The 144,179-nt window shown below is 40.6% G+C and overlaps 1 protein-coding gene across 3 annotated transcripts; it reads right to left on the reverse strand.

The window, feature by feature from the left end:
* Window positions 1-15,879: 15,879 nt before the first annotated feature.
* On the reverse strand, window positions 15,880-85,315 carry SLC44A1 (solute carrier family 44 member 1). 3 transcript variants are annotated; one of them, XM_048931053.1, is made up of 16 exons: window positions 85,193-85,315; window positions 65,052-65,141; window positions 62,784-62,926; window positions 55,581-55,717; window positions 43,915-44,008; window positions 39,231-39,400; window positions 37,409-37,498; window positions 33,136-33,263; window positions 31,902-32,088; window positions 30,898-31,063; window positions 28,290-28,446; window positions 27,948-28,031; window positions 27,340-27,477; window positions 24,885-25,121; window positions 23,314-23,394; window positions 15,880-21,130 (listed from the first exon to the last, which is right to left on the reverse strand). In XM_048931053.1, exons 1-16 carry the CDS (start codon window positions 85,217-85,219, stop codon window positions 21,107-21,109), a joined length of 1,953 nt encoding a protein of 650 aa, XP_048787010.1. In that variant the 5' UTR covers window positions 85,220-85,315; the 3' UTR covers window positions 15,880-21,106. The 3 variants fall into 3 exon arrangements, with proteins under 3 accessions (XP_048787010.1, XP_048787012.1, XP_048787009.1); XM_048931055.1 differs by lacking the exon at window positions 85,193-85,315 and adding an exon at window positions 70,405-70,757; XM_048931052.1 differs by having other exon boundaries at window positions 15,880-23,394.
* Between the last annotated feature and the right edge of the window lie 58,864 nt (window positions 85,316-144,179).

Genomic DNA, 144,179 nt, shown 5'->3' on the forward strand with positions numbered 1-144,179 from the left:
GCAGGGCTGTGCTCTATCCTTACATCCCCCAGCTTGTATTGGTAGTGGGGGTTCTCCTGACTCAGGTGCAAGACCTGTCTCCTATAAACAGAGATAAAAACCCCTTTGTTATATTTCTCGTGAGGAGGAGTACTCCAACAAACTCCACAGAAATCCCTAGATCTTGTCATGGTATATTTCGGGTTGAAAAAAATGAAACAATAAATCTGCAGAGAAAAAAGTGAATATTAGATTTATTATTTTTTTCAGGAAATGTTTATGTAAAGTGGTGCCTTTAAAAAAAAAAAAAAAAAAAAAAAAAAAAAAAAAAAAAAAAAAAAAAAAAAGCAAGATGGCATTATTACCAGAGAAGACAAAGAATCATAATTAATTAAGCATTTTAATACACTTCAGTTTCAAAATGACATATTTTTTAGTCTACCAGATGATTCCTCTGTAAAAGCAAGTGTCTTCAAATAATGTTCTGGTCCACGTTACTTTATCAGCCACCTTACAAGACTCAGAAGGAACATATAACCACTGGTGGCTGAGCCACCAATGTTAGGAACACATGCAGGATTTTAGCCCAAATCCTTTGCAGAAACCTTGTTAGATAGGGTGTCTTATGGACAGATGGCTACAAATCTAAAGTATGAGCAGAAGCTCTTTAAGAGAATGGAAGAGAGACTAGAGAATGTCTTGTAAGTTGAGGCTCTTATAACATACATGATGGAAAGAATCAAAGGAAGCAAATGTTGGCAAGAAAGTTGCAGTAGGAAGAAACACTTCAGCTCACTGAAACAAAGAATGAACTTGCTCGGATAATCGCAGAATAATAGCAGTAGAGCTTGGATTTAATTCGCCTCTACATGGAGTGAAAATTAGAAACATCTGTTCAACAATTCTGTAATAACACTGCTTTACAACAGAGATAATAAAATGAAGGAAGGACTTTGCCCCAGACTAACTTCCTTCTGGCACTAAACACGCTGCTTTGCTACAGTTTAATATCTGAAGCATAGAGCAAGATTTAACCTCAATAACCTGGCTGCCTGCTGACATCTTACTACCTTCAGCTCATGACAGTTTCAACACTGAAATTCTTTTCTTTCCGCTCCAAGCCCACAGTTGTGCAGTGCTTCAAGTTATTTGCTGTGCCAGATATTTCTGTGCATGTAAGGAGGAGACAACAGGTTGTATTTCTGAATGGAAAGAGGTTAGAGATTAACACTACACCTCTGGTTGAGAAAGCAAGCTAGCAAAACAGCGAGGTAGGAAGTCAGCCTATTTATTTGTCAGTATTTGTTTTGTGTTGGACATGAGAAGGGCTGTGGCAACTGCTATAGCATCTTGGTTTCAGCTGGGACAGAGTTGATTTTATTCATAGAATCAGATATGCTGCTATATTTTGGCTGTAGGAGTGAAACAGTGTTAATAGCGTTTAATAGTGTTACATATTATAGTATTATCATTGCTATTATTTCTATCTTCCTTTTATGATTTAGTAGATAGATTTTATCTCAACCTAGGAGTTTTACTTTTTTTTACCAGTTCTCTTCCCCATCCTCCCAGAAGAAGAGGGGAGTGAGCTGAGGGCTGTACGGTGCTGAGCTGCTTGCTGGGTTAAATGACAACATACAGCTAAAGAAGTGGCTAATGTGCAGATTTCTCTGGCTCTGGCATGAATTGACCTGGCCCCTACAGTTGAAAGTCACTGTTACCTGTCACTTTCAAAGGGCTGTGTTTTCATGGGTTACAATAAAAGACAGCTCATTCCCACCACTGACCAAGAGCACATTTGTGCTTCTGGGGGCATGAATGTAGGCACGTACCAAAGCAAGGTCACATCCCAAACAAACTCCCCCCACTAATCTCTCCTCTCCTCTCCTCTCCTCTCCTCTCCTCTCCTCTCCTCTCCTCTCCTCTCCTCTCCTCTCCTCTCCTCTCCTCTCCTCTCCTCTCCTCTCCTCTCCTCTCCTCTCCTCTCCTCTCCTCTCCTCTCCTCTCCTCTCCTCTCCTCTCCTCTCCTCTCCTCTCCTCTCCTCTCCTCTCCTCTCCTCTCCTCTCCTCTCCTCTCCTCCACTAGCTGGTGTATTTTTTCAGGTCCCTGGTCTTTCTGAAGGAGACAGCATATGGACAGATAGCAAGCAGAAAAGCAGAGGAACCATTCCAGTGATTCATACAAGACTTAAGCTAGATATCGGGTGGAGACATTCAATAATGATAAAAGCTTTCCTGGCTTTCCTTCCAGGCAGCTACATGAAAGCAGTGAGAGGGTGAGACGGCTTTCATGGGTCAGCCCCAGATCTTTCTGGAGTCACGATGGTTGGGTAAGGGATGGTGATAGTGCTGCTCTTTCAGCACTTGGTTCATCACATTATTACTTTGATGAACGTGAAATCCTCAGAAGTCAGGGCAATGATGGCTCATTTTACTATTTTATACTGAACTTCTATTTTTCAAAACAAAGTGGATGATAGCTGCAGTTAAAGAACTGAACTGAGAATTTTTTATTAAAATTCCCACTGATATTTCCAAACTAGTAGAGGTTTGTCTTCCACACAGTGTTTTGATTCATACTGAGAATAGAGAACAGTGAACAGAGGAAAACAGGCTTTTCTACTGTTCTTTTCAACCTTGAGTCAGTTGCTGAATGAAACAAAACAATGGATTATTTATGCACACACAGAAAAAGCTGTGGCTATGAAATTGCTTTCCTGTTTCAACTGCCTCCATTCAAAGACACTGAAATGAATGCACAAACATTGCTTTGAGCTAAGAGCTGTTTCTTATATATGTATACTTAGTAAAATAATGCTTTGCTTTTTGGAGAATTTTCTTAATAGACTTTCTATTAGAAAGGGAGGAGAGCAAAATGTGTTTTGGGACTTAAATGATTGATTCCCTCCCCTGTAATTTACATTAAAATCTACTGCACTTCTATTTTCATATACAACAAGGCATTCAGCTTCTTGAAAACTAAAATTAAAAACAAACAGAAAAGAACCAAGACTTGAATTGCCCTTCATTTAATGATACTTTCATGCCAGTGTAAACAAAATGTCAAATGAGGATGTCATAACCCTCCAAGGATTTTTAATGTGTTTGCATCATACGAAGTACTGTAGATCAGTGGCAAATCTGTCCTTAGTGGCAGTGAGTTATGAGGAAGGAGGAAAAGACTTTGATGTGGTTGACATGTAAGTCACTATGACCACTTGGTAATAAATCAGGACAGGGAGGATAAAAAAAGGAGAATAAATAAACATTTATTCTCAGCTCCAGCTCAACATGTTGCTGGTGGAGGCTTCTGTGGCCCAGGTGCGGACACTGCCCTTGGTTTTGTAGAGATTCTCTTGAGATAACTGCTTGAGTCTACCTGGTTCTTTCTGGATGGCATCCTGTCCCCCAGGCATGTTAAGGCGCTACTCAGCTTGGTGTCATCTGCAAACTTGCTGAGAGTGCACTCAATTGCACTGTCGATATCACTGATGATGTTGAAGAGCGCAGTACTGATCCCTGAGGGACACCACTTGTCAGTGATCTCCATCCGGACACTGAGCCATTGACCACCACTCTCTGGCTATGATCTCACAACCAGATTCTTGTCCATCAAACAGTCCATCCATAGAACCCATACCTTTCCAATGTGTAGAGAAGAATGTTATGGGGGACCGTGTCAAAGGCCAGACAAATGACAGCAGTGGTTCTTCTGTGATACAGAGATCTTGGAGCCTGACTCCTGTATGGACCCTTCCTGCAAGGAGCAGAGTCTAGGTGTTGTCTCTCTCTACCCGGCTGAGCGCCCTGGGGAGCTGTGCTGGTGCCCTGCTGACCCACGAGCTCTCCCAGTATGATCAAATGACCTCCAGTGTGGGACTGGGTGCTGTGGGCAGCTGGTGCTCAGCACACCATTGTCCAGTGGATGGAAGGAAGTGTCACTGGAGAATACCACCAGTCTGGGGGGTCAGGAGCAGCAAGCAGGCCAGGGTTTGCAACACTCTGGGTCAGAAAGGTAGCTTAGCCACAAGCTAACATGGGGCTTTTACCACCTCAGAGTCAGCACTACTCACCTGCTTCATGCAGCTTCTGCAGTTTCCTGTAGTTATCCATGGATTTTTTCATGTATCCAGTTTACACTAAATGTATTATATGTGTATGCATAAATACAATTACACATTTTGCACTTTTATTTATACACCTGCTTTACACAGAATTAGTCTGTGGTTTTGGCAAAAGGGCCTCTGTGTGCTCCTGGTGTTTGGTTTTGCAAATTTCATTATCTGCATGTTCCCCAACCCTGCTTTGAGACTGCTCTGAAGTCACAAGGCAAAATCCTTCTGAGGCCAATTAATTAGCCACATGCCCTTTTTCTCCAAAATGCCATTTTCATTTTGCATTCCATAATTATTTACTTGCCCATATCTTATCCTCATATCTGTAAGTTCCATACACTGGGTACTGCTGCTGCACACAGCCTTCCTATACACACCTACTGAGGCACTGCTCCAGGGCGTGCTGGCTGATGTGGGACCACCTCAGCCCTGCTACTCTTGGTACTCTTCTACTGCTTGCTCTTCCTGTTGGGTCAGGTAAGGCTCAAAAAACAAACAAACAAACAAACAAACAAAAAAACAAAAAAACAAAACCCAAACTCAGCTCAGTTTTGGTTAACTACTGTAAAAGTTCTCTTTCTTTCTTTTTAAGATGTAGGATATGCCTCTGTAAGAAGGTACACTTATGTACACTGCTCAAATAAAGAGCAGCCAGGGGAGTTCACGTGAGCCGAGGAAAAGAATAAAAAACCCATTACATGAAAACGAAGATAAGGGTATTTCTTGGGAGTTACCTGTCCAAGAAGATGGAAGTTGAGTTCTTCGATCATTTGAGTTTGTCAGATTCCAGAGCTGCTCCTTTCATGTGGAACTGGCTATTGCAATAAGCTCTGACCCATAATAAAACAGAGGGAATAAGTACATTTTCTTAGCCACCACAAACGGAGGGCTGGCCTGGAGCGACCAGTCCAGAAGTCACTTCACATTTTGAAGCAAATTTTGAAAAGCCCTGCAGTCATGAGCAGAAAGAAATGAGAAAAATTGAAGAAACATTAGAAGAAAAAAACAGCAAATCAAGGAAGATTTTTGGATTCATAAAAGCAAGAACACCTGGGTAAAAGTGTCCACTGTTAAATGCTATTATTAACAGAGGGTTACGGAACAGGAAATAAGAAGAGATGAAGAAAGAAGAGCTTTATCCTGCAAAGCTGTGTGCTGGTATACTCCAGAGAAGAGATCAACATGAGAGTTGCCTTTTGGAGAAAGGGAGCACAGTTAGTGCGGTGTTCAAGGCTGGCTGCACTTTGCAGGACTGCACGGCTGACTGCACTCCTCCGACCACTACAAACTAAGGAACACTGCTTTTCATGCTTGCCTTCTGGTCCTCCCTTCCCTCATACAAGATTCTCCAAGCACATCATGGACACAGTCTTCAGGCTCTTGTGGTGAGACAGGGTGTGCCCAGGGCCCCACTGCTGCCTTAGCTGGCACTCAGCAAGGAGAAGCTGGGGTGGTGGCATGCAGTGGAGGACATGAGAGGTTTTGTGCAGCTGCTTGCTAGTGCAGATCAGTGGCTGCCTGCTTAATGGGCTCAGAACCTCCTCATCCTCTTTCTGTGCTTGGACCTGGTCACCCAGTGCCAGCTGGCAGGTACAAACTCTATGTATACCTACGTCCAGTTTGCTGGTGGAGTACAAAAGTGGGTATGATGAACCTCCTACCTCCTGCAAGCAAAGTTGTTGTGCATCAGGGACAAGTAGATTGCTGTGAACGCTGAGCTGATGGCACTGAGCTGATGGCACAAGATTCCTGGAAGAGGAAAGCCTGCAATGACTGTTTTGCAGCAGGAGTCATAGCATCATGGAAACACTAAGGTTGGAAGAGACCATGTCCAACCATCAGTCCATCACTGACTGCATCCCTTAGTGTGCCATACCTACACAGTTCTTGAGCACCCATAGGGACAGTGACTCCATTACCTCCCTGGGCAGAACCTGACCAGTCTTTCTGAGACAGAGTTTTTCCTCGTATCAATCCTGAACCTCCCCTGGTTAACTTAAGGTCATTCCCTCTCATCCTATTGCTAGTTGAGTGGGAGAAGAGACTGACCCCCACATCACCACAATATTTCAGGCAGTTGCAGAGAGAAATAAGGTCTCTTCTTCTCCAGATGGAGCAATCCGAGCTCCCTCAGCTGTTCCCCATTAGACTTCAGAGCCCTCAGCAGATTTGTTGACCTTCTCTGGATGCTCTCCAGAGTCTCAATGTCTTTCTTACAGTGCGGAGCCAAAACAGGAATCAAACAGAGGCAAGCTGCCCTTGGCACAGTGCGTGACCCACACGGCAAGTTGGGCAGGGCAGAGGAGCCTGAAGACTTGGTGCAGGGTAAGCTCTGGCACATGTGGAGAGCTGGGCACAGTGGAGCAGGAGGTTGTTGTCTGGATGGCGGTCCTCCCCTCCCAGCTGCAGGTGGCCTGAAACTGTTGTGGGAATTACACATGCCAGCCCCACAATTGATTTACCCCTAGCTTTCCACTGAATAAATTGAAGGAGGGATTTTTTCTACAGAGTTATCTTAAATAGCAGTATACTTCGAGGTGAGTGCCTCCCAGGAGGGACCATGCTTTTCCAATAGCTTCCTGATTTACAGTCTTCACCACACCTCCTCTGTATGCCATCTACACTGCCAAACAACATTTCTGGGCCAAGGACTTTACCTTTTCCTGATTGTCTTCTTCTGTCTTCCGGCAATTATTTTATGTATGACTTCTCTTTTGTTCTTAAGACAAGGAAACTTTGCAAGTAAAATGTTCCTACTTGCTTGTATAGCAGTTTCATCTGGGCTTGTGTTACAGTTTCTCTGCTTAAAAATGGAAGATTTGAAGTACTCTCTCATAGGGTAATGTTCCATCAACTTCAGCTACTCATGTGAAACATCTGTGTATTTCTTTTTCTGCAGAAAGCCAGAGGAGCATGCCTTCTTCCCAGGGACAGCCATCTCCAGCTCTGTCCCTGGCACCTCCGGAAATCTCCATCAGAGGAAGAGAGGTGCTCCAGACATCAATCATACACCAAGACCACAGTCCTGCTCCCTTCCCCACGGTGCCTCCTGCTACCTTGGCAGGACAAACCAACCCACAACCAGCTGAGACAGCCCATGCCTATCACAACCTGCTGGCTTGCTCCACAGTGAGGAGCAAGGGCTGAAGGACTGGTGTAGACCCATCTTTGCTCCAGCACAGGTTTCCCATAAGCTGCAGGTCCTTCTGCTGGGGCTGTCCCCACTGTGTGCTTGTGGAGTTTGACCCATGAATGCAAAGGCAGTTGCCACAGGAGAAGATGTGGGATGGACATATGAGCATCCATGACATCCCTTCTGTTTTAGGGATTGAGGAGAGGCACCTCAACAGATGCCAGTGTACTTCTGCAGACATCACTGTCAAGACTTGGCCCTCTCTTTGACTGTAGATGAAGTCTCTGCGAAAATCAGTGCAGCTCCATATGTTAATTCTGGCCTGTGACCTTCTCTGTAGTGAAATGTGTTCCTCCAGGAGGGTAACACTGTGGTCAGAGTCCTGCAACAGGAAGCAGGCGGTTGTCCTTGAGCAAACAGCTGTGTTGTCTGCATGTGTTTCTGCAAGGAAGCAGCTGCCTGCTGCTAATGCAATTTGGATTAGCAGACATTTGCTGGTCAGAGGCATCACAGACTGATCACCAGCAAGCATATAAAAGGTGGCTTCTGCCAGGTCCTTGGGGGAGGACTGTGTCCTCTCCTGCAGTGGCTGAAGTTTTTATTTGGCTGAGAGTTTATTGAACTTGTTGGGAAGTCTTGAGGAATTCCCTAAGAGATGGAAAGAGCAAAGACATGGGAAATGCAAATCTGCAAACACTTCCACTGCCTTTGCTGTGACCTGCATTATGCTAAGACATGCTGCATCCCCACAAGCATTCCCACTAGACTTGGTTATCAGCAGTCCCTTTGCTGCACTCCTTGTCCACAGGTTCTTTCAGTCCCTGCTCTCAGAAGGTGATGCTGAGCATTGGTGCAGGAGAGGGCACTGTGAGACTGATTCAGGGTCAAATCCGCAATTAGAAGAGCTGGCATACATGGCTGGTCTGTGCACTGAGGGGTACAGCTGTGGCCTTTCAGAAGAGAGCTGAGGAACAAAGGACACAAAGCTATGGAGCCTCAGAGCATGTGGCACTGTGCCTGCTAAAATCATTAACAGAAGGAAGCTTTAATTAAAAAATGCTAGTTACCAAAGATACAAGTGACTTTCAGGTGCTGTTGGATTTCTGTTGAAAGGCACAGCAAAACCCTGCAGAAATCGGTGAGCCTGTGTTTCTGGATTGCAAACGGACTGTAGTATTCAGCTTTCTCACACCTCCTCAAAAAGAGCAAGCACTTCAAGTAAACCCCAGTGTTTACTACATGGCAAGTCAACACACACACTAAACAGAAAGCTTTGGGCTGTTCAGGTCTGAGCCAGGCTTGCTTCTCTAGATGGAATATTAAGATTACCACTTACATTGACAGTCATCACCACCCACGTGATAACCCTGCATCCTTCCCTTTCAACTGAATGCCACTTGAAGAGAGCAGTTGAAATCCACAGTGCATGAGGCTTTTGGGTCCTTATTCAAATCGTTTCATTGTGAGATGCTTAAAAGCACTTTAAAGTGCATTTTGCTCTCCACTCTGTTTGCAGCAGGATTAAGGGAGGCAGAGGCAAGTGCAATTGAAATTCCATGGATGATATTTTGTGTAAGAGTGGGAGCTCTGTTTTATCAAGTGCTACAGATAACCTGCATGCACAGAGACAGAAATGGTAGCACAGAGGGTGCAGGAAAGCAGCAACACAGCCATGTTCTCTGTTACCAGCATTTAGCTACTAAATGGAGAAGGAGATTACAGCTAAAAATAGCAGCAGAACAGCATGGTCATCAAGCAGCCCTGTAAGAGGCAGGCACTGGCTGGAGCTATTGTCCATCTGCCTACCTTAAGTTACCAGGGCACAGCAGAGCAGAGATAGCTTTCACCTCCTTTCCCCAAGGGATGTCTAGATCCCTAAGATGGACAAATAGGATACCTGAGTTGACAGGGACAGAGACAGTGAGCAGCAGAAGAGGAACATTGCCAGATAGCAGGATCAAGAGTCAGCGTGAGCAGCTTTGGCTATGCAGCACCCAGGGTCTGAGCAGGAGGAGCAGGGAGGTGGGAAGGGAGGGGCTGAGAGGGGGAGAGTTGGGGACCACTCGTGGTGATGTGGGAAAATCACAGAGGACAACAAAGAACAGATGGGATGACGTAGGCACAACTGAGGCCATGCCTGGGATGGGGTGCAGGGGAAGAGTAGGGCAGGACAGTAAGCAAAAAGAAATACAGACAGTGGGGGCACAGGTGTGTGCTGCCTGCTGCATGAAGATCTCATGTTCAAAGAGAAAACAAGGTTGCAGTGATATAGACGAGATTAAAAAAAAAAAAGATGATTTGGAGGATATAAGACTCATGGATGAGAATGTGACATCATTGAAGACAACATTTTCACACCTTGGAAAAAGCTGTGTTGCCCCCTTAGATGAGCAACAGCAGCAGAGATACAGGTTTTGAATTTTGGGTGGTACTGTGTGGAGCCAGGAGTTGGACTCCATGATCCTTGAGGGTCCCTTCTAACTTGCAATATTCTATGGTTCTGTGATATTCTATGATAAGAGACCAGACTCCTTTAAGTCCCATGCACTGCAGGGAAGAGATGAGTGTACAGCAAATAAGATGCAGCAGGAAAAACCATGGTGCAGCTAAGCATGATGAGCCTAACTCTCCTTATGCACAAGAAGCTGGGGAGTGCAAAATGACTTTCTGACTCTGTCTTGTAGCTGTCATAACTGAAATTCACTGGAGCAGATAAATTTTGCCCTGAAGGCTGATTTCCTGCTTCTTTCTGGAGAGCAGCAACCTCTGGTGTGTCACCTTACATCCCAGACTGACCAGCTGGGAGCAAGCTGGAGCAAGAGGGTCAGGTACCATCACTGCCACTGGTGGACCTTCTCCTGACCTGGATTTGGGTGAGTGACAAGGTGAGATTCTCATCTGCTCATGCTTGGCATTGCACTCACAGTCTGGCTGCACCCAGCAGGGAAATCATGCCAGGTTCTGGACCCATAGCCTGCAGAGGAGCAAACATTGTCAGAAGCCAGCCCCTCTGGGTGGATGAGAACCATGAGCATCCATTAGAAGGCTGACAAACAGGCAGTAACCATTTTTGAGGAAGGCATCAAACCGTACAGCAGCTGTGGCTGGCACTGCAGTGAGGTCAGTCCAGAGCCAGCCAGGAGATGGAGAGGGCATGAAGGCAGTGGGAGCAGAAAGGGGAGTTTGAAGATGTTCTCCCATCAGCAGCTCCTCTCAGCAAACAGCACTGGCCTAGGAAGTGCCTCTGAAGGCCCCAGGATTTCTATCTTTCTCAGAAGATGCGCTGCTTGCTGATGGCTTGCTTGAGGGCCAGAACAGACAAAAAAGTGAGTCATTTGCTTTTATAATGTAAAATAAAACCCAAAACATGTTGCAAATTTCTTGACACAGCTGCAGGAATCTTGGCACCAGGCTTGCTGTCAGGGCTGTGAGAGCACAGCCCAGGGAGCAGAGCTCATCCCTGCAGGATGCAGGAGGAGCAGACATTGCTGGATATTAAAAAGCTTCGCTAATAAGCTGTGTGCAGCTCGGGCCCCAGCAAGCTCTTCTTCTAGAAATGCATCAAAATGGTTTGCAGCAAAATATGTGTGGCTGTTTTGATGTACTGGTCTTCATGGGCAGGGGAAAGAGCAGTGACATGGGTGAAGGCATGAGCTGAGCCAGTGAGCTGCTTGAGGAGGATATCACGGGTCTGTGCACAGCATTCTGCAGATAAACGGTTGCTGATGACAGCCTGTGGTGAAAGTCAATGCTGGCTTCTTTGCAACATTGCTTAATTGGATACACCTTCAGTTTTAAGGAATAAGCATTTCCTGTGATGCTATTTTGGTGTCAAATTTACTCTACCAGCAGTCTCTTTGAAGTGGGGTTATGATGAAGCACTGATCTTATTAGCTAATTGTGCTTGCTAGTCAATGGTTATCTATTTCACAGCCAAATTACAATGGTTGGCCGACGAGCGCTTTCAGTTCCCCCTGGATTTCAATATTGTGACTGCAAAGGAGGGAACAGAATAGCCGATGAAGCTGTTAAAGTTTACTCTTGATGCTGCCTATGCCTTGTAGTGAGCTGTGGCCTTAGGCTGCAAGTTGGCAGGGCTCATCTGGAAGCAGTCATTGAAGCATTTTAATATGAAAAATTAACCCTTTGGCTCAAGAGCAGCCACATTTTTCTGGTCTAGTATGTTTCCACTAAATAATCACTAAATCAAGCACCATTCACAAAGTATACAGACATGACATGCTCAGCACCAATCGCCTGCGGTGCTGCTGATATTACAGCACAATGGTGTTTGTCCTGGTTTGATATGGTGCCTTTTTCCTTCTCAGACCCCCTAACAGTGTCTCTCTCAGTAGAGGAAGCAAGGACAGCTTTGATCTTTTGCAGAAGTAAGATGCTGAAGGACAGCTTCTCCAGCAGCCCCTTCTGCTGCACATTCAATGATCCCAGACCATAGAGGCTTGTCTGTCTTCTTGCAGTTTTCCCATATAGGTCTATGCAAAAGCCTAATTCTAGCCAAAGATGACCTAATTCTTTTTAATTGCCAGCAGAAGCTTTGTTATTCCAGGGAAGCTGTAATTGGTAGATGCAAACAGAAAAGCAAACACATTCCAAAGAAACGTGCTGCTTCTCATGCACTTCTGGGAAGCTCAGAAATGCACATCCCTGTGCCGGGTCTGTTAGTAGCTTTGTTTGCTTGTGGGTTTTGAGAAAATCATGCTTTGATACAGTTTTTGAGCTTCAACACGGCCAAGTGAGAACCTCAAATGCTCTCTGTGCTGCAGCCCCCTCCCGAAGCTTTCTGCCCTTGTGCTGTTTCACAGAGGATGGATCCAACACCTGAGTGTTCAAATCAACCTCTGGCCTTCCTGCAGGCTTCCTGCAGGCTGCAGGAGTGTGCTCACAAAAACGGGGCAGTCCTCTGCAGCCGTCCTATGAGGCATGATGAAACAGGCAGCACACTCCTGGAAACCCCCTTCCTGTCTCTAGAAATGTTTCAGCATTTAATACGGTTTGCACTCACCTTCTTGGCACTCCCATCAGCCAGACAGCAAGCACAGGGACTGTGGGCAGTGGACTCCAGCCCCAGAGCAGGTGGTGCTGAGCAGCCGTGGGAAGCCAGGCTGAGTCCAGTCACAGAGCTGCCCCCTGGAGCAGGGAGGAGGGACACGGCAGGCCCTGCCACACCACCCTGCTCCAACCAACACCGCCAATACCTGCTGGCTTTTCTCTGCTCGGGGCTTGCGCTCCTCCAGGGCTTTGTGCTTAGAACCGGAAGACAGCTAAGAGCTGTCAGAAAAGTAATTAAAATCACGTGACATCTCGCTGCTTCTGGGACTGTGGAAGACTCACATTTTGTTTTTCTTTTTTCCCCCAGCATGTCAGAGGATTCAGGTTTGTTTTTCCTTCTTTGAAGCACGTAAGAGTCAAACACCCGCTCACCCGTTTATTTACCTCCCACTTGATTACTGCCAGCTCGGGTGGCCAAACAAAACAATTCAGAGCTTCTGCCATCAGCTTTGCTTCCACCTTTGACTCCTTTAACAAGGGTCTTACAACGTCTGCCCTTACAGTGCATTTTCTTATACACTGACAAATGAGGAATGAGTCAGGTGCAGAGTATGACAGTAGGTGTCAGAAGAGCAGCTTCTGTAGGTGCTCTGCATACAGTGCAAGCTTCATCCACTTCACACACCCATAATTTAAACAGTAATTAGAAATTCTAAATAATCTCTCCCTAGGCACTGGCTAATCTTCATTAAACATCTGAATACCAGCGACTAAAACTGGGTCAGCTCCTTGGTGGTGCCTCCTGTGGGAGGAAGGAGCAGTGGCTGGAGGGGAGGAACTGCTGGGAGAATTCAGTCTGTGGCATGCTGAAGGTCACAGCCCCACAGAAGGCCAAGACCTCCTGTGCTGATGAACAGCATGTACTGTGCCTCTCCTGCTCCAAGCAACCAAACCTACCCAGCCAAGCTACGCAGCCTCATCCTTTAAACAGACACGAAAAAGCTGTTCTCAGACAAGGGGGCGCACCTTCAGGGAAACTGTCTGTGTACAGAGGCCCTTTCCATCCCGACTTCATTCATTCACTGCTTTGCCACAATGGCTTCAACATCAGAGCTGGAAGCGGCTCCCAGGTGAATTAAACCATGTTATGCTAATGCAGTGCTGCTGTGGTTTGCAGTAAATAACTATACAAAGAGAAAACATTGTTCAGCTTGGCATATTAGTTTATAAAAAAAAATTGGCAGCCAGAGAAAGCAGAAACTAGGCGTGCCCATTGGAAGACGAGGAGGATTAACGTGCATTTGCACACATCTCTGCTAATAAGATTACACAGATGTGGCTATGAATTGCTTCTGTTCACCACCCATCTGTAGCTTTCTGAGCTCTTCAGAACATCTCTGCAGAACAGAGACCCTGCTTACAGAGCGGGGAACGTGTATAAAACATTTTTTAATGAGGAGCTGGCTCCAAGTAAGTCGGGGCAGCACTGGGATGAAAAGTTTGCACAGCTATCACAATACAGAACAGGACTTCCTTCACCTTTCCCCACTTCTCATTCCCCCAAAATTGTCTCTGTAGGACAAAGCACATTAGCAGGTAGCAGGTGCAGGTAGCCTTAGCAGCCCTGACAGGGCTGTGAGCAAAAGACTCTGCATGTGCACGATGGAAGGTGAAGGCTCATCAACCTGTTCAGTGTGGGTCTGACCCTTCAGGAGCCTGCATTGTGGAGAAGCCAAGGAACCTGACTTCATCAGTACGTGCAGCATAGAGTTAACGAGGCATATTCATACCCCTAAGAAATAAGCTGAGGAGCAAAAGATTTTTGAGAAGAAAGACAACACAAACACATTTGCTCTACAAAACCCCATTCAGCCCACCCAGCCCAGCAGAGCGCTTGTACAGCATGGCTTTTCTTGGCACCAGGACAAGTGAGGGAGACAAAAAGCCACGCACAGCACTGCTGCAGCTTCCCACCTAGAGGGCAGGCTGCCACAGAGCACAGAAGCAGAGACACAGACCTGGGCAAACTCTGCTTGCTTTCAGGGCTGTCAGATAGCATTTCTACGAGGAAAGGTGGCTCCTAGCACTCCACAGAGACAGAAAGACTTTCTTATTTAACCAAAAAACAAACTTTATTTTGATACATTAAAAAATCTATACATTTCTTAGACTAAAATACAGTTTTGCATCAGTATTCTGGCACAATGTCAGTTTACACAGAAAATCTAAGATTAGATCAGCACTGTTATATTTCCCTTCTCTTCCTGCGTTCACAGCTTGCAGTATAAAACATTTCTAGTTCTCAGACAACAATAAGCAGTCTCACATTTATTTTTCCCATTCCAAAAGGAGGTGGCATTCCACTGGAAAAATGGAGCAGTTGTTAATTTATTTTAGTTGAATGTACATTATTCAACCAGTCCAGGGGTTTAACTTCCCTGTTAGAACTGTGAGTGAAAGAGGATGAAAAACTCTTTTACATGAAGCTTTGATGGGCTATGACAACACAAGAATTTTTTTGGGTACTGTCAAGCCTTTAACATTTGTTTGGAAGATTTTCCTTTTTCCTTACCACAGTTACTGTAACCAGCAACACAATCCAAAGTATAAAAATAATTCCTTTCCGTAAGACTGTACTTTTCTTGCTCTGAAGAGCCAAATAAAAGCAGGGCACAGGGGACATTGGTGTGAGATGTCTGTGAAATGGAACGTGAATTTTCTTTACTATGAAGATTCTGTGAACTATTTTCTACCTGTGAAACTCTGCTCTCCACGGCTCCACTGGCCTCCGGCATTTGCTCCCTGGCCTATATCAGAAACAAAACAAACTTTTGTTGTGTTCTTCCTCCTCTCCCCCTCCACACAGATGACCCCACAGCTGTTTTTCTAAGGAGATGCTCTACAGTTTGAGCAGGGATGGATCCATCCAGTACCAACACCGGAGCACACACAGTACTTATTTTAAAGATAAAAATCATGAGTTTCACAGGGACTCCAGTCAGTGCTCAGCTTTCACTGGATTTCAGGAGTCTTCAGCTTCACAATCACACTAGACCTTTCTGAAGTGGTCGTTACCTGCCCGTATTTCAGTGAAGCAAGAGGGGAGAGGTGGCACACTTCAGGAGTGGTGACCACCACTGCTACCGCAGTACTTCAGAGGTGCCAGAGGTGTCTTTGGAACTCCAGACATTTGGCTAATTCTGCAGTTACCTATTACTTTAGCTCAAAATTCTCGCACCTTTGATTCTGGAGGGAGCCCTACAATTTTCCAGATAATTACCAAATGCTGAAAGCACCAAATTGTGCTTCAGTATATTCACATATCACGTGATGGCCTCAGTGAGACAAGGGAGTAGAATGTGATGGAGTTTCTTACTTTTCTGTAGTTCTGGTTTAGCTGATTTCTCTCAAATGAATGCCAAGTATTTTAGCCTCCCAATGGATATTTTAGATGTATTCACGCTACCTATTATCCCTGGAAATATTCTCATAATCCTAATGTCCCTACAGAGCTTTGGCTTGGTTGCATCAGCTTGCAAACACTGCAAGATACCTCGCAGTTCCATCCCAGACCAGAAATTTTGCCTTCTGTGTATGACCCACATCACAAGAGATAAAACTCATATCTTCTCTCATCTCTCTAAATATCAAAAAAAAAAAAAAAAAAAATCTTGAGAACAGTATTTGCTACAGAGCACAAGAAATATAAAGTTACTAATCTCCATTATCTCTCTTGTAATGTGATGGAGTTAACAGCAGAGGTGAAAACAGTTGGAAGAGCACTGAAAAAATTTGATATTTGGAGTAAACTTCCATTGTCCCAACAAAAAGCAGAGCGCAAGAAATGCTTCACGTAAGTCTGTTGGGTTTTGTTCCGTGAAACAGTATTTGTTTCCATGGAGGGGAAGGAGTTTCCTCCTTTGGGAAGGAGCTATATTTTTTCACAAAGATGAAACAGAACTTCAGTAGTGACAACGTGACACACAAGCTGTTCAAGAAACAATGGGCTTCAGATTCAGTAAACAGTATCTGCACAGGCAAAGCCATGATTTACAAAACTGGGATGCGCACCGTTAGGTATCTACTTTTAAACTCTAACGTTCCTTAAAATGACTGTGCGATGTCCAGTACATCATGTAATATGCATTCAGAACCAAATGATCACTGAATGGTGATGACGAGTATATGTCTGCTACATGCATTTATTCTGACTCTGTAACATACATTCATAGAATACATCATAACTACTCAGAGCAAACCACTAAAGTGCAGGCCCTGAGGGCACATTAAATATGTTGTCTTCAGCGCTGGCTGCTCAGTTGCCAGGACGCTGATACAGACAGGGCTCATTTCTGCTTTACATCCCCATTTTGTGCTGAAAGAGTAAGAGTCAGCATACCCTGCTCCCTCCCTAAAGGGAGCACTGTGGAGCAGACTCATCGCCTACTCTGAAAAAAGCCCTTTCAGAAAGAAGTAACCACCCTGAGAAGGTGCTGTACAGAAATGTGGGAAGTGAGTCTTGGGTTAACATTCAGGTAAGTGGACCAGGGGGCTGGGTTTGGCTGGAACAGAGATAATTTTCTTTACAGGAGCCCATATGGTACTGTTTTAGATCTGTGATCAGAGCAGCATTGGTAGCACACAGTGTACAAACCCACTGCTGAGCGGTGCTCCCATAGGGTCATGGCCTTCTCTGCCTCTCCCTTCCTGCAGAGAAGGCTGGGGGTGGGCAAGGGCTGAGAGGGGACACAGCTGGGAAAGCTGGCCCAGACCACACAAAAAATACTCTGTGCCATGGAATATTACACTCAAATTAAAAAAAAAAAAAAAAAAAAAAAAAACACAAAAAAACAGTGGGAGGGAGAGAGTCTTCCAAAGCAGCCATTATTCAGAGATTGACTGGGCATCAGTCTGCTGGTGGGACGTGGTGAGCAATTGCCTTTGCAACACTTGGTTGATGATGTTTTTTCTCCCCTTTGATTTTTTCCCCATTATTTGATGAGCTGTCTTTACCACAACCCACATTCTGATTCTTCCCCAGTCTTCCTGAAAAGGAAGGCACAAAAGGAGCAGGGGCTTACCTGGCAGGCAGGGTAAACCCCACGACAGTATGTACTTGGTCTTCTACTTGATGGTTTTCCACCATTCTAGGACATGCTTCCTTATACTGAACATCCTTGTCTTACTACACCAAGCTAAGGCCACACGTAAAACCAAATCTTGTTTTTGGCAGGTGGGAGTACAAACACAAGCTCATGGAAAGCTGAAGATACAGTTCTAAATTGGCCATACATGTGCTGACTTTAGCTGCAAAGCAGCTCTGGAATTGTTAAAGTAATGCATTTCACTCCTTATCACAGCAAGCACAGTGATGGAGTGGTATCGCACACACAAAAAGAATCTCAGAATTTCAGCTCTGCACCTACTCCCCCTCCCATTCAGTCCAGGTGATATCATTGCCTTGGGAAGGTGAGAAGGCACAGGCTAAGTTTGGTGGGACAGGGGGAGCTGACACTTAGCCGCTTGGTACTCCTTCACTGAAAGAGCAATACAGAAATGAGAGCTAAAAGAACAACAAGGATTCTTTAGGGTTGAAAGAATCAAAGGGTTGGAAAGAACCTCATCTAGTTCAAACCTCTGCCAAAGCAACAATAACATGTTGCTCAGCCTCCAAATAAGACAGAGGATAACAAAATGAAAATAATTAAACAATTAAAAGAACAGCAAGCTTTTTTCCTTTGGAGCCTAGCTGATTAGAGGCTATGTGCCAGACTGCCTGCAGAAACCAAATGCTGGGAACCAGTAACTGCACTGGCTCAAATCACCAGTCCTCAAGCACTGCTTGGTTCAGTGGGCTTTCCAAGGAGATTATTTCTGTATCTCCTCCTCCTCCTGCAGTGTTATTCCCAGTGCACCACACTCTAAGTGGCGCAGACTGCTTTCCACAAGGCAGTCCATATACTGATGGCAAAACGAGTATTTAATCCATCTCAATTGGAAGTCCCCAGCACCTTTACTACAACTACAGATTTACATTTCAAGTGTTCTCCACCACTCCCTTAAAGGGGGAGGAAAGCAGAGTTTAGGCTTGTCCTGAAAAGTTTTTTTAGACTCCAGTCTTCTATTTATCTCCTTGCACAAGACCACAGTGGAAGAGGATAGCTTGCAGTCTGGTTGCAATTCTCCATAAAGAACATTTAAAAGCTTTGAAGGGCCACTGGAAGCCTGCATGTTGATGGAATGCAGTTTGGCATGACTGAAAAGCTCAGCGTGCCAGATACACACAAGAATGGTGCATATGATTTTATTAAGAACTCTGTAATGATATAGGTTTGTCACTTAAACTTTACAGCTACCCATAGAAAAGTGTTGCCTGTATCTCTTAAACACCATGTAAATAAATCAAATTTGTTCTTAAAACAGGACAAACTGCTATAAAAATGGTGCACAGTCAAGTCATACAAAAATACAAAATTTGTTTCCAATTGCAGTTCTAGTTGCGATCGCAGAGAAAAGCTCCCACTTCCAGTGAGCAGAGAGCACAAACTTGCAGAACTTGTGGCGGCAGATAATTGTTGTCAAAATGAGCAGAATCCAAGGCTTTGATCAAAGCACCTCCAATAATTTCCAACAAGACGGAAATTACAGTTCTCTGGAAGCAACTGGGTATGTGAGAAGTCTCTTAGCCTTGGAATCCAGTTTCTAGGATTCACATGAGCCAGTTTTTCAATTTCTGTTGCTAAACCCCACTGATCTACACAGACAACAGTGTTCAGTGCAATTGCAGCTTTAGCAACCAGCTTTAATAGCAGGAATGCTTTCTCTCCACAAGCTTAAGGCTGTTACAGGGCTTCTTTTAGATAGCCTGACTTCTAGCTCACATTGAGAAGCCTCACCAGTCAGTGCTCCAGTCTGAACCCTAGGCTGAAGTTCTAGTTCAATTAACACACACATACACACAAATGTATCTTACAACTTCACTACTTTAGAGAGCCCTCCTGATGTCAGAGGAGCTGATGTGGTTTGGTTAAATAAGTGTCTAGTGCTTGCAAGACTGGTTAATTCTGTCTTCCCATCTCCCCAGCAGTTACCACCTCTAAACATATTTTCATTTTCTTTTCATACAGTTTGCTTTCCGTGATATGAAAACAGTAAGTCTTTTTAATTGGCTTACTGAAAGAAAACTAAACAAGTGTAAGTATCAAATGATTTCTAGAAGCAAAGGTGAAACATTTCACTATTGCCAAAAGGTAAGAGCACTGATTAGTTACATGACACTCTATTTTTTAAATGTCTGATCCTCTGAGAGGAAGCACAGAGAACAGCTTACTCTTTAAACCATAAGTACAACTGAGTTTCTTTAACTAGACATACCTCTTCACTCCATTGCAAAGCTTCCACAGAAGGGCTTTTCTCTTTCAAAAGGTTTTCTTGAATGGAGTGATCAAACCATTGAGGCATTATTTATTTGTACAGAGCTTATATTTAGTGCAATAAGTTTAAAAATTCTGCTCTGCAGTATTAACTTTACATTAACAAAAATAGTTTTCTTAAAAAAATCGTAACAAAAGGACTATATAGCATTGACAGATCATGAATTCTTAGCAAATACACTTTTAACCATTTACCAGTACATCAGGCTGAACAAAATATTAGCATTCATATCTGGTGAACTTCCAGACTGAAAGAAATGCAATTATCTCAGAACCATACTACTACTGCTTTTTCTTTTTTTTTCTTTTTTTTAAATAAAAACAAAACAAAACACGTTCTCTTATCATTATTTGATGACTTCAAATAACTATCCCAGGCAGTTACACTTCCAAAGAAACGTACCTCTGCCCTTTCCTGTTTCAACCACCTGCTACAGTACATAGAAATATGGGTGAAACAATAGGCAAGGAATGGTCCCTTACACATCCCAAACCTCTCTGACATTAAATGAAATGAACTACAGAGTACTTGTTTGTACAGTATGACAGTTCATTTCTCCCTCCATCCTCAGCATGTTTACATCAAGTCATGAATTAATCATGAGTATGACTAAGACTGAGCTTTAATAATCTGTTCTTTGAATTGCTCATATGGAGAATCTATGTCCCTAAAGGAGCACTGTTGACGTTTGAAGGAGGCTACTGAATCTGGGGCAGGGTGGGGGGGAGGAATTGGTAAGAGGGTAAGTAGGGTAAAACATGAAGTACATTGCATATAAAAATCATTATTCCCCATTTTCTAGTTTCTGCTGAATAGGAGATGCAAGGGCTCCCACACATGTGAATACCTGAGGAGTCGGTTATTGTGATATCTGATACTGATAAACAAAATTGGGCCCAGCCAGGGCCGTAGAATAAAATGACTGCTTACAAACCAGTTAGAACTGAAGTAACTCACACTAAAACTACCTTTTAGAAAGCTAAATTCAATACTGTTCTTGATTTGAAGATTTTGCTTATGTGTAGCTGTCCTAAATTTAATGCAAATTTACACAAACTAAACAAAAAGCTCTCAGCAGATTAGCCATGTCATTGGAAATCTGTCTCTAAACCCAATCATCATTAAAATTATCTTTACAATGATTCCTCCTCCAGATTGTGAAATATCAAGCCGATAAGAATCAACATTTCTGTGACTACAATGAATAAATTTAAAAAAATGGAACAATGATAAAGCTGCTTGTAAAAGCCACCCGTATGAAAAGAGTACATGTTTCACAAAAATAATTGTTAAAAAAAGTATTAAATCCCTGTTCCTTTTCTCTGATTTTGGCTGATTATTTATATATATATATATATATTTTTATATATATATATATATATGTATATATATATTGTTTTGGAATGTCAATGGGTTCCAATATGGCTGGCTAGTTTCAAGATGAACTTGCTCCAGAGGCCTAGAAAACAAAGTCATACAGTATAGTCTTAGACAAATGCCATAGGTCAAGGAGAAACTGAGTCAAAAGGGTCACTGGAAACCATAAAGAAAGTAGAGAAAGGTTTTCCTGGCAGTCTCTTTGGAGACCGAATGTTCTAAATGTTTCCTCACCTCTGGTATCTATCTATCTAAAATACAAACGCATTTAGGGTGCTCCACTTTTAGAACTGTCACACCTAGAAAGTAACCATTTTGAGAAAACTGAGGCAAAATACTAAAGATTGTTTGTTAGAATGTTTTTTGTTTGTTTTGAAGAAAAATTAATCTGATTTTGAAACATCCAATTTTGGGGCTACAGGTGCTACAGTTACAGAACAGACCTATTAATGATCCTAATCCGACATATCTGAAACCTTTATCGGTGCTTTGGTGCAAGGTATCAGAGACTTCCCAGATGTAATAACAGCCACTACCTATGCTGTGCACAGCCCTTGTCAGGAAGTTGGGACCTAATATTTATCTTATTCATCTGGGTTTAACACCCCAACATGGGTACCTCTTGAGAAAACAAGGCCCCATCCATTCCAAACAAGACTATCAAATGAGCACCAGAAATGGGAGTAATTCAGCACATGACACTCAAGAGCTCAGCATCTTCTCCAGCAGTTCTGATCACTGCCAGGCTCAGTTGCCTAGTCACGTTTCTACAAGAACAAAAAAGATGCTTGACTTGCCAGTACTTCCTTTGCCTTTTTACGAGGGGAATGGATATAAGCTTTCATAATGAAGATTTAGGTGTCAAGTACAGGTCAGAGTACTGGTCTGTGCAAGCAGTGAGGAAAGCATAAGCAGAAAACCACTTAATCTCTAATTCAAACTACTGATTCACATCAACATAAAATTTTTGAAGGATAATATTTGTAAATGTGACTAGAGGGTCTGCAAACCCAATTTTCAATCATTTTAATGGCAGCTTCATTGTTAGACCACTTTGAAAATCCTAACATAAGTGTCTGAACAGCTAGAATTACTCCCTGAAGGAAACAGTAAACGAGCATAGAATTTGCTTTTAAAATGTACAGACACAGAAGCATTTAGGCGTAAGCAAATCTAGAAACTGGTATGCTATAATGAAATAGCAAAACACGCAAAGCTACACATCTATCAATTCTACAGCAGGAACTCATTCCAGCTAGGTCAGAAAGTGCTCATGCAACATGGCCTCAGGTATATAACTAAAAAAATTCTAGTTATTAGCATACACCTATTCAGATCCCATTAGATTAACAGACTGTCCACTTGGTGAAGAACTGAGTTAGGCCCCTCTGAGAAATTAATGATTGAAGATGACTGTATTTCACAAAGTCATACTGCACGATGACAAGTCATACCTTGCCCAGCCTGGCTTTCCATCGTATGCTCTCAGTTCTCCACCTTCCAAACTGATCCACCTATCTGTTACTTGTACCATGTAAGGCTGTTCCTTATTCCAGGCTACTGAGACATGCAATGCCTTCCTAATAGGCACATCATAAGTAAGACAGGCTGCGGAAGCATAGATGATGCACTGTTCACTGTCTGCATATTTGACAGTGTGAGATGGAAAGAGCACACAAAGAGACAAGCAACATAAGTAGTTGGCAATAAAAACAAACAACTGGGAGAAATGTCATTTGAGCAGGTTGAAAGGAATTACTGTACACAATCCCTTGGCACTCTATAAAATAATTTGGTGACAGCTTTAAATGCCTGGTTCTACTTTGCAACAATGGATGTGCTCAGTAGTATTCCTCAGGCTTTTACAGTGTTTGTAAAACAAAAATAGCTTATTTCAAGAATGGAAAGCAGATTGAAGTCAGAATAGTCAAACAAATTCCAGAGTCATATTATTTTGAAAATTCTCAGAAGTTAAGATTATCTGTATACCTCACAGCATTCACTATTAAGCCTGATGAAACAATACTGCATTTGTTTCATATGACACAGTTCCTTTCATCTTACTTTTACAGGAGATGGTCTCAGCTGTGACAAAAACTCTGCCATCCAGGTGATAGGCAAGCTCACAAACAGAAAAAGCAGAACGTCTTGAGTGATACAGAGAACAAAAACTTCTCCTGAAGAAGTGCAGTCAGTAAAGACAAAGAGGGAGAGGAAGTAAAAGTGAAACTCTTGGAGGATGGCCACCTCCTCATCTGCACCTACCATTGGTTTTAGCTCTCTGCCCTCAGCTCCACCTCCCCGGCCAGCTTCTCTCATAGATTTCCTACTATTCTCCACAAATTCCTGAAAAACAGCAGTAACGTGAAAAGTGCTTTCTCAGAGCAGACTTCAAATATCTAATCTAAATACAAAACTTCAGAGATGTAACTGCTCAGAAAGTCAGTGCAACTTCCTTCTTCCACTTCTTTGGAGTAAAATTGTTCATAAAATATCAAAAGAGCCACCACACGGTTCTCCACCATCAAATTCTGAAGAAACAACCATGTGTCATGGGGTGCCATAACAACTTCTGTAATGTCCACAAAGTTCCCCTTTTTTTGGGGAAGGAAGGTAGGAGGGCAATTGTCACAAAACTAAATTGCAGTTACTAAATCCTTTCCTAAGAATTAAGTGCAATGGCAGAACGCCATTAAATAGAAGGACTTGGAGATCATTACTTGCGAAGTCTTGTTTATTTTCCTGACTTCCCTGAAAGCACATTCTTTAAATTTTCCCCAATCAAAACTACTTACTCAAAGATTAACTGAGGTGCTTTTCATCTATTTTCTCCTCTTAAAGGCAAGCACTCAGTATCAAATTTCAGTAAACTTTCACTACTAGCACTTTGTGATACCGACTGCTGACTAAAGAAAACTGCAATGTTTTTGTGATTGATCTTCGCTGTCTTCTTAGACAGCATGCTGCATTTTACTGCTCTGTACTAAAATGCAAGTCATCAGATAGCACTCCCTTTTACCATATACCCTAAATTCTGTAGTGTTTTACCAGCAATTAATGTTAAATTCTTGGCACAACTTTCCAACAAGTCAGTCAGAAAAAAAAATTACACTAAGAAATCACAAGTGTCATCCTCTAGCCTACAGCTGGCGGTGAAAAGGGCCACTTAAAGTGGTAAAACATTATCAAGAAATAAATCATCTACTCATCAACAAACTGAACAATTTCAGGGGCAGAATTTTTGTGTCTCATCCTCCAGGTAGACTGAACAGGGCATAAGACAGAACAACAAAAATTGAACTGTGCAAAGGGTCTTGACATAGAATCTAGGCTCCTGCACAGAACATAAAACCAGTAGCTTTTATGCACGACATATTTCAAGTTGCTGTCCATTTGAAATGAAAAACTTCAACGTGGTCACTAACTGTATGTGAGGTAGAATATTCTGATGTTTATTTTCTTCCACGTCACAAGGGAGGTCCTTTTTAGGAAAGAACAACTAGCAAATCTTTCCATACTGTTTTGCTGCCTTCTCTTCTGCACTGCATCATTTACAAGAAATGATACCCAAAGGTATGATTCTGTATGAGGGCTGCTCATCTAGCTGATGGCAAGTTTAAGTCAGCATTGATAACTGCAAATCAGGGAGGCCTTACTACTTATCTAATGCTCATCACAGCACTCCTGGCTGATCAAGTCATGAATAAGACAGTGAGGTAATCTAAATTTAAAAAAAAAAAAAAAAAAATTATACCCAGCTAGTGCATTCACTGCACTCTCAAGACATCCACCTTATGGAACTATATGCTTTGACTCAGAGAGCGATGTGAACTTACCATGAGAACTTTGTCCATGTAGAATTCCCTCCCAGGGCTTCCATCATTGTATTTTGTATCGATGGCAAAACATAAGAAAAGGACATCAACAACCATTTCATAAATGGAAAGGAAGCAGTGAGCAACCAGGAACGCAAAGAGGCAGACAATTATGAGAGGCAGCACCCAGGTAGTGTAATCTCGTTGATAATTCAGCAACATAATCCCGGCCAAACCTGTACTGCAGACAATCAGGACCTGAAGTGGAAAACATAAATCATCAAAAGGCTTTTATCATTACTATTGTCATAGTTCAAGTTAAGCTTTCCTTGCTTTGCCAATCCTATAACTAGAGGTTGCAGATGCTAGCAATGATAGCATCTTTAGACCATTGACTCCCCACCTCTCTGAATAGAAATGACGTTTTATTTGTTAGCCCAGCAAATGAAAATCAAAATAGTTTCAAACACATCCTCCAATACACAAGGTATTTTTCAGGTCCAATTACATTTATATCCAACTGGTAATAGTTCTAGTATTACAGAATATTCTTACAACAAAAGAACATTACTCTTACAATTATTAATAAAAGACAGAACCAGATGTTACAGAACAACATAGGTGCAACTGTGCCTGGTTTTGGTTTGTTTGTCTTGGGGGTGGTGAAGCTTGGGGCAATGGCATGGTTTTTACTTTGCTGTAGGAATTAACTTAGCCAAAACATCTTCCAAGTTTGTCTTTACTGACTTGACTCCATACAGAGAAAGGAGATCAGAATTGGAAATGATCAGATTTGACTATAGGTCAGATTACAATGGTTTTACTGTACAAAATGTGCATCATATGTTTCTGTAAAACTATGGAGGTATTTCCTTAGGTATCAGCTTCATCTTTCAGAATAACAACTGTTGTGAATACTCAACATTTTTAACATTTATGAACCTTTTATTACGAACTGCAGCTGAAACTCAAACTGAAGAATAGGTCAGCTTAACTGTATCATGAAAACACAGGGCTGGATTGTAGAGGAGATGGAGTGGCAACCTAGCACTGTTCAGTTGATACTATTTTTAACAAACTGCACTGTTCATTTTAACATTTCTGTTACTGGTGTATTTCTCTAATAATCTTAAAAGAGATCCTTTACAGGAGATGTTCTCTAACACATTTCAGACTCCTCCACAAAACTGCATTATGTATTTTATGATCCCTAGAGCATTTATATTTTCATTATATATTTACTTCTCCACACATCTCATTGATTTAGTTACTGGATTAAAGCTCAGTGCGCTGAAGTCCGATTTAACAGAAGAAGAAGAATTGTAGTAAGGAAAACAGTTCAGTTCAACTAGTGGGAAAATGTCAGGTGATTTAAGTGGACAAGTATCAAATTCTAGTAAATAATGGCAATTATTTGCTATAACACTATCAGTAATTAAATCCTCAGAAAGCTAGTAATTTACTGGATTACAGATCTCTATCACAAAATCATCCAGGTTGGAAAATATGTCCCACATCAAGTCCAACCATCAACCCATCACCATTACACACACTAAATCATGTTCATTAGTGCCACACCTACATGGCCTTGAATACCTCAAGACAAGGTGACTCCAACACCTCCCTATGCAGTGTGTTCAAATACCTCACCATTCTTTCTGAGAAGTTTTTCATAATACTCAACGTGCATCTTCCATGGCCATTCCTTCTCATCAGGATTCTGTTATCTGGGTGAAGAAGCTGACTTCCACCTCTCTACAATCTCCTTTCAAATCACTGCACAGAGCATTAATGTCTCCCAGAAGCCTCCTCTTCTCCAATCTAAACAATCCCAGTTCCCTCAACTAATTCTCCTGAGACATGGCCTTCAGACACTTCACTGCTCTTCTCTGGACATGCTTCAGAGCCTCAATGCCCCTCTTGTACAGGGGGACCCAAAACTAAACATGCTACTTCAGGTATGGTCTGACAAGCACCAAGTACAGGGGAGTTCCTAGAGAGACAAAAGACTGACTGATCACAGGAATTATTCTAGTCTACTTCATTTCTCAAAGTTTAAGCTTTGTTGCTTAAACTAACAGTTCTTAATTGCATACTCCCATACTGCCTTCCAGTGCAATTTTGTAAAAAATGGCGATCGACAAAGTGCCAACTTTCAAAAAAAAACCAGAAGAGCAGAATTCAGAAGAAATGCCTCATTTCCTTAAGATTTTACATTTCTAACTACAAAAACACACGTCCTCAGAATTTCTGGCCACACTTCACCTGACTCCCTAAAAACGTATTCATGCAAAAGCTCATAATTCAGCCATTTCTACTTGACCTAAGCATATCATCTGCTTACCTACCCTAATTTAGGACAGCTCCTTCTGTACATGGTGTAGATGCAATAAAGTGAGAAGTAAAAAAAAGGAATTTTAAAACACTTTCTATCTGAGGTACAAGTCAATGCTAAGGAAAGCTTGCCAAGACTTACCTTTCCAAGGAACAACATAAAATCCCCAACAGTGTTTATGGCAGCCACTCGCAAAGCATTCTCCACTAGAATAACAAAGGCATCCTTTGCTGAGGTGCAGAAGTTGGTGCTGTTGATAGCTGTGGCTGTGTATGCATTCTGGGAAGAAGAAAGAGAAGATTTACTTAATGAAAGATCTTTCAAAAGGGGAATAGGAGAAGGAGTAAAAAATTGGGAAAATGGGGAAAATTGAATGCTTTTCAATCATGTAAACATGAAATATTAAACCCAAAATGTTCAGTCCCTTGTCATAGCAAACATTTTTAAAATCAGATGTAGCCTTACAGAGGACTTAGAGAGGGTCACCTCCAACCTCTAAATAAATCCATCTGATCTAATGTAAAGATATACAAACTTTGCAAAGATCAATACTGGCTTTCACCTTTGCAATGTAAACAAAGACTAATGTAATCCTTGTATTTTAATTTCAGTAACGAAGACAAGATTTAAGTACCATTGTCCAGTTCAGCTTCAAAGTACAACACATTATGTGTCAGCCTAATACTACATTCTACGAATCACATAAATCATCATTGCTTTACATAAAACTTGAATACTGAAAATCTTACCTGATTTAAATAGGTCAGGCACTTTTCTAGACACCAAAGACAGCAGATGCAGGCTTTAAGCATACAGCGAGCACAAGCATTTTCCTAGGAAAGCACAAAATGTAGGTAAGCAAAGTAAAAAGACAGTAAAAAGAGCAGATCTTAAGAAAATAATATTACTTCATGTTTCAAGTAACTCATAATTAACTTGTTAACTGAAGCAGTTACTCTCAGTCTTATGGTCCTTGAAAGACCAAATATTTCAAAATTACACTTTCAGCCTTCACTATAAGTTTAACTAAATTATCTGCAAGCACACCTGGCTTTGAGTTTCAGAAAGGATATGGAATCTATTTCTCTTACTTTTCCTTTGAGTTGTGTATGAATATACATAAGAATCATTCGTGGTATCTTCACTAATGTGATAATGAAAGACCCCTTTGCAACCGTTCCTAGATGGTAACAGACAAGGCGGTTAACAGACGCCAGGATAGGAGCAAATGGCAGATTCCTTTTCTCCCTGTTGAAAAGAGAAAAAGAACGACATAGAATAATCAACATGCATTTAATGTCATCCTACAGAATTGCTACCAATTCCCAACAGGCTGGCTGCAAAAGGAATTTCCTACCCACCTTCTTGTCGTGACTGTATATTGTTCACTCCACATAAAACACTGATAGTTTGTGCAAGTCACAATTTTGGATGTCTAATTTACCTATCATATCCTCAAGTAACCATGTATTAAAAAAACAAAGAGTTCCCATCTCGAGAGAAAACTATTTTCATGCAAGCTTCATTCAAAAAGGTCAAGAAATAGTCTTCATCATATGAAAATAACTTCTGTGCAACTTCACCATGAAGCGTTAATAACTAAACAGGTTTTCCCTATATTTTCTCCCAAATAATGTTCAGAACTCAGGTGAGGGAAGTCAAATCCCCCTTTGGACACAATCACAAAATTTAAGGCCTGAACCCTACATGTAGGCAACCAGATCACCATCTCCTTGTCAAGTAACTGTAACTGAATGATGACTCTATCACATACGATGTTGAGATCTACTGTTGCCCGAGTTGCAAGAACTCTTACCTGCTAAGGTGAATGAATAGCAAACATATCTAAAACATTCTTCCATATATATTTGCTGTGGAAATATCTTCATGCCCTTTACTTAATACCAAGTCATTTTTCAATTTAGAATTATACTTCAAAATTCAAGAAAGACTAATAGTATGGAACAATTGATAATTGTTATCTTAAATTAAAATTCCTATTAAGGAATGGCAGTTTCACTTGAAAGTAAAATCATACACTTTCAGGTGATGGCAAATACATAAATCAATAAAGGAAATGAAACACAAGCATTATTAACCTGCATCAGTGTAAAACTTTACTCTGTACATTCATAGTTCTTTACTTTTTACAACCCTGCAGCATCCGATAACAACTTCTCAGATGTATTTCACTGGTATACTGGAGGACATCATCATTAATAAGTATAGTCTCTGTCACCACAGTAAATTAATTTACTTGCCTTACATTTGATATATTTTAAAGAGACTAGGGCAGATAAGAAATCAAATGTAGTTCAGGTAACAGTCACAGCTAAAAAAAGACAAACTAAACATTTGTGATTATGCACTTCAAACGATATCTGTATGATTATTTGAAAACCCATTAAAATAAAAATTAGACTTTTCATAGCATATCACAAGAATAAAGTAGGGTTGATGGATATCCCTTATAGTTTTTCTTAATCATATCCTTCACATGAAAAGCTTGCTTAATTAAATCAATATTGCTAAATACTGTGTCAACACCCTTTATTCATGCTGCTCTTTAGCCAAAGAACCTGCATTATATTGTCTTGAAAAGACCAAGAAAATGTGAAGGTTCATTCCTGAATAATGATGTGCATTTTTCTATTTTACTTTTACAAAAAGTGATAAACAGATAATTAGAATCGTTGACTCTTTTCCTTAATAAAAATATTGCAACGGTTCTGCTCCACATACCAAAACACAGTACTTCAGATCGTTGAAATACCATTTTTTTCCTCATGAAATACTAATAACACATCTGATATCAGGTTGGTTTTTTTTTTGTTTTTTTGTTTGTTTGTTTGTTTTCTGTTGTTGGTTTGGTTTCCAGGGGAGAAAAGTGGATCCTGAATGGCTTAAACAAGAAAATCTTCGCTTATTTTGTGTACATTTTGAGCACCCTTAACTTCAGAAAAGTCTTCAAACACTAAAGACAAAACTCTAAAGCTAGGATGAAGTTATCTGGACAAACCTGTGATTATGAAATTGGTCTTATCTCTGTGAAACCAAATTCTAATGCCTGAAAAACACTGCTTAAGCATTACTAAGCATTACTATTGCTTTCTTGAGCAGCCAGCAGATACATGCACAGAATAGCCAGGGTAATGTTCTAATACCCAGCTGAGGACATGCAGTGAAATAAGGAGTTTTAACGCATACATATTTAGTATCACTTTAATATTTGTTCATAATTTTGTGAGCATCTACATGTAAATAATGAATCTATTAATACCCTGAGCAATCTGAAGTAAGAAAGACTAATGAAAGCCATTTTAAAGGCCATTATTTTGCAATTAAAAATAATAACAACAAAATGCTGCCAGTAGCTTTTCAGTCTCTATTGAGCTTATGAGCACTAGTATTAGTACTACAGATAGCCTTCTAGGCACATTCTTTTCTGCTAGTCCATCACCCATGTTTCCACAATGTGCACATGTTGCAAGGTAGATAATCCTAAACACCAGAATATCATCCATAACCAGCAAAACATGTTATTATAAAACTTCACATGATATAAAACAGGTTAATACAATTCAACCACTCTCCAGCTTTCAGGCAGGCAGGAAGTGTTCTCCCCAAAAGCTCTATCTTTCATTATTTCTCTTAATTGCGTTTCTAGGCTGCTCACAATAAAGCTAAGTTTATCCTTACCTCGTGAAATAGTACGTGACAACAGCTCCTGCTACTGTCATCTGCTGACAGGCTAGGATAAACTCGCTGATCCAGATGAGTCCTACTACATGGTACCACCACATGTACTTCAGGGGGCCTGTCATCCGAAACTCAACAAATCCTTCTTCATTTGGGACAGGATTACCTAGAAATTAAGAAGAAAGAATCAGTAATTAGCTGTTCATAACCATTCGGAGAGGAGCCACCCTAAATTCTACTCATGCTACTAGATGTCAGATTTAGGAAAACAGTTCATAAAAAAGACATACCTTTTGAGACAATCAGTATAACAGCAGTTGAAAAAATACACTAACGTTGATAATATGCATAATATTCAAAATGCTACAACATCATTATTTTTTCATTTAGCCACACAGTGAAAACTTCCAAGACCAACCAGACCTACCAAGTACCAATAAAAATAATTTTATTATATTTTCATTCTTGATTTGTCTGTTTTAGTCTTGATATAATTCACACAGTGATCGTTACAGAAATAGCTCTATGATCTGAAACACTGATACACTGATACACTGAATTAGCAGTAATTTTCAAATTCTACAGTTTTGGTGATGAATTATGGCCTTTACTGTCCACAATTAACTGCAAACTAAAACAAGCATCTTCCATTTTAAAAGCATTTGCTAGGCTTCTCTACTGAAGTAACTAAGACTTGAACCTCTAAGACTGACTAATTCTAGGAGCTCTTGACAAGACCATACCACGAACAAAGATCTTGTCTATGCTCCTACAACAGGCAGAAATTCAGAGTACACTAGCTTCTCTCAGAATAACATGTACAAACAGAAGAAAAATCAAAGAATATTTCACTCATAATCTGGAAAATACTAACACTTCCAGTGTACTTACGTTTTGGAGACAGCAAATGCATGCAATGGCCCTTACATTACCATCTCTTCAAAACATATGAAAGCTGGCTTAAATATAGTATGTTTTTCTAAATAAGCCTGGGAGCTGTTTACCTGTAGTACCAAGGAAAAGTAGGACTGTGGTCCAATACGTCCAGAAGAGGATAAGCACAAAGAATGTCCAAAATGGCTGGAAGACTAGCAGTGGCAGGTGAATAAAGACCTTGCCGGCCACATGGAACAAGGCAATTGTGAGAGCTACTCGTTTGCGCATAATTAACATTATCAAAAGCAAGATAACCTAGAAGAAGAAGTTTTACAAATCACATTTTAGAGAACTCAAAAATAAGCAAGCAAATACTTTGCACAGTTGGGATATTTAAACAAAGAAAATTAACATATGTTCTATTTTGCGAGCACAAGATCAAAAATGTAAAGTCTGGATCAGCTTCTTTTGGTGAGAAATTATTTTCCAAATTACATATTTAAGGAATTCTAATCTCAAATTATTTATTTGGAATCATCATCAGCTACAGGCTTACAAGAGTATGCCAGATTTCACCCTCAGTTACGCTGTTATAGCAATGAATTTAGCAAGATTGGAAGATTTAACAAAGAAAACAATTTAACATTCATTTTTGGACACTGTATGGTGGACTTGTCTTGTAAGTTAGTCAATCATTGACAATTTTTAGTTGCAAGGCCAATGATTTTGAGTGAATAACATGCCTGAGAGAACACACACTGGTTTAGTAGTGTTAATATTTCAGAATCATAGAATGCCTTGGGTTGGAAGGGACCTTAAAGATCATCTAGTTCCAACCCCTCTTCCATAGGCAGGGTTACAAACTACTACATCAGGCACTAGATAATATTGATCAGGGCCCCATCCAACCTGGTGGCTTTGAGTACCTCAAGGGATGGGACATCCACAACTTCACTGGGCAGCTTGTGCCAGCACTTTCAAAAAGATCCTTGTGTAAGTGGAAGAAATTTGGGAACAAGTGATTTCAGAAATATGAGCAGACTTTTAAATAAACTGAAATTGCAAAGTACCTCTGAACTGGGAGCCTAACAAAAATCTCATAAGTGAAACTGGATTGGGAGCTTCATATTCATGGGAGGTCTCTGTGGACATCTTAGTGTACAACAGAACAGATGCAGAGTTAAGAGCTCCCTCCTGATACAAGAACATATTACAGAACAATGCTAAGAAGGAGAAAAAGACATTGCAGCAGAACTTGTAGTAGAAATAAACATTTAAAGCTTGCGAGATATAAACCTCACACCTGAATAAACAAACAGAAAGGTCAGACAAGAAAATCATTTGATAACTAGAAAAACATACCGTGAAGACAGTAGCTGAAATGGCATAGATCAGGAGAGCCTGACGATTTTCTTTGGCTATTTGAGTCTCATCAGCACTGGCAGACATTCGTTCTTTAGCATAGAGCCACCACAGGACTCCTGTTCCACCTATGTTTTAGAAGAGAAAAACAGAAGTCACATTAAAGATGCTCCTTCTGTGACACAGTCACACCTAGTACCAAAGCAACTAAGAAGTTTATTTTTTCAAGTCTGGTCTGATACAGAAGATTCAATGAAACAAATGGATAACCCAATACGAATCTGTAGAATCACAGAATCCTATGAATTGGAAGAGATCCTTTAAGATAATCTACAGCTAGATCACATTCTCAGAGCCCCATCCAGCCTGACCTTGAATGTCTTCAGGGACGACAGAGCATCCACCACCTCTCTGGGCAGCTTACACCAGTGTCTTATCAGTCTTACCATAAATAACTTCTTCTTTATATCCAGTCTGAATCTCCCCTTTTCATTTGAAACCAGTTCTCCTTCTCCTGTCACCGAACATCCTGATGAAGAGCCTGTCCCCTTCTTTCTTACAGTCTCCCATTTGATACTGAAAGGCTGCTATCTGGTCTCTTCAGAGCCTTCTCTTCTTTGTGCTGAATAGATTCAGCCTGTTCTTGAGGAGATCCATCTCTTGGATCATTTCTTGTGGCCCTCCCCTGGATGTATTCCAACAGGTCCATGTCTCACCTGTACTAAGGACTGCACATTTGGATCCAGTACTCCAGCTGAGGTCTCATCAGAGCAGAGGGGCAGGATCACTCTCTTGCTTTGGTGACCACACTTCTTTTGGAACAGCCCAGGATACAGCTGGCTTTCTAGGCTGCAAGGGCACACTACTGGCTCACATCCAGCTGCCACCCACCTCTACCCCCAAGTCCTCTTCAGCAGGACTGTGTGCTGTCTTTACATCCTCCAGCTCGTAGTGACAGTGGAGGGTTATCGTAACCCAGGTGCAAGACCTTTCACTTCAAAGGATGGAGAAATGCTCAATTCTCCTCCGTTTCTGTCTTCTCAATTTGATACACTCTTTCCAGAACCTCATCCCACTGTGCCCACTTAAAAGATTTACAGCTTTTTATGTTTTAGAGTGAAAGTGTGTGATGCAACTAATTCATAGGAACCTCTAGGAGTTAGGTAACAGCAATCATTAGACAGACAACAGAGGAAGTAAAAGTGAAGAAAGGAAAGAAAGAGCAATAAAAGGAAAGAAAGGCTGAAATTATATGACAAGATGTATGCAAAGATTCAGGAGGGGAAACCAAGAGGGAACTTTGGGTAAGGACGCAAAATATCAAATGGAAAAAGAGGAACCTATAACCTCTGGGAAGATCTACAGAGAAATAAAGGAACAGTCTTGACCCTGAAAACAGCACCTCAGATTAATGACAGAGCTACACGTGCATCAAGACATTGTCTTTCAGGCACTGCAAAAACATCACTGAAAGGTACTGTGGCTTAAATAGAACAAAAGGCCAGGAGGCCAATACAATATGATACCTTCTTCTAACCACTGTTACGAAAACCTAGCCTTTAAACCAGTACTTCAATTGCATATTTTACCTGTCTTTCAAGTTAGAATTTTTTTTACATACAGGATTGCAGCCTCTCAATGAACTAACCTTTGCAGCTGTTTTGTTTTTTTTTTCCTCCTCGTAGTACTCTTTTCTGTTATTCCTTGTTAATCATCTCCATAAGCTTATCTGGAGATCACACTGACTTTGCTAAAGGTACTCTACTGAGCTCTAAACCGGAGGGTGCTCTTTTGGCATCTCATAAGCATACATCAAATAAAGAATAAGCAGTGTATTTCATTGAGAACACGTCCTTTTTCAGTCTCTGTGATGGCTGCAATTTTTTAGAACATTGTAACAGTAAGTTACAGTAAGATAAGTTATTAAGTTCTTTCATTGAGTCTGGTTACCCAAGAATCATAGAACATCTTGAGTTGGAAGGGACTCATAAGGACCTTCCAAGGAAGCTGTAATTGGTAGATGTAAACACAAATGCTCACACAGCAAAAAAATGTGCTGCTGCCACTTCTTCAATAAAAGGGCGCATAGGTAATGTCATGGGAACCATTTGAGTTTTCCCACAGTCCACTTCTGAAGAAGCTGTCAGTGTTCTGGCCACATCTGCATCCCATTGTACTGCTCATTGCTTATTACATATGGCCTCCTTACTGCCTTTCTAGAACCACAGAACATTCTGAGCTAGAAGGGACACTCAAGGATTAAATTAAACCTCCTGCTCCACAAAGCGCCACCCAAAACTCAAACCCTATGTCTCAGAGCACTGTCCAAACGCCCTTTGAACTCTGACACTGGGGCAATGCCCACCGCCCTCTGGTGCAGACCCTTTCCCTGACGCAGCTCCATGCTGTTCCCTCAGGCCCTGTCGCTGTCACACACAGCAGAGCTCAGCGCTGCCCCTCGCTCCCTGTGAGGAGCTGCAGCCGCCATTGAGGGCTGCCCTCAGCTCCTCTGCTCTGCACTGAGCACCTGCCCTCCACACATAGCCCTTCCTCACAGCCCTCCTTCGGATGCTAATAGCTTTATGTCCTTGTACTGCAGCACCCAACCTGCACGCAGTGCTGTAGGTGAGGCTGCACAGCACAGAGCAGAGGGGGCAGCCGCTCCCCTCACCCAGTGGCAGCGCTGGGCCTGCTGCACCCTGAGGTACAGTTGGCCCTTTGGGCTCCACAGCACACTGCTGCCTCATGTTCAGCTTGCTGTCAGACAGAACCCTGCAATCCCTTTCCACTGGGGCTGCTCTGTGCCTCTTGTTCTCAACTTGTACATATAACCAGGGCTGCCCCACCTCAAGTGCAGCACTTGCTCTTGTTGAACTTCATGCAGTTGCTGACTGGCCAGCCCACCAACCTGTCCAGATCTCTCTGCAAGGCCTCCCTATGTTTGAGGAATTCCACAGCTCCTCTCAATTTGGTGTCATCTGTATTACTTAGTATGCACTTGAATCCTGAATCCAGGACATTTAAAAAAAACACTACAGGAACTCTGAGCCCTGTGGAACCCTACCTACCCTACCTTACATTTACTGCAACATTCTCAGTGGAACCTGTCAGCCAGTCAGTTCATTCACTGTATTATCTTTTTGTCAAGCTGGATATTTTGTCTAGAAGAACTCCGTGAGAAACAGTATTGACAGTTTTGCTGAAATCCCAAAAGCTTATACCCACTGGCTTTAATGATCACATCCTGCTGGGCAAACCACTGTCAGTTTTAATTACTACATAGGTATTCTCCTAAAGACAGTTTTTAAACTCTATGTTTACTAAATGCTTTATTTTTGCTGTCTTCAAAGATAGAGTTTCTTATTAATTTTTACTTTAAAGTAAAGAAAATATATAATAAAGCTTGCGAAGAAAATATATATGTATTTTTTTCTCTCTTCTGTGGTCACAGACCTTGGGATCAGTAAGCAGAAAAAAAAAGCGATGGTCTGCTTTTTTTTCTTTTCTTTTCCAATCCCTTTCTAATACAAATTGAAAATCACATTGCTAGTACTTTGTAATTCAGTGGCTTTTTTCTTGTTCCTCCCTTATATTCATCTGTCTATACATCACACATCTGTTGCTATTACAAATATAGAATATAACCTTCATAGAAGATAATGCAGACTAAGAATCATTTTGTATAGGACAATCTTTGGTTATGCTCAAGATGTCATGGCTGGTTCTACTTCATACATTACCTAGGTCACGCAGGACTTCCTAGGTCAGTGGAAATAGGATTTGATTAGAAATTACAGAAAACCATCCTTGCTTCCTCTCTTTAAGGACAGGCCTAAAATAGCCCGTAGGAGGACTGAAGGATATCATCAATGTGTCACGGTGATATGGACAAATCTATGTCCTGAGATACCCTGAGGCCACATAAACAACATCTGCCCTTTGATTCCCAAAAGCCTGAGTACACCCAATGGGTTGGTATGCTATCAACATATCCAGATCAGCTTGCTGATATGATTGCAAAGTTAAGCAAAAGGCAGCGGTTAGGACTGCACAAGTGAGGCTGAAAAGAAGCTTGCTTGCCAAGCAATAAGTGCAGAAAATCCCTATGGAGCAACATGCTATCTGAGAGTGTACTGCAATTACAAGGAGGTCAAATGAAAGCTGAACAAAAAGGAATAGCTCCAAAATAAAAGCAGCATTTTGCTGGTCTGTAGACATAGAAAACAAATAAAAGAACAGGGCACCTAAAAACTTAGAGATGAACGCAACTTACCAAGTGATCCCAGAATGACAAGAATTGTTAAAATCCAGACAAGCACTCTTGAAATGTACCTGATTATAACCATCAAAATCATGGACAACACTGAAAAAAAAAAATAAAGAAAAAAAGATGAATGAGATAAGCAGAGCAATTATTTCAAGTAGGAATAGCGTTTCTAATTCTTCCTCTGCACTAAGATCAGACTGCCTTCAAAATAATTTTTAGGCAGATTTATTTTCTGCATCTTACAGACTCACTGCACAGATAGTTAAGGAAATCAGGCACCTCTACATCTCCTGCTTTGGTGCTGCTGATTAAAACAAAAGAGAGCATAAGTACATGTACATGGTACACTACATACAAAACATAATGCGTACGTATAGACAGATGTATTTAGACAATGACATAACAGACAGCAAGACATGTTAGTACTCGAGTCTAGTAACATGAGCACGCCTCCTCAAGAACACAACTTTGTGCTTATTTTCAACATTCAAAATGAGTTATTTAACAAGCTCTGCTCATACAGTTCCACTGTCATTCAGGAACTACATATTAAAAAGACATCTTCAGTGTCAGCCATCTATAATTTAGGGAGTAGTGAACATTTCCACATACCTATTTGTACACAATAATAAGCTACTAAAAACAGGCTAAGAGAATCACACTATCTAACCAATTATTTAAAAGTAAATTAACTATGAAAATATTATAAAAGTGGAAATTATCACACAGTTTTCTCTTTCAAGTTAAAACTAACTGTATGTGAAACACTGTACAAACTTCCGCCTCTTAACCCAAAATAACACTAATAATTCAGCCACTAACTTTCAGAATATTCTGGATAGTTATTTTATCATTACAAGGTAAAACAATAATCAGCTGTCTGAGAGCTGAAAAGATAGTCAATCGTCTTCTGTTTCTGTTGAGTGGTAACTAACCTCTTCTTTTTATTTATTTATTTGCTGTAACTACAAAGGCAGATTAAAACAGAAAGACTTGTTTTTCAGTTACAGCTTTGCAGCCTTTTATTTTAACCTCACACTGCTCATATGCATGACTAGTGTCTGGTGCTTTCCATTTCACATTTACTATATCTGGTATACTCAGAAAAAAGACTTAGTAGGAGTATACTCATTAGGAAAGTAATTTATGTGAGTGACTAGCATTACACTTGAATTTACAATATTTTGTTACCACAGCTCTTCATTCTTGTGTAGTTTGTCACTTTACAAGCCAGAAAAGGCCTGTATTTTAACTGAAAAACCATTCAGTACCTCTATACATCTGGGAATTTATAGCTTTTTGGCTGAGTTTTTCAAAGGCCTGAAGTTTTATTTATTTATTTATTTATTTTGGAGGATGGAGTAACATAAATTACATTTCCTTCATAAAATTCGAGCATCCCTGCACAATTAATTTAAATTAAACAAACCAAAACAAGAAGGATAGTATTGTGCACCTCTCTGTTCTTTTTATTTGGAAAGGGACTTCAGTTGGCAGATGAATATTATAAAAGAAAAACGTGAATATTTTAATAAAAATGAGGAGAATGCAGATGCTCTGTTAACTACACCAAAACTAATGTTAGCTAATCACCTGTCCCACATCTTCTATCTCCCATCAGTGGAAGAGGAGAAAAAAACAAGAATGCACATGCATTGCTTCTGAAGAAGTCATCTAGCTGTCAAAAAATATGTACCATTCTGAACCATTTTCTAAGGGCTTAATGCTATAATACATGTCTGTTTGTTTTTTTCTTCTCATATTGTGATTAGAGGGTGTTAACAATCTCCTACTGCAGTAAATAGCTAATAATGAGAAAAACAATTACCTAGTGACAACAAGCAAAGTCCCATTATAATCTCTTTGCTGGTCATAACTCCACTAATCAGCCTGTGTAAGACACTACTGTCACTGACAAAGGTGATCAGGGCCTCTGCAAACTTGGCATAGCAGGAAATGTTCACAGGAGCACAGCGATGGAAGAATGGAATAGGTGCACTGGTGACACAAGAAAAAAAAAATCAGGAAAAAAAATTACTCCTACTTAATATAAATGCCACATCAACACACAAATGAAAGGTGAATAGATGCAACCACTCCACCCTCATAACATCATAACCAGAAACCATGTGTTGAATGCACAAGTGCTGCTGGAATGAGGATGATTATATGGGAAATGATGTTGTTCTTACAGGTAACCCTGTGAAGTTGGAGCGCACATTCCAATAGCATATTACCCTCCCACCCATAAACAGTAAGGCTCACAAAATGTATGTTCCTATTTCACTGAAACATTTCTCATTCAAGCGTCACACGATGAACCAGCAGCTGAAACAATGCCTCTCACACGTGTTGAAGTGGAGTACTGCTCACGTTTGAAGCAGAGAAATCCCAGAATGACAATACTACTCTTAAAAGGACACATTTTGCACTTCAAGACATCCGCCGTTTACTGTCGTCAAGCAAAACCAATACATACATTTTTAGTATTCCCCCATACTACACTTATTCTTCTACTAAAGGCTACAGTCACATTGTTTAGCTTCACTACTTTAGTAAAATAATGCACTACATTCTCTGCAAAAACATGCAAAGATGTCTCTACGACTTCATTACTCCTTAACTGCTTTGGAAGCATCCTCTCTCAAAACACTGAGGCTAGTATTTTTTTGAATGCTCAGCATGATCTGCTATCAAGTGCATCAGGGGAAGATAAAAGAGCAAAAATCTTCACATGAAAATTGGATAATTTTGTTTTCCAAATGTTTCCCATTTCTGGCTCATAAGCGATGTCACATCTCAAAGTAGCCTACCAAATCTTTGTGTCAAACTTCCCAATTGCAATTCAGATGTATATTTCATTAATTATACACTCCTTTTTGTAAATTGATCCAATAAAAGAAATATATTTTGTGCTAAGTCAATCTTTTATAGTTAAATTTATTTCCTCTTCTGTGATGTTCCTTCCTTACAAGATTTCAGGGGATTGCAGCAGCAGTGCACATAATATTTTGCAGTATCCCCATTTCAGCAATGACTCATAAACCAATGATTTCCTATTTGCTTAAACAACTCATAAATCCCAAGCCTTTCTAGAATTCCAACCTTTATCTTAAACACACTGTGAGCAAATCAGCTGTGTTAGGCACATTCTTCCTACGCACTGCTGCTTTCTATTTTGAAGAGAAAAAAAAAAAAGGACAACATTCCTAAAACCATGAGAGTGCAATTATCTGCATTGAATTCAGGAAAAATTATGATTACCTTCCAGTCTTAGATAATTAATAGATTCTAGGGTTATGATTGAAGTGACTGACAATTATACATTACACAGTTCTAATCTCACGGTGCCGAAAAGATGAACACATTCGCAAGTGCTCACGTTATAATCTACTGTTGGTTACTGATGAAGGCGGCAGTTAAGCACAGCAGAGCAGTTCTGTGCTGTTGTTAAAAAACAAACTAAACCACTATTGATGGCAGCTCTATTAATAGACAGCATCCTCTCAGTCTAGTTGGGATATGCAACATGCTACAGTTTGTTATAAGCATTAATACTGGGAAATATTGAAAATTGACTTTTATTTTGCTGTTAACTGCTCCAACTTTGCACAAATTCTGGAGTATTTAAAAAATTGTCAATACCAGCAGCAATACACAATTTTTGAGCTGGGAGTATGGAAGGAACTATTATCTCTGCAATATGAATAAGAAAATACCAATCTTGAGAAGTCTAGCAGGAATAAAACGCCATTCCAAAATCCACCCTAATAGGAAAAAAACATTTTTTGTGTACCGCTTTGTATTGCCTATTTAAACACTCGTATTACAGTACTCTCAGTACACTTATTTTAAGTTACCTATTTTCCTATGCAATAATTAATTTCTAACTTTATCATAATTAATAAAAAATGAGGTGTCTACAAGCTTTCCTGAATAAACTGCACTCCGGAGAATTCATCTTTTGAGTTCTACTACTATTTCAGTGATTCTGTCTCAATGAGAAAGGAAGGCAAGGTGTCCTGTTTAATTAAAAATGCAATAATAGATCTATTCCCTGTGACTTGTACTATCTCGTATGGCTTCTCAATCATTACTTGGTATATTGCATACTGAAATTGAATTGCAGGTTTCTCAGAATAATAATATGCGCTTAATGAAGAATAAAGCAAGTGCAGTTCAAGCCAGCAGATGAAGTTAAGACCTCTACCAAACTGTTCAAGTATTCAATTTCAGAAAATCTCTTCTTTCACAATTATACCCACAGAAACCTATTGTATGGGAACAGCTGAACCATGGCCTGGACCTCTGATTGATCACCGGAGGTGAGCAATGAGTCAACCCTGGCAGCACAGGTGAAGACAACTCTCCTGTGCTACTGGAAGGGCTGGAGCCTGGCTCCACCTCTCCTAGATCCCATTTAAGAGCTGACTATTCACTGGAGAAGGATCTCCTTTGGAGACTGCTCCTCCTGGAGTCTTCTCAGTGAATCCAGGACAAGGGCAAGCTTTCCATCCATTCTTTAGTGTGATAACCTGTTTAGCCTAACTTTCTTGTGTATTTCTTAATTATAATATCCACATATTCATTGATTGTACACCTATGTATAGGGTGATTGGTTGAAATGCCACTGTTACCCAGCTTTTTGTTTTCTATAAGCTTTACCAAACAGACTCTTAGTACAGCTCCGCAGAGCTGGCTGAGAGAGAAACACTGGAGGAAAAAGCTGAATGGATTTTCCTCTTGTGTTCTCTATTCCAAAACTAAAAAGAAAGGTTGTGATCCCCTGAGACTCAGAGTTTCTAGGCAGTCACAGCAGAAACATGAATTGCTAACTGCACTGCTAGGCTGAACGGTTAAGTTAAAGGTACATAGTGCCTTGAAGGTGGTGGATCGGAGTCCCTTGAGAACCAGAGTCTCAACTGCAAGGTGAGAAGTCATCAAATATCAAGGGACAGACCTCACAGCTTGAGCTACCTCCAATTCCACTGACCTAATGGGAGCTAGGTGATGTTTCCTACCTCTGACAGATTGAATCAAAGAAAAGGAGGGCTGGTAAGTTCAGCCAGAATGTCTCAGTCTACAATGCGCAAGCTTTTCATTTGTCTCCCTCCACAGGATTCCATTTCCCCTCCAAATTACACCAATTTTCTCAAATAATTTAACCATAAAAATCTGAAAAACAGAGTGGATTACATATACAATATAGGCCTTTTCTGCCTGAGGGCATCAAGCTTAGACTTCTCAATTTCAAAAATATTCAAATATGTTGTACATTTTATTCATGCCAAATAACAAAGGGGAAATACACCACTGACACAATAGCTTTTCCGAAATAACTTGAGGCAGCATTTCCAAAGAATTTACATAGTATCATTAGAGTTCTGACATACTGTTCTACTTATCTGTCTTCTTTTTCAGTTACATTCATTCAGACTGAATGGCATGGGAACACACAGTGAGAAAAGTCAATATGTATCTGACAGAAATTAAGACTGACAAGGCTTTTCAGTATGCAAGCCAGCACTGAAGTTTTCATTTTTGTATTACAGCTATAACAGCTGGTTAGTTGCATAGAATACTGACTTGCTGTGAGGAAAAGTAAAATAAATAAATAAATTCCAGCTGCTACATACATTAAAATATATATTCACCAGATAGCCTACCATAACAACAAGAGATACTTAAAACTAGAGTTTCTAGAACTGACATTTTATTAAACTTTAACAAAAAATGATGTATAGGGCAAGAGTAAGCAGTTACAATCTCTACTGGATATGCTTGAAAAGCTAAAATGTGAGAAAACAGAACTGGATTCTTCTTGAGAAGAATTATTGATGAAAATGTGTACAATCACTTCTTTTCACAGAAATGCTTCCAGTGGAGCCAACACGGCTAGCAATAGCAGAGTCTCTGGAGCAAGAGTCCTTTCTCTCTACTTCACAAAAAGCAGTCCAACATAATATTTTGAACAGTAAAACTCAAATTGATCTGTTTATAAAATAAAAATCCCTTTTTATTTCTTGAGCATTCCCACATTGGTCATTTGGGAACTGAAAGAATTAAAAATGAAGCAACTTGCTGCACCTGATTAGTTGATGTAAGGTGCAGAAAGTGAATACTCGACATATAATTTCTGAGGCATATTGGATTTTTGAGAGGGAAAATGACATAGTCACACATGGCTCCCTGAACTGTAGCACTGGAAGGCAGCTGGCTGTGGGTAAAAGGTAGAAAAAGAGCTGATACTCAGCACTGCACTGGTTACATGAGACAGTAGAGAACTGAATTATATCAGCTCAGTCATCTTACTAATGCATGTGTGGATTATTCAGGTTTTCCTTTACAAGCTGCATTCCCAATGCGTTTTAAAAACATGCAACAATAATAAAAAAAATCCATCTGTAAAACAAGAAATTTATGAGGCTTATTTTCTAAAGAACACTTAATCATATAAACAAATTAAGTCTCTGTTCCCTTCACCCCCACATCAGATAAGATGTTAATATTACCTCTCTGGAACAGGATATTTAGGACACAACTTGGCAGCCCTCGGGTCTGTAGTATATTCTGATGGCAGTAGTTCATAGCTACACAGAGTAGATCCTGTTGAGAGGGAGGAAAAAAAAGAAAAACGACTGATGGAGAAAAATCAAATATTCCTAATCTTTGCAAACAATATCAAAACTGATACAGGTTGTCATTCTGCAGTGCCTCATGCTACTACTGCAATGTTATGCTACAGCTCCTCCTGTAATGAAGCACTGAATCAAGCCCAGCATATACTTCAGTTAACAGAATTATGTTTTCCATCTAGTATTGGATTTTCCAGAGTTTATAAATTCAAGAGGAAAAGGCTGATTCATGATCCCATGTGAAAGACACAATGCACCTCAAAGTCATTCTTCCCTGCTACCCCACCACATTTTTTCTTGATGATTCAGTGTATGAATATTGCATAATACACTTATTACATTAATAAATACTCAGTTTACTTTAAAAAAATGTTCTTAAAATACAACTGATCTATAGACTTCAGAGAAAGGAATAAAGGAACCAAACTGCAGAGGTTATGTAGTTGGCCAACTACAATGTCTGACTGTATCAAATCTCTAAAGCTCTTAAAAAAGCTAAATATTCTATGTGTAGAAGTCAGTACAGTATTATAAATACCAAATTGCCAAAAACAAAACTCAAACATTATTTCAGTTTTACTTAATATCAAACATGTGCCTAATGGACATATACTACCCAGGCAGCTCTCTTCCCATTTGTCTAAGATCAACATACTCAACACTGACACCATTGTTTCCAGGAAAAGAGCAACTGCCAAGTCAGATTGGAGCACTGGTTTCTCAGAAACAGGGGGAAGAGAGAAAGGCTGCAAGGGGATGAGCTGCTTATCCAAAGTGAGCTTCTTCCCAAGCTTGTTTGCTTTCTAATTCTCCAGTGCAGGGATTCTGTATATGTAAAAAAGAATGGTAAAGGCTACATAACCAACTAAGGATATCTTGGTGATCCACAGGTAGATTTTATTCCTCATATTCTCAAAGTCTTCTCTCCATGAATACTTAGTAGAAGGGAGTTCTACAAACTGGATCTAAATAATATAGACATTATTAATTTTTCCACAAGTTAAGTTGTGAGTCTTGAGAAACACTCTTCTCTTGGCTTGTGTGACACAAAACATAAGTACTATTCATAGAAAGTGAACATACTATTTGAAGAAGTTGTAGGTATCTTGTTTACCATTGGCATATTGCTACCCCTATGAAAACATCTCTATTTATGGGCTGGAACAGAAGACAGAACAGCTGAGGAAGCTATTCCATTCAGTCTCCGGAACACTACTTAAGTATTGCTTCTGCAGAGTCAATTTCTGGGGGGAAGATCCAAAACACCACATACACCATTGAAGAAAGTTAGATTTCTTGCAGAGGGAAAGCATCTGAACTCTGTTTTTAATTTTACCGTTTGTAAGCATCCTGATGCTTCTGTCTGATTTTGTGGATAATACTGTATTATATAGAAAGACATGAGACAAATTTACCTTCTTAACATCACAATAATAAAAGGAGTATTTAAAAGTAATTATTGTTCTTTTTGGACAAAAGGCACTGTAATATTGCAGAAGTTTTTGATCTGGACACATTGCTATAGGTGTGAGAGCTATGAGGTGGGGCACACTGCAGGAAGCAGTCACATATGTACCATCTCTTACAGACACAAGGAACAAGAAGATACTTAACTGTGTTCTGCTTTCTATACAGAGACCAAAATCTAACTTACAGAAATTATTTCATGAAGAAGTAGGAGGGACTGTATAAGGACAAGCTTATACAGATTCAAGACACTGAAAATGAGATGTCCGCTCTGTTTTCTTGTTCAGTGCTACCAGTGTTCAGCTACAGCTTTCGTAACATATACAGAGGCCCCCACACCATATAAGCGCAGAGGACAGGTGACCTGTGGAAGGCCTGTGGTGTTCCTTGTGACTTTTACTGATCCCAGCTGATGAAAGAGAAATCAGGATTCACTATAGGCCTGGAACAGGAGAACCTGACAAAAGAAGTGCATTTCAAAGTCTTTCTCTTTGCATCCCACTCAAAAACGTAATGGGAGAAATAGTGAATGCCAGATCATAATCTGCACACAGACATGCAAGCAGAAATTGTTGATGAAGATGAGCCAGAAAGTCCCTGGCTGTGGAGGAAACTGGAAACATGTTGTCAGTTCAACCCAGAACCCTCCTGAGCACGCCCCATCCTGTCATTCAAAGAAGCAATGGATGCTTCTGGCTGTCACTATCACCTCTAGTCTGGGACTCTCATCTCTTGCAGTTGATATGAAGAAGGAAGTGATGCCATCCAAAGGACAAGCTGGATAAGTGGGACCACGTGAACCTATTAAGTTTCAACAAAGCCAAATGCAAGATGCTGCACCTTGGTTGGAACAATTCCAGACATGTACAGACTGGGGAAAACAAAAATAAAATCCATGCAGCAATGGGATCAGGAAAGCCAAAGTGCAGGAAAAAAAAAAAAAAAAAAGAACTTGACAAGAGATACAAAAAATATCACGGGGTTCTGCAGGTACATTGGTCAGGAGACATGCAAACCCCTCTCTGATTCTATGAAATCCTTCCTTCAGAGGGCAGTAAGACATTGGCACAGGCTGCCCAGAGAAACTGTGGATGCCCCTTCCCTTCCCTGGAGGGGCTCAAGGCCAGGCTGGATGGGGCCTTGGGCAGCCTGATCTAGTGGGTAGCAACTCTCCCCACAGCAGGGAGGATGGAACTAGATTATCTTCAAGGCTTTTTTCCAATCCAAGCCGTTTTAGAATTCTATGATGATTCTTATGAACTGCTTGCTCCCAGGGCTCCTCTGGCTTTCAATTTTACATTCATGGAACTTGCTTCTTTGGACTCCTCTAATATGGGCTATAGAGACTAACCTTTTCATAGCCAGTCTCAATTGTGCTCTTTGAGTTTATGAGTCCTGGAGAAGCTAAAAGATTAATTCTAGTTATCTACTTTGCTGAGACAATTAGTTTACCAAAGACATTACTATTATTCCTAAACTACTAACACTCTTAATTGTTTCATAAACATTATATGCAGAATTCAGAGAACAAACTGAAAAATCATTATATAATAATTATTTGCTAATCTCTCTGCATATATTTCTTCTGGAGAAATAATTAGGCAAATTACATTCAACTGTCCTACATGGATTGAATTTGAGATCACAACACGCTGTAACCTTAAAGAAAAATACTTCTGAACCGTCTGGACTAACAGCTGCCCAGCCAGCAACGAATACACCAGAGTCTTATGGTCTCATAGGGATTTTTATTTGGTGCTTTCATACACTAGGTGGTATTCTGGAGATGCAACACCGTTTCTGTCCCATGGCTTATCCATAAAAAGAGCTGCCCTAGGCATTAGAATATTTTGAGGCCATGACTGGAACAAAGCGTCTCAGAAGATATGCTTTCCTTCCAACCTTAACACAGTCATGGGTGCAATCGCCCCATTTCCTTTAAGGAAAAAAAAAAAAAAAAAAAAAAAAAGAGATGGAAGCTTAAGACACTGGATCATTTATCTGTGAAGAATTCTGCTGTAAATTCTAAAACCAAAAACCACAGACTAGGTAAGATGACAAGCAGTGTTTCCATACAAAATTAAGTTACTATTCATTGCTAACAGAAGTCCCTCTTCATTCCTCCCAAGTTGAAAAAGGCTCAAGCTATCACGAAAGGAAATACACTGGTGCTGATTTTTCATTCCTAGGTTTGACAACTGTGATTATATCCTGTCAACAACCGTATGAAATAACTGCACTGAGAACGCAACCACTAAGAATACATAAAGTTTAGGCTTGGATCAGTTTTCTACTTGACAAGGCAGTAACAAAGACACTTCAGAAGCAGATAGTTCATTTTTAATGTCTTCATTTAGGAATGAAACAGCATTATGTTATGCACAAGTTAGCATCAGAAGTATAAATGAGTGAGAAAACAAGAACTCCACATCTCAGCTATTGATATGAATACAGTCTGAAGCAGTAATTAACATGGAAGCATCAGAGGTCTGCATAAACATACCTATATATATTGTAGACACCTCTGCTGTAAATGGTTCCAGGATACACGTAAAAGGCCTCATGATGACAGAATTTTACCTAACATATTAATCTAATTTCTGGGTCATACTAGAAACCAGAAAAGTACTGATGCCTTGAGATTAGCAAAATGGCATTGGATGAAGCACTGTGGTCAGGACTTCTCAGATAAATACAACAGATTCGTTCTCAGTGAATAAAGCAAGTTTCATTCTTTAGAACTATTCTTCAGTGTCTTTCAGGAGTACACAGTTTCAAAGGAGGGAAAGTGAGGAGACTGAATGTATCTAAACTCCTGGGTGTTCCAAGGAGATGTACCATCACCTGACATTCACAAAGTAAGGATGATAACACAATCTTTATGATGACAACAGAGCAAGAATTCACACATGTAATATAGTTCTTGTTTTCCTCTCTTAACAATTAATAAATCTTACACTTCTGGACAATTCTGTGCTTTCCCCTAATTCTTTCATTGTACTAAGTAGCTTCAAAATCTCCTTCCCAAGCAGCAATAACCTGTTTGTAGTAAAACACAAAACATATACCCATGATTATTTCCTACCCCTTCATTCTGCAGGTATTCTATTACATTTGATATTTTGTTCCACTATCAGTGACATCATATTTTTTCATGTAATTGTAAACAATTGTATGGCAGTAGCAAGATTCATTACCACACTGCTCCTCCCCTTCCCAAGTAGTTTTTTAATGTAATCAAAGATATTGCATTGGTGCAGATTACTGAAAGATTCCAAAGCAGCCTCCCTCTCTTGTAAAACTGCTTCATTCCAACTGCAGCCCATTTTGAACACAAAATAATTCTGATAGGAAGGTTGTAGTAACAGACAAAGTAGCCATACTGCCTTTTATCTAAAAAAAAAAAAAAAAAAAATGGCAGTCAAAATTAATACGTTCAGATTCCCAAAGATCTTGTGGTTCACAATCACTTTAACCATATGCCTACATCTAATGTGGAACAAATGTCTTTTGGAAAATTAAGAATTGAGTTTCAAAGACGCTTCTATTGAGGGAAAGGAGAAAAAAAATGGTAGTAGACAGAACAGAAACAGAAGAAAAATGTCAGAATCTGGCAGTGATGTAACTACTATTTCTAAGGTATTTCTATGGCAAATACTATCAGCACAATGTAAAGGTTTACTTTGATTATTATGTGTAAAAAAATTATTATCTTCAGACAAAAAAAAAAAAAAAAAGATTTCCCCTAGAGCTCAGACAGATGCCCTCCTCTGGTCCAGGCAGCTTGATTTCCTTTACTGACTTACCTCAGGTCAGTTACAGTAGCAGACTTAATGTACCTTCATCTCAAACTCTGAAGTCTACCTGAACCCCAACTTGCCTGGTCTAAATACAGAATTCTCCTTATGGAGATGTCTGACAACACATATTAGAACAGAAGTATTTCAGGCTCCTAAATCTGCATGTAGTTATTTACAAAACATATATGAATGCCAGCTCTCATAAAGACTAGTTATTACAAATAATATTTAATTAAACATGTCAGACATTCTGCTGCTTAGTGCTGTTTATTTTTTCGTTTGTTTGTTTGTTTTAATACTGACACCACATAGCTCATTTCTCACAATTATAAATTAATTACATCTTCAGGAATGTTAAGAAATGCTTTGGCAAGGCCTTGAAAAGGCCACTGAAATGTTTCCTACATGTCATGCACCAATTGGCTTTCTGTAAAAAAAAGAAACAATACACAACATGTACAGGTTTTTTGTTTTTTGGTGTTTTTTTTTTTTTTTTTTTTTTTTTTTAAGTGTGAAGACCAAACAAAAACATCGAATCCCTGCCTGAAATGTTCTGCTGGGTGACAAAGTCCTGGAGAGATCAGCCAATAATCAGTTCACGTTACAAAATTTCTTTGCTGTACAAAATCCATTAGCTCCATAAAGTCAACTATTAGTTTGTCTGGGTGAGAGCAGAAGTAGAAAACATTCCCTGTAAATGCTGCATCAGCTTCAGGAGTCATTTCAAAACATATTTAAGATTTTCAGCTTGCATCTTTGTACAGGGTGAAGATCTCAGCCAACTGCCCAGCATTCTCCTTCCTTGTTTTGCCACTTCTAAGAGGTCCCAACCAATTACCAGTATTCTGTCCATCAGTCACTCTCAACAGACTGAAGGCACACACTTTCTTGTTTCTTGAATCTCAGCCTGGCTTTCTGAAGAACTGAGTTCTCTTTTTCTTAGATGCAATGGCACTGCTAATGCAGGACCTTGTAGTGAGAAACCAAGTAGGGTAGAGAAGTTACTAAACTGAAATGGTGCAGCACTATTTACCAAATCATCTCTTTTTCCCAAATTACAGCCGAATAGCAAATGCATCATCATTGATTCAGGAAGCCAAAAGGCTGCTTCACAATGAAATGCTCTTCATGCCTCAAGCAAGAATTAAGAATCTGCCTTAAATGCCTATTCATAACTTTACAAACACATGCTGTACTGCTTACAAACAAATGCTGTACTGCAATATAACAAAGAATTCCTCCCTAAAAGCTTTGAGTTCTGGGGTAGCAGTTCTATCACACTGTGTGTAAGCAGTTAAGTACCTGCCCCATTTTAGGAAAGAAACCATAGATGCTAAACTATTTGAAGGATCATATCTTAATGTCAATAAAATAATAAAATCAGTATGTTGCAGTATGTATTACACCTTCTCATAAAGACGTTCAGGTAAAATTCTTCATCTGAATTTACTATGCCAACTTTTGATGGGCTGAGGCACAACAGAAAACTTCTTTTGAATAGAACGACTCTTAAGCAGTAATTTAAGAAGAAATTGCAAGGTGTAGAGACAGGTAAGGTGACTTCAGGAAGGACATCTGAGCCAGATGAAAATGGCTAGTTCTTCAAATTACATGCAGCAACCTACACAAAGCCTATCTTCAGCATCACTATAATCTTCAAGCTGTAGAAGAGTTAAAGCTTTTAGAAAGGTTCAGCAGACCAAAATTAAGGTTTTATTGCATTCTACGCCCATGCATTTTCAAATATTGAGGTGTGTTTTTTTTTTGACAGGCGTTAGAAATTGTTAGCATGGAAAACTCCACAGACTGCCACAGTAAACCAAACAAATCTCTTGCCTTCCTTCTTCAAACTTAACTTGATAACATCACTAGAATAGAAACTGCAACTAAACTGTGTGCAGTCATGTTCAAATTTCTCAGATCTCCTCATCATTCTTTTTATAGGGTTTACTGTCACTTGAAATAGCCTGCAAGAGTTTAATAGTTTTATGTAGCTTAAACCTTTTCTTAAAGCTATAAAGCAGCTCTCAGAGAAAAGATCCTGATTAACGAATCCTGTAATTTTTATATTAATTTAATGTTCTTTCGCTATTGCAGGATTGAACAATGCTTTCAATTTTACTATCTATTCGCAAACTGTGTTGCCATAACATTTACGGTGCTCAACAGGTAGGCATATTCCTTGGTGAATTTCACCTCTACGACCAGAGGTGAAGCGTTGCTGGACCTGCTGCTCACCAACGCTGAGGAGATCATCAAAGGCGTCAAGGTTGGAGGCTGCCTGGGCTCCCGCGACCACGCCCTGGTTGAGTTTGTGATCTCAAGCGATGTGGGCCTGGCAAAGAGCAGGACCAGGACACTGAACTTCAGAAGAGCAGACTTCAAGCTACTCAATGGATTGCTGGCCAAGATCCCCTGGCGCACTGCCCTCAAAGACATGGATGTTGAGGAGAGCTGGCAGCTCTTCAAAGATGCCCTCCTGGAAGCACAAGAGGTCTCCATTCCGCTGAATAAGAAAGTGGGCAGGCGAGGTAGAAAACCGGCATGGCTCAGCAAGGACCTGCTGAGAGAACTGAGGGCGAAGAAAGGGGTGTACAAGCTCTGGAAACAAGGCTGTGTCACCTGGGAAGAGTACAGGAATGCCGTCCGGACTTGCAGACGTGGGATCAGGGAAGCCAAGGCGCAGGCAGAACTGAACTTGGCAAGGGACGTGAAAAACAATAAGAAAACCTTCTACAGGTACATTGCCCAGAAGAGACAGGCCAAAACGGGCGTGCCTACTTTGGTAAATTTAAAAGGAGAACTGGCTTCAACAGATGAAGAGAAAGCTGAGGTGCTGAATGAGTTCTTCACCTCGGTCTTCACTGGTGGCCAGGATTCTAGTCTTTTTCACGTCCCTGAACCCTGCATCCCCAAACCTCTATGTGGGGACCAAGGAGGTAAATCCCTCCCCACTGTAAGGGCAGAGCAAGTCCGAGAGTGCCTCCTTAGACTGAATGAATACAAGTCTATGGGGCCAGATGGCGTGCATCCCAGGGTCCTGAAGGAGCTGGCTGAGGTGGTTGCCGAGCCGCTCTCCATCATATTTGAGAAGTCGTGGCTGTCAGGTGAGGTCCCGGACGACTGGAGGAAGGGTCACGTCACTCCCATATACAAGAAGGGGAGCAGGGAGGACCCGGGGAACTACAGGCCGGTGAGTCTCACCTCCGTGCCTGGGAAGATCATGGAACAGATCCTCCTGGACAACATGCTCGGTCACATAAAGAATGAGCATGTGATCCGAGACAGCCAGCATGGCTTCACCAAAGGAAGGTCATGCCTAACTAATCTTGTGGCCTTCTATGATGGAGTGACGGCATTGGTGGACGAAGGGAAGGCGACCGATGTCATTTACCTGGACCTGAGCAAGGCCTTTGACATGGTCCCCCACCACATCCTCATCTCCAAATTGGAGGGAAGTGGATTTGATGGGTGGACGACCCGATGGATAAGCAATTAGTTGAAAGGCCACAGACAGAGGGTGGTGGTCAATGGCTCTATGTCCAGGTGGAGGCCGGTAACAAGTGGTGTCCCCCAAGGGTCTGTCTTGGGACCGGTGCTCTTTAACATCTTTATTAATGACATCGATGAGGGAATTGAGTGCACCCTCAGCAAGTTTGCTGACGACACCAAGCTGAGTGGTGCGGTTGATACGGTGGAAGGAAGGGATGCCATTCAGAGGGACCTCGACAGGCTGGAGGGCTGGGCTCAGGTGAACCTAATGAAGTTCAACACGGCAAAGTGCAGGGTTTTGCATTTGGGCCGGAAGAACCCCAGGCACCTGTACAGGCTGGGAGGAGTGGTCCTTGAGAGCAGCTCGGCAGAGAAGGACCTGGGGGTCCTGATGGACGAGAGACTGAATATGAGCCAGCAGTGCGCTCTGGCAGCTCGAAAGGCAAATGGAATCCTGGGCTCCATCAGGAGAGGGGTGGCCAGCAGGGACAGGGAGGTGATTGTCCCTCTCTACTCGGCTCTTGTGAGGCCCCACCTGGAGTACTGTGTCCAGGTGTGGAGCCCTCAGTACAAGAAAGACATTGAGATTTTGGAAAGGGTCCAGAGGAGGGCGACTAAGATGATCAGGGGGCTGGAGCACCTCCCCTATGAGGACAGGCTGAGGGAGTTGGGCTTGTTCAGCCTGGAGAAGAGAAGGCTGCGGGGTGACCTCATTGCAGCCTATCAATACCTGAAGGGAACCTACACCCAGGAGGGGAGTAAACTCTTCAAAAGGGCTGACAACAGCAGGACTAGGGGAAATGGTTTTAAGTTGAAGGAGGGAAGATTTAGGTTGGATGTTAGGGGGAAGTTCTTTACTAGGAGAGTGGTTAGGCCCTGGAACGGGCTGCCCAGGGAGGTTGTGGATGCCCCGTCCTTGGACGTGTTTAAGGCCAGGTTGGACGGGGTCCTGGGCAACCTGATCTGAATGTGTATGTTTGGTGGCCCTGCTAGGCAGGGGGGTTGGAACTACATGATCCTTGGGGTCCCTTCCAACCCGGGTGATTCTGTGATTCTGTGTTTATTTGCTACAAAATAAACTTTTTGGAACCTGCCCTGAGTGGCGAACATTTAAATCAGAACTAAAGCCATGAAAATAAATTCCACAGAGCTGTGTGATTCAAGTTTTGTACAGCAAACACTTAAAAAAAGAAAGCCTGACTTAGTTCAGTACTCTTTTTTTTTGGTTGTCTTGAAAAGCCCAAAATCATGTAATGGAAACTGGGGCTTCTATTTTGCTTTAACAACATATTTCACACTTTTGGCCAAGCTTCTCTAAGCTGAAACAACTGGCTCTGATACTAATTAATGAAAATCTGAGTTTTGTTTAAAACCTAAAAATGCTAAGGGAGATACATTTAGAATCACTAAGACAAGACACATAGTTTTTAGGAAAAGCAACTTTTGCTATACTTTAAAAAATGATTATGCTGAAAATATTTCAGGCGTAGTTTATATAAAACTTCACATAGAAACACAGAAACAGTATTTGTGGTTACACAGTATTACAGGTAACACAGGCTGCTTTTTACTTCAAGACGTACTTAAACTCCACACAAAAATATACTGAGTCTGCACTAAGTAACAGAGACTCAGCCACATTTAGAGGTGAAGAGCAAAACCATACTACAGTAATACTAACTTTCATTGTGGGCTTAAATTGACAACAGTAAACAAATTACATGAGGAAGTTATCACCCCCAGACTATCCCCTGCATGGTGCTGAGACAGCTGTTTGCACACAGACTTTCAAGTAACATGCTTTAATTCCACACTATATTAAGCTCCGTGATTCACCTGTCAGATACCAAGATATGCAGACAATTCACTGGGAAGACCTGAGAGTGCTAATAGTGTTCTAGGGCCACTTGAACTCATTCTGCTTTCAAAAAAACAAAACAAAAACAAGTGCTCATAGTACCAGTAGTAGAACAGAGAACAACATGTCATTTCTGTCTGTGAAAAGCAGTCAAGTTCACTGCTTTGAACTTGGTCAACCAGACAGACTCATCATTAGCTGAGTCATGAAGACATCTCATCACAGCATTATAAAATAACAGGTGTGAAGTCTAGAACAAAATTCTCCCCTTTAATAGTGAAAGAACTTGACAATTTCCTCAAATTATTTTCAAGTTTTTACCTTTACTTTGTTTTGTATGGTCTAAAAATTTATTCTATCTCATGCATTTTATTATGCATAGTGTTAAAATATAAAAATGCTAGTATCATTACTACAGAGCTTTTGGGGATGGAGTACAGTATCTTATATGGCAGTACAGTTGTTCTCCCTGTTGTTTTTTTATAGTGTTTAAAAAAGCAAAAAAAGAAACAAAAAAACAATCCCCAAAGCAAAAAGGTATTGCCCTGTGGCACTGAATAAAAGCAGGACAATTTCCCACAACCACAGACATGCTTCATGTGCAGTCCGACAGCAGAAATGCAAAGAGGTCACAGGCCTCTTGAAGGTATTTCAACAGTCAGTGAACAGCAATATCAGAACACTTCTGTAAGAGCTGGAACATGCTCAGTATTAGACATCCTCATTATACTTTCTGCTCCTGTTTTAAGAATGAGCCTTCAAAACTGTCCAAGACATGAACACAAACATACTAACATTGTAAGCTTTAAGGGAAACGTTACGAGTTCAACACTATTTCTTAGTGGAGATTTCATTTTTCAGATAATGCACAAGTCTTTCTACAATCTTACAAAATTGGTACATGAATAGATATGCTTTTTTCATACCATTAGTTTCTGCAAATTTCTGAACATCAGCCAGAGTTTTTAGTTCTTTCCTTGGGCAAGCTGACACACACAAAGCAAGAGATTTGATCTTCTGATGTACCAGATCAATATTGCATGGGTCCAAGAAGAATACATACCTAAGGAGGAAAAAACGCAAGTTACTTCTATTTTAATCAACAATTACATTGAAGAAAATTAATCTCAAACTACAAGATTCATTCAAGACTAACTTTAAATCTACCAGGAAATGTGTAAAATTTTACATTAAATACAATTGTATGATTAAAAGGAATTCATATATTCAATATATGCACCACAAATACATCAGTATTTTTACTGATTTTTTTATTTTTTGGATCATACAGCAAGGATATTAAACTATCAGATGCAAATCTATTCAAATCTATGTTTACAAATATATAGACTAGCACTTCTATCACACCTCTTCACAGATATCTGTCTTTCAATTTAAAGATAGAGCTTCTTTCAAAAAAAAAAAAAAACAAACCTCAGTATTTCCAGGTTTTCAAAAGATACACAACAAATCACATAAGGTTATACTTATCCTACAAAAAATGACCATCTGTTGTTAATGAACACACACAATATGAAAAATTCCAAACAGTTTTTTGGTTTAGACTGATTTTCTACAGCACCAGCCCATGAAGTCGAGCATATCATATTAGTATTTATTTTAAATTAAAATTCACGTTCATGTAGTCCAAGTGGCTAGAGCACAAGGGCAGCATTTTAAAGAGATCCTATCTCACAACTTTCCATGATGGCCACTGCCACTAAAAACAAACAAACAAGCTGCTTGTAAAGTACATACTATAGCTCCCTAGCCGACTTTATCTCCTAGCTTCATCACAAAGACTAACCCTACAGTATTGCCCATTTGTGGTATAATGAAGTCAGATTATCTGTTTTTCTTCTCCCAGAAGCTGAACAAGCATTTCAAACTCCCGTAACTCTGGTAACATGTCATGAATTCAAATACTCTCTTCATATTATCTAACATAATAATGATTAAAAAAAAAAAAAGAAAGCGATATTAAATGACTTTTTTCTGCAGTCAGAAATTCATCCCATAATCTATAAAAATTCCTTCTAACCTCAGAAAACTTTTCCAAGCTACTTTACAGTTACATAGAGTTTAAGTACATCTTAAAATATATAGTGCACATAAGACTTCTTTAGAAGCACATTAACAGAAATAAATACATTAATGTTTCATTTGGATACTTGATACTACTACGTCAGAAAGAGTTAGAACAAAACGTAATGTCCAATATGTTTGACACTACATACTTTAGAGATAATACTTTGAAAGTGACATAATTTTTAACAAATCTCACAAACCATGACAAAATGTCAAACTATACATTTTTCTTATATAATTGGAACTAACCTGCTTCAAAAAACACAGCACAGATACTAGAAAACGTAAAAACAAATACATTCTATCAGTAGGCCATGCTCGTAAAGGTTAATGTTTAGATTCCGTTTCAACATTTTTTATGTGCAAATTCCCAACTAATCTTCCTTCCCAGTAAAACTTACCTATTATCCAATTCCAGTGTATGAGTTACTACTACTCTCTGCAGTTTCTCAGCCCTTAGCTTCAAGACTTTGACTCATTTCTTGAAACTCGAAATCCATGTTATTTAAGTGTAATATGGTAATACACCATATGCATTCTTTTCTTTGTCCTTACTTCATAAACATTCTATAAACATCTTTGAATTGATACTGAGATAGACAATAGCATGTTAATTGGATAGTCTTGTCACCACTTCTTCACGAAAGCAAGTCCCTGAAGATGCTATTCCCTCCCATAAGGAGGGGAATTTGGGCGTCGTTTAAGGGCACATTAAGTTGAAGCAGCCATTAACAAGAACATCTAAGACTCAAATCTGAACAACAAATGATGAGGGAGGCAGTGATGATCACAAACCTGGTCATCTCACTATTGTCCAATTCTGATAAAGGAGGGAGACAAACATTTGGATGTAAAACATGTGCCATTAGTGAACTATAGCAACTGATGGGCTATCAAGTAGTAGCAGGCAAACAGAGACTTTGCAACTGATACAGATACAAACCTAAAGGTCCAGGCCACTGGAGAAGGTCGGTGGATCTATGCCAGCTGAGGTGACAACAGGGATGGGAACAAAGGGGGAAAGACATAAAAACGCGTAAAAGGAGTTGGTTGTGTGTATGCTAAGGCTAGTCAGAAGGAATCCTGCAGCTGACTACCACAGCCTGTCCAATTTTCTTACTAAACCCTTGGTTCATCATCTCTGCATGATGTTGCTCCATGCAATGCTGCCAGGTAAGAGCTACCAGGGGACCAGTACACGTAGATGTGGTGCCAGCAGCCCTGAGGTGACAGGCACAGCCATGATGATGGCCTGTGGATCTTTTGTGTGACCTGCATCAGGGCCTGCTGGCCCTGCCAGCCCCAGGGCAGGAGGGGACTGTGCTGTGCCTGTGTGCTGTGTGTCCTGTCAGCATTCTGCAGTGTTCGTCCAGCTGTGTCCCTCAGCATGGGACACCCCAAATCCCTAGGCTGGGCTCCAATGGTTGTGCAGGAGGGTACTCCCAGCATCCTTAAACACGTACTGCTGGGACAAGCAAAGGAAAACTACTTCAGCATTGCTGGTACTCAGACTGGAAGACAGCCCAACATTCTTCAAATGAACTCAAGGACTAATCTGTAATCTTAACATCTGGAAGAAATTAGTGCTTTCTAAAATAAATACTACAGTTTCAAGTCAGGACAGGCAACTCAGAAATACAATGCAAATATAGTGCCATACACAGTTTGGACAGAAGTATGTTCAAAAGGACACATGTAGTTCAAATACTACACTGTACAGTTCAGAGATGACTCTAACAGAAATAAGGCAGCTGCAAATCAAATTCCAAGCTACAAAATCAGTGACTTCAATCCATGCTCTACGAATCACATTTTTCTATTTCAAACAGCTAAAACATGAAATATCAAACAATAGCATGATAGAGGAAAGTGGTTTGACTTTTGAGCTACAATTTATTGAAAACAACTAATTTTATTGTAGAAAATTCTATACCATGTCACCAATGAACAGGTTTTGCTCATGTCTTGTACTGCACTTTCAGTTCTTCAGAATCAAAAATAGACCAGTTCGTTGGTAAGACCGTAACTTAGATCAGCAATACAAAGACTTGCAGCTTCCATGCTGCAAGTGAAAGTTTGCTTGCCTTAGGAAACTCAGTATGTCAAACTCACAGCCTAATAATTCTTATGTAATATCTCAGCAACCCACTTTTTTTGGAAAACAACATTTGTCTCTGAAATTCAGCACAGTGAAAAAAATTACTTCAGGTAAAAGTAAATGCATTAAGTTTTTAATATGTCTACATTCCATAGGTATAATAAAAACTAAAAATGTTGAGTTCATGTCTCATTTTAAATGGATTCTTATACACATAGAGAAAGATGGCACGAGACTACGTCAATTTTCAGTAGTCACAGTATCTGAAAGTAAGATCAATATCAAGTTGTTCATCCTGAGGAAGAACGTTCAAAATGAATTTCAGAATAAGTTTTAAAATTGTATCAAACTTACACATATATAATGAAAGAATATATAAAATAATTTTTTTAAAAACTACAGGTATATAGGATAATCTTCCTTATTGTTTGGAGTTTCTATTTTGATATGTTCCTTTTTTTTCCTAAAGTTAAAAGGAAGTAATGTAATTTCAGAAATGATCTGAGATTAGAAACAGAGCATCAATGGCTCTGGCTCTTGACAAGTGACCTATTCATGACCATGAGAAATGCAGTGATCTCCTCTTCCCATGTAAAAACAGGAAGTCAAAGCATCATCCTTTTATACAATACATCTCGATTCTGGAAGCATGAACAGTACATTTTAAGCACAGTGGCAAATTACGTCAATAAGCTTATATTACCTTCAAGTACTTCATACACTCTTTTATTTGCCAGTGTCGTTGACATCCTCAAGGCATCTCTATACAGGCAAATGAGCACTTTACTACCTTCAAGTACTTCATACACTCTTTTATTTGCCAGTGTCGTTGACATCCTCAAGGCATCTCTATACAGGCAAATGAGCACTTTACAGAACAATCGTTTACTGTTATTTATAAGCATCTTACCAACATAATGGAGAACTGAATTAAACTATCAGAATCAACATAAATGATGTATAGGGCATCTAATTTTACTAAATAAAGTTCTCTGCATGCATGCTTAAAACTCTACCTGGCTTTTGTTATGAGCTAAACATCAACACTTTTCATTTATGAAGGTGAAATGCCACCTTAACTCTTCCCTGTAACAGCATATTTATATCATTTTGCACTTGAAGGAAGAGCAATAACTCAATTCTGCATAATATTGCTGATCAAAAATACCACTGGCTAGCATTTCAGGAGCCTAAACAACAACAATAGGAATCAACTATGCTTCTGAATAAAAAGCCATTTTTATCCCTATCGTGACTGCCAAAACTTGAAATAACTAAACTAATTTAAAGTGGAGAGATTTACTGAGAATCCAGTGCTGGACTATAATTCTACGTCTTACTCCAAAATCACAGTCTATTAAAGCTGTTTTTCCTTCATAGAATACAAAGACATCTGATTCACTCTTTGTTGACAAGATCAAGTTGTAGAAAACTCCTTCCCCAATTCCACTTCACTGATTTCAGTTAACTGTTGTGCACCTATATGATCACACCACAGTGAGATCCTTATCCTTACTACCAGATTTTCATATTCATGCAGATCACTCTTCACTTCTTCATTACTGTCTGTAAGGTTTACTGTCATTTACAAGAAAGAAAATGTTGTTTTTAGAGACGATTTAGCTCTTCTGCCTTGGACTGGGAAATGAAGACAGAATTACTCTGCCAGCAGAATGAAATGAGAATAACTTAACTATTCCAGAATCACAGAGCTTAAAGCCCTTCCCTTCTCTATACAAACTGAAATATTAAATAGGAATAAGACAACATGATTTCTACATATGTCTGGAAAGTACTCCTGAAAAAAAAAAAAAAAGCATGAAATATTCCCATGACCTGTCCTCAGACACTGCAGGAGCTCCATCTGCTAGAGAAAGATGCAAAGTATCTGTCAGATACCCTATCCCTAGAGGTGTTCAAGGCTAGGTTGCACGGGGCACTGGGTAGCCTGGTCTACCATTAGATATGGAGGTTGGTGATCCTGCCTGTGGTAGAGGGGTTGGAACTTGATGATCCTTCAGGTCCCTTCCAAACAAAGCCATTCTATTGTTCTACGAAAGTAGGTTGTTTCTTCTGAAAAACTACCCCAAAAAATTAAAAAGTCATGGAGTATGAGAATGCGAAGTATCACGTGCCTACAAAAGAATTGGTTTCTAGCAAATCAGGGTACCTTTGACAACACCAGAATAGCTGGAGAATAATTTGTCCTACTAGAAAGAAGGCCTTTTCTCACTCTTACCAAACAGAAATGATCCCATCCCATGTAAGTGTACCCAATCATTCACTTAAGCCATTTCTGAAGCTGCAATACCTTTTTCAGAAAAATGTGATCCTTCTGAACTGTACAAAGTCTTTGGCTTAACACATAAAAAACACTGTATGCTAACTGCATTTAAAATATTCTCTATTTCTATTAGTAATCTTTCCATCATGTCTGTACAAGATGAATTCATTTCACAGTTGCAGATGTTTCTCCTCATGATGATCTCTGTCAAATGGATTCTCTGGAATTTATTACACTATTATATATTTCAGTCACGTGCCTGTGTTTTTCCACCTTCCTACACCAAGACAGACACCATCTCTTTATCAAGGGATGGAAGTTTAAAATATTAATATTTAATATTATTTACTTATTAAGGTGAAATGCCACCTAACTCTTCTCATATAACAGCATATTTATATCATTTTGTACTTGAAGGAACAGCACTTGAATTATTTTCTCTAATAACACAAGAATGACACTTCTGTACAACACACATCTGACTTTAAAAAGCACTGAAATACTGACATAGTAAACAGGAAAATTATGCTGGGTAAGTTTTAAGCTTTTCAACTCTCCTAGAAATTCCTATCAGTTTAAAAAAAGATCTCCTGACAGAAAAAAATCTGTAGAAGTTTTCAGACTATTTATTTAATTTCTTCTAACGACACAACAGATACCTGGCAACATTAAATTTTAAATTAGATGTTTGGAAATCTTTATTACAACGACAACATACATTAGAAAAGCATCCTCCTAAAATAACACCCACAAATTAATGACTTTCCATTAGTTTGAAAGTAAAAGCATGAAGTAAAATCACATCACTGTCAGAAATTGAAGATTTTTTTTAACTCTTCCAACATGATCAAATTTTGAAAGAGACTTTGTTTTTGGTCAGTTAATACCCGAGTTCCAGTGCTAGTCTAAATAGCTTACTATCTGAAATTACCCAAACTGTACATATGCATTCTGAACACTGACAGGAGGGAAGATCTCAACAGACATTCACTCAACAGGTTTCCAAGTCTTCACCCCAGAATTACCATTAATTAGCTCCTGAACTAATACTGAAGTATTATTATTTTCCTCATGATAGATAGAACCCAACTTTGCTGATTCTGATCTCTGTGTATTTTCTTCATGACACTGCTCAATAAGAATTCTGCACTGCTCTTGTATATTTTCTCCACATGCTCCTTTTACACATGCTGCATACCATCTAAAGTTTAAAGTTTTGAAGTCCTATTTTAATGTGTTGGACATTTTCCAGTTCCCCTAAACTCAAAGGCAGAAACCAATCACAAAAGCCCTATCACTTCTGCACAGATAACAAAGGCCTAACCTCAAATTTCTGAGCATCTGTCATACCTAAAACCAAAACAAAGATGACCCTCTGATCTGATAGATACCCCCACATCCCATGTGGATGCCAAGAATAAGAAATTTCTCAATGACTTAACTGCATTCATGTTACACTTTCGTCAACACACACTTTTTAAAGTACTTCTGTGTTATGGAAGGTTGTGGTTCCACAGATGTGAAGACTGGAGAGCGATCAGAAGAAAAGAATTAGAATATTCATTTTCCAATTCCATTGAAAACCACTTTCAAAGGATGAAAGGATGAAATCTTGGTTTTTTTGGTTTACAGAATAGAACAATTGAATCACATACTCACTTCTTCTGTGTGAGGTCCAGACCACTGTTGGCTATTCCCTCCACCTTGACATTTTTCTGTCCACAGATATTTCCATAACTGTCATATCCTGAAAGCAGTCTTGCAGCTGCTCCTGTAGCTATTGTAAAGCCACAGATAAAGCCCTGTGGGGAAAAAAAAAAAAAATCCACAATGGTAATATTCTGTAGGACAGCTGGGAAAATTTAGTTTAATTCATTTGTTTCTAAGCAAAGTTTCTTTAAAAATTCTTTCAGGTCAAAGAAGGAAAGACAAGGACAATCCACAGTGAACTGCTGTGCAATTATAGAACAAAATGCAAGGCCAAAAGAGGGCTCATATCTAGCACTGCACATTAATCCAAGCAGAATTAAGAATCTCATAGGTGTTCCTTTTTGAGAGTCATAATATCCTCATCAAGTGGTGCATGAAGCAGAATAGAGAACAAAGGCACACAGTGAAAGAGAGCTACAAAAGAGAGCTACCACTATTGAGAGTGCATTTTACAGGACTTCAGACAGTCTTGCTTTTCTTGCATTATGGTTTGTTCTTCCTTCAAATTAAGTGCTTTCAATGATAAGCTGAAGTGAAGAGGCCTATATGACATAAGTTCATTTTAAAGAAATATTTTTGCTCTAAAGCAAAAGAAGTGGCCAGGTGAAAGCCACAACTGCTCCACACATTAGGTGCAAATCTGGAAAAATAAAAAAAAAAGAGATACAGTGCAAGAGAATGCAAAATGACTCACAGGGCAAAATGGCAAACACTCAATGTCAGGCAGACCTTGCTGTGCATTTTCAGAGCTCTCACACTAGCAAAACTAGCATCAAGCCAGCAATGATGTGAACATGATACTGTTTTGAAAAACGCCACCAGCTTTCTAGCTATGCCTTTGGCAGGGAGAAGCAAACCATATGCTTGCCCCACTATCATTAATGATGAGGCAAACTATGACATGAGAAATCAGTTGACACAAATGCATGGAGCAGCAGGATCACATGAGATGACGACGACAGGTAACAAAGTTGGCTCTGAATACTTAAATGCGAGTGGGTTTAAAGGTCTGAAGATGCAAGACAGAGGTCCTCTATAATGGACAGGCTATCACTGTAGAGAAACTTCAGACAGCAAGCTGTTCATTGTCCTCCTCTTTCCAATGCACTAATGCACTTACAGATTTAATACTCAAAGTGAGAACAAGGTCAAAGTCAGGAAAGGGCTATTATCACAAGTAAAAATTAAAGCTGATTTCCAGCACTGACTCAGTTTACAGGATCTCCTTACATTACATGAAGGCCTTAAGATCATGCATCTTACATCCCATAGTACTCAGCTTCTTGGATGGTTCAAAAATTTTTCCCTAAACACAATTAAAAGAAATCATGTAATTCCTCCCCATTTGATCTAAATGAAGACAATGCAAGGATGACATTTCAGCCCATCTTGGTACTTGACTGCTCAGTTGAACTCTCCCATAAAACACCAACTAAAAGGATATGTGAACAACGGGGTAATTGCTCTGTGTATTGTATTCCTCACACAAGACAATCTTGGACTCTAACCTATAGCAAATTAATTCATGATTGGTGGAGCAGGTGGGTACAGAATGAGTAACCAGAGATCATCAACACCACAGGTAGGAGAAAAACAACCACAACTAAAGCCGTTTGTCTCATGAAATAGAATGCTTTCAAAGCTTTTAAGATATCCATATCTTATTTTAAGATATATGTATCTTATATTATTTAATGAAAATACTGTCATCTTTGCATTTCAAGTGCACTCAATGACTAACACTATGGGAAAACAAAAGGAATTCTTTTGGTGGATTAAGAATTCCAAAGACCAGAGATTAAGGAACTGCAGAAAAGAAAGCTGATAGCTTTTAGAAAATCCATACTCCTCAGGGCTATGGCACACAGCACAGCTATACAGAATGTTGACAGATATTCTGTGTCTAGGAAAAAAAAAAAAAAAAAAAAGAATACACAGGTTCATGAAACAATACAAGATACCAAGAAGCCACAGCAGTATAAGAACTGGAGTTTTAGGAAGTAAGCTGGAGCAGAAGCTGGCACAAAAAAAATTAATTTTGAATCCTATCAAAGGTCTTCCGACTGTGTATAGCACTCAACTCTGTTCTACAGCTGATAATTCAAATGTCAGTATATTCTGACCTTACTCATTAAGTCACTGAGTCTAGAACTTTCCTCAAATAATACAAACTCTTCAACTATGTAACAGTCGTAAAACCCTTTAAGTTTTACTCACCATCCCTACGCAGAAGAGGATGAACAAAAGCAGCCATGGTACATCTGTACAGCTGTGGTCCTCCAAAGGTTTCCATTCTCGTTTGGAGCTCTTATATGAGAAAAGAGAGACGGGGTTAACAACATTTGTTTAAGTTTTCTGCTCCTAATAGATAAAAAGGCAGAAAATGATACTATGGGACATTAACATACAGTAGGAGTTATCTATCAAATCTTAAATACCAATGGCCAAAAAACTCGAGAGTAAGACTTATGAAAGGCACTTTAAAAAAAAAAAAATATCTCCAACTATCTGGCAACTAAGTCAACAAAGAATAATTTACCTAGAAAAAAAACTGATTTACGCAGGAATTTACAGGTACTCATCCAATAAACAGGTTTCTTTTTTTCTTTTTTTTTTTTTAAATTATCTAGAAAGAAGCTAACAGCATCAAATCAACGTCTTCTACTGTAGACTTCCACATCTGCTTTGCATTATTTGGTATTATACTTTTCAAAAACTCTTTAAAACACTACAGGCAGGTTTAATAAGTACAGTACATGTACAACAGATACAATAAACTGGTGTTAAAGAAACACTTGTCTACTTGCAAAGAAGCAGTTGAACACAACATTTCAGGAAAGAATTCTCTAGTCAGTATTGCCCAAGAGCCAGAAAGGAAAGTTGTGTACTACAAGGTCAAAACAATAAAGCTGAATGCTATTTACTATGCTTCAAATAATAAACAGGCAGTCTTAAGCAATTCAAGTTGTTCGCTGCTCATGAGGCAAAATTTCTCAGGTGGGCATACACCACTAAAATACTTAGGTCTTTTGCTGTCCAATCAAACAGTTCAAGAAAACGACAGTTTTCATGCAAAGAATTAACACTAGCTGTAGCAGAAAAAAATAAAATAAAATAAAATCACCATACTAGAATGTCATTATTATTATCATGACAATATTAATTATAGCTACTTTTAAAAACAGATAGTTTCAGGTAGTGTGCAATCTTTACAATTAATTCCAAAATAAGTACTGTTCACATATTTCTCTCAAGATCCAAGAGACCACTCACACCGACCTTATATTTGGAGAAGGAGATTGAAATATGAGCATAAAGAACAGCTCTCTTCAGAAACAGAATCAAAGGGGATTGCCTACCCAAGTTTTAGACTTCTTTTTCCACTCACGACTCCAAAGCATCTTCAAGACTTAGTTGACAGGGTAGAAAATGTCAATATTGAATAAAAACAAACACTGTTGACATTCCAACCAACCATTCTATTCCCAGATTCTTATATTAAAAATATATATATATATAAAATAAAAGCATGTAGCCTTTGCGCTGTTAGCAAGCCATGCTTTGATATTCACATATCAGGGTGGATATCCTACACAGATAACGCCATCTGAAAACAATAACGATACAAAGTAAAGTAAATCCTGCATGCAGTGTGTATCAAAAAGGATCCTTCTGAATAGCTCAGCTTTTCACTAGGAAATTCCACCCTATTTTTGCCACATATTAAAGAAACTGCAGTGGCAGATACACGTGTTTGTATTTTCCATCTGTGCCCTACACATTCACCATCAGTCAAAAATCTTGCTACTTTACTCAGCAATCACTTGTAAGAGGCACTAAAAGGTCACATCATTCATCCTACTACACTCATTCAACAAAACTGCCTTCTGATCCTGGCAAGCTCACGCTTAGAACCAACACACTATTCAGACTTAACATTTGCAGTAAGATTGTGACATTTGTATTGTTTTAATTAACATAAATGAATATCGCACAAAATATGTAAAGCTTTGCGCTTCGTATTCCTAAATTCATTTCCAAGAACCCTTGATATTTGAGTGTCTTACTTTTATTTATACACAACAGAGAAAAGTTTCAGCCATAGCTGCACCTTAAGAGTAATCTGCCCTTGAGAAAAGAGGCAGCAGTTAGATGGATAGGGTGGTGTGGTTTTTTTAATTTTTTTTTTTTTATCCTCTGTACCATCTGCAAACAAAATCTTCTAATAGGATTTTTAAAAGCCTCTGGACGTCCCCTGAAGGACATTCAGCTTGCCTGACAAGTCACAGCTACAATAAGTAACCCATTTTACCTACAAAAGTGGACTGCAATTTGTGTTTCAAAAAGACAACTTGAAAAGCCATAGCATAACAGGTATGTAGAAAGTTACCAAGAAGAATTCAGTCTTCAGTAGTCTTAACTTGGCTCAAAAACACTAGCTTTTTGTAGGGAAAAAACAGAAAAAGAAAAACAAAGAAAGCATTAGGAAAGTTATTTTAAATAAAAAGTGCCTCTGGAAGCAATTAAAAAGATACTACTTATCAACTGGCACTTTAACCACTCAGCAAACTAGTACAGTAAGAAATTACTCATCTTTAGGATAATGTCTCTGGTAGGCTCTCCCCACCTCTAATTCAGGGCTTGCTACAACCCAAGCCAATACCTGTTTGCTGTTTTCTTCTCATTTGCTTCCTTGTACTCCGGATTTCCACTTGAACTTCTTCCTTAGTTTCACAACCCTTAATCATCATCTTTGACCCTGGTGTGTCTATGGCTCTGTACTGGCTACTCCCTGTGCACACTACACACTTATACTTCTATTCAGATACCAGTTTCCATTCTTCAGCAACAGAAATTATGAGTCTGTGCTAAACATAAGCTTTAACAAGTGTTGATTGTCCTGCAGTCTAGAAACGATGCTTTGTTTCCATAAATCAGCAGTTCTAATAATTTGCAGCTTTCCTCAAGACAGATGAAAATCCTTCAACATTTGGCAAGGCAGGAAGTTTAAATAAAAGAGGGGAACAATTTAAAAATACATATTTTCGCTCTTTAAATAAAGCTTTCATTATTTATGCTATGCTACCTGTGGATCCCCTATGGCTAAGAAAGCACAGGACTGCACACCACTGCAGCAGTGCAGAGAACCAGAAATGCTGTCAGACAAAATGGACCACAGGCAATAAAAAGCTCCACAAGTTAACTAGCAGGTTGGGAAAGCTTTCCTGCCCTCAACAGCTGATTTCACTCCCAATTTCAATGGTTTAAGAGTTATTTGCTTAAGAATCCAAATGAGCGCTGAGAAGTCTGTGCAAGAACAATTTCAAGAATGGCTAGCAAACTCAATAGTTCCCAAAAACAAATGAGAATGTGAGAAACACAAGCCAATGACTTAGGCCCAGGCAAGGATTTCAGTGAACAGTATTATATTTCACTTTTGCAACAGCATGTGTTCTGCAAGCAGGAGTGCCTGCTGTAAGAAAAATGAGCTCTTGTACCTCCTAGTTCCCAATGCTGAGTCCCATGCCTGCTGCCAGGTTCACATTCTTCACATGCACATCCTCTAGGTAGTCCCCTGTTTCTCCAAGCAAACAGAATCCAAAAGATAGCAAGCTAGTATCTCCCCTTCACATATCTGCCTAACAACTTTGTTTCCTCTTGTGCAGTTCTGGGTGCTGATGTAAGTCTCCCAGCCTTTAATTTGGTAGCCCACCCTCCACCCAGCGACCTTCCCAAGGGAGGTGAGCACAAAAATTAACAGGCCAGCCAGACTCTCCATTTATCTCTCAAGAATGCACATGCTCCATTCTTTAACCACTGACAAAATCTTGTCTCAAAGGTTCCGAGGTATGTCCTTCTGGCATAACACCCTATTACTTACACTAAAACAATACGTTCCCTCCCACAAGAACTGCTGGGTTTAGCACAGTTTTACAACAACATCTTCATTCCAAACCTAGAAAGCTCAGTGTATAAAGGTGGGCTTACTTTCACTGGAGAGAAGTGAGAAGAATTTAAACTTCTTCAGTCAAATTCAGAGCTACACTGTTGCAAGTAAGCAAGTGTTCATATGTAAATGCAAAACAGAAAAGACCATTTTCTTGACATTCCTTCTATCCAACCACTTCAAAGCACATTCAGATGCCTCTCCCTGCTTCTTCTCTCCCTCGCATTTCCAAAGAACACCTTTGCAGGACTAGGCTGTGGGAGAAATCTGAATATAGATTTCTCCTGCATACGTTAATATAATTCCTTACAGTTACCAGCACAGCACAAAACCAGTGGTTATACTTTCACTATACTTTCACTGTAATTGATGTACTTACTGGAGGGCATCACTCCTGTTGGGCAGTTGAGTGCTTATGTGCATGTTTTTAAGTAAGTGCACAAAAGAAGTAAAATATGAGGCATGTCAGACCAATATTACAGACACAAGAAATTACAGAGAACACACAGAATGGCGAAAACAACCTCATAACAGAAGCCACAGAACACTGATTACTCTGACACAGTCTGAAGCAAAAAAGACATTTAAAAAAAAGCACAAAAGATAATTGGATGTTGAAAGTCAGGTATCAAAGAATTTCTTTAAAGACACAATGTCTCCTGCAATGTGAAATGTGGGGGGAATATGACTGAAGTAAGACACCAAATAAGAATATGTGCAGTATTATGTGTATATAATACATATACATACATACATATGCACGTATGCTTGTGTACATATATGCACACATAATCAAGCTGTGCTTAAGCAGCAAAGACGTGAATGAGATCAGGATAATCATAGAATTTGCCATCAAAGAGGATGTTGCAACCTGGGAGAAAGGCAGCAGAAAAATCCTACAATCTTGTTGTGATCAGATCACGTTTCAGGAAGACAAAGATGAAGCTATCACTGAGGTAACCCAATGACTAACTGTTCTGAAAAACATCACTGCCTGAAAAGGTGAAGCAGGGAGACATTAGATTCTGTTATTTTAGCTAGTAGTTTAATGAACATACAGGTTAGAAAAACACTGATGTAGTTCAGTTCGGGTAGCTAAGGAGAAAAAAAGTAAAGAGGCCCCACATATCTCAGTCCAAAACAAAGCTTGAGAAGACACAGGACAGACCGAGCGCTCCATCAAAATCTCTACATCAGTAGTCATGATGTAGGGTGATCTTTTCAAGTTACTAGTCTAACTTCAGAATTCCAGGAATACACAAACAGTGATCAGAAAGCCATGCAAAGACAATATTTTAAAGCAATGCCCACAGTCAGAAAAGTAAGATATGTGAACAAAGCCAGTCTGGCTCAAGAGAAGGCTTTCAAGATGAGGCTCCCAGAGCTCCTGGAAAGTTCAAAATCATGACAAACTGTTTGTTACCTGCATTTTCAAATAATGATAGATTCAACAGTGACTTAAAATTCTTGTGCTTTAGCATTTTGTTTTATTCTGTTCTACTTGCAGCCAAAATACCAGAAAATAAGACGAAAGAACTGAAATCATTTTTAAACAGAGATACACATAAAACATTTTGACATTCCTTCTTAGAAGGCAATTATTTTCTTTTAGTTATTTCTTACCTTCAATCCAGTTCCAACAAAACACCTGGTTATCCATTTGCAGTCACTGAGAATAAGCTCTCACATTTCCTAGACTAGAAACTGACGCTTCTTTTTCTACCCCATAGAGAATACAAAACAATTTTGACTTTAGAGAGCTGTTTCTAAACAATCAGGTCTACATTTTAAAAGGATTTAAAAGTGCAGTCTCAGACACTTGAGCAATTGGCCCAATCCCCCTTTCAGCAGTTAATTCTATGCTTCAATGAGATGACTTTTCAGACCAACTGGTTTCACTACTCTGCTGAAAGTTTTGCTAGGCTACAGTACTGCCAGGCACACAGACACAAAACATGTACAAAGGCTTCACCACAGCTTTCACCATTAAATTCAGTACGTGACCTTACATGCTGTGTAAGTTCACAACCTAAATCTACCCCAGTACTTCCCCTTAACAAACACACTGCACTTGTTAGACCTCATCCTCTAATGCTTAGTCGCCTTTCTCTATCCAACCCACCTTCCAAATTTTGAGTAGTTACCACAGCAACTGCACACTCTTTAAAAAGATTTCTTCCCTAAGAGCATGTTGACATCATATTAGAAAATTTAATAAAATTTAAGATTCAACTTCCACAGAACAGTTGTTAGGCTGATGAAACAAACGCTGGCATGCATGAATATCTGAATTAGTCTGTTGCTAGTTATTTCAGAAGCACAGATTTCTATTTGTTTTTGAGCACAGAATCTGGAAAAAAAAAAGAAAGTAATTAGCTCTGCAAGGCATGGAACTGGTTAACTTTTATTTCTCTTGGACTTTCCACATGATACATTCATATCTTCCTACTTCTGAAACAGCTACTGTGCTTCTTGCAGTATAAACATGCCCTCATTTTGCCCCCCACTTTTTCTCACCCTTTGTAAGATTTCTGGCATCTCAGAATAAATCAGCTCTTGCCACAGCCCTTTTTCTTGCAGTGGCAGTTCGACCTCAGGTGTTCATTAACTCACAGGAATGTAAAAGCTTTGAATTAACTGGCAATCCTGAATTAGCTACCAGTACCAACCTGGCTGAAGTTGGGACAATGATTTTGAAAGTTATTTGGGGGAGAACAAGTATTGCTCTGAAGGAAATAAATGTAGGCAATTTGTGCCAAAGCTTTTTCTTTTGAAACATTAATAACCATCTGTTTATCTGTTAATCTGTAGATCATTGCAAAAGGATCATATAAATGAACTTCTCAAATATCTACAATTCATTTAATTTCTCTACTGCTCTGCAGAGTCTCTGTAGAAAGAAAAAAAAAAGAGGAATATTCACTGTTATCCTTTTCAGACTGTTTCAGTAATACTAAGAGGGTATTGAAATTTTGGACTGCAAGTATTTCAGGTTGTTTTTCTCTCTAAATGAAAGGATAGCTTTCATTGTACTTTAATAAATCCCCAGGGTCATTATTAGTGATGTGGCAGTCTAAGATCACTTGTTACAAAATCTAACCTAAGAGCGATATTGATCTAACCACAACCCCTTTGAATTCTCTGTTTTTTATCACTTTGCTTTAACATCTAGATTCAGAGTATGCGCAACTGCAGCTGACTGCAGGAGAGCAAGCAGAAGTAACAGCTGCTGGAAGCTGTATTTGTATTTGCAAATGAAGGAATTCAGAAATGGCTGTGTAGCTGAGCACCTATTTACACAGAATACAGTCACAGCACTCACAAAGCACTAATACACAGCACTTGGAGGCAAAAAAGACACTCATCCTGACCAGGTCCTTTTGTGGGAAACAACTACTGTGTCCTGCAGAGCCAGCTCTCTCCTGAAAGAAGATCAACCAATTATCAGTTTATCTGAATTGCACAATGGGCATTTGTACAGTCACTCTACATCTGCAGTAGAACTATAATGCTCCAGAATATCTAAAGCCAGGTGCAATACCACACATAGCAAAAAATGGCACCCAAGGCATAGCCCACTCCTGAGTTCTCCTCCAGAGCACCAAGTCAAACAGCTTGCTACCAAAAACACATCCTGTCCAGAAGCTGTCCAACAAGCTATTTTTCAAATATGCTCACACTGCCAGAAAAAAAAAAATCTTCAAACATTTGTCCGTTACAAATAGTGTTTCCTAACTAACTAATTACCAGGCAAGGCGCATTTCTTGGATCATTTTATGTATCATTTTATTTATGAGCTAAATAACAGGCCTATTCATATGCTGGCCTTTACCATGAAGCAAGCTTTGTGGAAAAATACAAATCACAGCCTGAACAGGCGACCAGTCCATGAGAAAGGGCAGTTGTCAGCTCGGAAACACAAGTAAACTGCTTCTAGCTTCATCACGCTGATAGAAGGAACTTGTTTGTGAGAAACTGCCCTATAGTTGTAAGTATCCTTGCTTTCTGTGAGCTACCTTGCTTACCCTGATACATCATGCTTTGCTGTCTCCTGCTGTTGTATACATCTGGCCACATTATCAAGGGAGTTGTGTGGACATCTTGCTCGCTGCCACTGGTATGCACTGGAGGAAATCTGAGGGAAGACACTGCACTGGCCAGCCTCCCCCAGTAACATCATTACCTCTCTATTCAATTGATTAGTATTAACTTGCTTCTGTGTACTTTCTTTGTTATTGGTAAACCTTATGCAGAAGCACTGATGCTTTTGAATGCAACCTATAAAAAAGGTGAAACAAACAAAAAAAAGTTTTTTACTGCAAGAACATAAATCTGTGGTTTACCAGACAGCATGGCACTTTTGTGTCTGAGGTACAGCACACCTTTCTACACTGTTCAGCTGTTTACATGAACAACTAGCATTAACTGTTCGTTGTTCGACCAAAATTTCTTTCACTTCTCTGAACAGATCCTGATTCTTGAACTGAAATGGAAGAAGAGATGAGTCTTGACCTCATTAATAGCTCAGTACATTTCTAGATCACTCTACTTTGGAAGCTAACACCAAGAAAGAAAGAATTTTCCCACTCTATAAACAGTTGCCTCATTTTGACATAATTAAATAAAGTATCCAGTCTTCCAGATAGTTCTCCCTCTTCACAATGAATCCAAACTGCAATGAATAAGTAGGCTATATCCAAAATTAATGCTACCAATAGAAGTGTTTTGTCCTTCCAAACTCTCTCAGGTGGGATTTGGGAAAAGCTCATATAGATTTCCTGCTCAGTAATGAATGGGAAGCTTGCAGAGGTATTAAAAGTGCCATATGGGTATATCACGGCCTTGTGCCAGTTTGTTAGCTTCCTGTTGATACTACATATCTCTCCTGGTTTATTTGCCTTCTCACTTGTTATTTCACTCCTCTGTTCCATGGGACTACCTGGGAGAAGGCTGTAGGGAACAGGATAGATGAGAGCTTTAGGAACAACATCATATCCTGAAGTATCAGTACCTTTTGTTGGTCTGTCTCAGTGTGGAGGGGACATTTGAACAGCTCAAAGGCTGTGCAAAACTATCTGTGAAATCAGTGAATCCCAGCAGAAGGGCCTGCTGCTGAAATGCAGGCACACGTGGCACACATGGCAGGTGCACTGCTGACCAGAGGCTGCGCACCGTGGAGCTGGAGCATCTGTCGCAACAAGAGCATCTGCCCTGTGCCACACTTCCCTGCTCCCAGGTCTTCATGGAGAGAGCAGTCACATCTGCAGTGGGCCATCTGTGATGATTTATGTTTACAAGGAATCCCCAATATTTATAAATACTTGGGATTTTTTTCTAGCTGTGACTGCTAGAGAAACACAGAATTCATGAATTAGGCAGTTACACTTGTCTGTGTGTGAATTTACTCTGGTAAATAGAAGGTACACAAGGAGACAGTGAAGATGTCTCAGCCCCTTACATCTTTGACTCCACGACTGTTGGCCTTCCCAGTGGCACCTACTTTGGCAAGGTGGGGGTTGTACTCTTCTCCTGGTAACTAGCAAAAGGATGAAAAAGAATGGTGCAAAGTTGCTCCCGGGGATGTTCAGGTTGGATATGAGGAAAAGCTTCACTGAAGAGCGGTCAGGCGTTGGAGTAGGCTGTCCAGTCATTGCCCCTGGAGGTATTCAAGGAACACAGGGATGCGGTACTAAGGAAGATGGTTCAGTGGGCAACATTGTTGGTAGGTGGATGGTTGGAATAGACCATCTAAGGGGTCTTTTTCAGCCTTAATGATTCTATGACTTTCATTTTGGAAGTTAAAACACACATGATAACCATCACACAAGTAGACAAAGCGCATCCTTCTTGAGGATGAATGGAAACTCTAATGAGTCAGACATTACTTCATGAAAAGGAGAGGATTTGTCTGCATATACAGCCAATCTAATAGATAATAGATAACTGATCTGAGAAAGTATGTAAAACATCTGAATATGAAATTAGGATCTAGGGTATTGCTTCATATTTTCAAAGAAAAGCATTAGTAGCTCGTAACCTGTTAAAATAGTGCATAAAGGGACTCCTACTGAGAGGGAGTGAAAAGATATGCCCATTTTCTAAAGCCTTCACACATAACAAACAGAGCCTAAGCCTCCGACAATATGGAAGTTGACGCAAGCTATCTCTAGGAAGAATTAAGTCTGATTATTTTAAGCTCTTCTATTACTCGGAAGATTGGATGATTCTGTTCCTAAAAAATAAACACACTCAGTTCTTCACACATAAAGCATCTGAGAGAAAGAACTATCTCAAGTGAACTAGCTCTCTACATAAAATTTTCATGTGATAAAAACGTGTTGCCAAAGTAAAGTCCTGAAGTGCTAAATTTGTCCGCAATGACTTCATGACTTCATCAACTACAGAAACACTAACACACTTAAAATGTTCAACATTACCTGCTGATTTCCTGAGCAGCACTTAAAATTGTTCAGATAAAATACCCAACAGTATAGAACTGCAGCCACACAACAGCCAAACACAGATTCTGACAATTCCCTCAGGTTCACGTTATAGCTGATTTATTATGCAGCAATATACTAGTACTCCTTCATTATTTGAGTAGGTACAGAAAACTCAGACTCTTGTAATCACTATGAGTTCACCTGAAAGGTGGAATCATAGAATCACAAAATCACCAGTGTAGGAAAAGGCCTTTAAGATCATCAGTTCAACTGCCCACCTGTCACCAAAATGTCCCACTAAACCATGTCCCTCAGTACAATATCTAAATGATGCTGTAGCAATAAAAACACCTCCATAATCACAAAGAAATTCTTAGTAGTGACCTTGATACAGTCCCACACCACATCCTCGTCTGCAAATTGGAAAAGACTGGGATTTGAAGATCTTACTATTCAGTGGATAAAGAATTGGTTGGATGGCTGCAGTGAGAGGGCTGTGGTCAGTGGCTCTACAACCAGTTGGAAGCCAGTGACGTATCCCCCAGGGAGCAACACCTGGGGGTCCTGGCAGACAAAAAGCTGGACGTGAGCCAGCAGTGTGTTGGGCCTGGAGCATCTCTCCTATGAGGAAAGGCTGAGTGAACTGGGTCTGTTCAGCCTTGAGAAAAGGAGACTGAGAGGGGACCTGATCCAGGCCTATAAATATCTAAGGTGTGGGGGGCAGAATGGCGAGGCCGGACTCTTTTCAGTGGTGAGTGGAGACAGGACAAGGGGAAACGGCCAGAAACTGCAGCATAGGAAGTTCTGCACAAACATGCACAAGAACTTCTTTACAGTGAGGTGACGGAGCACTGGAACAGGCTGCCCAGGGAGGTTTGGAGTCTCCTTCTCTGGAGATGTTCAAGACCTGCCTGGATGCCGACCTGTGCGACCTACTGTAGGGAACCTGCTTTGGCAGGGGGGTTGGACTCGATGATCTCTGGAGGTCCCTTCCAACCCCTACAATTCTGTGATTCTGTGTTCCGTGGAAGCAGTGTGCAGTCTGGAAGGCCAACAGTATGGGCTCATCAACAGAGGTGTGGCAGCAGGGAGAGGGAGGAGATTGTCCCTCTCTGCTCTGCTCTTGTGAGGCCTCACCTGGAGTACTGCATCCAGGCGTGGGGCCTCCAGCACAAAGAAGATGCAAAGCTGCTGGAGTAGATCCAGAGGAGAGTCACAAATTGATGAGAGCTGGCGCACCCCTGGCCAGGGTTACCTATTAGGTTAGATATTAGGAGGACATACGTCACTTGAGTAGAGGCCCTGGCACAGCTGCCCAGAGAAGCTGCGGTGCCCCATTGCTGAAGGCTTTCAAGGCCCCATTGGATGTGGCCCTGGGCAGCCTTAGCTGTGGGAGTGGCAGCTCTGCCCATGGCACAGGGCTGGAACTGGGTGAGCCTCGCGCTGCCTTCCAGCCCAAACCTTTCTGTGACTCTAGACTTGGCCTGATCTGTCCTTGAGGGTTAGCAGTTGGACTCCTACTGCAAAAAGCCTGCCAATACAGCTTCTCCAGGCAGACAAACTTGGAAATGCCCATTATTTACACAACAGAAGGTAGGCCTCCCATTTCCAGGGGAAAGGGAGAACGGCACTGCAGTACTATTACAGAAGTCGCAAATGCTACCACAAGTGGCAGTCAGTCATCTCTAAAAAGAAATGAAAACAGTACGCGGTGTTCTTTGCAAGTGCCCTCCACAATGATACTATTCTCAGCATAATGTAAGCCAATCCAAACTCCTCTAGGCTACACCAAAAAGAACTGTGTTACAAACTATGCAAGTTACAGTGGTGGTTCATTTCATACATATTTCTGTGCTACTTCTACTATGATCTCACTTATTTTTCAAGACACTGTGAAGCAAATGCTAGCTGAACTTCTGGGACCTGCACCCAAATTTGCCTAATGGCTCCAGATCACCAACCATTATCCAAGGCCTTGTTCCCAGAAAAGATGTTCAGAGATCCAACTACAAAAAGGAAGAGGTTCCTGATAGTTTAATATGGCTGTAATGTTATGCACTAAAAGGTAATGAAGTTACACTGTACTTCAGAACTTCCACACCTGCTGTTTCATTAATATTCTCATACACACCACACAGTATTTACAAGTTTTCAATATAATGTAAGTGAAAACAAAAGCACATAAGACAGTGCTTATATTATAGATGGCGTAATATGCTTACACTGGAAATTCATACTTTGAGACTTCATTTATGAATCTGACACTCACTGTGCAGTATATCATATTACATTCGTTTTCAGTCGACTCATATTTAACACTGCTTCTAAAACCCCCTTGGTGACATCGCTTCCATTATAGGCTACAACTTAAATATTTATCTTACAATGTAACACAGCTGTTTTAAAAAGAGCTGACACGATCAGCACACCTGCTGATATTTTAAATTTCAAAAATACAGCCATCCAGAGACAAAACCTCAGTTTTTAACTCTCGAAATATTTTGTTCTTGTTTCTTCTCTTCAAGAAATTAGTGAAGTACTTATTTGAAAGCAGCAGTAAGTCGAGACATTTCAAAAATACCACAGTAATATTTTTCATGTAAGTAAAATACGCATTTCAGAGCATGCTTGGTATTTCCATGGGGCTTTATAATCAATAAAAAGTAATTACGCCATAAAAGAAAGCTCATTTTAAAGATAGTGTACACCAAGTTAGTTCTTCCACATGGATTTTGTTATTTGTCCATTAACCTATTGAGCAGTTTCTCAGATTTTACGATGGAGATTGCGACTCTCAAATTATCATTTATTTTTAAAACTTTGGAATAGTAAAACTTTGCACAGCTACAGCACACGCTTAGCTTCCAAAGAAGATAGCTTTGTCACAACATGACACCAGCAGTAGAACGTGGCACTCAGCAGAATCCCCAAATGCGTGGCTTCTACGGGAAAGTAAGAAAATGCTGCCCATTTCTGTGCACTCTGTTGTAAGCAATTTGATTTAAAAGAACTTCTCCTTTCTGCAGTATCTAAAGCTGAAATTCAAGACCAAACTCAACACACCTCTTTAAGAGCTCATGACCTGGTTGTTCTTTTTTTTGTTGTTGTTGTTTTGTTTTAATTATTATTACTGCATTTACAATCCCTGCAGAAGAGCTTCCTATCTTTTGAATGCACAGACCCACTTAGTAAAGAGTTCTGCAAGCTGAGAGAATCATACTGGCATGTGCCAACACAAACACAGTTCTGGAACAAAAAATTATGACTCTACACTAAACACTAGGAACTAACTCTTGCATATATACATTGGTCACCTACACTATTTCGTATCACTGCATATGGAAGCAGAAAGACAGAGCTGTAGCAGAAATTGCTAAGCCTTTGGGAATATTCAACCATACTTCAAAGGTTATCATCAGCACTAGCTTCCCCTCACAGACAGCAAGAAAATGTTGAGCTTATATGGATTCTTCCGTAACAAGTCCTGACTTACAGGTTCCAGAACAGGAATGAAAACCACTCAGGATTACAATAAGAGGGCAGTCTGAGGACTGCCCCAATGTCTGAGGACACTAAAGCGCATTAAACTAATAAGAACCAACATTAAGAAGGCTCTACTTCTTATATGGAAGAAAGAGCAGGAGAATAAAAAGGCAAATAATGCATCAGGTACTTACTTCATCACAAAAACACATTTCCTTGTGTGTAAGCAATTATTTTGCAGTTCTTCATAGCAAACTAGGGGGAGCCTGTGATGGAATTCCCAAGTCCTAAGGATTATAGCCTTGTACAAAACACTTCAATGGATTTCCTGTTTAGTTTCTACAGATACAAAAACAACATTCAGAGTTCCCTTTCTCAGTCAAATAAATCATCTGGAGAGCAGCAACAGTGGCTCCAATACAAAAAAAAAAAAAAAAAATTCCAGGCCAGAGTTCATTTGTGCTGTAAACAGCTGCTTAATTACATCATATTTATTAAGAGAGGATGAGAGGATGTCAGGCATAAGTCACCACATTCCCTTTGTCATTACGCTCCACTTCACTCCAGTAGTATTACTGGCTCAAACAGCTACAGCTAGAAACTATTAAACATATGTTAGAACTTCAACTTTCTTATAGGGTGCAATCATCTCCTATTCTTGCAGTGCACTGCATGTTGGGTGTTAGTAAAGCAAAAGAAAAAAAATTGTGAAATGGTGAAGATGGACTTGAAAGGGAAGATTCTGCATATGAACGCTTTTTTTCCTTCTTAAAACACTCTTAAGGCTGTTTTTAAACTGTACAGTTTTATTCCCCATTACAAATCTATTTATCTAAAATATTTTTTAAAAAGGGAGAGAGAAATGGCCCAGGGATAAGAGGCTATTAAATGCAATGAAATTCACTCACTTTCTAAGCCTGTTAAAGTGACTAGAAAGCCTATTCACCAACTCAAACTTGCTCTGTGCAATTTATGCATAAACAAACTCTCTGAATAGTTTCATCAAATATAGGTACAAATTTGCAATCAGTTCAGCCAGTGGGTATAAGTAATCTGGCAACACCCTGCTTCATCACTGACTTTCAGAAGCAAACTGCAGGATTTATACAACCGCCCCGATTCTTCAAGTGAGAAAGATCCAAATACAAAATGAAACACACAGTTTCAAGTTGGTTCACTAGTTCTGATTTTCACAGACAAAATAACTGATGTTCAAATGAACAAAAATTATAACTAGCCTAAAGGAAAAAAGCACATGCAAAGTTAATGAAAAGCTCCCTTCAGAGCTAAAAGCGTCAAGACGCCGGGAACTTCACCACATAACCACAAACACTGCCAATTCTGCATCAGGAAAAACACAAGTAGTCAGTGGCATAATCCTGAATACACCCCTTATGATTATCAACCTGGAGGTTTGGCAGCTGACAGCAATCCAGATGCCAGTTAGACTACGATAAGCTTTTAACTTAGCATTCACCATTAAGATAGCAATCTTTCCTGAAACCATTCTCTCTTTACAGAAAAATTATCTTCTAATGATGCAATACTCTATACTTGCTCTTAATCCAAGTGTTCAGCTTTTGAAGTGCTAAAAAAAAAAAAAAAAAAAAAAAGCCAGTCAAGAGTTATCAATCTCACAAATGAAATAATGTGTTACTTACACCTTTTAAGATCTGACATAACTTAAAGACAGTCTACACTCCAGAAGGAGCTAGGCCTCTGTAAAAAAATCTCAATGGATTTGAAAAGGAGTATTTGCAAGTAGCTCTGTAGTTAAAGTATTTCCTTCTATGAAAAGATCAAAAGGAATCATATGCACAGGTTGTGTAGCTGCTTGTGACAGCATTTGTAAAATGTACACCTGATGCTTCACAGGGAGTAAATGGAGTTCACAGACCAGAAATACCAGAAAAAAAAAAAAAAAAAGTAAACAGCTCCGTGAGTTGCCTGACTAAAAAGCACCATTTCTGAATCCTACTTGCATGCTTCATCCTTCATTCTGCATCTGCTTGCCAGAGACTTCATCTAGAATCAAGGTGCTGAGAAGGAAAATAAATGCTGTAACTGCTGGAAGAATTCACATCTCATTCTACTTTTAACTATAAACACCGTTAACCAGTTCATCTTCCACAATCATATTCATAGTAGCAGCGAAGCAGGCATGTCTTGATTCCCCTTGCATTTAGAAATTTGACTGCAAGATCTTCAAGCAATTGGAGCTAATGTGCAATGAATGATATATGTTGTCCATGAGAGCTCACAAGAGGCTTATGTTTCACCAGAACTATGAAAATATTATAAAAACTATGAATTCCAAATTTACTCTTTGACGCTTTGACATCAAGTGCCATAGGAAGGTTAATGGATGATCCGTCTTCTCCTTTTCTTACAGAATGTTTTTCTGGTCTTGTAAAAAAACAAGTCCACTACTAAAGCTTGTGCTATATTTAACCCACTCCTCCCTACAGCTTCCAGCAAGGTTTGAAGTAAACTTCATTTTACATGAAGTTTACAGCAAAGAAAGATGTGAAGATTAATATATATGCAAACACACACAAACACACACACACACACACACACACACACACACACACACACACAGAGCTACGAAGCACAAACACTGAGGCCACAGAGTTATTTCCCTGACCAAGCACAAACATTGATCCTACAACAGAATGCCAAAGCACATACCTAGTAACTACACTCAGCTTCTTCACTTTATCCACACAAGACCAGGAAAAGAGAAAGAATTCATAGCTCCAAGAATTCCATATTGGAGCTAACCCAAGAAAAAGCAGTTTAAGAAGATCCACTTTGTCTCACAGCTTGTCCCCTTCCACGAACTCCAGAACTCTGTATCCCTACAACAGAGATGCAAACCAGACCACTGGAGCAATCAGAATTAAACCATCATGGAAGCTTTGCAAAAGCAAACAAAATAAATAAAACAGAACCAACAACAAACAAAACAATCCACCACCAACTGTATGGATTACTTCAGTCAAACAGGTCTACAGCAGAGACTGACAGTTACGATGAGACAGAAGTGATGAACTCTTGTAGTACCTCCTGCAAATTCAATTTATCATGGACTAGTACAGTGAGACAGAAAACATCACTGAGAAGTAATGGAAAGAACTGAAAGAGCGTTGCCCCACAACTGCAAACTCATTTTTTCTAAATAGATAAAACCAAGTGTTTGATAAGGAATTTGACTATCTACTCAGAGCTTCAGCACTAAAATTCAGAAAGTGCACTTCCAAAGGATAACAACAACAAAGAGTAATGAGAAAAAAAGAATTAAAATATTGTCAGAGTTTCTTGCACAGCAGATCTATGATGAAAGAGATGCACCCAGACAGAAGCACCTTGCAAAACTCATGATGAAAACACAGTGAGGGAGGACCTTGGGCTGCAACTGCATGAAGGTATTGACAATGCAGCAGCACTGCAAGGCAAGAGATGCATTAAGGGTGAGGCTTTTTTCCACCCTTTACAAGGTTTTCATCTCAAATAAGTCACTGCACCTCTGCCTTACAACCACACTTCAAAGAAACTGCAGCATGGAGAGGATCCTAATCAATTAATAGTACACAGTTGGAAAGTTTAGCCAGCATTGCACAAGGTTTGGTCAAAAAGCTCACGGTTTAAAATGCAGAGAAACAAGTAAGCACAAAAACTTACAGCAAAGTCCACATAAATAAGTATAGAATAGCATGAGCACCTAAAGAACCATAGACCATGACAGCCATAACAGTGAGAAAGAACAAGAACTTGGGTTATGACAATAAAGAACAAATACCTATCAGAAAAGACAGTTTATCAGTAGTGAAAGAACTTTGTTGAAGCATGAAAATTGAAATAAATGGGGAAAAAAAAGCCCTGGATATTCCAGATTAAAGCACCTCAACGGGTAAGATGGCAGTGCACCAGCAGCAAACAATGGCTGAACAGGAAGAAAGCCTGGGATGGTCCTGCTGAGTTTAAGCTGACTTCACTTTTAACAGTTCAAATTTGAAAAATTAGTAAGATAGGAGAAAGATAATGAAAGGGGGGAGGGGAGAAACAACAAACAAATGGAAGTAAAAGTGCAGACAGTGGTGGGGAAAAGAAAGTAACAGCCAGAGAGTGGAGAGAAAAGAGTAAGAACAGGACAGTGGGAGCCCAGTGAGAATACAGCATCAATATGCAGATTACTGTCAATATCAAAAGCAAGAGAGGGCAAGGAGGGTAAGGAAGCAAGGGAAAAAGCAAGGGAAAAGGTAAAACAAAAACCAAAAAACAAAAGCCCAGATGTTTGGAGATAAACAGAATGAATAGGAATTTAGGGTCAGGCTAAGCAATTAAAGGCAGAAGCAGCAGAGAACAAACATGGGAATCCATCACTGAAAGTAGTAGGCTCAGTGCAGAGAAAAGGTAAACACGTCAGTTGGAATCAGGTTTGGTTTTTTGTTTGTTTGTTTTGTTTTTTGCAGCCTTTAGATTCTACAGGGAAAGAAAAACAGGAAAAAGCCTAAGGCAGAGCTCCTGACAGCCTACAAAGCAAAGGAAACAGGAAATGCACTGAAAGAAGAAAAAAAAAAAGAGGCAATTGAGCATGAAATAAGAGCTATGGAGAAGACACTAAAGAAATCTGCCTGGTTCAACAGCCAGTCACAGGTAGATGCAGTAACATCAATGAGATGAGGAGGTGGCAGTCGTGAGAAAGGACTTGGAGATGCAGAACTAGACAAGAAAATGGCTGGCAAAGCCAAAATACAAGTAATCGCCTCTCAGAAACAAGAATGAGGATTAGCAGATGAAGATCAAACAAGCTAGGGAGCTGGAGAATAAACTTAAGGAGAAATGAACTTGATAAGGTCATAAGGAATGAGGATAAGGAGTTATGATAAGGAAGACTTTGAAAGCCTAACATGAAGCTGAACAGGGAGAAACAAGATACGAGGCAACATGAAGGAACATCTGATGGATCTCAAGGAAAGCTTTGGAGGAAATAAGGGAGGGGAAGGCATAAAGGCAGGAGTAGAGGAAGCCAACATCTATTGTTAATGATAAAGGAAGGAGATGACAGACGATAGGCTGTAAAGCAGAGCTGCACTGTTGGTAGAAAGGTTTCTGCAAACAATATGCCAGAGAAAACTGTTGCTGATGAAATATTCAGCAACTAGCCTTTGATTCACATTTCCTGAGGAGATGCAGAATTGCTCTTAGTTAGGGAATTAAATAATCAACCATTCTATACAGCTCAGTTACGTAGACAGGATGCTAAGCTCAATTACTGTGCCACATCTTGCCACACACAAGGAAAGCAAATGAGAGTTCCAGCAGCATATCATCAGCATCATGAGATCTGGCGTGGAAAGGCAAATTTCACACACAAAAAAACTTAAAATAAAATGGGTTATTTGAAATCTGAGAACTTAAAACATCCAATCTTCTATTTCTCCCTGCTTTTGGTCTAACAAAAACCACAGACCTGCTTTTTCATTTAAGAAAAGAACATAAACCGAACAAGCAATTCAAATACATAAGAAACACCTTAAAGGGGAGTATGAAAAGCTTACAAGAACGAATTTTGATACAGATCATAGAAAATGAGGTTGGAAGGGACTTCAAAACATCACTTCAAAACATCTGCCTCGCTCACAGTGCTCAAAGTCCGTATCAGCCTCGCTTAAGCCACTCCTGGCAGATGTTTATCCAGCACAGTTTTAACAAACCTCAAACCACAGACTCCCCGGCAGCAGCCTGCTGCAGTGGCCTCACGATCTGAACATCTCCTCTAACATTCGTGGAAAACGACATCCTCTGTAACTCCAGACCATTTCCCCACATACCACACAAAGCTCACTGCCTCTCTCTTTGCAGCAAAATTTGCCGTACAGAGAGGATGTTGCTTCCTACTGCAACTGGACAGCTCTGCAGCGCTTTGCATGGGAAGGACAGAACCCTTATTAAAAAAAAAAAAAAAAAAAAAAAAAAAATTAAAAATACGGTAATAAAGAGGAATACTGACTGAACGGCTGACTTAAAAAACTCATCCCTGTGATGAGTCATCCGGGACGGCAAAGATAGACTTTCCAACAGAAGCAGCCCGCTGGAAGCTGGATCCAGCCACCGCAACCTGAGAGCCAACATTTACGGGCGGGCACCGTCGCGGCGTTAGTCACGATCACAACCTCAGGAAGGAGGCCGAGCAAACAGTGTGAAGTTCCGGGGGGAGCAGCGCTACACGACTGGAGGGACCCGGCGAGGGAAAGTGGCCGGGGGGTGGGGGGGACCGAGGACAGCCCCACACACCGGGAAGGGCGGCGGGAGCAGCCGGGCCCGGAGCGAGGCAGGGCCGGGGGCAAGGGCTGAGCCAGGACACGAGGAGCCCCGGGGGAAAAAGACACAGCGCGGGCGGGGGCTGCGAGGCCGGGGGCGCGGGGGGCCCCGGGCGGCGGCGGAGGGGCAGAGCGGGGCGCGGGGCGCGGGGCGCTCACCTGCGCGGCGGAGCTGCAGCAGCCCATGGCGTCCGTGCGTCCCCACCCCGGCGGTGCCTGCTAGGCGCTGGACATCCACCCGCCGCGACGGCCCGCCCCGGGGCGGTGGTGGCAGCGGCGGCGACGGGCCCTTTCAAGACAGCTTCGCTCCTTTAACGACTCCGCCGCGGCGCCCCCGCAGCCTCCCCGGCGGCGGCGGCCGCGGTCGAGGGGCGGAGCCTGAAGGCGGGGCGGGGCTTGAGGGCGGGGCGGGCCGCGAGGGCGGGGCCGGGGCACTGCAGCGCCGGGGGTACCTGCGCCACCGGCCGGCAACGCCTCCGCTTCCGCTCCGCCCCGCGCGGGGGGTCGCTTCCGCTGGCGCAATCTCTTTTGCCCGTTCGCCTTGTTGCCTAGGCGACAGCGGGGACGGAGGCAGGCTTGGCGCGGGGCCAGGCCGCCCTCCCTCTCTGAGTGGCTGCCGAGCGAAGTGGCGGCGCGGGGTGCCCCGCCGGTGGTCTGGGAGCTGCAGATAAGGCTCTCGGAGCGCAGAGGGAGGTCCCTGCGCAGCTCTGCGGTGCTTTTCTGCTCCCCGTTGGGAAGCACTGTGAGAAGCCCGCGGGCCCGTGCCTTGAAATGCCTTGGGTGCGTTTTATCCCGTTCGGCAGCTCTTATTTTAGTCGCAGCTGTGGTCTCATGTGGCCAGGTGAAAGGGTGGCCTGGAGTGATTGCGGATGATGCGCCTGTATCCCTGCAGTAAGGGCGATTGCCATATATTTCTCTGCTGGCTTGGGCAAGGTTTGCAGCCTTCCCAGAGACAAGCTCCAGGATTGCTATTTTGAGGTGTCTGCCTCCGTGGCTGCAGAAAAAGTGGTTTCATGTTGCTCATCAGCTACATCAAAGTTCAGGCTCCAAGTGTAGGCAGGACCACGTGTGTGAAGCCGTCCCCGGCAACAGATGCCTCAGTGCAGCTGAGATCAGTAATGGCGAGGCTGCATCTTGTAGTCATTAATAGCAGCAAAGGCAACAACTCTGCTCAGAGTGGAGGAGAGTTCTCCTTGGAAGCTTGCAGCCCCTTTCTGGGTAAGGTTGTGTGTCCCAGCAGTTTTACTTGAAGGTCAGTGCAATCCCATTGATACGATACAACAGAATACCCACAATTAGAAATAACGCCAGGTTGGTTTAAGTTTAAAGGAGGGCATGTGACTAGCAGAGGAGGCTAGTTAAGGTTTTCAAATAGAGCTAAAACTGGTGTGTGGGTGAATTATGAATCATGCATCTTTTTTAGCTCTTCTGACTTTAATGGCAAACAATGTTGCCTTCACAAATTTCATAAGTTCTTGCTTTTGGGTTAAAAATTTTTTTTACCACTCATATACACATTGCCATCATTTTTCATTGTTCTGCCTGATTCTATCCAAATACTTACATGGTATTTGAAACTGTGACCTTCAAAGTAGTATTTTGCATGAGTGTTAACAGGCCTGTCCGACCGCAGCCTGTATGAGGCCCAGCACAGCTCACAATGCAGCTGCCCCCTGCCCAGTACCATCATGGTGACATCTCTTCCCTTCTGAATGTCCCACCTTGGCCCCTCAGCAATAACCAAATAGTGGTGCACAATTAACTCTCCTCTTTGTCTTGTCAAGCCAGCAAGAGTTTGCAAGATATGTTTGTTTAACCAGATCCTTGTGACCAAAACTCTTCTCCTCAGCTTTATCTTGTTTTACAGGGATCCCCCCTTTCTCTCCGTCCTTCTTTATGCTTCCAAAGTTTCAGCTTATTTTGCAAGGAAATTTTATCCTTTCCTTTTTCATCTTAAGACTTTTATAAGACTTCTCCTAACAGAGAGAAATGCCCGTCACTTCACAGTCACGCCTTATTCGTGTCGTTGCTTTTTGGTAGCATGCGCAGTTGAGAACAATTGTCAAGGATAAAGTATGGGAAAAGTAAAATTTCAACAAAAATCTCTACCTGAACACCTTTAGAGCTCACTGAGAACTTCATCCACTGCCACTGAACTAGCCTGATGCATTAGTTTCACAAAAACAAGGTCACATATTGCACTAGTTTTATGTTTTTGTTACTCACGTTTGTGTATGTTTTAATTAAAAAAAAATTGAAATTGAAATAAGTGTTGTCACTTTATATACATTAACTATGTTTTACATTTAACGAGGGCTGCTGCAAAATCAGTGCCTCCTATTTTATGACACGACATCAGACTTAGATGCTGGTGTTGCGGCAATAAAGACTGAGCCTTCCCTTTAACATCACATTCCATTTTGTTGCCGTGTGACAGATGGCAGAGAGGGGCAGTTTGACAGAACAGCATCTGACATTGGAATGTATTAAGCAAAGGTGTGTCGCTGAACTCCCCCCATGTGGAAAAAATTGTACCCACTGACATTCATCAACTCTTGGTTTATGGAGATCAAACAGCAGATGTGAGCACAAGGTGGTGGGTACATTTCAGCAGTGGCAATAGTGACAGTGGTGTGACTGCTGTTGTGGATGTTTACAAGCACGACATCCAGGCCTTTGTTCATTGCTGGCAAAAATGCATGGCTAATGGTGGTGATTGTGTGAAAAAACTGTGTTTCGTAGTTGAGAATTTATTCAATCAAACAGTGCTACTGTACTCTTTGTTATAATTTCTGTAGAAATGAATAGGAGTCATAACTTTCAGAGTAACCTACATATATGTGGCCCAAGACCATTCTCTTCACTCAGTGTAGCCCATGCAGGCCAAAAGCATTAATGCTTTAGGAGGCATGTTTCCTTGATGATCAATGCAGGAATGGGCAATAAGAAACTTCCAGTCAATGACTGCACGACTTTGAACACATTAGTCACTTTTGCTGTTTGTATAATTGACCTTTGGCCAAGCCTTTGTCTTTCTCACTTCCTTCAGTAACAGCAAGGTGATACCTGTGCCGTAGGTGTGACTTAGTTTGTTAAGAAGACTTTTTTGATGTAGTCATTGTATTTCATCAAAGTGTTGTTGTTGTTATTTAATATTGCTTCTGCTTTTTAATTAGACACTTCACACATTCAGCATAATTATCTGAAGATAGCAGTGGATTAAATCACGATCTCCACATTTATAGACTCTTTCAGCAGTCAGAAGCTCTGTGCAGCTGTGTGGAGGGAGTGGTAGATTTGTAGTGATTAAGTAATTCTGGGCCTTCACAGTGAGGAGGAGTACTTCTGGAAAAGCTTGTAAAGACATACCAGCTGTCACACAGGTAGATGGGGTCTAGAATCAGTATGTGACAACTGCAGAAAGCAATTGGTCAAGTGTAAGCGTTAGAAGCAATCGTCAGAGTAATTGCCCTTATCTGTGTCTCTGCCCTGAGGAAATTAGTTGCATTTTTGACAGAGGCAGTAATAGAGGCAGCAGTAAATGTCTGGCTTTTGTTAGTTGAACTGCACTTTTTTGGGCCAGTTGCAGAAAGAAGATAAAGGGTTTGAAAGTTCTTTCTTATTCATGTTTGCACTTGTTTTTGTGTAAATTCGGATTAGTATTTCAGGGATAAACTTGAGGGGACAGAAAGCAGAACAGCTGAATCTTAATTTAGTAATGCAGAAGTTGAACCTTAAGCAAATGCTTAAGTAGATATTTTGAACCATGCTTTATGGATTTCTTTTTGAAGCTGATTATAATTAGCTCTAAGGCATCCTTATATCACAAGCTGTTAGAATCTAAATCTAACTGCCCAGATTTAGGGTTAATAAAAATTTATACTTGTATAACAGATTTGAATCTACCCTTCTCCCTTCAGCCTGGAAGGATAAACTTCATATGAATGTTTATTTAATTTCTAGTCTCAGAATGCCAGGTTAGAATTTCTGAAGTATCATCTGATACTGAGAAAGAGCGACAGCAACACAAAGAAGGCCTTAAAATGACAAAATGCCTTTGGTACATAAGTAAATTGTAGCTTATATCCAGACTGTTTCTGCTCTAGGAAATGTCGGAGGGACAAAATAGAAGATAAGGAAGCATTCCAGAAAGCACGTATTCCGTGACAAAATTTATCTTTTCTCACCGGGTGTAGAATCCTGACCTTGGGCAACCATATTTAAAGACTTAATGGCTTTCCAAAGTTGAATAACAATCTCTAGCTTCTATTCCTAATTACTGGGAAAAATGCCTTTAACGTATCAGTAGATAAAATTCAGATCTTTTGTATATATCTTTAAATGAGAATGTTGAGACAGAATTTTCAGACAAGCCTCAGTACTGAGCTGCCTGCTTAATCAAAAGGAGATCCAGATCAAGCCTTGCTGTTAATGAAAAGTTGCATCATGCAGGCTAAAAGCCAGTTCTGCTGTACAAGGTGTTATTAGAGTCTGTGCTCCCCTCCCTTTTCTAAAAGACAAATTCAACTTGTTACCATTATGCTAACCTTTTCCGCCCACTAACAGCTTTGTACCCATAAATGCTTGGCAACCACTCTGTATTTTTAACAATCTAATCCTGTGTAACTTCTGTGCTCCTAGCGTCAATATTTCTTGTTTGGCTTTTTCTTTTTTTATTCCTTTTCAATATAGAATCACATATTCATTTTGCTCTGTGAACAAACTAGCTGTTTTCCTTCATACATGTCTGTCAGTGCAGGATGTAAGACTAATTCTGCTGATTTCAGAACAGAAATGAAATAACAATATGAGAAGGTGTTCCAGTAAACACGCTGCAAATTGTATGGCTCTGAGCAGTGTGGTGGTAAAGCCCATTGATCTACTCAGCATCTTGAGGCTACATTATTTTATATAGACTGATGGTCTTCCTGAAAAGTTAAACATGTTTTTACAGTTGTTTACTACTGGGAAACTACGGCATCTGTTGCATCAGTCACATAGGACACCAGTTACAGAGCAGAGAATTGAAGCTGTATCCTACAGATTCTAGTATTTACACTGAAGGTACTGTTAGTTAAGAGTTTTATTCAATCATGGCAAAAGCGTATGAGTATTCCTGCTATGCAGTTAGAATGGAAGGATTCTTGCAGAATTTTTCGTCTCTTACCAGGAGAAGTTATGTACTGCTCAGTGAAAGAGTTCTTAAGTTTCTACTTGGTGACTTCCTAACCACAGAAGAACAGGTAATTTAGTGAAGTTACTGGTAAACTTAGAAAACCTTCTGTGATTCTACTTTTGCTGTAGCCCCATAAATTGATCAGCTTAGATTTGTTTCTGTTTGAGAGATGAAAACTCCAAGGAAGGAGAAGGAGAAAGCTTTCAGAGTGAATCAGGATGATGAAAACTTCCCACATTCTGAAACTGTCTAGCCTAGTAACTTTTTTGTGAGCATAGAAGTGTACAGCAAAGGTCCTGGCCACTGATGTCTGTCAAAAATATTCAAGGAGTGTGTCGGCAAAATACCTTTTAAGTAGTAGTCCACTGATCCTGTAATTAAAGTAAATTATATATCCTTTCTATATTAAAGCTTTGACCTTTCCAAGGACTTACTTATAGGTACCCCATGGGCTGCTGATTTGGAAAGAAAGGGGCCCATGAGAAATAGTTGACACTTAAGCATCACTTCTTCCAAACTCAAGACTGGTGCCCCTCTAAGAGTGAAAATCAGGGAAAGTGGCAGGAGAAATGCATGGATTAGCAAGGAACTCATGGATAAACTCAAAGGGAAGAAGAATGTCCATGAAGTGTGGAAAAAAAAAGACCTAGCTACTTGGGAAGAAGGTAGGAATGATGTTAGGGACTGCAAGAATGCAAAGAGGAAGGCTAGGGCCTACTTGTAATTAAATCTGGCAGGGGAGGTCAAGGATAACTAGAAAGGCATCTTTAAGTAAGTCAGCAGCAAAAGGAACACTAGCGAAAATGAGGATCTGCTGCTTAATGAGATGGATGTGCTGGTAGCAGGGAGCACTGAGAAGGCAGAGTTACTGAATGCTTTCTTTGCTTCAGTCTCGACTATGACTCCCCCCTGGTTGAGGAGGAGCAGATCAGAGTGCAATCTAGCCAAAATCAACTCATACATATCCTTGGGACCTGGATTGGATGTACCCACGTGTGCTGAGGGAGCTGTCAGAAGTGACTGCTGAACTGCTTTTTATCATCTTTGAAAGGTCTTGGAGTGTGGAAGAGGCGCCTGAAGACTGGAGGATAGCCAGTGTTGTTAAGGGGGTCAAGAAGGAGGATTTGGGCAACTACAGGCCCGTCAGCCTCACCTCCATACCTGGAAAAGTGCTGGCGTAACTTGTTCTGGATGTCATCTCCAAGCAACTGGAAGAAAGAAGGTTATAAAGTGTGCATGTTTATTATGGCACCGGGTGTGAGGGGGATAACTCCTCCTAACTTGCACACTGTAAAGCACTTGTAAAGCAGTGGTTACATATTTAAAGACGTAACATATACATATTCATTACATTCCAAGAAAATGGGCCAGAATTCTAAGTAATCATTAATATATTGTCCCACCCTCTTGAGCATGTATATTAAAAATGTAGTGGGGCGTCTCTGGTGGTCATTGGATGAAGGCTAGTAGTTTACCTCACTGTGAACTTCCAACCTTTTGGGCAGGGAAGGGGGTAGCCCTAACCAGCTCATACTGGTGCTGTATTAAGCTGAGGAATCTATTTCACTGACCTATCTTCAACAAGTGTATCTGTTCTTCTTTCCTATCATTGTTTGACAGCAAGTTTCCATGGACTCTGCATTCTGTTCTTAAGCTTACCTGTATGCAGGCATCCTTCAGCTTGTATCCACTCACGTTATAGAAAAAGGCTGTTCTCACAATATGGGAGAGCTGTTCTCATTATTCAAGATCCTGATGTACAGCAGGTTGGCCATGAGCCAGCAGCGTGGCCAAGAATGCCATTGGTATCTTAGGATGCAGGAACTTCTTTACTGTGAGAGTGATGGAGCTGTAGAACAGCCTGCTCAGACAGACTGTAGAGTCTCCTTCTTTGGAGCCATTCAAAGCCTGTATGCACACTTTGCAGTGCAGCCTGCCATAGGGAACCTGCTTTAGCAGAGGGTGATCTCCAGAGGTCCCTTCCAACCCCTACAATTCTATGATTCTGTATGATTCTATGATTCTATATTGTTTTGCATCATTTAAATCTTTTATTTTTTTCTGATGTCGGACACCTGTGCATGAGAACTATGTGAGTAGATCATTTCATGCAAGCAAAACATCTGTCAGATGTTTACATCATCACCAGTGTGAGCCAGAATCGTGCTGGCAGTTTGCAACTGAGTGTTCTGTATCCAGCATCCAAACCACTGAGAAACCCACTTTTCATGTTCTAGGACAATGCTGATGCCTGAGGGGGAGGTGTCCAGCTGATGTCACATTAGTAATCAGAATAGTACTATTTGTCTCAGCTTTGTGAGAAAGTTTTGCATTGCCCAAAGGAGACACAGAAAGCCAAGTGCAAGTCTTCCAGCAGAGGCAGTATAATCATAATACATGATTAGCCATTATGATCTCCTGTCATTTCACTCTAGGTGAATTATGGCTCTCACACAGGGAATGCAAGGCTGCAGATGGAGCACTGTTACAAATCTCTTGTAAAGCTGCTGCTGTAAATCTGGAGAAAAGTCATTGCATAAAACAAACAAACCAAACAGATAAAGCAAAACCTATGCTAAAGGAACTTGTCTTTGTTTTCTTAGAGAGGATGCTGTTCAGGAAGGTATTGTTCCACTCTGCACTCATTAATGTTATGCAAGGAAGCATCAGGAAATATTTACCTTTTTCTCAAAGTAAGACAAGAAAGGAGATGTGACAATATTTAACATGCAGTTGGATTACTGTATGGTATTTTCCATGAGAGGGAAGGAGAAATCACTATCCAGACTGTCTTAAGCTGTAATGGACTTTATATTAGCTAAATCATTGGCCAAATAGAAATTCCTAGGTTGTGGACGCCTCCTCTCTGCATGAGTTCAAGGTCAGGTTGGATGGGGCTTCAGGCAATCTGATCTAGTGGGCAAGGAGGTTGAAACTAGGTAGTCCTTAAGGTCCCTTCCAACCCAAACCATTCCTTCATTCTATGAGTATGCCACTGTTATGGATGATTGACTATGAAGGATATCTGCATCATGTTCAGAATTTGTGTTCAACTCAGGTGCGGGCTTAAGACTACTGTGCCTCACCTTTGACACAAATGCTTATTCATATACTGTAAGTGAATAGACACTGATGAAGATGGGGATGAGTTACATCAGCAGTGTGAATAGAGAGATGGAACTGTGATAGGACTCATACTAATACAGATCCATACTGCAGTTGCCAGTACACATATAGTCAGTGAAGCTGGTGGTGACAGCTGAAAGAAAATACAAAGGGCTTCTCGCTGATTTTTGCATGACTTGTTTGTTTTTTTCTTAAACGTAGAATGGGTTTTCAAGGCAGTGACTGATTATCTGAAGAAACTCACTTGTTCTATAACATTGAGGTCTATCTTTAAAATGAGAGTATAAAAAATTTGAAAAGTAATTTATTTGTATGCAGTGTCCACCACTCCAATTAAAAGCAAGTACAAATGTATGTAAAGAGGAATCAAAATTTATTTGAAATTGAGGTTTTCAATTTATATGTTTCCTGCACGTGTAGAAATGCTAATCTCTAAGCTTATAACAAAGTGTCTGGCTTAGTGGAAGCCTGTAAGTGCTCATAAAAATGTTTAGATATGGATCGTTATTTTTTCTGTCTCATGAAAAATATAGAGGCTTTCAGAAGTTCTGTGCATCCATCAGCTCCCTTTATCTTGATTTTCTTTTTAAAAGAAAAAATCACATCGCTTATTTAAGAAAATAATTTAACTTTGGAAAGAGATGGAGCTTGTGTTGGAGTTCAATACTTACTGGTTCTAGACAGTTGAATGATACTATGTCAATATAAATGCATCCAGCAGATTTTTATTGCATTTTTTCAACAGTATTTGATATTGGACTGCCCATGTCCCTTGAAGCAGACTTACATTTCATGATATCAGATATGAGACATGTTTCATTATTTAAATCACTTATGCTGTTCTCTGCAGAAAGCAATAGCAATGTTGTGAATTTGATGGGTGATAATTATGTTGTTGTTTCAGGAGAAAATTTAGCTGCACCTCTGTTACCTATGGGAATAATGGATTTAATGTGTTATGACAGAGAGCATATAGAAGGAATAGCATAGTTAGTTTCCTCTGCAGTTCATCAAGCAATGAGTAATGGCATTTTAGTGATTATGTGTTTTTCTAGAGCAATGCCTGTTAACATTTCTGAAGTCATTTGCTGATTATTAGGAACTAGGCCTCAGTTTGGCAAAAAGTGTTTAACCATAATATTTCCACAGAAGTTCTGAGTGCTATCTTGATGTTTACCTTTAAGCTCATTGCTAAGTGCTTTGCTTAGAGAAAACCTGCTGGTGTTTGTAAGAATGATGAAAAATCTGATCTGGTGTTATGTTAATTTTCCTTCCTGTCAAGGACATTTGCAAAACCTTAAACAACGTTATTCCTTCAATTAAATGCATGGATGAAGCTCTTCTAGTGTTCTGATTCCATGTTGCCTTACTCCAGCATCTTTACATTTTTTTAAAGTGTTTTTTTCTTTTCTGTATCAGATTCTAGCCTGCAAAGAGCTGCAGTCAGGGTGACAATATGCTATAGTGACACAAATGGGGTGCATCCAATTCCTGATATCTACTGAGCTCTGATGTGACACAGATGTCTAGTCAGTTGGGTAATTCCTTCAACAACTTTTATTCTCTACAGTACAGTATGGCAAAGCAAGTTGCACGTCACGTATCAGAACTGTGGAGAGCAGTTGAAGGCGATACCCCGTTTTATTGTGTGCTAGATAAGCTGACTTTGATAAAAGATCATTAGAGTTGGAAAAGACCTCTGAGATCATCTTGTCCAACCATCCACCTACTTTTTTTTTTCCTTTTTTTTTTTTTTTCTGGTGCCATCAGCTTCCTACACAAAAATATGTCACGGGAAGAATGAAAGGAAGATGGGTAAAAAGAATCAAGCCACACCAAGCCCAGCAATGTACTAATTCTCCATTAACGTGCTATAAAATAGCATTGTGTACATTGAGTACCAGATCACTGGCTGCTGTTCAAGCAAGTTCTAGACTGGCCAGTGGGCTATTTCACAAGTTCATACCTCATGTACACTGCTACTGTTGTGCCTACAGCAGAAGCAGGGTAGGACGGTAATATCACTAACTGCAGGAGAATACTTTGGTATCTCAGGAGAGGATTTTACATCTGTAGAGAGCGCTTACCATAAGCCATATTATCAGCAGGCATGTGTCTCAGCTTTTCTGTAGCTGATGCATCCTCATACTAACAGCTGTGGTGACTTAAGGCCATGAAGACCTTGAGCAGGAAAAAAACATCCTTGCCCATCTGCAATACTCCCCATGGTATAAGCACAAAAGAAAAAAACACTGAATAATGATTGGCATTGTTCCTGAAAAGAGCAAGTTCTATTAATGTCTTCAAACATTTCTTCACGTCAGCACTTTTATCTTTGATTACCTGGAAACTGTGAGCAGCTGCAGAATATGTAGTAGTTGCTTTTGATTGTTCATTTGAACTCAGAAGTATTTTACAGGAACACAATCAGTCAGTGGTGAGTTTTTTGGGTTTTTTTTGTTTGTTTGTTTTTTGTTTTTTAATATATATATTTTTTGTTTTATTTTGTTGTAGCTACATCTGTTTCATTTGGCAAAATATTCCATTAAATCTTCTAAACATCCAAAAAATAGTATTATAATGCATGGAAAGCCAGGATTTGTTTGCAGATTTTTTTTCTTTGCCCTTTCTAAATAGTTAACTGTACTTTATGCCGTTAATGTACTCAGTACATTTCTCTTTGCTTTTTTGTGATACCATTAATCACCTGCATTATGTTTGCCTGATGCTTCCATCATCAATTTTTGTAAGCTTCCAGGTAAGAGAACACTTCCAAAATAAAAGCAGAAGTGGTTTGCATGTAAATAATGGACTGACATGCAAAATGTTGTAGAAGATGCTTGAAGATGTTATTGATGACAGACTGAGAAACAGTTCTTTTGCTGTCACATCAAAACAGCTGTGGCAGACACGAGCAAAAGTGTTTAACTTTCATTGAAATTAATCATACAGAATTGAGACATTAGTGTGAATGGACCAAGGCAGCAGACATAACAACATAGAAGGAAGGTGGGGTGAGCGCTGTTAATGTTCTGAAGAGATTTTCATTATTCCTTCTGACACAGTCCCTTGCTGATTAAATTCCAGAAACCTGACTGAGGCAGCCAGTTTGATATTGTCCACGGAGATGTGAACACATGCTGAGTACTAACACTGCAGCTTTGCCGATGTTCATGTTACGCTGGAAAACCCATAGGGTAGGATGCAGTGACTGGTAAGGGAGTTCTTGTTAGCCATAACTGGTGGGAGGGTTGGGTAAGAGTGAAGAGTGTGCCACTTCGAAGTTCCAGACATATCATGATACAGTTTGCACTCCAAAAGACAGAAAACATTTAAATGCAGAAGTGTTTTTTTCCCTTCTTCCTTTGTTTGGTACTTTGCTTCTATGTTTATTTTTACAATGCTGCAATAATATTGTTTATTGTAGAAGAATGGAGCCTATCCATCAAGTCTATCCAAGGTAGGTGCTTGTAGTATCCAAATACCAGAAAATCTCTTCCAAATCTTAGAATTAGATGAGAAATCCTCTCCCTGCTTGCTCTAGATTTTCATCGTGAAGGGTTTACAGTGCATCCTCCTTCATTGAGTTGGCTGAGTTGAGTACAGCTATCTGAGCCCAAGGTCAGCTCTTCCACTCTTAGGAACTGTTGTAAATGAAGCCAGAAACAAGGACCTTCCGCCCCTGCACTGAGGGTTTACTGCTGGCCCTTGCCTGGCAACATCACAGCTGTATAGGCAAAGCTGTCAGCTGCCAGCCCTCAGCATGACCCATGCCTGTTGGCTGGGATGCCTGGCTTCACATCGACTGCCTCATCAATGGATAGCATCTGAGCCTTACCACTGTGGGAATGGAATGTTGTTTCTGCATTAGATGTTAAAAAGGGCAATTGATTTGAAGAAGTAGAACATAATGTATTTGTATTCTGTAACTTATCCTTAGAAATAGTTGATGTAAAAAGTAGGAACACTGTAGATGTTAGCAGCATGTTTTAGAAACATAATTGCTGAATTATGTGATTAATTCTTTCCTGAAAAACTGCAGTAGTTTTTAAATTCCAAACAATGTGGGTATAGTGTTATGGACTAGAGAATGTATTTTAGGGTTCTACTGTTAGGATAAGAAACTCCCAGCAAAATAAAAACGGATTTAACAAATATCAGAGACACCAGGGCCTCTATGCAAGGCCAGAGTGTCTCAACCCATGGGAAGGTTGGCATGCAACAGGCAGGCATCAAGATACTCCCTTAGATACTCCCTTCTATTCTACTCCCGAGCTTATCTCTGTGCAAAGAGGACAAGCAGATATCCAGAAATAATGACCAAGTGTGGAGTGAGTGAGTGCAGAAGATAATTCAATAATTAGAGGTTTACGCTTAGCCAGCCAAGATGTGTTTTTGTCCAGTATTTGTATGTTTACTGAAGCATCGAGAAGATTGTGAATGTGAAGTACTCAGCCAATGAGGAACTAGGGGAGAAAGAGATGTGTCAGGCAAAGGGACATAAAAGATGTAACACTGTTTTCTGTGTGCTCTCCTGCTTGCAGGGTGCCTGCCATTGCAATTGCGAATAAGATCTGCTTTATCAGAAATACCGTCCTGATAAATTATTTGGATATTTCCAACACCATCATCTCTGTCCCTGATCATTACCTGGACCTGCGCTCTGCATCTTGGCACCTTGTTGGTGTGGTCTCTGCTCATACCAGCCGTAACAAAGTCACTGTCTCCTTTCCCCTGTGGAGCAGCTGGCTCCCTCAGATAGCTGTGGGTATGGCAAGTCTGTTTAGGAGCAGTGACAATGAATAAGTGAGAACAGTAAAAGGAAGAGTTGTGTATTTGCAGAAAATACTGCATTCACTGATTCTCAGACTAATGTTAGATATTGGTCTCAACACAATAAGATCTACTTATCAGTGGTAAAAGATTACAATACCACAGTTACAGCTTCTAGTAGCTATTTATTCTGTGGTATAAAAAAAAGGAATTAACTCCACATTTTTATTAAAAAAGCTGCTTCATCAATTTATCAGCTAATTAATAAGGTACTACAGATGTTCATGAAACCGTTCTTGTACTGTTCACTGGTTTTCCCATGTGAATGCCTTACGCGTTGGACAATTGGTTGTGCCAGGGCTGACCACCAAGCGCAGACTCCATTATAGATTACACATCGTACTTCAGCTATCAAAACTCGTTTTTCACAGATTTATGGCAGAATTTGTGCATCACAAGAAGTTGTTTCAGTTTGAAAAGCTTGTGATTTTCACTGAGAAACTATTAAGTCAAAAATTCTTAAAACAGGAAGGTAGTTCAATTGCAGTAAAAATGATGGCAAAGTAAAAGTTTCAAAGAGCTTCAGTTATGCTCGAAAGACCTGACTTCCTTTTCAGCTTTGATTCCAACATGTTTGCCAAAAAGCATAACCTCGTGGGCTTTATAACAGTAAATATCATCCTATTGCAAAGCATTTCTCTGATCAGAACCACCAGTTCAGCATCTAGGCATGAAGTACAAGTCATTAGTACTTGTTTGTTAGGATAACAGTTGTTTTGTATAGGTGTATATTTCGTCCGTGGTGCAGAGCTGAGGCTGATAAATCAGTAGATCCCTGGGTCATCCTTTCTTACCTTCTTAAAAATGGCTATAACATTGCCTTTTTTCCACTCACCAGGGACTTCACCTGACCACCATGACTTTTCAAATATCATTGAAAGCGTCTGGTGACTTTGTCAGTCAGTTCCTTCAGGACTCTGGAAGGCAATGTGGATGGACAGTCAAAACATGAGTCACTTAAGGACTGTCTGCAGTATTGACCTGGGAATATCCAGTCTACTGCTGGGATTTTTGGTCTCCAGTGGAGCATGTAGGGCAGTATGGTTCATAAAACAAAGCTGCTTGCATATTTGCATCAGGAAACATTGCAAGAATAATAGTGGAATACCTTACCTGTGTCAAACATTTTAGATTTACCACTTCAGAGATCTCTACACTCTTCTCCACTATGTCCCTAAGATATAGCTGCTGTCTTCAGCAATTTCTGCGTTCGGTTCCTTAGAAGAGCATAAAAATCAAAACATTTTGTAGATCTCTTCTTGCATCTATATAGCTTCCCAGTTTTTACTGGCATTATTTTTTAGTTCATTTTGGTTTTGAAACAAATGCTGCCTTAGTGGTTCTGCTTTGAAGCGGTAGATAGATTTTCCTATTCCCTGATCGGAAACAGGACATGCTAATAAACCAGATGGAGCAGGGAGATAAAATATGTATATTGTGGAGCAAGAGGCTGTCATCCTTCTCTCCTACCAGAATCTTGATGTGTTTAGTTGTTTTAATACATGATTTAATTACCAACAATGTAGCATTTCCATTTAGCATGGTAGTATGAAGAAGAAAAAGCTGAGTGATCTTCTGGTGGTTTACATGTACTTCACAGCATTACTGTGACAATCCTGAGTGCCTTGGATTCCAAGTGGTAAGTAAATACTGTGCAGAAGGAGGGAATGCCTTCCAAAGATTTTAGAAATACCTCTGTGGCAGGAAGTCTGCCATTAATCAGAAAGAGTAAATACTTTTTGATTTATTTCCCTTCCATATTGTTCTTAGGCAAAAAAAATAAAAATAAAAATAAAAATAAAAATAAAAATAAAAATAAAAATAAAATCTCTCTACTTAAATACTGTAGCTCCAACCAGAATCCCAGCTAATGCTAAGTACACTGAAGTACAGTGAAAAGGCTTTCCTTAATAGCTAGCCTTCTACTGAGATGAAGTTGAGTGGCTGTATAAGACATATAGTTCTGTAGACATTGCACTAAACTCTCCTCTAACTTTGTTTTAGTTCCATTGATTCTAATGGAAATCACAGAATAACAAATATATGAAAAAGAATGAACCAGATGACTAGAATTAAAGCCTTGTAGTTTTCCTTCCAGTAGCTTTTTCTTTTGCTGTATTACTAAGGATGTAAAGCAGATGTACAACAACACAAGGACAGAGGATTTTTTAGGGGTTTAAGCAAGCAAGTGGGAGAAAGTAAGCCTTGATTGTATTTCCAGCTTTGGCATCTTTTTAATGACTAACTGCAAGCTTTACTAATAAGTAATAAAGATTCGTAAGTGGTTCAGCTTTTTGCATCTTTAGTTTAGCAAGATCATAGAATCATAGAATGGCCTGGGTTGAAAGGGACCAGAGTGATCAACCCCCCTGCTATGTGCAGGGTCGCCAACCACCAGAGCAGGCTGCCCAGAGCCACATCCAGCCTGGCCTTGAATGCCTCCAGGGATGGGGCATCCACAGCCTCCTTGGGCAACCTGTTCCAGTGTGTCACCACCCTCTGTGGGAAAAACTTCCTCCTGATATCTAACCTAAACTTCTCCTGTCTCAGTTTAAAACCATTCCCCCTTGCCCTATCACTATCCACCTCATAAATAGCCATTGCCCCTCCTGTTTATATGCTCCTTTCAAGCACTGGAAAGCCACAATGAGGTCTCCCTGGAGCCTTGTCTTTTCCAATCTAAACAATCCCACAGCCTCAGCGTTTCCTCACAGGAGAGGTGCTCCAGCCCTCTGATCATCTCAGTGCCCTCCTCTAGACCCGCTCCAAGAGCTCCACATCCTTCCTGCACTGGGGGCCCCAGGCCTGGATGCAGTGCTGCAGATGGGGCCTCACAAGAGCCGAGTAGAGGGGGACAATCACCTCCCTCTCCCTGCTGGCTGCCCTTCTTTTAACGCAGCCCAGAACCCAGTTAGCCTTCTGGGCTGCAAGTGCACTCTGCTGGATCATGCCCAGCTTCTTGTCCACCAGGACCCCCAAGTCCTTCTCCTCAGGGCTGCTCTCAAGGAGATGTAACCATGGAGCTTGTCTTTGCAACTGTAGTTTTCTATCCTCTTTACCATCCCTTTACATAAACTTACAGAATAGTTTGCTGTAGGTAGACACTGAGAAGTACTTCTTTAAAGGCAGATCTGTAGAAACCACATGGTTTTGCTCTGCAATGGACCATGCCATTTTCGATTTCCGTTTCCAATAGTAAGCACAGCTGAACTTCCACCTTAATGTCTTATCTCCTCCCAGAGCCTTTGGCACAAGACAATGAAAATATGGTCAGAAGATCCTCAGCAGAGAGGAGCATATACATTTTCACTGGGTGCAGTTGATGTCCTTTTCATGTATGTATGTACTCAGAGTACTCCACCTGGTGTTTAGAATATTGCACTGAAAAACTCACTGGCCAACACGCTTCACAGACGGTGGTTATTGCTGGCAGTTCATCTGGAGAGCAGTGCTGTGAAGCTTCACTCTGAATAGGTGCTGTAAAGGTTCCGTGTGTGAATTCTGAACAGGAACATCCTGCTGGAATCACCACCTATGTGCTAGAGATTTGGGATCCAAACCATGCTCATAGCTCAGTAAGACAAAGGATTGGAAAAGAAAGTCAGTGTCTGCCTTCTTGCTCTCTGCCATTGTTGTGCTTTTATGTAGGCAATAGTTCAGCCCACTTGTTGAGCTCCCCAGAGAAGGTGTAGAGTCATCAACAATTGAAGTGTTGTGTGGTTGAATGAATGTTGGGACTGCACATGTACATATTGCTGTGATCATCCTTTTTGTGCTTTGCTAAGCAGCATACAGTCTTCTACTTTTATGCTCTGAGCATGCAGGCAGGCTGCCTCAGTGAACTGCAGGTGCTGATGATATTATGGCACAGTTTTAGCTGTTTGAGCTGATCTGCCCTCAGCCTGTTCATTAACTGTAGGTTAATCTTTCTTTGTCACTAGGTGGCAGAACTTGCGTTATTAAAACAAGTGGAGGTGGTTTGTTTTTTTTTTTTTTTCCCCAGTGCTTGCAATCTACTTCAGTTCTGTCCCTGTTGATGAGTTGAGAAGTTCTGACAAGAGGATACCATGTGAATGGAAAAAGCAGGACTCCCTCTCAAGGATGCAGTCTGTCCTGCAGCCAGTGAGTCACTTGTGTTATGTTGGATTCAAGACACAGGCAAATCTGACAGGTTCTCCTAGTAATACTATCCTTCGGCCTTTGTTTTGCTGGTCTGTTAGCAACAGAGGCCCTACCCTGATTCCAGAGATTTTTTTCTATTTGGTGGGCAGTATTTGCACTTTTCATCAGGAGGAATTTGTCTCTGAGACAAATCTTGTACTGGTTTTGGCTAACACTAGTGGAAATCTAAGATGATGCTGGATCACAGCAGAAATTTTTTGAGCTAAGCTGAATCACTTGGAAAATTCGGGTTTAAAGAGATTTTTATTTTAATCTCCTTCTGCAGAGATTCTTCCTTTTTGTGTTTGACTGTCCAAGCCACACAATATAGGGAGAATATTTAAATATAGTTTTTTGTTCCAAGCACATTCTACCAATAGGGAATGCCCAAGAAATGCATTTAACAGGAATGTGATGTTACAGAGAGATTTTAGAGTTAAAAATTCTAGGCATGTGGCAGAGAAGGTAAAGAACATGATGCATGAAACAGTTCCAGACCCTATCAGCTTCTATTCTGTTACATTAATCTTGAAGTTGCTATATCTTCTGTGCTTGGCCATCTTAAGGCTGGGTCTATCCTGCAATAAATGAGGAGAACAAGATCTCCCAGCTTGGAATAAGTCTGCAGTTTTCTGCCCTGATAGATCTGGAAACATTGCTGGCTGAAAGGTGTGGTTATGAACTGTTCTTTGCCAGGGCAATCGTGCAGTATAGAGAAAAACACGTTTGCCATCTTTCATAATCCTGTAATTACCTTATTTTGCAGTGCTATAAACTTTGGAAGGACTTCTCAGTAATATTCCCATTAGAATGACTGGAGAAAAGAGTAAAACTTAAAGTGAAGTTTCTGGTTGTCCACAAAGTAGAAAAACATTTCAGTTTATTAGTGATGAAGGAATGACTGTCTTCCCCTGCATTTCATTACAAACAAGTAGTTGTCATTCAAGTAAAGGTGTTCAGGTGGAACTTGGTAGTACAAAAACTCATTTCAACCTTTCATAGAGGTTGAGTGAGATTTCAAGTTTGTACCAAAATCTTTGGGCCTCGAGGGCAATTCAGCTGGAATAAGAAGTTATTTACTAGTGCCTGTTTTGCATTTTACAGTCTTCATAATCTTCTGAACCATTAACTGGTTTCAGCTAGGATAGTTCATTTTCCTCCTGGTAACTGGTATGGTACTCTGTTTTGGGTTTAGAATGAGAATAATGTTGACACACTGATGTTGTAGTTATTGTTGAGCAGTACTTAGACAGAGCCAAGGACTTTTCAGCTACTCAAACTGCCCTGCCAGTGAGGAGCTGGGGATGCACAAGGAGCTGGGAGAGGACACAGGCAGACCAAAGGGATCTGAAGGGATATTCTGTACCCTATGATGTCACAATGAACAACGAAACTGGGAAGGTTGGAATCGATCAGTGTGTGGTGAGCAATTGCACTGTGCATCACTCATTTTGTGTATTCTTTTACCATTATTATTATTTTCCCTTCCTTTTCTGTAGTATTAAACTGTTTTTATCTCAACCTAAGAGTTTTAACTTTTTTCCAGTTCTCTCCCCTATCTCAATGTGGGGAGAGTGAACCGTTTGTTGGCGCTGAGCTGTCTGCCAGGTTAAAACCATAGATACCATATACTCAGATCTCAGCATCTTCAGACTTAAAACCTGATTACAGCTCTGTGGCTTGAGCCCTCTGAAAATTATTCCACATGCACAATTTAGTGCTTTTAACCTTCATCAGCTGTATTCCCTGTGGCTAGGAGTACTGAAATCTATGAAGGAAATTTGTTTGCTGTGGTGATTGAAGTGATTTTATATTTTCTTCCTATTTCCCTCAAGTCTTTGTACACAATTGTGTTGTTAACACCCTTTTCTAGAGAGATTTTTTCCCCTTTTTTTCTTAGCAAAAAGTGTTTTTTGTTGTTTTTTTTTTTATTAATAGGAAAGTGGAATATTTTACATACATTAAGAAAAGCCACAAGAAAAGCTTAGAGTTGTTCCTTCCTCTAATTCAAAATGCACATAGCATCCCTGGGCCTCTAGGTGGCAACTGGGGGGAGAAAATCTCCCACACCGCTATATGGGCAGCACAAGTCTGAGACTGTCTCATGAGACTGAACATATGCAAGCCTGTGGGGACAGATGACATGCATCCCAAGATCCCGAAGAAGCTGGCTGATATGGTTGCTGAGCCACTCTCTATTACATTTGGGAAGTTGTAACTGTCAGGCAAAGTTCCCAGAGACTGGAAAAATGGAAATATCACTCCCGTATACAAGAAAGGGAGCAAGGAGGACCTGTGGAACTACAGGCCAATGAGCCTCACTTCTGTGCCTGGGAAGATCATGGAACAGATCCTCTTAGAAGACATGGCACATTAGGGATGAGCAGGTGATATCTGAGACAGCCCTTGGCTTTACCTTGGGAAGGTCATACATGACCAATCTGGTGACTTTCTATGATGGAATGATGACATCAGTGGACAAAGAGAAGGTGACTGATGTCATCTACTTGGACCTGTGCAAGGCCTTTGACGTGCTCCTGCTCCACATCCTTATCTCTGCATTGGAGAGATATGGATTTTAGGGGTGGGCTATTCGATGGATAAGGAATTGGTTGCAAGGCCATAGACAGAGGGTTGTGGTGAGTAGCACAATGTCCACATGGAGGCTGATGATGAGCGCTGTCCCCCAGAGGTCTGTCTAGGAGGAGGGCTCTAAGGTGATCAGAGGGCTGGAGCACCTCCACGAAGATAGGCTGAGGGAGCTGAGCTTGTTCACCCTAGAGAAGAGAAGGCTGTGAGGAGAATTCTTCATGGCTTTCCAATATTTAAAAGGGGATTATAAACAGGAAGAGAGACAACATTTTACAAGGGTATACAGTGATAGGACAAGGGGAAATGATTTTAGGCTCAAGGAGGGAAGGTTTACGTTGGATGTCAGGGGAAAGTCCTTTACTGAAAGAGTGGTGAGGTGCAGGAAAAGGCTGCCAGAGGAGCTGTGGATGCTCCATAACTGGAGGTGTTCAAGGCCAGATTGGATGGGGCCCTCGGCAACCTGGTCTAGTTCCAGATCTGGAGGCTGGTGGCCCTGCCTGTGGCAAGGGGTTGGAACTTGATGATCTTTAGGATCTCTTCCAACCCAAGCCATTCTATGATTCTATGATCTTCTTGTACATTTAAAATTGAAGCTATATATATATATATTATTTTTTACTTTGCTCTGTATATGATAGCTGCTGAACACAGGCTGTTTCATTGAAAGACTGGAGAATCTAGTTCAATTTCTGCTATTTCTATGAAAGTAAGTGCCCCCATCTATAAGTACTTTTGCTTAACCTGAGGGAAAAAAAGGTGAATCTTATTTCTATTCAGATGTTATGATACTTTATTTTCAAGAAGGTGGAAGAGTCCCTTACAACAATGTATTTGTCAATGTGTTTGTGCAGTTTGTAAAAATAATGCTTTCCCTTCTTTGTACTGTGCAGTAAGATAGCCATCTTGCTGTTTCTATATTCAAAGACATGATTTGCCACAGAGCTGTAATAAGTGCATATCTAAATTAGAATAAAAGAGCTCACGGCCCTGGGATTCTGCTTTTTTTTTTTGCAGCATCTAGCCTCTGAAGTCAGATCTATTCTGTGTTCAAAGAAGACAGCAGCTATTTCTTTGTGCACACTAGAATTTCACACTAGAATGAAGGCAGAAAATATTTTTAGCACACAGCATTTAGATGTCAGCAGAAATGCTGTTAACTACTGTGTTAAAAATAGCTTGCAATGACAACATTTTTTTTATCCCAATATTTTGGCTATTCCTGCAAAGTGGAAGTCTTTTCTGTTTAGCATACAGTGATACAAGACTTTGTTTTTAATTTTATTCCTGGCTTTTTGCAGATAATAGAATATTTTAGAACCTTTAATGACTTCTCAGAGCTATTATTGCCAAAAATCAACCCCCACTGGCTGCTGTGTTTATTTTCCCCCCAGGGAGTGACTTTATTTAAAACACAGTTAAATGATTTTATCAGAAAGGCTTCCCACTGTCTGGCATAATTGTAACAGAACTCAGTATCAGAACTTCGTCGACAAGAGGATCTAGTCTAGCAAAGCACTGTACACAAGCCATTGATTTTAACTGTACACCTAAATGCTTGGCTGAAGGACGAGCTGAGCTTCTTACACATCTGTAACTACTTGGTGCTTTGCTTGCCAGCTGCTGGCATTCATGTTTCTGGGCCCAAGATTTGTTTCTGACTCAAGTAGTCTCAGAACGCATAAGTACAGTTGATAACTACTTGGGACAGATGGAATTAACACTGCAATACCAGTGAAGATGCAGCTCAAGCCTGCCTTCCACGAGAAGAGGATTTGTGTCTGGAAGGAACCACTTGCAAATAACCACTTACATCCTTGCTAGGCCTCCAGCTTCCTGCTGACTGCCATTAGTTCATCTGAAAATCAAACTACTTCACATGACAGGATGTGAAGATGAGCAGTTCACTAACAGCAGCACCACTGCAACTATGAACTTCTACTTGCCAGGCCTGTTGGTTTGGTCATTTTATGGACTGATGGCTCTTCCTTCCCTGCCCAGTCAGCAAAATAACATCTCCTTTTCCCTCCTTCCTGAATTTTGCAATGCTTTTGCAAGTTAGCACATCAAAATCATTTGCGTGTGTTTAGTTAAGCAGAGCAGTGCTGGACTGGCGTTACGTTAGTGAAACCTGATTGATGAAGAAAATGTTATATTCTCCAGGTAGTCATCTGCAGTGATGCCATTGCAAATTACTGACCAAAGCACATAAATAAACTGCAGTTTGCTTTCTCTCCAAGCTAGTGTGGTGGAAGAAAACCACACTGCATGCCCTCTTATGACTATATCAAAAAGCGCACCTTTTAATTTGTACACCAGACAGGTCAAAAAGTGGCTGTTTAAAACTGGTGATTATTCTCCCTTCCACAAAAATAGATTACAGCATTTCTCTCCTCATTGTTCTGTTTTATAAGAGTCTCACTTGGCCAGCTGTTTCATCTTTCCCAAATGTGAGCCAAAACAATGTTCAAGAAGTCAAGTACAGGGCACGGATGCAGTAATATTCCTTAATTCTCTTCCAAACTCTACTGAGAGGACTTCATGTGGACAGTGGATTTTTTCTCCCATAGATCTTTTTCTGTGATGTTTTCTGTATGATACTTATGCAGATCTGTTTGCAGTGCTATTCAGATGACATAGCTCCTATGCCAGTGGGAGCACCTGTGACAATCCGAGATGAAGTAATGTTGAAGTGATTGCAGAAAAGGGAAAGTGTTCCCCATCCTTTTATTTAGCTGCTGGTTGGAAGTGTAGGAGTTCTATAGCTCGTCAGAGTTGCTAGTTGCATGCTGCTTTTCATCCATCAACCTGTGACTGGTCTTTCTTGTCACTAAGGAGCTTAGTTAGCACAAGACTGCATTTAGTTTCTGATTTGGGGAGTTTGTTTTGTGGACCAGGATGTAGAGGTTGTTTGAATCGAATGACCAAACTGAAAATGTTTAAGCTGGCTCAATTACAATAGATTTAATTGTGCTTTTAATTAGTTTATTAGATGCAGTTATTTCTGTCAGTAGAGTGGAAGCTCAAGACTCTTTCTTCAAGAGTACTCTGGCTTTTCATATAATATTCTTCAAGAAGATGATCTGCTACCAGATTTTCTGTCTTCCTATAAATCTGATTCTAGCCACGCAATGATTGATGAAGTCAGTTCTGCATACTGGCTACAAAGAAGATTGGAAATTCAAGTGTGCTTCTCCTTTTTCCATTCCAAATCTTTTCTCTTTCTTGGTTAAAATCATTAACTATACAGAAAAGGAAATGTTTTTACATGATTGCTTGTTACCCAGGGGCTCAAGCAAGGTCTTCAGATGATTTGCAACAGAAAGATATATATTTGAACAGCTCTGACCTTGAGATTTCTAGCATTCTTTACTCTCATGTTTCCACTGTTTAAGGTCAAGCTCAGTGGGTCATGTTTGGCTTTGCTGTTATTACACTGATTTCAAAAAGTCATCTATCCATTTAACTCATTGAAGCGATGACTGTATGGTGTTATGAGAGTTCTTCATGTTTAGTAGCTGTCATACTGATGAAATATATAGTGTAAGTGTTTTCTGTTTCTCTAAACAGCTCTCCCTGAGAGCTGTGTTCAGTGTTTAATGCTATTTGTTTCAGATGATCAAGCATGGTTTCTACAGTTGTTGTTGTTGTTACCATTATTATTACAGAATCTGGTCTTACTTCCCCTATTTTTGTTGCTTTTTTTTTCTCCTTTTCTCTACAAACATGCAACCTCGTTTGTACATCAAAGACAAAAATGTTATCAGCTTGCCTACCATTCTCTGGAATGCTACTTGCTTAAAGCTACCTGAGATTAGGTAGATAATCTGTGTCTGACCAGAAACACGTGTCCAATACAAAACAATGTTTTTATCTGTGTAAATATGTCTTTGATGAAGTCAAGGCCTACTCACATAGATGGCTTAATACACAGGCTTTGTTGTCGTTCACCAGTAAACTAAGAAGACTGCAAAATACTAGAATAGAGGCAGAAGTTGGTTTATGGTATTTGAAGGAGAGCTCTGTTGAGGGTGAAATAGTGTCTCCAGTGACACACTCTTTACTTCTATGAAAGATGGTATTTTTATAGTTAGGTTTTTCTAGGTAGCAGTCAGCTTATATAACAGTGGAAAAGTGATTTGCTTAACATAACAGCTGACTGATTGGGATTCAGTAGGCCCCTTTGTATACAGTGAATACCTTGAATTATTTTGAGAAAGTCCTTTAAATTGGAGATCAATGCTTCGCTTATTAATATATTGTTAATATGTTTACTGACCTTTTGCAAACTTTTTGCAGTTCCTGGATGAACAAGACCCTTCAAAATGCCAGTTTTCTTGTTATTATGAGCATGAGAGCAAGTGAAGCAGAAAGTGGCTGCTAGATTTTGTGCTGCTCAGGACATAGGTAGACCAGTATGTGAGCTGCACCCATGTTAGCAGGTCTTTGTAATCTGAACAGTACAAGTAACTATTCCTGCTTCAAAACAGCATGAACTTTCAAAGAACATCAAACCTATAAAGGGAATACAGTGCCAAACATCTTAATGTTTGCTCTCACTCTTCCTGAATGAGTTCATACATCAGTACCACAAAAATAATGCCAGTCCTGCTTAAGTTTCAAAGTTCTTGATGGAAAGATCTGAATGTACATACAAATACCTCTAACTTTATTGTGTCTGGATGTTTTAGCTTACTGTTCTTATCCTAGGTGACTTTGTTGGCATATTGACTAAGAGTGAGTTCTCGCTTTACTGAAACAGAAGTGTATCATTCTTGCTGCAGTGTCAAAAACAATGAGACAAGAAGGCCAGTAAAGCATTTGTAAACTTGTACTGTAAAGTCTGACGTGCAGTTGGTGGTGGAGATACAACGGAGAAAATTAAGTGGAAAGATAAAAAGAGCTGGTCATTACACAGCAAAGAACTATGAACCGTTCCCAGGGAGAAAGTGAGGACATGTTGAACTCATCTAGGGACTGCAGTGTTAAAACTAAAGCCAGACTTGTTATTGAGTGTTCTATTTTGACTTTTCATATGTGACAGTCTGATAGCAAATTATTTACTTATCCTCCATGATTGAAAGGATAGAACACAACTAATAGCTAAGTTTGACTAACCGGTACCAGATGAGCAGGCTGCAGAAAACATGAGTGGCTTCAGAGCTGTTGATCAGCTCTGTTAATTTAGCAGTAGGAAGAAAAGATGTACCACCAAAGTAAAAATAATTAGATTTATTATTGTTATTTTCCTTGTGTCATGCGTACTTTGCTCTTCTTGATCATAAACTTCTGCATAGATTAAGGTGGCATAATACATCTGAATTTCTCCTGAATCCTGCCCAGTGTCTATTAAACATATGACTCTTTTGTAAAGTTTCCATTACGCTATGGTCATCTGGAACTGAATGCCACTGCTATCGCCTGAGAAATGCTGGATTAAAGCATCAATTTAGGCATTTCATTTACAAAACATCCACGTCCAGCTGTTTTCCCAGTCTTTTGGAAAGTTATATATGCCTGTCATTGGCCAGGTACTTAATGGAGATACTTTCCAGTTGGACACTTAGAAAGAGATCCACATTTCTTTTAGATGGTTGAAGGAGACATGTCCATGTCTGGGAAGGCTGTTTTCACATTTCCCTTTTCCAGATATTTCTAACAGTTTCCACCCATTTCTACCACAGTCTTCAGCCAAAAATTGTCATTACAAACTCAGTAGCAATGTCTAAAAGCTGTATCCTTAAAAACAACTAATCTCATCCTATCTTATGGAGTTCAAGCATCTGGATCTGTATTTAGTGGAAGCACACTTTGCAACCTCCTCTACAACCTGACAATGCTGACTTCTATTTACATCTTTTTATTTATGTCCTATCTTGGCTATAGACGAAAGACTGTACTCAGAATTGACTTCAACAAGCACTTGTATGCTTCTTCTAGTGCCAAATGTACCCGCTCGCCCACTGAGTCAACATGCTCTTACAACACACAGCTTCTCTTTTGCACTTTTCAGAAGTGCAATCCAACCTTTGAAGTGTTAGCTGCACTGAATCACACTTTCTGTGTATTACTTAGTGGTAGAAGTGCTCAGAAAGGAAGATCTTGCTTTCCGACTATGAAATGAAAGGCAGGCAAAGCAGAAGGTCATTTTCAGCAGGCAGACTTTTTCAAACGAAACAAGTTTTTTGAAGTCGCATTTGCCAGTTTATCATGCAAGTACCTGTCTCTTGATGAATTCCTCACAGTTGCTCCAGTATTGTTTGCTAGTCCCAGATGAAGGTAGCATGAGTACCTGAGTTGTGCATCCTCCCTCCCAAGTGTATATCTGTGGGATTCTGCCAAACCTACTGTTTAGTGGTCAAATTATACTGTGTGCAAATCTGTCAGTATTTTTGTCTTGTCCCACCACATTAGAAATGAATTAGTTTTCTTTATGTCCAAATCTTTGAGATTAAATTAAATTTAAATCATAAATCATAGAATGACTTAGGTTGAAAGGGATCTTAAAGCCCATATAGTTCCAACCCCTGCCACGGGCAGGGCTGCCACCCACTAGATGAGGCTGCCCAGGGCCCCATGCAACCTGGCCTTCAGCACCTCCAGAGATGGGGTATTTGGCTGAAGCAAATGTATTTTAAGTACTTTGAAGTTCAGAAGAAAGTCCTTGCGAAACATCCTGACAGTGCAGGAGCTGCTCTGTATTAGGACCAGAGAATGAAATGAAGATACAACAGCACAGGAGCAAGTGAAGGCTACTGTCTCTAGTCTTAGCAATATACAGATATTTCTAGGTAAGAAGTAGAGATGCAGACTGTCCCCTCTGTGAAGAACAGAATTACTTCTCACCACACGTTACTTCTCATTGCTTTTCTGTTTAGGTCACTGATCTGAAAACAAGTGTAGTCTCAGTCTGGAGTCAAAAGACCTTGCTTCTGCATTTCTCACAGGATCATAATGCTTTTCGTCATATTAAGTGTATCAAATCATTTCCCAAAGAACTTCTTATGCAAAATAGTTTATATTATCTCAAGGACAAAAAGGAAAGGTTGTCAAAAAAATCATCCTAGACCTCCTGACATTTGTATTTTTAATTAAGAGTGAATTCTTAAAGCTGAAAATTCATACAACACGTCTGTTCTTCTTAGACTACAGGGAGGAATGCTACTGAAAACCAGCAGTTTGTCTATTTCAGGGTCTTTATGAACTGAACAGGGTTTGCCTCGCAAAATTCTTATGAGCAACATCAACCAGCATAGGCAGCAGTGCTTCATATCTGTACCCGTTCTTGCTTTTGAGCACACACAAATGGGTGCAGTTAATATTCTAAAGCATAGTAACTTTTATGTGGAGCTTATTCTCTGGAGCGTGTAAATCTCATTTGTCCTTCTGCTTGATCCCAGGACACTGTCACAATGACAACCTTGACAGTCTGGAGAACCTCATAGAAGCAGAAGATTTTCATAGAATAAACAAAGAATATGAAAATTTGAATGCAGCACTACATCTATTTTCAGGCAGCAGCTATATTGTGTCACTTGAAAATTAGGCTAAAAATCATGGTTATAATATTTTTTTCCACCTCCTTGTGCTATTTTTTTTCCTAGTCACTGTCCTGTTTGTCTACGCAATGAAGTTAGAAGGTGCAAATCCAGACAAACTCCATGACCAATAAGGCCAATAGGACTGACACTATCATGGGAGTCTGCTACAGGCCACCCTATCAGGATGAAGAGGTGGACAAGATACTTTACAGACAGTTGTGTGAGGTCTCAGGGTCTCTCCCCCTTGTTCTTGTGGGGGACTTCAACTTCCCAGATATCCGCTGTATTGTAATACAGTAGATAGGGAACAGTCCCAGAAGTTCCTAGAGTGTGTAGGAGATAACTTCCTGACACAGCTGGTGAAGAGCCAAGAAGGAGAAGCAAAATCCTGGACTTGTTGTTTGTTAACAGAGAAGGTCTTATGGGGGATGTAAAGGTTGGAGGCTATCTGCAGCAAAGTAATCATGAGATGTTAGATTTCTCAATCCCTGTCGAATCACGGAAGGGAGTCAATAGAACTTCTACCTTGCACTTCTGGAGGGCAGACTTAAACCTCTTTAGGACCATGGTTGAGAGGGTCCCTTGGGAGGTAGTTTTAGAGAGTGTGGGAGCCCAGGAATGCTGGGAATACTTTAAAGAAGTAATTTTAAAGGTGCAGGAGCTGACCATCCCCAGGTCGCAGAAGGTGAGCAGACAGGCAAGGAGGCCGAATTGGCTGAACAGAAACCTTTGGCTGGAACTCAAGAACAAAAGGAAAGTTTACGGTCTCTGGAAGAGTAGACAAGCTGCTTATGATGATTACAGGTATGTAGTGAAGCTGTGCAGGGAGAAAATTAGAAAAGTTGAAGCCCAGCTAGAACTGAACTTGGCCACCAAGATAAAGGACAACAGTAAATATTCTATAAATACATCAACAGCAAGAGGAGTGCTAGGGAGAGTCTCTAGGGGGAGTCTCCATCCCTTGTTGGATACTTAGGGCAACTTGGTGGCCAAGGATCAGGATAAGGCTGATCTACCATTCATAAGATATGTAATGCTTCCCATTTACCACAGAAATTGAAAGCTTGATTCTTTGCTGTTTTCCTGATCTTTCCCTTCCCTTCAAATTCTCATTCATACTGTCTTTTTACAGTCTATCCAGATTTCCAGTGAACTCTTTAAGAACCAGGGCTCTGTGAGCTACCAGACTGTTAAAAAAAGCTCATTTTTCCTACATGAATGTTTGGTCCTTACTGGAACTCAGTAGGGCTTGCATATTTTAGAAAGATCTTTGGCAAACTGAACAAGTTCAGCTTTAGCTCTGTGACAATTTCACAGCAAAACCAAGGTAATTTTAGAATTAAAATTCTGAAGATTTACCTCTATATCACTGTTTGTTATTGCCACTGAATAGCTTATCTTGCATACATCCTTTTTTTAATGTCATTGTCAGTTTCTGTTTTTTCCATAAAGCTGGAAGTGAAATTAACATGTTGCAGGATTTCCAGTAAGTGATACACTATGTGAATATATCACTGGCAATTATTTCACCTGTAGAAATTGCTGTGATTACTTTAATCTCTATTCAGCAAGACACACATGCTGCATTTTGGGCACACAAGCAATCTTTTCTACTTTATCTGGATTATTCACTTACTTGGAACTTGATTTCAAGATTGCTAGAGATTATTCTGAATGGGAGCCTCAGAAAGTAAAGCACTGTAACACAATCAGCAGAATACATCCCAGCTGAGTTAGAGGACAGGCATGGGACTTAGAAGTAGTCCACATTCTTCTTCAAGCCCTAATTTTTCACTCCTTCTGCAGCTTCATTTCTTCCATTTTTAATTCTCTTTCCCTTCTTAGACACTGCTATGGTATCTGAGCATTTCACAGTTTCATAAAGAGAAATCATAAAAAGACTTCTTTATCCTTTCATGAGGGTCCTCTGAAGCTCTGTTTCTGTGTCTGTGCATATTCTTAGGAGATGGTGCGCTGTGTGGACATCTTGATTTCCTCTGGAAGAATGTCCCAAGTAGCTGCTGTAGTCCCTGTGAACATTCTGCCTCCTGCAGCTGCTCTGCTTGTTGTCCATGTGACTGTGACGTTGTCCTACTTGTGTTGCAGAAGCCTTCGACAGTTGGAAAGGCCATCTCCATGATAATGTGAAGATCAAAATCATCATCTTATTTTGACCTGGAACCAGTGAAAAGAGCAAACACCAGAGCTGATCTGTTCTTAGTCATCTGTGTTAGCTGAGCAGATGGCTGGTTGCATAGTAAACCAGCTGTGACTGTTTTAAGGGGCAGCTGCTCTGTGCTTAGGCTTTACAGTTGATGCTATTCAGACTTGGCAGTTGAAAACATTGGATCCACATCTTCTTTCACAGGATGGGTGTTGCTTCTTACTAGTCATCAAGGGATGATGGAAACAAGAAAAACTTCTACACTTTGAACAGAAGGGGAGAGCTCTCAAAAGCACATACTTACAATAGTTAGTGTTGGCAACAATTTAGCCACAGAAAAGTACCAGCTTTGTTATGTGATTTTTGTAAATTATGTTTTGTGGTGTTTCAGATTGCTGATAGATAAACTAAGCAAAGCTGCAGTCCACTGCTTCACTGGGATAGAGCAGGCAGGGTGCATGGTGCTTAGATAATCAGTGGATGAGATTCACCTGGGAAACTGTCCTTATGAACAGAGGGAGGAACTGACTGTAGCTAGCAGCTCTTTAAGGACACTTTTCTTAGAGTGCAAGAGCTCTCCATCCTCAAGTACATTAAATCAAGCAAAGGAGGCAGGAGGCCAGTATGACTGGACAAGGACTGCCTTGGAAAGAGATCTGAAAAATAACAAGAAGGAATTCTAGTGGTACATAGGTCTAAAGAGACAGGCAAAGGAGAATGTACCCATCTGATAAATGAGAAGGAAGAACTGGCAACAACAGACATGGAGAAGGTTGAGGTACACAGCAGTTTATTTCCCTTAGTCTTCACTGGCTGTCAGGCTTCCCATTTATCTCAGGTCCCTGAACCTCTAGGCAGGGGTCGGAGAAGCCAAATCCCTCCCACTCTAAGCAAAGAGCAAGTTTGAGACTACATGATGAGACTGAATGTATACAGATCCGTGGAGCCTGATGGCTTGTATTCCAGGGTCTTGAAGGAACTTCCTGATGTAGCTGACAAACCACTGTCCATTGTACTCAAAAAGTCATGGCTGCCAGGTGAAGTGACTGCAAAAAGGGAATCATAGAATTGCAGTGATTGCAAGGAACGTCTAGAGATTATTAAGTGCAGCTTCAGACAGCTCTCCCATTTTTAAAGAAGAGTAGAAATAAAGATCCAGGAAACTACAGGCTGGTGAGCCTGCTGCCTGGAAAGATCATAGGAATATTAAGATTGGAAAAGACCACTAAGATCATTGAATCATAGAATCATAGGGGTTGGAAGGGAGAGAAAATTACTGAGTCCAATCTTAGCACAGCTTTCTGGTATGTCAGCCACTCCTCCCAGCTTTGTGTCACAGAAAACGTGCTGAGAGTGGACTCTATCCCTTTATCCAGATTGTTTATGAGGATATTGAACAAGAACAGACCCAGTAAAACACCTGTGGAACTCCACTAGCTTATAGGCTCCCAGCCAGATTCCATGCTGCTGATCACAACCCTACGAGTTCTACCAGTCAGCCAGTTGTCAATCCACCTCACTGCCCTCCTACCTGTCCCACACTTTCTAAGATTGTCTATGAGAATGTTCAGGGACACAGTGTCAAATGCCTTGCTGAAGTGAAGATACACAACATCCACTACCTCACCAAGCAAGCCAGTGACATCAAGTTGGTTGAGTGTGATTTCCCCTAGGTGAATCCATGTTGACTCCTCCTGATAACCTTCTTTCTTCCAGTTGCTTGGAGATGACATCCAGAACAAGTTACTCCAGCACTTTTCCAGGTATGGAGGTGAGGCTGACGGGCCTGTAGTTGCCCAAATCCTCCTTCTTGACCCCCTTAACAACACTGGCTATCCTCCAGTCTTCAGGCACCTCTTCCACACTCCAAGACCTTTCAAAGACGATAAAAAGCAGTTCAGCAGTCACTTCTGACAGCTCCCTCAGCACACGTGGGTACATCCAATCCAGGTCCCATGGATATGTATGAGTTGATTTTGGCTAGATTGCACTCTGATCTGCTCCTCCTCAACCAGGGGGAAGTCATAGTCGAGACTGAAGCAAAGAAAGCATTCAGTAACTCTGCCTTCTCAGCGCTCCCTGCTACCAGCACATCCATCTCATTAAGCAGCAGATCCTCATTTTCACTAGTGTTCCTTTTGCTGCTGACTTACTTAAAGATGCCTTTCTAGTTATCCTTGACCTCCCCTGCCAGATTTAATTACAAGTAGGCCCTAGCCTTCCTCTTTGCATTCTTGCAGTCCCTAACATCATTCCTATCTTCTTCCCAAGTAGCTAGGTCTTTTTTTTTCCACACTTCATGGACATTCTTCTTCCCTTTGAGTTTATCCATGAGTTCCTTGCTAATCCATGCATTTCTCCTGCCACTTTCCCTGATTTTTCACTCTTAGGGATGCACCAATCTTGAGTTTGGAAGAAACAGTGTGTAAGTATTGACCAGCTTGGGTTCCTTGCTTTCCAACACTCTAGCTTGTGGGGTACCTCCTCGTCAAGGGCCTTTAAAAGGTCCTTGAAAATGTGAAAGTTGGCTCTCCTGAAGTTTAGCATTGCAATCCTACTTATTGCTTTGCTTCTTCCACACAAGCTCCTGAATGCCGTTATCTCATGTTCTCTGCATCCCAACATTTATGAGAGGAATCTACTGCAAGCATATTAACTTGATCAACTATTTCATAATATTCCACTATAGCTTCATGTACTCTATGTCTTGAACAGGATGAGGAGCATTTGCAGATCTAGACTGTTAATGTAAGAAATGCCTCCAATGTTTATGAAATAGATACTGTGATATTCTGGAGAAATTGTTTGTTGGGTACTACTTTTTAAAAAAAACATCTGAAAAATACAGAATTTCTAGGAAAACTGAGTTAAACAGTACAACTGCTATTGAGAATGTGTTGAGTAAGAAATTTCCTTCTGAAAGTAAGGCAGTTGCTAGAAGATGTAGACAGCTGGCAGTTAAAACTTTGATGATATACTAGCCACTGTGAGGGATTAAGTGGGAGATTTTCTCTACAGCCTGCACTACACAGCCAGCCTTTTCAATGCAGGGCTGTGAAAGACTCACATTCACACCTGATCAGTGGATTATGCTGGGGAAATATGCTATCTTAGCTCAGCTGAGTAGATGCTAAATTGAATTACACTGTCATCCTCAGATGAATTACTAGCCTGTTAAATCATCACAGAATGGCCTGGGTTGAAAAGGACCACAGTGATCATCTAGTTTCATCCCCCCTGCTATGTGCAGGGTTGCCAACCACCAGAGCAGGCTGCCCAGAGCCACATCCAGCCTGGCCTTGAATGCCTCCAGGGATGGGGCATCCACAACCTCCTTGGGCAACCTGTTCCAGTGTGTCAGCACCCTCTGTGGGAAAAACTTCCTCCTAATATCTAACCTAAACCTCCCCTGTCTCAGTTTAAAACCATTCCCCCTTGTCCCATCACCATCCACCCTCACAAACAGCCATTGCCCCTCCTGTTCATACGCTCCCTTCAAGTACTGGAAGGCCACAATGAGGTCTCCCCACAGCCTTTTCTTCTCCAAGCTAAACAAGCCCACACCCTCAGCCTTTCCTCACAGGAGAGGTGCTCCAGCCCTCTGATCATTTTAGTGCCCTCCTCTGGACCCTCTCCAACAGTTCCACGTCCTTCCTGCACTGGGGGCCCCAGGCCTGGACGCAGTGCTGCAGATGGGGCCTCACAAGAGCCAAGTAGAGGGGGACAATCACCTCCCTCTCCCTGCTGGCTGCCCTTCTTTTAACGCAGCCCAGAACCCAGTTAGCCTTCTGGGCTGCAAGTGCACTCTGCTGGATCATGCCCAGCTTCTTGTCCACCAGAACTCCCAAGTCCTCCTCCACAGGGCTGCTCTCAAGGAGATCTTCCCCTAGTCTGTATAAATACCTGGGATTGCCTTGGCCCAAGTGCAGCACCTTGTACTTGGCCTTATTGAACCTCATTAGGTTTTCATGGGCCCACTTCTCCAGCCTGTCCAGGTGACTCTGGATGGACTCCCCTCCTTCCAATGTGTTGACTGCACTGCTCAGCTTGATGTCATCTACAAACTTGCTGAGGGTATACTTGCTGCCAGCATCTATGTAATTGATGAAGGTGTTGAAGAGCACCAGTCCCAAAACCTACCCTGAGAGACACCACTTGTGACTGGACTTCACCCTGACACAGAACCATTGATCACAACCCTTTGGCTGCATCCAGCCAACCAATTCCTAATCCATCAAACAGTCCATTCTTCAAATCCACACCTTTCCAATTTAAAGAGAAGGATGTGGTGTAGGACCATGTCAAAGGCTATGCAGAAGTCCAAGTAGATCCATCACCCTTCCCCTGTCCACCGAAGCAAGTCAAATCAGTAAAATTAGCAGTCCCAGTCTTGCCTGTTTTTATTTCCTCTATATATTTATATATATTTATTTTTATTTATTATATATATTTATATTTACTCTATAGATGTTGCTTCATGCAAAGATTAGTTAAGAGCAGTGCATAGGATACACTGTAAACCGACGTTCATCTCTCCTGATCCCATACTGTGACTTAGCATTGTTAAAGATATCTTGGAGCAACAGACATTAAAATTCATCACCTCAAGAAAGTAGAAAAGCAAGGTGAAAAAAATGAGGTTGCTTGATTTGTGCATGTATTCATTACAGTCACTGTAGAAACTGATATTGCAAGATAAGGTGGAAATATGTAGGTCATTCAGAATGTGTTCTTTCCTGTTTTGAAAGCTGTTTTTCTTTTTTCCTGCAGTTGGGAGATAGGGTAAAGACTGACACTGGGAGACATGTGACAGGTGATGAAAGAGAAAGAGAATGAAAGTGACTATTGTAGCAAAACCTCTGAATTAACAACAGATGAAAAGAAACCTGAAATAATTCAGGGCTGAAATACAGGCAGTGTTTGTCTCTAGAACGGCAAAAAATACAGTGCAATTAAAGCTGAACATCAACTTTATGAGTTGGACTACTCATTCATTTGGAAAAGTGTGGTAATGAAAGATGCATATAACGTATCTCAGATCAAGACTGCTATGTAAGCAGTTTGACTTCTGTAATATTGCAAGCGAATGTATTGCAATGTGAATTCCCTTCTTTAGATAAGCCCAGCTCACACATGAACAAAGCTTTCTGGAGAACTAAGGTCAGATATCAGCTGTCAGAGGCTGAAAAATACCAGTAGTAGCTAAGAAGTGAGACAAAATGGATTGGTGCAGTATAGCCTAACACACTACATCTGTCTTAACAACTTAATTGGACCTATATAGATATTATAAAAATATCAAACTTCCTTAAGAACAGACTTGCTAAGCAAAGGTCAAATTCCAATTATTTCACATATTTCTAATCTGTGTTTTTTTTTTTTTACCACTTTGTTACTTCAGCTGTTGACAGACTAATAGCTGCTCCATAGCTGGCACCTTGGAAAAACGTACTGCTTCCCTGTGCCCAATAAGAAAGATCAGCTGGCTTGCTGTCACTTTTGCTTGCACCTTATAATGTCATTCACACCTGGATGAGCATGGCATAGCATGCTTCCATTCCGGTTTCAGAGCATATCACTTTTGTTACATCTTTACATATTTGATAACTGTTAGGAAAAGTAGAAGGCAGTGCAGAATAGAAGTGCTGTAGGGGATATAACGTGTTAATTTTGTCTCAGATGATAACCAGCTCAGCAAATATTTAACTACGGATTCCTCCCCTCCATAGCCCTAGTTCTGGTATTCATTCTGCTCTCCATATTTCTGTTTCCTATGCTGATAGAATTGTTTTAAAAGATCAGTGATCTGCCATGGATGAAGGTTAAGGGAAAAAAAAAAAGACATGAAAATCATATACATATATAATCTATATTTCAGAAGATCATTAACTATTTGCTGTATTGTAAGCAACATGTAAGGGAGAGTCTTATTTTGCATTGTTTTGCAAAGGAACTCAGTTTTCCTGTGAGCATTAAGCATAACTGAAGTTATTCAAGCTGTTGCAATTATCACATGTAAAGTGAAAGGTAAACTAAACACTGAAAAGCTGGTGTATAGCTGGTCTTATGAACAGAGGGAAGAAAGTGGTAAATCCAGAATTTTTCATTTAATGTGCCCTTTGCATGTTTTGGGTTAGATAGTGTAATGTCAGAGCTGTTTGTTATTACAGTTTAACTAGTTTCCCTAAGTACCTTAAAGGCCACATGCAGGTCAAAGTACTGTTACGGTTAGTTACACAAAAAGAGGACAAAATTATCACTAGTGCTCTGAAGACATTAATAGCTGTTAGCCAAAGCAGAGATTACGCCTCTTTTTATATAAAATTTCAGCAATCCTTTGGAAGTACTGATGCTGTGCAGATTTATATCACTTGAGAATCTGCCTCCTATTTTTATAGATATATCTGCATGTTGTAGCCTCCAAGAACATCTAAACATGGCCTGGTCTCTTGCTAAGCTGCAGCTCCTGCTGCCCTTTGGATGACTTGCTGGGCTGCCCCTTTGCTGGGAACTGCAGCTTCCCAATGTGCTGCACTTTGGACATTGAGATGAGGCGGTGAGACAGTCATTTTATTCTCAAAGACTGAAATGTTCAACTTTCGCCTCTTGTCACTCTGCAGGTGCATCAGAATTGCATCATTACAGCTTTCCAGCTGCTATTCCTTGGTTTGTTGCTGCTCTCTCAGGCAAGCGGCAACTCTCTGCTACTGAAAGGTAAAGCACTGTGTCTCTATGTGCATGGGTGAGTAGGTGGGATCTGCTTGTGCCTAGGACATGCCAGTTCAGTTTTCTGCTTGACTCTGTCCAGAGACATCTTCTTTTCAGCCCTTACTATCTGAACAGTGCCACCTTTATGCTGTTAGATGGCAAAGTCTTCTATGTGTGATAGTCAGTCCTTCAAGTCCCTCTCACTGGCCTTAGTGTGTTTGTACTATACGTATGATCTGACCTTTAAATTGCCCTCAAACTCTGGCTTGCTGATTGTCCACACTGCAGAGTTCTTTGCTTGATTCCTAGTAGGTGCACAGCACTTCTGCAGGCTTTGTTCCACAATACATGATGTTACCACTTTTCCTTGCACCTTTGCATGTCAGGTTTGCAATTTGTTGCTGTGAAGTCAAGCAAAAAATATCTCCTTTCTGCTACCCCATCTCCCAGATCTGAGACAGCCAGAATGGCTTCACCAAGGGCAGATCTTGCCTGATCCATTTGGTGGCCTTCTATGATGGAGTGATGGCATTGGTGGACAGGGGAAGGGCGATGCATCTCATCTTCCTGGACTTTTGCAAAGCCTTTGGCATGGTCCCTTACCACATCCTTCTCTCTAAATTGGAGAGGTATGGATTTGAGGGATGTACTGTTTGATGGATAAGGAGGAAGTTTTTCACACAGAGGGTGGTGACACACTGGAACAGGTTGCCCAAGGAGGCTGTGGATGCCCCATCTCTGGAGGCATTCAAGGCCAGGCTGGATGTGGCTCTGGGCAGCCTGGTCTGATGGTTGGCAACCCTGCACAAATAGCAGGGGGTTGAAACTAGATGATCACTGTGGTCCTTTTCAACCCAGGCCATTCTATGATTCTGTGATTCTGTGATTCTGTGATTCTATGATTCTATGACTCTATGATTCTGTGATTCTATGATTCTATGATTTAGGGATAATTCCAAAGAGCAGGCTATCTAGAAGAGCTCTGCTTAAGAAGCCCACACATAAAGTTGCATGTTGGGAGTTAGATGAGGGAAGAAAGAGGATGAACACTTTCTATGGCACAGGCAGGGAAAAGGAAGTTTGTACTGTAACCTTGTGATTAAAGAATAATTTGAAAGGCTGACAGCTCTCTTGGTGCCATTTTGAAACAACCCATCCTTTCAGAGTAGAGGAAGAATCTCAGCTCAGAGTTAGACCCGGAACATTTTAATTTTGTGCAACAAATTTTGCTAGTCCCCCAAAATTCAATTTAAAAAAGTAAAATATTTTAATACCATAAGTGTTGAACTAAAAACCCAGAAAATGCCTTCCTAAAAAGCATTTTAATTATGTTTCTTCTGCTTTTAGAAAATACATATATTTTTTTGCAGATCTCAAGTCTGGTGGACTAACATGCCAGGGGATCATCATGTGTTTCTGGTTTAAATTCACTAATGTAGCAAGTTATTTAGCAAATACACTTTAGAGATAAGACTCCGGTAATGCCAGGAATTACTGTTAGGTAGGAAGAGAATTGTACTGTCAGCCTGGAATATCTGTTTACCTAATTGCCACACAGCTACAGGGGGGAGTGGTCTCTAGAGCAGATCATGGAATTGCAGACTCTGCTAAGTTGGAAAAGACCTTTAAGATCCCCAGGAGACCCCTTTAAGATCCCTTAAAGACCTTAAGATCTTTAACCTGACCCATCAGGTCTCATCACTAAACCATGTGTCTTGGTGCCATGTCCATTTACCTATTAAATACCTCCAGAGACGGAAACTCCACTTTGCTGGGCAGCTCACTGCAATACTTCACCAATCTCCATGATGAAACTTTCTCCTAGTGTCAAAACTAAACCTCCTGTGAAGCAACTTGAGACTGCTGCTTCTTGTCACCTGAGAAAAGACAACTTTCTCTCTGCAACTTCCTTGTATATAGTTGTAGAATTGTAGAGATATGTATTACCTATCAGTAACACCTGATAGCTAACCCTACCTAATAGCTAGGATAACCACAAAGACAGTGGAATAAAGTTGTTTAGTGAAGAACAACCAACACTGCTCTATCAATAAATTCTGATGCTATAGAAACTCTGCTTCTTGGATACTCCCACACTAAGAATAGTCTGAATTATTGTTAAATCTTAATATACCAGTCAGCAACAGGAGGAGCAAAAAAAGCATTTTTGACACATGAACTATTGCTATGTTTCAGATAGCAGATTTTCTAGAAACAGATATTCTTATGCCTGAAAACCTGTCAAGGATACAGCAGTGTCACAAGCGAGAGATGGATGGTCTGGATAAAGGTATGCTGAAGCCATATAGCTGAGATTCTGAATTAGCAGGAGCACACAGGTATGTCTGTTGGAACAAAGTTCCCTTCACATGCCTGCTTTATCAGGCACTTTCACAGAGCAGTTCATATCTGCTGTAAACGTATTCATGACCTACTAATTTATTATAAGTCAAAGTTCATACTGATAGAGGGCTAAACCTCCATTGCTTTGTGTTCTCTCCTGTTGCTGCAGAAATAAACTGCTTCTGGCCTGGTATGAATCCACAAAACAGACTGAATGTTTATTGTGTAACAATTCTGAGAAGGGTTGTAAGGAAGGAGAAAAAGGGGCTGCTTTCACCTTTGTTGGAGATGAGCAACATGTCCTTTTCATATTTAGTTAACTCTGTGTGTTTACACTTTACTAAAAGTAGTCACTGCCTACATTTTAGCTTTGTGTGTGGTGTCAAACCTGTGTTAAAACACTGTGGCCATTTGCACAGAGGGAAAGAAGATAACATGAAACAACAGGACTGGAGAGGGAAGTTAAAAGTCCTCTCTTTAACATGGCTTAAGAGCTTCAGAGTCTGTTTGGCAGTTACTAAACTTGGGCAGCTCCTCTTGTTAATTACTAGTGGTGAGAATGGGTATCAAGATCACATCCGTAACAGCTGCCAGGAGCTTAAGTGCTTTTTGAGATCCTATCCTGTTGATGATAGCTATTAAATTGAAATCTTAGCAACTCTCTGCAGGTTTGTTATTCCTGCTGATGTACGGTCGTTTGGGAAGACTTTGTTAAGCTCTTGTTATCACAACTGTTTCATGAACGCAAACACATTCACATAGCATCAGCTATACTGAAAATGTATTTTTTATCTTTTTCTGCCTTTATATCCCTTAATGTCACTGATGACTCCTGTGCACAACAACTGAGAAATGAGCAGGGTAGTTAAAGCTTGTTGTCTGTATTGCTGCCATGACTCCATATAGCTTCAGCATGAACTTCACCTTTTCCTTTTTATTCTTGAGTTAAACATGTATGTTATTTCTCAACAGTCAAGTTTCAAATATATCTGAAGCACCCTTTTTTTTGTTTTGTTTTGTTTATGTATATTTTGTTTGTATTTTTTTTAATGTTGGAGTCATAGAGTATATAAGTGATTACACAAATCTGTCAAATACATCAACACGCTAATATTTTTCTTAAAGCACTTTCTCTAAACATGTTTATTTCTGTTCAGTGGAGACTTGCTCAGAAAAAATTAGTTCACATACCAAGTCTGACTATGATGAGATTGGACTACTTGAGACAAAACCAATAATGTAATAACGGAATTAATTTATGATTTACCTTTATTGATTGTAAAATAATTATACATTCTTCTGGTTAGTTATAAAATAATGGAAAAACAGTTAATGCTTTATCAACTGGTTTGTAATGCTTCTGAAGTGCTTTAAAATGTACAGTATGTTAAGTGGTCATAGCTGAAACCTGAAACCTGAAATGAATTAGAATTAAGGCTAATTGTTTCTGGTCTAAGGCTCTTCTGAAGTCTTCTGAATCTGGACTCTAATAAAGATAAGAAATAATTATTTTTAGAAGCTTGAGCAGAAACAAGCTGATGCAATCAATAGACTTTCCAGACTTTCCAGTTTTTACACTTAGAAATAAAGATTTTTTTTTTTCATGCATCTCAACAGGAGAAAATGGAAAGCTGAAATCTAGAATGGAAACAATCCATAAGGCTCAATGATCAGGAAGAAAGCTCATTTGGTTCAGATAGATCAAGTAGATTTAGGCTGCGTGCCTTGGCACATTTCTTTACTATGTGTATGTATTTTTTAACTGAGACATCACTGGGAAACCTGGATCTGATTTGATGTCCTGCAGATGGATAGGGTACTTACCTAATGAATGAGGAAAGGCTACATTAGGAGCACTTGTATAAAAGTAAATTGTAAAAAGAAAAAAAAAAAAAAGTAAAAGTAAATGTAGTTCAGATTCATCATTAACTATACAAAAAAACTGTGAATAGGTACTGCAGGATTGAAGATCGTACTGCAGTTGCACCACTTAGGCATAAGGTGGCATAGCTAAGACTTGGTGTACAGCCCTGGGAGGCTGGACTTCTGAGTTCTTTACTTTGCCATCCTATTGTTCTGCCAGTAAATCTCAAATACATACTAGCATAATTTTGCCAACTGCGAGGTTGTTATTTGGAATTACATCATCAGAAGATCTACCCCACAGACTCATTAAAAATCAATACAATGTGAATTGTGTTGTATCACAATTCTTTCTAGCCTTTGTGGTCTATCTGCCCTAGCATGTGATACTGCATATCATTTTAGGAGCCAACCTAACTTCTTCTAATCCATGACAAATCCTTACTTAGTTTGGCTCTGAAATTAATGCAACTCACCCCTGATTTAGCAAGACACTCAAAGAAGTGTATGTCTTAGCTTTGAAGCATGTGAATGACCCTGCTGAAGTCAGAGTTTAGCATTTACGTAAGTGCCTGCCTTGACAGGGGACATAATTAAAGATCTAGAGCAATGTCATAGAATGACTTTTAACTCAACGACTGTGGGATTGAGTGCACCCTCAGCATGTTTGCATATTACATCAAGCTGACATGCTTGAGGAATGGGATGCCATCTGGAGAGACCGGCTCAAGCAGTGCGCCCAGGTGAACCTCATGAGATTCAACAAATCCACAATGTCTTACAGCTGGGTTGTGGCAAACCCCACTATCATAACAAGCTGGGGGACAAAAGGATGGAGCACTGCCCTGATGGAAAGAATTTGGGGTACCATTGGATGGCGCTGGACATAAGCCAGTAATGTGCCCTCGCAGCCCAGAAAGCCAACCATACCCTGAGCTGCATCCAAAGCAGCATGGCCAGCAGGTCGAGGGAGGTGATCCTGCCCCTATGCTCTGTGCTGGTGAGGCCTCACCTAGAGTACTGCATCCAGGTGTGTACAGTAGAGGCATGGAGCACGTTCAGAGGAGGGCCACGAAAATGATCCAAGGGATGGAACACCTCTACTACAAGGACAGGCTAAGAGAGCTGGAGCTGTCAGCCTGGAGAAGAGAAGGCTCCAGGGTGGCATTTCAGTATCTAAAGAGGGACTATACGAAGGAAGGAGACAGACTCTTTAGCAGGATCTGTGGCCGTCGGAGAAGGTGGAATGGTTTCAAACTAAAGAAGAGGAGATTTAGACTGAGTAAAGTTTTTTACAATCGGGGTGGTAAGGCACTGGCACATGTTGCCTGGAGAGGTGGTGAATGCCCCGTCCCAGCAGATGCTCAAGGTCAGGCTGGATGGGGCTCTGAGCACCTGATCGAGCTGTAGGTATCCCTGGTCACTGCAGGGCATCTGGACTAGATGACTTTTAAATGTCCCTATCAACTCAAATGATTCTGTGATTCTATTATTGATACCAGAATTTCATCAGATTGCAGTTTCAGCTTCACTCAGAATGAAAAATATGCACAACCTTGTCTCTGGGATAGCTTTTCTTTTCAACCTGAACAAGATCCTTCTATTCTTTTCTTCTGTTTTACATAGCCCTCATTCAGTCTCACCAAACAGTTGTGCAAGTAAACTGCCTAGAAACCTTCTAGCATCCTGCAAACTCAGAACTCTCTGTCCTTGCAATGACTTTTCCTCCTTTGCCTTGTGACAGTGGAAGAAAAATGAGTAATTATTATTTGTTTAAACAGCAGGAATGTGGCGAAAGAAGTTTAAACTATGCCATGAAGAACCATCATTTACCACTTGATCCAAATGAATGCTGAATGTAAACAGCGAAACTTAATATTCAACATTCACCCTATTTTGGAGCAGCAGAAGTACCTCATTAAAAAAATTTCTGACATGTCAGTGAGGAATGAATTGTCATGCAGTGTGGTATTGCACAGACATAACAAGCAACTCCCTGCTGGTGTAACGAACGCACGGAAGATGATACATAGAATGAGACAAACAGTAACTCCTTAGAGAGTAAGGTACTTCAGGCTTGATCCTGAGGTGGTGTTAGAGGCATATATCTCCACTGAATGAAACAGAGCTCAACAGATTTACAGCAGTCTGGGAGCCAGCTCTTCCTCATTAGTGACCTGAGATGATACTCTCTCCATTAAAGCTTTTTCCTCTGCAGCTTAATAACATTACTCTGGTTGCTATGCCGAGTTCCTCCATTGTTAGCTGCCTGCTACAGAGTGGTACTCTACCTTTCTGTTTCGCCTTTCTCTAGTGCTGAAATTTGACATGCCATTCTTTCCTGTGCTTGTGAATGCATCCTGACAGTGCTTTTTTTGTTGTTGTTGACGGTCCTCAGCAACTTGTAAAGGGACCAAAGAAAACCACTACCTGTTAAGAAGGCTTAAATTTACCATATGGGCATCTGTGTTTCCTCCAAATTGATGGAGCTTTAATGACATAGTCCTACTGGTTGACTTGAAGCTTGTTAAGGATACAGCAGTGGATGGTGGGAGGGTAGGAAACAGCCATCAGAAGAAGAGAGGTCCAGATTTATTTAAGGAGAAACTGTACTATTCTGAGGACAGCCAAGCAGTAGAGCGGATTGCTCAGAGAGGTTGTACCTTCTCCATCCTTGGAGATTTTTAGGATGTGACTGGACAAAGCCATGAGGACCCTGGTTTGGTCTCATGGCTGCTCCTGCTTTTTTGGGGGGTTTTTTGGGTTTTTTGGGTTGCCCTTAACAACCCAAATTAAGCACAGATCATATAACCTTTGTGCATGGATTGCAAATGAGAAGGCTTTCTGGGCCATTCAGTACTGTCTATAATGTGTTCTGAGAATTTATGGAATTCATGGAAACTTTTTAGGCCACCACGATATTTGACACAAATCCAGGAGCTTGTAGATCTTGTAGATCAGAAAATCAAAGGAATACTATGTGTTTTGTTACTTCATGATAAAAATAACTGCTTTTTGGTCATCAACAACAACTGGTGGTTGTATATAACAAACATATATCCGGAAATCCTCCTAGGCTGTCTTTAATATTTTGGTCATATTTCTGTGTTAAAACTCACAGATAAAAAAAGCACACACACGCACTCATATATGCATGTACATTGCGTTTATATACATACATTTTAGCAAAGGCCATGCAAGCATTTTGGCTACTTGGTGTGTTGACTGAACCATTTCTTGCTGTAACTGCACTGATGCTATATAGTCTAATTGCTAGAGGCATTGTAGTTAAATCTGAGCTACTCTGTTAGTACTTGTTGCTTCTTATTGTGGCCAGTTTGCATATTTGGCCAAATAGAAGATATAGGTGGTAATTCATGTCATATTTAATAATTATAATTAAAAAACACAAAATGAAATCACTGATTTAAGATGTCCCAAAGCACCCTAGAAGTTATCTTAATTAGCTACAAACAAGCAGTAACTAAATTAGAAATAAAACTTTCAGCAGATTTTTTCTTTGATGGAACTCCTGTATTGATTGCTCTTGCATACACAGTTATCACTTAGCTGATGTGTTTACTTCCCATTCATGCTTGCAAAATTATAATTAAATGGAGAACACAAGCTATTGTTACATACATGGCCTCTTTGGGAGGGTGTTTATCAATCAGTGTTTTTGTCCTAGTCCTGGGGTTATTCTAGTGCAGTGGAAGACACCCAGACTAACAACCATTTTCAAAATTGCATCTCTGAGAAGTGCCAGCTCACAAGGGAATTTTTGAACCTGTCTGTATAGTTCATGCCAAGTAAGTAGCAGCAGGCAGTAGGGTTACTAGAGTTCACCAAAGGGCTACAGAAAGCATGGATTACTCAACTCTCAAAGAGCTTTTGCTGCCAAGAAGCAGGAAAACACCTCAGGATAAACAGCTGTTATCTGCACTTTGAGGATGCCTTCCAAGTGAGATGGAAGGTGTTCTGCCTTTCTGGATTATCTGGCTGCTCATCCTATCATGTGAAACAGTCTCTGGTTGTTATAAAACATGGGCTGTCAATGCAGGGGCCAGAGGATGGTTGCATAAGGTCACAAATACCATTTCTGTGGCTCTTTAGATGGAGAACACAGAGGTCTTACTCAAAATCTGTTGTAATCTATGTTCTTTGATACAAGTTGCCTTGGAAGAAATCGAAGGCTTCTGATACAAGCCAAACTGTTTGCAAAGCTGTTATTCTCTATACTGTTGCATTCTCTAAACAGAAACTTTCTCTTTTATTTTTTTGGTGATAATAGTCACAGAGGTTGAGAATCTGACATGGTTTTCTTCTTTTTGAGCATACCCTAATACAGCACATGATCAGCATTCCTGAGGATAAACAATACTCAATCCAATTAACACAATTAATGTCAAATATTTAACCTTTTGCTCAGAGGACACAAACTGAAACACAGAAGGTTCTCTCTGAACATCAGGTAGCACTTCATTACTGCATGAGGGACTGAGGACTGGCGCAGATTGCCCAGTGAAGTGGTGGACTCTCCCCACTTGGAGGTCTTCCAAGGCTACCTGGACACAGGCCTGGGGAGGCCCTGCTTAAGCAGGGGTTGGAGCAGATGGCTTCCAGAGATCCCTTCTACACTAACAATTTGTGATTCTGTGAGATGATCAGCTAAGGTATACTTGGATAGTTCCTCTGGGATCTGGTCATCGACGGTTTCATTGCTAAATTTTGTGGAGGCAGAGCATAACAGATTTGGCAGAGAAGATAAGGATGAAATTATGTTGTCTACAAAAAGACTCAGCATGACTCACCAGCCTATCTGTATACCAGTTATTATATCTCTTTGCTGCTTTAGAACATACCTGTCTTGTCCTAAATTTTTTTTTCGTCCACCTTGCCCTGTCATACCTTGTTACTTTTTTTGTAAGCCTTTCTTTGAGAGGAGTGCATGAGGAAATAAGAACTTAGAATTTTAACATTTAACTTCTGAGTTGGATGAAAAACATGTATCTCACAGGCTAGGTTCTGGTCTAGGATATCTCACTGCAGCATGACCTTCTTCAGAGAACTGTTCTCATTAACTTTGTGTGAGGCAGAAGTGGCACAGAACCTCTGTGCAGAACCTTCTCTGTAATAATCTGATTATGTCAGTAGTCAAAGCTCAGCAGATTTCATTGCTTCCTGCTTTAGCAAGCCACATGTTTCTTCACAGACCGCACTGTGCAAACCAGCAAACACTGCTGCTTGTTATCAAGCGAAGAGAATACTTCCTTCTCCTTCCACTTCCCCTTCCAAATGCCTTCCAGATGTAACCCCCTACTACAAGACTGGTATAACTCTTCCTTGCTGCACTATTGCACTAAGGACGAGCCTTCTGCCTATTTACTACTTTGATATAATATTTATTTGTTCCACTGACTTCAGAAGGCAGATTTTCTCAATTCTTGGGCCAGCTTCTGCAGCTATTGTAATACACTGTTGTACTTTCTTGGCTGTCCTTACTTAAGGAGGTGGGATTCAAGAGCTCCTGAGGTTGTGTCCAACCTGGATTACTCTGTTGTTCTATGATTAAATTATGCTGACTAAAAGATGTCTTTGTACTTCAACACTTTTCCTTTTAAACTCATGCTGCCGTTGTATAATGGAATATAATCACCAATTAAAGTAAAAGAAGAGAGTTGCAAGCATGGAATTCAGTTTGCAGTTTAGTACTGAATAATAATGTTGCATTGTTGGTGGTTTTAAGTGCAGTATCATTCTGTGCTTTCAATGATACTGTGTTTTCTGTGGAAAAACATTTCTTGGGGACATATTTAGTGTTTCCTGACAGATCCAGTTCTGTTACCACTTGAGATTAGCAGTTTGACTGGCTTAGATTGCCTTTGAAGTTTTGCATTTGTAGAGGAAGATGTCTTTTTTCTCCGCCCTGTAGGTGAAATGCATTTTATCTCATGGTTGTTATATTTAGGTGCCAAGTATCTCTTTGCATTTAATTTCTCCCTTAATTGTTGACATAAATGATATGGTTAGCATTTCTTAAAAGAGTGAGTAAGATCCTAAAACAAATTAAGTGTATTGGTGAGGCATTTATATGAAGCCACTAATGTCCTCTACAAGTAAATTTAGGGTGTTTACTTACAATACTTACTGAGGAAAAGGAAACTTTTAAGAAAATGATTAACAACTGCATCAAGAAAACATTTCCTTAAAGTTATACAGCTCTTGGTAATACTGACTTGACATGGTTCTATGATTTTTGATTGGTATTCCACATTGTAATATCACATAGCGTACTACGAGTTAAAGACTTAATACTGCAGTTCCATAGGTTGTCAGTAGTTCGGGTTACCTTTTCTCAGAAGAGAAGAATGAACTACAGTTCCCAGAAGACTTCTTAGTTCTGTTCAGAGGGAAAGATAAAACTGACAGGGAGTCATGAGACTGCCTGTTTGCTCTTTGTGCTCCCGGCTGTCTCACCGACAGCATTAGAGCAAGGACTTCACTTCTGGATACTCTCCCTCTCTCATTTTATTTGATTTATTTGCTTTACTTCCAATCGTATTATATTGTAGCATCTCACATTCTGCTGTAATATTTAGTAAATAAATTGTTTTGGGTTTTTGTTTGTTTGTTTGTTTGTTTGTTTTGTTTTGTTTTCCCTTAGTTTGTTGCTGCTGTTTTCCTAAAGCCTTCACCTTTTCCCTTTCACCCTTCCCTCTTTCCTGGGGCATGGGTCCACGAGTCCCTTTGCCCTCTTGTCAGGAACTACGCCAAACCAGGCAGAACTGTGACTTCATTTAAGATTAAAGTAATGCAATTACCAAATCAAACTCGTTTCTGGCTTGGAATAAAAATTCTCTCCTGAGTTAAGCTATTCTGTGAGCACAGCATACTGATCTGTCCACATGGCAGGAAGAAATCTGAAGAAGAATCCAATGACTTTAAAATCCTGACTAGAGGATATAACCAAAGACAGTCAGTTTAAGGAGTCAAATAAGGAAATAAAAATAAATTTTGTGCCTACACTGCAGTATTACGAGCGAATGGAAAGCCTCCTTGTATGCTGTCTAGTCTCATACAGTGAACAACTCTTCCTTACTAGTCTCATGGGAGCTCTGTCAAGAGGAGCTTTTGGCTGGCATTTTATAGCTGAACTCATTTTCACTTTCAGGTTGCTATTGTAGAACATCTCCTCGTGGATTTTCTATAATACCTAGGTGTGCACAGGACATGCTATATTTTTTTGTCTTTTACACCTTCTTTGAGAAAGGAAAAATCTAAGGAGGTTTTGGAGAAATCGCGGAATCATAGAATACTCTGAATTGCAAGAGGAGCTCAAGGATCATTAAGTCCAAGTCCTCACAGTACCACCAAAAAATCAAGCCGCCTGTCGAGTGTTGGCCAAATTATTCTTGAACTCCATGAGGCCTTTTGCCCTGGGAGGCCTGTTCCAGTGCCTAACCACCCATTTGGTGAAGAACTTTTTCCTAAGTTTTCAGGGTAATTTCTCTCCTCCTTCTGCAGAAGAAATCAGAATCTTCCTCAGCAGTGACCAAAAGGTGTTTTTAGTTGGCAGTGTCACCACCACTGTGCTGAATTAATCCCCAACTCCTTGCTCAATCACAATAGAATACAGAAGTCTGCTTTCTGACAAAGCCCTCTCCTTCTCCTCCAGCTTCCTCATACCTGCATCCTGCTTGACATGTTACTGACTTGTGGAAAGCTCACCCACAACCTGGCAAAAGTAAGAGACTGAAAGAATTCAACTGCTTGGCACTCAATTTTCAAAATGCAAAAGCGCTGTGAATGTCTTATAGGCAGATGTAAAATTCTCTTAAAGAAGAGGATTGGGCTCTGCACTCAAGGGAGTCAGGAGTCTGGAAGCTCTGATGGTCTTCTTCAGATGTAACAGAAGGCAATCAAATTTATTTGCTGAAGTTGCAGTTTCCTCTTTCTGAGTTAGTCAGTCTGAGGGTCTGGAAATGTTACTTATTCGAGTTCTCGCTTTTGAATCTTACTGTGATCTTCACTGCCTCTTTCTTGTGTACTTGCTACAAGCCTTCAGTGATGCTTCAGACCTCTAGTGCAGTGAGCTAGCCCATCACATGCTGTTTTTAACTTGGCAGAGTCAGCATCTGCACAGAGAATGAATCCACAGCCTCCTCTTCCTTCTCATCATTTACATACTAAATAAGTCTGCTTTTTGGGAAAGCAGTATAAACAATCTATGGGCAGATGGCACTATTTTCTTTGCTAGCTAGACAAAAAAAGATGTAAACTTTTTGAATTTCAGAAAAGTTTCAGTGCTGTTTCTCACATTATCCTTCTGGACAAATGTCCAGCATACAGCTAGAGAAAAGAAATAATGCAATGGGTGAGCAATTTGCTGATGGGTCAGGCTCAACGGGTGATAGTAAATGAGTTACATCAGACCGAATTTATAAACCAGAAGTCTGAGTATATCCATTACCTTCAGAGTTTCATCCCAGTACAGAAAAGGTATTTTAAATACTTGCTTTAATTACATTTAGAGGTAATTACTTGCTCCATGATGAGCGCTACATGAGTATACTGAGTAAAAATTGGCCCTACTGTTCCCTGACCCTCCCCTCCTCAACATACAATCCCAGCTGCTCCTCACTCCCATTCAGGTCCCAAACACCTCCTGGCAACAAACAGTATGTTGCACTGAGCTCTGCGCATGGCGATCGTCTGATCTGTGCCAAGCAGTCCACTGCCTACAGCTCAAAAAATGTAAGGATTGGGTTCTGCCTGTGTTGGGAGGCAACAACATCTGTCTGTCTCCTCTGCCACGTCTCTACTCCTACATTTATAATATAAGTAACTTTTCTGTTTAGTCGAGAGGATGTTCAGTGGGTTAAGAATATGTTACACTGAGACTACCAGAAAAGGAGATGCTTTAATACCAGCTAGATTTTCTTAGGAAACCAAGCTCACAGTACAGGATATAAATCAAAGGCCTGCGTTATCCTACACTTTTCTCTCATAACATGTTGCAGAGCAGCAGGATGACAAAAACATCACAAAAATAGCTGGGTTTAAATATTGAGCACGCGTTGACTTGCAAACCATAAGCAACTACTTTTTCTCATGATTTGTTTCATAACAATCAGAAACTGTGCTGTACCATTTGTCAGCAGAACTAGCAGGGACTGGAGTCAGGGTGAAGCATTTCAGAGGAAGAACATCTTCAGAAGGGGTATGAGCTGGTGGTACGATCACCCTATCAGCAAATGGTCACTTCTGTGGGCCACTGTGAAAATGCAGGCAAGTAGAGTCCTCAGACAACAGTCCTTGGCTGCCTCATACAATTTACATTGAGACAAGGAATGCAGTCTTGGAAAAAGGCCAGTTGAAGGAATCTGTTGTAGGCTGTATAGAGAAATAAGACTTTCTTGGACAAATCTGCCATGGTAGACTACAGAGTTCGGGTTTCTCTTGAGATATAGGTTTGAAAGATATTGTTGTGTATATTTGAATCTGTGTTGTTTTTTTTTTTTTTCTTTTTAGTATTAGAAAGAGATTTTCAACATAACTCACTAAACATTGGCTTATCAAGCTGAGAAGTCAGAGATACTATCTCTGTATTTTTCTCCAATTTGAGATTCAAGTATGGAAAAGCAAATAAAAAATAGAGCAGATACCTCTTGAGTACTTTTGCCAAAAGCAGAATTAAATCCAGATCACAATAATGTGGAGTGTGAAAGACATTACATGTTTTTGCATGTGTTAGATATTAAAGTGGTAGTAAATCAGAAAGCCATAAAAACTAAGAGTCAGCTATCTAGATGGAGAAACTACACTCTACATCAGGACTAGATTTAGAACTTTTGTAAAACTCTTGGAAGCAATTAACAGCCAGCACTGTTCTGGCATTAATATAAAGGTCAGTGTTATCTTGAGAAATTCTTAGATGTGAGTGACAAGGCTGGACATCACTGTCAACTATCTTGCAAAATGTTCACTAGAGACTTCGGGTTTGTGGTAAACATTACCTTGTTTGGATGACATTTTATCTTAGCCTTTTCATTTCCAAGATTCTTTCTAAGAAGCACAACACAGCCTCTGTTGGTTTCATGTAATCCTCAAACACTTAAAAAAATGTCTGTAGATGCACTCAATAAACAAAAGTTTGAAAAGTGCTGAAATCCGGGAACTTTCCAGTGACATTTCCTCCTAAGATGTCTAGGCCTTTTTAAAAAGCCTGCGTAACAGAACTGGTAATACTTCTGTGTGTCCTTTGCAGCTTATCAATATCTAGTGCACACTGCAGAGTTTCCCTTTGTGGGCAGGCTGAATCAGTCACCCTGCTATCCATACAACTATTTTTACAAATCTTGAAGGAATTCTCTAACTTTGTAATTGCTGTCTCCATAAAATTTGACAGTTGTTTTTGTATGGTTTTGGAAATTATAAGGGAAATCATAGAAATCTGCAGCATGTGACTGCTGAAAATCTGTTTCCCATAAGACACTACCAGGATACAAAAACTGAAAGTTGAGCAATCAGGAGTTTCTGCTCTAAAGCAACATGCTTTACATTTGGACATGCTTCCAACATCAGCCCAAGGCTTCACTGTCTTGCCATAACACTACATCCATGACTTGATCTGTCCTGACACTCAGCAGTGTGCTCCAGACCTGAGTGCAGTTAAAGCTCGCCTGTCCTTTCACAGAATTGTAAAATCGAAGAATCATAGAATCATAGAATGGTTGGGGTTGGAAGGGAGCATTAAAACCATCTAATTGCAGCCCTATTTCTACAGGCAAGGACACCTCCCTCTAGACCAGGTTGCTAAAAGTCCCATCCAGCCTGGCCTTGAATGCTTCCAGGGAGGGGACATCCACAACTTCACTGGGCAACCTGTCCCAGGATCTCACCACCCTCGCAGTAAAGCATTTCTTCCCAATATCTAAATATACCCTCTTCCAGTTTAAAACCATTTCCCCTTGTCCTGTCGCTACCTCCTTTATAAAAAGTCCCTTCCCATCTTTGCTGTAAGCTCCAGGTGCTGCAAGACTGCTATAAGGTACCCTGAGAGTCTTCTCCAGGCTGAAGAGTCCCAGCTCACTCAGCCTGTCCTCGGAGGGGAGTGCTCCAGACATCTGATCATCTTTGTGGTCCTCCTCTGGACCTGTTCCAACTTCTTGTCCTTCATGTGTACAAGGCCTTAGAACTGGATACAGTACTCCAGGTGGGATCTCATGAGAGCAGAGAGGAAGAATCACTTCCCTCAATGTGCTGATCATACTTGTCTTGATGCAGCCCAGGATACAGCTGGCCTTCTGGGCTACAAGCACACACTGTCTGCTTGTGTTGAGTCTTTCATCAACCAACACTCCCAAATCCTTCTCCTCAGGGCTGCTCTCAAGCCATTCTTCGCCCAACCTGTATCTGTGCTTAGGATTGCCCTGCTCCACATGCAGAACCTTGCACTTGGCCTTGTTGAACTTCATGATGTTGGCATGGGCCCACCTCTCAAGCCGTTACTGGTCCCTCTGGATAGCACTCCCTTCCTCTAGTGTGTCAACTGTACCACTCTGCTTGGTGTCACCTGCAAACTTGCTGAGGGTACGCTCAATCCCACTGTTCATGTCACTTACAAAGATACTCAGTACCAGCCCCAGCTCTGATCCCTGAGGAACACGACTTGTCACTGGTCTCCACTTGGACATTGAGCCACTGACTGCAACTCTGAGTGCAACGATTCAGCCAATTCCTTATTCACCGAGTGCTCCATCCATCAAATCCATTTTTCTCCAGTTTGGCGAACAGGATGTCACGTGGAACATTGCCAAACACTTTGCACAAGTCCAGGTAGATGGCGTCAGTTACTTTTCCTTTATTCACTGACACTGTAACTCCATCATAAAAGCCACAAAGTTTGTCAGGTATGACTTGCCCTTGATGAAGCCATGTGGGTTACCACCAATCACCTCATCTTTATTTTCCACCTGCCTCAGTAGGGCCTTCAAGAGGATTTGCTCCAAGATCTTGCCAGGCAAAGAGGTGATACTGTCTGGTCGGCAGTTCCCTGTATTTCCTTTTTTCCCTTCTTGAAAATGGGGGGTTATGTTTCCCCTTTTCAAATCAGTGGTGATATAGGATGATATAGGTTGGTTTGCTAAGCAATAGGGATTAGTACATTAGTTTAAGAACCAATATATTAGTTTAGCAAAAGGAATTCATAAGTGATAGTTCAAAAACTATCCATTTTAGTTTTAGTGGATAACAGTCTTGTTTTTTCTTAACAATTTTGCATTGGGGACATAACAGAATACTTTTATCTTCTGCCTCAATGATTTTGCCTCATGAGAAGTACTGGAGTCACCACAGAATACTTTTATTTTTTGCCTCAAGATGTGCAAGGACATTTTCCTTGGGTTCCATATGCAGTGTTTTTAAAAAATGGCTCACTGTGGCCTAACAAGCAATGGAAATCTTTCAAACTCGTGAATGAAAGTGAGTCAAAGGTTTCCATAATGAAGCTGATGGTGTAAAAAGGGGAAGAAGTGGATGGGCACTTGACCACCCTAAATACCACCGAGCATGCCCAAGGGGACATTAGCACATATCTGAGACCTTGGAAAAGAATGAATATGTATGACAATGCACTGCATATGTATGTTGTAACTGTATAAATGCTGAACCCAACCTCTGAGAGGATGCACTTGTTCGTCAAGTTGTCTGATGCACATCGTGAAGAATAAAAGGATGCCACTTTCTAACACCACATTCGAAATAGAGAGCTTTCTTCATGTACTTCAGATGACATGGGAACTTCACCAGATTGCCGTGATCTTTCAAATATGACGGACAGTGGCTTCGTAACTTCATCTGCCTGTTCCCTGAGAACCCATGAATGCATCTCATTAGGTCCTATGGACTTGTGCACCTTCAGGTTTTTTAGATGGTCTTGAAGCTGGTTTTTACTTACAGATCTACCTTCTCCAAGTACTCAGCATTGCTTTCTACAATTTGGGTGGTGTGGCTAGAGCTCTTGTTGGTGAAGACTGAGGCAATGAAAGCTGAGCAGTTCAGCTTTCCCCATATCCTTTGTGACTAGGTCACCAGTTTCCGTTTGGAGAGGGCCCACATACTCCCTGACCTTCTTTTTATAGTAATATGCCTGTAGAATTTCTTCTTGTTCGCCACTATGTCTGTGGCTAGATTTAATTCTGTCTGGGTTTTAGCTTTCCTAACCTGAACCTTGGCTGCTTGGATGGCTTCTTTGTGGTCTCCCCAGGTAACGTGTTCCTGATTTCACTTCCTATGGACTTTCTTTTTGAGTTTAAGTACAGGAGCTTCTTGTTAATGCACAGAGGCCTCCTGACATTCTTGCCAGCCTTCTTTTTCTAAGGATGCTCTGCTTCTGGGTTTGGAGGAAATCAGCTTTGAAAACCAACCAGCCTTCTTGGTCACCTCTTCCCTTCAGGGCTTTCCTCCCAGGTCACACTGCCAAGCAGTTCCCTGAAGGGTTCAAAGTCTGCTCTGCTGAAGTACAGAGTAGCAAGCTTGCATCACACCCTCTTTGTCACACTGAGGATTTTGAACTCCACCATTTGGTGGCGTGTCCGTGAGCTTCACATTACTCACCAGCCCCTCCTCATTGGTGAGGAAGAGGCCCAGCATAGCACCTTTTCTTCCAGATTCCTGTACTACTTGGAAGAGGAAGTTATCATCAACACATTCTGGGAACCTTTTTGCTTCCTGGTGCACTGCTGTGTTGCCCTCCAACAGATACCAAGGTGGTTGAAGTCCCCTATGAGAACCATGTTTTGTGAATGTGAAGCTGCTCCTACCTGTTTATAGAGGGCCTCATCCACTCCATCTTCCTGATCAGGCGATCTGTAGCAGACTCTGTCAGAGATTATTTCTGAACCTTTGTCTCAAAGCTTGCTTTTGGACGACTTGGACAAGTCCAAGAAATCTTTTGTTTGAAGACTTGCAAGCCAGGGGCTTGCAGAGAAAAGCAGCTGCTAAATGGCCAATGAGCAGCCTTTTGTGGGCATATCTGGAGTGAGATAACCATCCAGAGAACCTGCATGCCCACAGGTACTGCACATGACTCTAACCTAAGTGCCCAGGAATGCCATACTGGCAGAGGATTAAAAAAAAGACACCGACAACCAAGGAGGGGTGTGCCTTATATTGGATGCCTCTTGGTGTGGTGCTTAACTGCTGCCTGATTCTCCTGGGTCTGCTACCTGAGAGTTGCCTGTTTCCCCTGGATCCACTCTTAGTTAAATAATCACCAGCCTTTCCCTTTCCTGTTACTTCAATTGACAATAAACAGGTCAGATGACATTTGCCCTTACTTGTGTCTCACTTGAGGTATATCAAAGAATCACCCCCTCACTCTGACGATCAAAGCAAGACAGACTCCCACTACAGTGTCTCCTTTCCTTTCCTTCCCTTTAACGCAGACCCAAAGCTCTCTGTCAACTCCTTATCTATCCACAGGTGAAGCTCCATGGACTCCAGGTGGTCATTGATGTAGAGGGCAAGAACCCCTCCCCTTCTCCACTGCCTGTCTTTCCTAAAGAGTTATATTCACCTATTCCTACATTCCAGTCATCCCACCATGTCTCAGCGATGTCAACGACATCAGAGCCCTCTGTGACATCATAGCCCTCTTTCCCCATCACTTTGCTCATCTTGTCTGTCTGCAGGCACATCGTTCACAGTTCTGCTGCTGTTACTAGGAGGAAAATTCTTACGAGCCTCAGGATGTGCAGAAATGTCACATATCCCCAAGCAGATCAAGCACATCCATCTGCAAGCAGCCTCCTCACAAAGTTGTCATTATGTCTGTGCAGCCAATACACTGTCAAGGATATCAAACAAGAGTATAAGGCAAAAGGAAGGACACCTTGAAAGTGTTTGGTTGTAATGGAATTCTAGATAATTTTTAGGTGAAAGGCATCTCTTTAGATTGAATAGGATTGAATATTTATACCCCAAAATGTGATTAGATCCTCCATTCATTTGCTAGTTCAGGTGCAATAGATGATGCAGGAAGGCATATGTTGAGAGGAGATGTAGTACAGGTAGATACCAGGTTCATAGAAGCCAAGAACTCTCTCATGTTTATCCCAGAGCTTACCTCCTCTTTCTGGTGGTTTTCATACCACTCACCATTCCTGTCTCTTGCTCCTCATAAATTTGGGTAATAAGTATAACATGTATCTCACTAGGTTCCCTATGGAGAGCAATTAAAACTTTAAAGATATGAATGTTTAGCATTGTTTACAGACCATCTGGAGACAGGAAATGTAATCCACACAAAGTACGCATTTTCTGTGAAGGGAGAGCCTTGAGAGAGAGTGTCAAAACGAACACTTTGCTGTGGTCCTCACAACAAGAGAAGAAATACACTGATGTTTGTTTTACCTGCTGATTAAGTATTGTCACAGGCAGAGGAATTAAAAATGAATGTGGTACCAAAACTTGGGGAATTGGTGCGTGTTTGCCAGGACAAGAATGAAATGTGCATGGGAGCTCATAAGGAACCAGAGAATAAAACAGCTATGCTGGTGACAAAAAATATGCTCTTTATCATTCAGAACAGCTGTTTGCTGGATAGTGGCCCATGCTATGCTGCTCTTCTGGGAAAGCTGTTAGCAGAAAATATTCTGAAGTAAATCATTAGAGATGGAATTAGTTAGCATTGTGATGTGAACACTGTAAGAGAGGATAAAATCGTTCTGCCTTTGTAAATTATACTTCTGAAGCAAATTTCTTAGGAAGACTAATGGAACAGATTTTCTTCCCTGCTAGGTTCCCAAACAATATAAAGCAGCAGAGCTCCCTAACTTCAGTGCTGTAAGGCTGAGATACATAGGCTAAGGGAGGATGAAACAAGCCATTCATGTTAGAGAACTGAAGTTTTCTAAATGGCTTTTTTGAAGTGCCTTGTTAAGGACTATTGAGGCTGAAATCCACAGGCTGAAAAAGCTCTGAGAAAGGTTATCATTTGGTGACTAGCTAAGAAATACAAGCTTCTCTCCTATTAAAACAGAAAAACCTGCTGCGAACACTATCATTTAAGATAACTAAGGGAGAATAGGAGAGTTCTAGAAAGACTAGTAATAATGTAGCAGTAACACTTCTTCCCTCCCCATTTTGCCCCATTCTCCTGCTGACTTCATAGTCCCGAAGCTTCCCATCCTGAGAGCACAGGCAGAATCACTGACTTCCACGAACCTGACTGATTTTAAAAAGATAAACCTGTTTCAGCAGCAAAACCCAAATATAAAAAGAAGGGACTGAGGTTAGAAGGGAAGTGGATCTTTATAGGTAGGTCACACCAAAAAGTAATTTGTTTCCATGGAAACCACAACAGACACAAAGACTGTTTGATAGAGCAAATTCTCATACAAAATGCTATTTTTTCAACATAATCACCACCATTAGCTTTGCATTTTGGCAGTGATGAACAAGTGCTTGCATGCTGTGCTTATAAACATCTGTACCACAGGAGGTGGCCTCCTGTCGGTGTCGCCACTGCAGAAACACACCACCCACCACTTCACTGTGCTCACACCGCTGCTTGGTGTCCATAAACATTCACCAAGTATTGATGAATGTCAGTGGGTGCTATTTTTTCTGCATGGAGGAATTCAGTGACGCACCTTTGCTTCATGTGCATTTCCATGTTGGACACCATTCTGACAGACTGCCCCTCTGCTGCCACCTGTCACACAGCAACAACAAGTAATGGGATGTTGGTGGGAAGGTTCAACTTCTGCTGTCCTACTGCCAGCATCTACCTCTGATGTCATGGACCAACATCATAACATGAGAGGCATTACTTTCAGAACAGCCCTCCTGTTAGTTCCAGCTGGCAGCATAAAATGGACAGTCCTTAGAAGAAACTCTTACGGGGACCTCTTGCACTGGGGCAAGGTGAGAGCAGAGTGATGTGGAGAACTGTTCTTTCAGAATCAGGTCTGCACGTACGAATTGTTCCACAAGCTATCTCTGTGAAGCTGCTGTCATGTTGTCACTCGTACAAACACATAGCTGCGGATGAATGCCAGAAGTGGAATCCTGTCTTCACTGTCAGTGGAATTCCTTTCCTCTCCTTTGCTTCAGAAGAGCCAGGATTTCCTTTTTGTGTTGAAAACTGCTTCAGAACTACTTTTTAGTAGAAGCATATAGTCTGTGATATCAGCAGTATGCAGCCCATACCTACAAACCCTAGCAAAACTATATCCCTGTCTACTCACAGCAAGCACGAGCCATCACTAGTACACAGCTATCACTGTGAAACACCAAAACCTCTTGTGCAGTTGGGTAAAGGCACACTTTTATTCCAATAAGCAGACTTAAACAACTGCAGCAAGTTTGCATGGAGCCCATGACACTGATTTTTGGCACAGGTGATTGAATGGGAAATGGATGTTTATGTTCAAAGTAGTACTGACCCACAGAATCACAGAATCACAGAATCACCCGGGTTGGAAGGGACCCCAAGGATCATGTAGTTCCAACCCCCCTGCCTAGCAGGGCCACCAAACATACACATTCAGATCAGGTTGCCCAGGACCCCGTCCAACCTGGCCTTGAACACGTCCAAGGACGGGGCATCCACAACCTCCCTGGGCAGCCCGTTCCAGGGCCTAACCACTCTCCTAGTAAAGAACTTCCCCCTAACATCCAACCTAAATCTTCCCTCCTTCAACTTAAAACCATTTCCCCTAGTCCTGCTGTTGTCAGCCTTTTTGAAGAGTTTACTCCCCTCCTGGGTGTAGGTTCCCTTCAGGTATTGATAGGCTGCAATGAGGTCACCCCGCAGCCTTCTCTTCTCCAGGCTGAACAAGCCCAACTCCAAACCTTCTTGCTTATTAGCAGGCACATGAGAAGCAAATATTTCTGCTGGTGTATTTACTTGTGGAAAAGAAATTTTACAGGCGCTTGAACAGTAACAGCACTTAGTCATTCTCCAAGGACAACATCTACAAAAGCAGCAAGTGGCACAAGATGAAAGCTCCAGCATTTTCTGGGCCAACAGGGTAGAGCACAATTGCCTGCCTCATCAGTTTTTCTTGTGGCTTGTGCCATCCCCTTTAGAACAAAATAGACAGTGGAAACAGATGCTTTCTTTATAGTGTGCAGTCCTACCTTTCACCACCTTGAACCCTGTCATTATACCTAACGCGTTGTTAAAACCTTTCTTCTCATTTTAATTAGGTACTTCCCAACTATAGGGAGTTAAATTATTGGGGTAATATTCCAATGAGCACAGAATCCTTAGTATTTTCCTGGACAATTAAGAGTTGAACAAAAGAAAAGAGAGTTCATGGTTCACTAGAAAGTACACAAGTTTACACAGAAGCAACTATGGTTTGGCTTTGGTCTTTTCCTCTTTCTCTCTCTCTCTTTTTCTTTTCTTTCTTTTTTTTTTTTTTTATTTGCTATTCTGTATTTCTCATACTCATAGAACAGTGGTCAAAACTCTAATGTGCAGGACCCTCAGCTGAAACATTCACAAAGCTAGTCTGATTTCCAGACACTAAGACAATACATACTGTTGCCAAAGAGGCAACTGACAGCTATATGTGATCAGAGACAATGGAAGCCTGTCCTACAGTCAGAATTTCTGAAAGCTATTTAATA

The sequence above is a fragment of the Lagopus muta genome, chromosome Z, assembly GCF_023343835.1.
Source record: "Lagopus muta isolate bLagMut1 chromosome Z, bLagMut1 primary, whole genome shotgun sequence".
Lineage (NCBI taxonomy): Eukaryota > Metazoa > Chordata > Aves > Galliformes > Phasianidae > Lagopus > Lagopus muta.

Excerpts from the sequence above, each read along its gene's own strand:
- SLC44A1 (XM_048931052.1), bottom strand. The coding sequence starts at position 85,219 with ATGGGCTGCTGCAGCTCCGCCGCGCAG. Across the intron at positions 39,401-43,914 it reads AAATATCCTGTTCCAGAGAG|TGCACCTATTCCATTCTTCC; the intron begins GTAATATTAACA and ends TTGTGTCACCAG. Across the intron at positions 33,264-37,408 it reads TGTCATTCTGGGATCACTTG|GTGGAACAGGAGTCCTGTGG; the intron begins GTAAGTTGCGTT and ends TCTAAAACATAG.